The following is a 144,179-nucleotide window of genomic DNA, read 5'->3' as shown; positions in this document are numbered from 1 at the left end:
GCTGTGGCCCCCTGCCTTCTGTGCCCCAACAATTGTGTATATTTCATTTTTTCCCAAGACATTTCTTTCCCCCTAACTGAAAGATCTAGAAATATGCTTTAAAAAGAGAAATAGAGGTGTCTCCCTTCCCTGACATTCTGCTGCTGCAGGTTGGGAAATACCACCCAAAGGGAAAAAATTAATACTAAAACCATCAGCTTCGGCAACATCATTGCTGCGTATGACTGGCTGCATATGACTGGCAGATTTGTTTTTTCTTCTGAAATGCAGTGTACAGAGGTGGCAGTGCTCTCATGGCTCTTGATGTGGGGCCAGAGGGGGAGCACCAGCCCGGGGGCTTTAATGGAGATATTGCAACACTGGGAGCAGCTGTTGGACTGCACGGTGAGGAGAAACATTTCCATCGGATTTCTGCTGTGTGGGGTGAGAGTGGGAACATCTGAACCTCGTGTTGAGCTCCCAGATGCACAAACCACATGTCTGAGCTGACACACAGGAAAGCATTGTTCATCAGTTAAAAATTGGCATCTGTTACTTCCTCCCTTTGGGCCAAGCTGGGAAGCATATTGTGACTCCTTAGGTGCTCTGGCAACAAAATTACATATTGCCCCACAATGAAGAATTAGTTATTAGTACAAAGGGAAGGACTGTGAAATACAACAGAAATGTGTAGCACCAAATGCAATGGGATGGGACAGGTGACAGGAGACACACAGGAGATGGCTTTGAACTGAATTTGATTTAGAAATGGAGGTACCACTGCACATAGTGCTGCCAGACTCGTTTGTGTCTTTTAAGTTTTTTCTTTTCCCTTTTTTTCTTTTCTATTTAATAAAAATTGGAAAAAGTGCAGAACAAAATGAAAACCACAGAGATCTGTTGATGTTTACACGACCTCAGCTGGACTGTGTGGTCAGGGAGCAGTTTCTGTGCTTTGCTGGTATTATTTCCCAGGCTGATTTTCCCATGTAAACCACAGCTGTGAGCAGGTGGCAGTGCATGTTCATGTGTGCTTCATGGAGGGGAATGGCCTCTCTTTGAATCTTGTGCATTTTTTTCATGTTCAGCTGAAAACGTAATTTACAATGGCAGACAGATATAAACAAGAATTTCTCAAGATGAAAGCAAAATACAAAGTCCAAAACTCCTAGTGTTTTGGTTTCTTTTCCTAGATATACTTGATATTTAAGTGTACTTTACAATGAAATACATGTTTAGAAAAGAGGTCAGACTGGGTGAATACATAAGCTAATTTCTTTTTCTTCAGATGAAAGTGGAATTCTTTTTCTTTTTAATTTGGAAAAAGGTCAAGCCTCTCTCCCCCATTGCTACATTTTTTTTTCCATGGAGAATAGACTTGATTGTTCTCCAAACATTGTTTCCTGTTCTTCACAGAGGGGAAATGTTTATTCCTTGTTCCTAGTAATCAGACATACTGTAATGACTTGCTCACAGGGAAGAAAAAAATACAGGAAAGTTAAGACTGATGATTAATGTTTTCTTTATTTTGGAATTTTAGCAGCAGTAGAGCAGGGGCTGTTATAGTGAAATATGTGTGATACATTGGAAAGCCTGGATAAGCTGAAGGATGTATATCACAAGCAAAAGATGAGTACAAAGAGGCATTTTTTTTTGCCAGAGAAAATGGAGAGAAGCATTTTCTCTGTCACTGCTCATCCAAGCAGGCACAATCTTTTTGGTGCCTGTAAGAAGGGTAAGAATGCAAAATTGGAAGGCTGTCAGACCAATGCTATTCACTTAATTGCTTTAGTTGGGTTTGATTGGGATGATCACAGTGTATCATTCAAATGGCAGTTTAATGTGTCCCAGCAGATATTTTAAACTGCTGCTCAGGCAAGATCTGTTGGGGTGAATGTTTCAGGATGTTCCTGAAGCCATGGCTGTTCCCCATGCACCAGACCTTGGAAAACCAGGGGCTTGCCTGCAAGAGAGGCTCTGTCAGTTATACCAGCATAACTACCCCTGGAGCCAAGGTGCACAGCTGTGCATACTAAAACTCCTCTTGGACTGACATAGGGTAAGCCAAAGCAAAATACAGCAGTTAAAGCCACAAGCCACATGGTTTTCCTGCCTTTATTTTTTAACATAAAGTCGTGTACTGAAAAGACTTTCCCACATAGTTCAAGACTAAAACTTTTATTGTAACTTTTCCACATCTATAGATTCTGCTTGAATAAGAAGCCTATTAGTTGTTCTCTAAATAAAATAAGTGTGTTAGCAGTTATAAATGCTAACAGTGACCTTTAGTGACCTACAGTTGTTCACAATGTGTTCCGCTTCAACAGAAAAATTAATTTTTCTTATGCAAATGATGGGGTTCTGATATCCCAGAATCAGTTCCCAATCTCTGAATGTGAGATTTTTAAGTCAGGGAATATATATATATATCTATATTTTCACACACACACACATATATATATATATATATATACATATACGAATCTCCACCATTTTCATTCTACTCAACCCCTTATTTCCTTCTGCCCATACTTATATGGAGCAGTGCTTCTCCCAAGATAAAAAAACCTCTCTTTCTGAATCTCATTCTCCTTCTAGTTGCTTATCTGGAACATTCACTTCCCTTTCTGCAAGGGTTTAGAGTAAGTGTTGTTTCTATCCTAAAATACAGCTCATCGGTTGCTACTGAGGGCATAGGAAAAGAGTGATAATTCTGTTGTTTGAACTTTAGGATTTTTTTTTCACAGATCCTAAATATCTCAAGAAAAAAATCAGAGATAATACATTTAGAGTGAAGGGTAATCCTGTTCTTCAAAGTCCTTGTTCTGAGAATTTCTCCATCAGTTTTTCCTTTTTGAAAACTGTCAGGCAAATTAGAAGATAATTTATATGTGCTTTATATTCTTCCCAGATGTTCCTATTCCATTCTATTAATTTAATGTTACTTCTCAAATGTAATGGATTTTTAATGAGGGATCTAAATTAAGATATAAAATAAAACTAATTAATTAAAATGTAAATGAGTATTGGAAGCAACGAAAACAGCAATGAAGATGCATAGAGAATCTAAGACTAAAAAGCATCAACAGAAAACAATGATACCATGTGGCAAAGAATTAGGCTGATGTATTTCTAAAAGTGATGAATTTTAAAAATCAAATCTCTGGAGGAAAAGGGAGTTCTGTAAGGATTTTGTCTGTACAAATAGGAAGGAAAAAATTAGGTTAATGATAAGTGGCAGAAAAAACCCTAAATCTGAGGGAGAACACTAAAACTCAGCTGAATTTGAAGAACACTCTGGCTGCTACAAACTAAAGTTGCGAATCTTTTCTGAGGTGTTTATATCAGAATTACAGCTGATAAAACAAGATAGGGCCTGTGTTTCTTCATGTTGATTTAATTCCACCCAACTTAAAGAATCACACTGAGTTCAGTGCACTACGTTATAGGAAAGGCATTGATAAGCTGGAAAGGCTTCAGAAAAAAAGCAGAGAAACTGAGTGGAGAGCAAGGGTGTGGAGTAAGAGAAAGAAAAGATAAGTAAAACAAGCCCAGAGCAGCATTCCTTAGTTATAATGAGAACAAAATAAGTGGTGTCAGCCTGTGATGTCTGGGAGGTACTGAACCTATATGCACCTAAGAATGTAACTGGGACGAACAGGATGGCACCAATGGTGGCCGTGGAGAAAATAATAAAAAACCCTGACACTGAAAGTCAGAGCTTCTTGGGTCATGGCACACTTACCACATTAGCTTGGTATGTGACAGAAACTCGTCCCTGGTCCCACTTTCTGTCACCACCTAACCCAAGCTGAGGCAGGAGCCAGCACTGGCCTCTTCCAAGTACCAAAGCTATGGCTGGCAGCTAATTCACATTATTTCCAGGCTCCATCAGACATGGCTTTTGGTGCATGTCTAGCTGGAGGCAGGCAGCTCCCATGGCACACATGCCCAATGCCAACCCCCTGCCTTCTTCTAGCACAGGGTCCTCCAGCAGGAAACTTGTGTTTACAGCAAGAATTTTGGTAGAGAAGGACATGGAGCTGTGACAGCAATGAGTGAATGTTTATTACGAATTTCAGTATTGGATCCTATCTCTAGATTGCACAGCAGAGGAGGGGAAAATAGACACCATTTTCCTTCCTGCACAATGGCACGGTTAGGCACAGAGTCAGAAGGGGCTTAAATGCTCCTGCAGCTGTGGACACTGTTTCTGTCAATGGCTGTAGATCATGTAAGCAAAAGGTAAACCCTAAATTTTCATAAAACAGATCTAAATCCGTTACAGAGATGATAGATGAACTATGTATACATTTACCTCTAACTACTGTGCTTGTATAATATCAACATTCTGGATTTTACACATCAATATTTGTCATTATTTAATGTTAAAAGGTTACCTCAAGTTTGGTAGTAAAAGAAAAGCTGGTTGTTATCAGAGACATGCAAGAGATGTACTGAGCATGGAGCTGGATGTGTTTTGAGCTTTAGGGAGAGCACCAGCATAAATTACACAAGCAGTGGTTAGGATGAGGAGGGCAGGAGCACACAAGTTAAGTGAATTGCAAATATGTGACCCATCTTAAACCAGCAACATTTCAGCCTGAGCTGAAATAATCATGTGAAATTTTAGTACCATGTTTTCTCATACTAAAAAGGTGATGCTTTGTGTAAGCAGCTGTGAATGTCTGAAATCCCTTCTAAGCCATGAGAAATAATTAGATCAGTTGACTCAGATACAACAGTGCTATTATTCACTGACTGGGCTTACTTGTGACACTGGAAAGGTCTGAATTTTTATAGGTTTATGAGGCTGAAAATGAGACTGTCTTAGAAGATGCCACAGCCCTGAAAATGACAAGTAATGGGTCAGAATCTGCTGATAAAATGTAATCTGAGGATTTGATGATCAACTAGAGCCCGCATCCTATTCCTTTACGATTTTTTTCCTGCCTGCTTCCATCTGGCCTGAATGCAGCTCAGCAGGGAGCCCTAAATCCTGCTGGTTTTGTGTTTATAGCAGCATAACCCTTGATTCAGAGCCTTTGATAGCTCCCCTCTGGCTGCCACACACCACACATGTGCAGGAGATACACACCAGCTGTGAAGTCAAGCTGGCAAGGACTAAAGGCTAATGAGACTTTGTGTAGCTCCCAATCCTCTCATCAGAGAAGTGCTCCAGCAGCTCCTGCCAGGTTCAGCTGTGTCTTGCTGTGAAACAACCCTTTTATGCACTACCCTTCCCCTCCAGTGTCCTCTGCCTCCTTTTCTGTGCCCAGCTAGTCCAGACAAGTGGCTGAAGGCTTTGGTGCACTTGAATAGGGTGGGCTTTTTGAGAAAACCTGTGGTGTGGATGTGGCCTCTGCTTCAAGAAGCCTGTAAATCACTGGTGTTGGGAAAACAGAAGGGCATACAAGATCATTTTAGATACAACTGGTTTCTATCTTTTCCCCTAAGTATAAAGTACAGGCAAGTAAACTTACAGGATTGCATTAGGTGGATATATTTTAAGGAAGTTTTAAAGGGAACATATTTAAAATAATTTAAATTTAATTAAAATTTAATAAAAATTTTTTTACCATTCTGAAAATGGTAGCAACTACCTCTAATTGCTTAGGATGCTTGGTTGAAAAACATAACTATCTTCTAAAGAAGTTTGTAAAGAATTATTATGATAGAACTGAGTTTGGCAGACATATACTATATTTTTATATAATCTCAGCTCAGAAATCTATTTCACATTTTGCATGTGTTGTTTATGGCTGATAGATATTTTTTCACTTTCTCTGATATGAATTATCTCCCTTATATTGAATAAATGGGCTTTGTGGTAAATGTGATATGTAGCATTGTAGCAACTTCACATTTATCTAATGAAAGCATTTTTTTGTGATTCATTGCAAGGTGCTCTGAGAAACTGGAATAAAAAGCTTTTCTTGTCTGTAAGGACAATTGTATAATTATAGATGTATAAATTTCAACCCATAGATGTAGGTGGTTGCTGGTGATACCTGCCTGTTCATCATGTATTTTGTACCCATGCAATGCAAATGAGAGCTGAGGACTAAAGAACAGAAAATAATGAAGTGTCTGTTGCACATGCCAAAGAAAACTACAGGAACACCAGTAACAGCAGGATGAGGTGGAAGAGGCAGAAGTGACATACAAGAGCCAAGTGTTGTCACTGTTATCAGTTGCTTTGATTAAAGACCTCTTTGTCAAGACCAATCATTTACTGGATGTTCAAACAAGTGGCTGGCAGAGAATGCTTCAGGAGAACAGCAGCAATGAGGTTTTGAAGATAAATGTCCATTTTACCTATCCTTCCACAGCTGCTGGAAAATGAATGTCAGTGCTAATGAAGAAAAGGTCTCTTGGGATAACAGGAAGCTGCAGAGTTAGAAATGTGGGGTTTGTTTACTCTCTGTAGAGAAAAGATCTCAATGCTTTTTCTGTCACTGCAGTTTTTAAGATACTTGGATTTATAAGTCCCTAAGTTCTGAATACCACATACCTCAAATAACTCCCAATCATTATGAGAAAAATTGTCACAAAGAAAAGAGCTGGAATGTATTTGCTCATGATTTATTTTACTACATGCTCAAGACCTCAGTCTAATTCAATTTTTTTACTAGGTAGGTTTTCATAACCTCCTGCAATGGTTCTTACAGAGTTTAGTCCATTGTCTTAGAAGTGAAATGACTGATGGAAATGTATAATAAAAAAGTCACTTAAAGCAACAATGACAAGCTCAAGAAAGCAATAATTATCACGTATCAACATTGAATGAAGATTAAAAAGATAACTTCAAAATAGAAATTACTTAATGAATTATATTCTTGGTGTAAGACTGGATGTTTGGGAAATATTTTGCATGTTTGTTGGTTTTTTTTTTTTTGTTTTTGATAGCTGTGGATACAAACTTTTTTTAAAAAAGGAGGAGCCTAAAATAAACTTCAAAAAATAGAGGGGCCTAAATTGGCATCCTAAATGGTTTTCAGACACCTAGCTCCATGGCTTCTGTCTCCTTTTACCAAAGGACTCTACAGCTCCCACTGACCCTCTTTTATTTGTTCCCTGGAATTTAAAAGTTTCTCTATTTTTCAATGCTTCAAAAATATGACTTCTTAAATTAGAATACTAAATATAGAGTTATGAGTTCAGTCATAATTGCACATTAAATGCTAACAAAAGAGGAAGGCTGGCTCAACTTCATATCCACACCCAGAAGAAAACATTATAAACTAATTATTACAGAGCATTTGAAACTATATTGAGAGGAATTTATAATTTTTTTATATCAAGTGTTCATATGCTCTTAATCCTTTACAACTATGAAGACACAGGTTTTCCTAGTAAATGTTGGAAATGTGCAGAAGTCATAAGGAATCTTCATAACTTTAGAACTTTTTCAAAAGTCATGGTATCAAGTGAACTTTTCCAGAATTGAAATGTCTTCTGCTCAAACTATGAACTGGGTGGCTGCACAGAAAACATAAAACCTTTGTTAGTTGCTGTAATTAAAATAGCTGGAGTATTACAATTGAAGCATTTGTGTTTAGCAGTCTTTTTCAAAGCTGTTAACTAAAAGCTCGCTACAGTCTTCTGGCATACACAGAAATGAGACTATTATGTCAGTATGTCAACTTCCCTTTCAATTCTAGATCCTTCCATGGAAAATGCTAGTACTTGCTGAATTCCTCAGCTAACTACAAATAAGAATTCCACTTTCTAAATACTTACTTTTAATTTTGCTGCTGTAAACAAAGGTAGTCTTTTCAAGTGTTACGCGCTACAGAAGACGTTTTGAAATTTAACTCTATTGAACTGCATTAAAAACTTGCATTTGATTAAGAAAATTTATAAAGTGAGATCAATTGAAGGATCTGCTGTGGGACTGGGAGGTAGATGCTGGAGATGGGGTTCTGTCTGCCAGACTGCTCTGGGTACAGTGGGAACAGCCCTAGGCAGAGAAGTACTAGGACAAAGTGAGAACCACCTATAACCTTAAAATCTATAACCACCTGCGGAGAAAGCTCTGTTTCCCCCCATTTCCTCAGTTTAACTGGGTTTTCCAAAACATTGGGGCATTTAGTACCCCTTGCCTTTGTTATGAGATGACATTTCTCCCCCATCCAGTTCTTCTTATAACTGAACAAAGTAGCTACTTCCCCTGCTCTGCTCCTATGAATAGCAAGTTATTTTTGTTAGCCTGAGCTAACAAAAGTGGAAATAGCATATAATGTTAGTAAATATTTTTAGAGCAGGTCAAGTGAGGATTCGGTGACTTTATAAACATTTTTTAGTGGTTTCTTATCTAGATCCACTTCTTGCAGTATGTTTCCTATTTTTCTTACTTTCTAAAACCTACTTAGACTTTCTGTTATCTTCCTGATTTAACCTCCAGGTAATCTGCAGGAGGAACAGCAAAATAATGGCATTTTTGAGGAATGACTTAAGAGTACCAATTTCAAATTGAAAAAAAAAAATCTTTTGTTTCCTAGGTTTTGACCATAACAAAGAGTTCAGTGTGTGAGATAAAAATGTATAATAATGCTCTCAGAGGGCAACTGAATGTCATCCTTCATTGGCCTTTATCAGGCTTTATCATTGCACTGGTTGCAGCATGTGAAAGGAATGATCAGTTCACGAAGCACACTTATAGTATCAATTTTATCTATGAGAAAGTGAAGATTGAGAGAGGAGTAGCGATTTGCCTAGTAAGTTAAATCTAAATTGAATTGGGTAAGGCAATTTGACATCTGTTCAAGTGAGCCTGGAAGTGAACAAGCCGACCATTTCTCATCCTTCTCTCTCCCCATCATGCAAGTACAGTACTCAGCTGCAGATAACTGGCTAAATAAAGCACTTTGTTTTTTGTTTTTATTCCCTTGTTTGTGCATTTCGTTTGCTACATGTGCAACATTGCTAAATTTACCATAATGATTTTGAAGATCACTTCCACCTAACCAAGGAGTATTTAGACTTCCCTAACAACGAGAACACATACTAAGGTTGGATTACTTTCTTTTTTTTTCTTTTTTTATTTTTTTTCTTTTTTTTTTTTTTTTGCCTAAATCTTGCTTAAATTTCTATAATTAAAGATAGACCAAGTCAGGAAAAACCCAGAAAATTCAAGGCATTGAATTATTATCTCTGACATAAAAATTAGAAATAATTTTGTTGAATTAGTTGTAGTTATGTCATTTACATAATGTCTCAGATTCTGTAGAAGTGGAAAATTTAGAATAGGATTTGTCAGCATATATGTCTTCTCATGAAGGTTTAAAACTCACCTCTTTGACAGGGATAAATATAAGGAGTGGGTCTTTTTCCCTGATAGTCACATAAGAATGTGCCAAAATAGAAGGATAGAAAAGACAATTCCTGTGTAGGGAAAAATAAACACCAGAAAAATAATTTGAGCAAATTAATATTAATGTCATTTTCAGATCTGTGTTGCATGAAAATGAAATTTTTAAAACATCTATCAAAGGTTCACCTTGAAAATACAGATCAGAGACAAATATTATTACTCTGCTCTGTTCTCCTTTCATTGCCACTTTTCTTGTGAATGAGCCCATCAGATTGTCTCCTTGGTTTTGATTTTTTTATTAGTTTAATATTTGCTTGAATAGGTGCTCAGTTCTCTGATCTGTTTTTATTGGACTCACAAGAAAGCTTCAGAACTCCTGCCAGAAGATGATTACATGGAGAAATGGAAACGTGTTTCTGCTTTACTTGTGCTCCCTCCATTTGATTATCTGGGACCCTGTATCTAAAGAATAAGTGATATAGAGTGGTATAATGCCATTTAAAATAAAAAATGGTGGCCAATATTCATATTCACTATTGGAAGTATGAAACTGTTTCATTGTGGGCTGAAAAAAATCCCTTATCTACTACCTTAACTGTACCATTATGGGCCACAGTGCATCTTGCTATTAAAACTGCGTAGTTCAGTCACAGCCATGAAAAGTTTGTAGTAGAATCCCTTTTGCTCTTGTTGCCTCTGTCATTTCTTAGCTATTCACCTTCCACACCAGTGACTTGTCCCTGCTCCATAATGCTCCTGTTCTTCTCATCCAGGAAAGCTGCTGAGCATGGGAGATACTTTTGAGATGGTCTCTGTACAGCTGCAGACACCCTATGAGAGCTGGAAGGATTCCTCCTGTATTAAACTCCCTGGAGTTCAGGTCTCATGCAGCATAGGACTCTGGTCTAGTCACTGCTGTGTGTCACCATCCTCACCACAAGATTAAGGCTTTTGTGACTTCAGCTTTCAGCTTATTTTTCAACTTTTATTAAGGTTTGGTAGCCATTTCTTGCCCTCTATATTTCTACCTTCAAATTGCTGATTTAAGGAAAAACATAGAAATCTACAGTATTTGAAAATAGCTGCTATGTGTGCTGCTAATCATACCAGGGTCAGACTGGGGTAAGTACTCAGTATATTGAATAATTCTGGAAAGGTGTCAAAAATATCATAAAATATCTGCACATCTCTGACCCTGACACTGTTATTGCAGATACAGTTTTGGGACTGAAAATTCATTACAGCCATGCTGAATAATCTTGCCAGAGGGCTGCCTTAGGCCAGTTCCTTCTTGATCTTTTCTGATGTGTATATTAACAGAACTTTCTATTTTCTACACTGTCAGGGATTATTTGTAAGACTTTTGCAGGTTCAAACCTACAGGTACAAACTTAATTCCTCCACTCAGGGTTGAGTCAATCATACAAATGCAAGGCTTGTCATCAGAGCAAACATAAGACAGAAAAGTTTTATTAGTTTCCTGATCTAACACATTTAAGTTCCAGTTGGTGAATAAGTTCAGCTTTGAGTGATGTTCCTGAAGTGTATCTCTATATGAAGATGCCAAATTGGGAGCCTCTGAGATATTTAGCTAGTTTAGCAACCATTTCATAAATGTCAAAGGGGGAAGGCAGCAACCCAGTCAGCAGGGCAGAGAGCCAAGAAGTCAGAACAGAAAACAATGCAAAACTTGTGACTTGTAACTTGTAACCCCTGAGTACCCTCTCCAGATAGACATTTTCCCCTTTCAAATGTCTGCATCAAATCTAGGAATTCTTTTGGTGTTTTGTGTTCTACTAAAATGTATAATGGCTTGTGGTGTTGACAACTCCAGTCAAAGCTGCATTTAAAATAAAAATATGAACAATTCTTCATGCACAGGTCACATTCTGTGTGTAAAGTATGGAGTATTAAGTAAAGTTCAAAATACAAATGTGTTTCACAAGTTAAACTTCTCCTCTGTGTGGCTGGACACATCTGTTATGAATAAGAGGCTTCATAAATTATTGAAGATGGGAGAAAACCCCTGAGCATTCTCAGTTCTCTCAGAAAATACATTTAGTCTCTTTGCATTCAGTTAATGATATAAATTTTCAAAATTCTATGTCTTTATTGCTTCACTGATACATACAAACAGGTACAGTGTTATGTGGTGTTTATGGCTGTCAAATCTCTGTGTAACTCTTGACATTTGAAATTGATAGAAAAATTTGAACAAGAGGGAGCGATAATAATGAGACAAAATACTACAGAATTGACATAGGGGACTGTTTCTGGCCGTCACTTTCTCATGCCTTTTATTTTTAAGAAGTGGAAAAAAAATTTGCCAACAAAAAGCCTGTCAACAGAAGGAGTTGGATAAGTCAGACAAATGGTGAGGGCCACAGAGGATACACAAAATTTCCTCTTCTTGCTTTTGCTTTGAGCTATTCTGCAGAAGGTGGCCTGGCCTGTGAAAAAGCTCTGGACTTTCTGCAGGGCATTGGGCAGTATATCCATTCAGACTGCTGACAGCACTTCTGGGGCTTCACAAGTCATGCGTCCATTTAGTGAAAACAAGCTTATCTAAAAATGGGAATTTTGTCTTCCTGCTTTTTCATTAATTCATTCAATAAGTGTTAGAGAAATCATCCATCTCTTTCTAAAAGAAATGCATTTCATTCACTCGTCCCATAATTGGGCAGAAATATAAAGCCATGACATTTTTCGTTAAATTATGACATGCTGTAGAATTAAAAAACAATAGCTCTACCTTGTAAGAGTCTGTTTATCCTGAGATATTATGGATGTTCTAAAATATTACTGAAATAAAAATCCTGGATGGGATTCCTTGCTGAAACTGTTCTCTAAACATGAATTGATACTTTCTTTTTGTATGTAGCTCGTTTAAAGAAACAGCGGACAAAGAGGGAAACATTTGGAAATGTTCATTACACCAAATACTGGCCTAAGAGATACTGGTACATTTTATTATAACAATTCTGTGCATACATCCCACAGATTAGGCTTCAGAAGTTGCTAGCAATCATGTTTTTTTAGGCATTGAAACATCAAGGTAGAGATATTACCTGGATGCATTTCTCCAGGCTCAACTGTTCATATGCTGTGCAGGACTCCAGTCTCATAAGACCTAAAAGTCTTATTGGTCCCATCAGTGCTGTCAATAGATTTGGAAAAACAAAGTCTCAGAGCTTGGTGACAGTGGAAGTTCTCTAGCTGCTCACAGTAAACTGTCAACACTGAACACCATTCAAAAGATGTAAAGATTGGAAAATACTTTACAACAGCTTCAAAAGAAAACTTTTTTGGGCACTCTTTTTACAGAAACGCGAAAATACAGAAAATTGCAAGGTGGCCTCTAAAGAAATAATCAAAGCATACAAGTGTTGTCTACAGGTAATATAAAGGAAATTTTGAAGTACATGTTTTTGTTTCCCAAAATTCCTTAAATGACTTGATACATCTTGTTTCAGACTGAGATTTATGTAATGCCAATAATGTGCAAGTTTACCTCAGTTGAAGAAACAAAAATTGGCAGCTAAAGGTGTTTTGCTCTGTAGCCACAGGTGCCTCTAATCAAAGATGTATCAAAATGTTTTTCAGCTTCCTGAGTGCACAAAAGAGAATGGAAACATCTATTATTCTGAAGACAGCAGTGAAGGTACGGTAGCAGCATTTGAAAAATTTAGGAAGAGAACTACAACTCATTGTTTGAATTTTCAAGTGGATTGACACAAATTATTTTACAAATGAATGGAAAATTAAAATGACTGCCTGTCCCTAATAATGAGCTGAATTTTGAATTTCCCATGTTGAGTAATACAACAATAAGATATTAAGGATTATGAACCAAATTTTCCACCTCAAAGAGACACAGAATGCTTGCACTGTGATTGTATTAAATTTGAACTCAGATACTGAGTATTTGTAGATTTCTTTCCATTACAGATTTTTACATCAAAAATCATTCTTGTGAAAACTGTACTTAGAAAGAGCCAACTGATTTTTGACATTTTGATCATGATAGAAAAAAGAGTTTCTAGATCTTGAACATAAGAATACAGAGATTACTATTAACTTTAATAAAATACAAGCCATGTGGTTTCCATTATTAGAGTGAAAGAGCCATTAATCTTAAATTTATGTTCTGCAGTGTTTGCAAAATAGATAAGAAGGGAACTTTATCATATCTCTTCATAGGAATTTGGTGAGGTTACATTCCTCAGCAGTGTCTGGGAACTGGCAGAAATCAGGCACGTGGTCAGTGTCAGGTCTGATGTTAATCAGGACTTTGATCAAAGTGCTGTTACTGCAGAGCAGAACTCTGTCAGTTCTAGACCAGTTGGTCTGCTTGGAAAGTGAGCAGGAAGCTAATGTTACAAAACCAATCATTAATCACAACCTGCAAGGATTTTTTTTTTTTTTTGAGGCATATCCAAACAGTTAGTAAATTAATTTGGACCACTTATGGTTGGTAACTACTGCCCTAATTATGAGCACCACTGCAGCATTTCCTAGCTGTGTGTGGCTGGCATGGTGAGGAAGAGGAAGGAGGCATGGTTCAGTACAAACATCCGTACAAAAATCAGAGCCACACATGCACACACATTTGGCTTTTCCATTTCATTACTACTGTTCCATGATCACTGGTCGTTTAAGAGACACTGGGAAAACACTATGAAAGCAGTTCAGTCTATAGAAATAGATACCTGTGAAAGACAATATAGAAATTTAATATGAAATTGAACATCCACATAACAGAACTGCTTAAGATTTTACCTGTTTTGGGAAGAAGAATTTTTAAAAAGGTGAGTTTTCTTTAGGAAAAGTACACAGACAAACAAAAGGTGTATTTTTATCTCATTGTTATTTATAGCCACTCATGACAGGAGTATTCAAAATAATATAAATGTTCTTTTCCCTTCAACTAGCACATAAGAGCTTCAAGAAATTTCCTCCATTTACCATTGTCAGGCTCAGTGGGAGTCTGAGTTGCTGAGCAACCATTTTTCTCATTTGATGTAATTTATCTTTTGACTAATAGAAAGCACTACTGATGGATTGACCAGAGAAGAAAAAGCAAAAGAACAGAAACTACTAGATACTGAATTGAGCATCTATAACATGAACCAATTTTGACATAAAAGTAATGAAATTAATAAGTGAAAATAACGCCATCTTATGAATTTTCTATTTAAAGCTTACCTGCATTTGAAAACAGTGCCTTGTTCCATCAGTGTGCTTAGGAAGTTTTCATAATAGTGCCTTGTCAGGTCATAACACTGCCTGACAAACAAACAATAATGAGGAAAATCGTATAGGCATTTACATAAGTTAAACCTGCATACAAGTTGTTAGTAAATGTTGAATAGTATTGATATTTACAAATTATATTACAAATGCCTTTAGAGGCTTCTTCAATGCCTGTGAATGCACCCTTGAGGAGAGGAATGGGGAAACTGTAATGCTGTGTGATCACTGCTATGGATCAATTCCAGGTATTTACAGGGGCCAAGTGAGCATTTGGCCAGAGAAATTAGCTGTTGTGGTCCTCCTGACTGCTCTGCTTTCTTGAAGTGATGGGAAATCATGAGGCTGGAGGATCCTGGATTTTGCAGTGTTTGCATTTTGATGGATAACCAAGGAATTCACAAAAGCAATGACTTCGCAAAAAGGGAAAAAACTATTTTGATAGAGTGCTGCTCTGGGAAAAACTATACCAAGAATAGTTTTTTACTAAAAATGAATGGATTAAGATTGCTTTATTTTTTTTTTTTTAATCCAGCATATGTGCCCTGTTGAGCTGTATCCATGACCCTGCCTCCCAGAGACACATACATTTATACAGCTGCCAACAGTTTGCTATATTTCTGTCAGCCAGTTCCCAGGGTGTGGCACAGCCTCAGTACAGAGCACAGAGTTCGTATCTGAGCTCTGTGGGCTGATGTAACCCCTTTGGGCATGCAAAAGGGAGAGAAGATTTAGTTTTGCAAGATCCCAAGACTATCTATGTTTAGTTGCTGATTCATGGTTGTTGTCACACAATCATTGACTGTGAGTGATGACTGGGAAGGCAAATTTGGAAATAAAAATTTACTTGTGGAAACACAGAATCAGCTTCTAAAGAGGGTGTTCTGGTGTGGTGGTGGCAATTTAGTCTTTCATTGTACTCAGTGGTGGCCAGAATGGCAAGACACAAACTGTCACATATGGAAGGCAATTTACAAACAAATTGTGGTAATTCCTAGATTGGTGTAGTGGCTTGATAAATGCTTCTGTCCTTTACTGTTCATACTGTGTGTGTATGTACAGAAATTGTTAATAGTCGCTGATCAGCCACCTGAAATGTTCTGGATTTGTAATAGGGTTGTCATTCAATGTAAATTAGCTTAATTTGTATTTCTGGGGGCAATCCATCAATTTCCATTAATTTCCTCTGAGGGCAAGGGAATTTTCAATCAGTTTCAGTTTTTAAAAATTTTCTTCTTGCTAGCACATACAAGAACTTCAGGTGGTTTGGTTTTGTTTCTTTTTTAAAACACAAACCATTTTGGATAAAAATTTTGCATGTAGAGAATTTTGGTTTCTGGTGAGTGTAAATTACCAGAAAAAGAGACCCATCTCTTAGTAAGCAGGACTGTTCTATGAACTCTATTATCTAGATTTTTTACTGTGAACAGAGACTGAGACTAAGAAATCATCAAATATTTTTTTCTCTGAAAAATGGATTAAGATATTTGATTATTTTGTTATCCATATTTATCAGATGAATTTGGCTATTAAAAGCCAGGCTTCAGGACAGACATGAATGTTGCTGAAAAAGATGAAAAATATTTTTTCATATGTGTGTTGCAGGATATCTTTAGCAGTTGTTACTTGGATAACTTGTGCTAAGTCACTTGGATAACTTGTGCTTTATTTATCATCACCGAGGATTTAATTTTGAAACTGTTGTAGGGAATTTGAGCAGCATGGATTCAATTTTAATTTTTACTTGCCAAGGTAGTAAGCAGGAATAGAAATCAGCTTGTCATATAAAACCAGAAACTGTGGGCAAATCCACTTAGTCAAGAAATAGTAATTATTAAGAAAGCAAAGACTTTACTCCTGTCACCTGTGGTGACACTTAGAGAGCCATTTTTTTTCGTGGAGTTCAGTCTGTGGGCTAAAGCGGAAAAATGCTGAACTTCTCTAATAACTAAAAATATCATGTGCTTAACATATACAAAAATACCATGACACTGAAGAGAATGCTCAGCTTAAGGATAAGGAAACCATATTCATCATCCATATCCCTCCTAAGGAAGCTCTGCTATAGTTGCAGTTCACAGTAGAGTCAAGCCCAAAATAGTACCAACAATGGAAGTGGACGCCAGTGTCACTTTTTCCCTTGAGCACACAAAGGATCTGAATGCCACATAAAGCAGGGCACTGAAAATGTAAACTACAACCATGGGATTTTGTGAGCTTTCATCTATTCTTGTTCTGCTCTTGGCAAAGCTTTAAAGAAAGGTTAACTTATATCTGCATTTATCTGTGGGTAAATAGGAAAAATGTGCAGTGATGTTGATAGCATAATTTGGAATTAATTAAAGTGCATCTAATCAGTAAAATACCCTTGTTTTTTGCTGTTTTGAGTGGCAAAGGTACAGGGACTTCCTGCTGGTGCTTTAATATTTTCCAATAGCCAGTATGAAGTCCTGTTTGAAAAGGGTTAAACACTGCTAAAGGGTTGTACGTGCACATTTCTATCATCATGCATTGCAGTATCTATTCCCTGTACAGAATCCAGAGATAAGGAAGCTTTAAAGGAATATGTGATGTGATCCACAGGAATTTAATGGTCAAAAGAACTTCTCAGATCATCCTTTCTTGGGGCAGCAAAATTGCAAACAGCCCCAGAGAGTTCTCAAACATATTGTTGGGAGCTCCTTCACTGGGTGTGTTCTTACAGCTGCCCTGGGAGCAAATTGTAGCCTACAATTCACCAAACTATTCTCTTTATTCTCCAAATATTACTGTGCTAAAAATTATTGGTACCCCATTGATGCCAGTGAATGAACCTGAAATTTAAAGGGCACTTGAAAGAGTATTTTCTTTCTGATGTAGGCTCTCAGGTCTTGGAAAAAAGGGATAATACTGAAGAGACATGAGGAATTGAGCGTTGTGGAAGTAATCTGTGAGCCAGTTCAGGTCTTCATTCATCCTTTGGCCTTATCTCAAATATACTTTGTTGTCAGCAAGAGAGCAGAAGGATACTGAGAATAGGAATATCCCACTTAGATGGAAATTTGTTCTGTGTGTGGTTCCCACTAAGCCAACACCAATAGGCTGGAGAAAGCACAAGTGCATTGCTGAGAATTAATCTGAATTAGGTCACAAAAAAGAATTTTTAACATCTAAAGCTGAACTGATATTTTATGCTGAATGATGAAAGTTGGAGAACTATAAAGGAACTTGTGTTTTACTAAAAACTGTGCTGCCCAAGAAAACAATAGATTGTCAAAATGCTCATGTAGATTTAAACCGTGCTTTTACTGGATAGTATCAAACAATAAAAAGGTCTCCAAGCAGAAATCACACTTTTGATAATAAATGTAACTTCCCAAGAAAGATTCATTTAAGACTATTAATAACTGAAACCCCCTTCTAATTATAAAATACCCCTCTAATAAGACAATTACTTTGAAAATCAGAAAGATGGCCATCTGATATAAATTTTCTCATATATATTTTAAAAGCTGTTGTGAAAGCAGACAGTGCTAAAGGAGAAATCTCTTTAAAATTCTTTCTAAAGAATAATATTTCCATTTAAATAAAAAGGAAAAAGGCTTTGTTTTGAATTTTGAATATGTTCCTTGTTCACACTGAAAAGTTTGGCTCTGGCCAGCATGGGAATCACCTACAGAAATGCTTGCTTAAAAATGCTGCTACCAATATCAAAATATTTCAAAAGGAATACATTTTATTAACTATATCAAATTCATGTAAAGTTTGGCTTTTCATTAATCTGTAGAGCAGAAAACATTGTAGTCAATAAGCCTCAGCTCGTGTCATTCTCTATTATCCAACAAGAGTAGACAGTAGCTTTAAAAGAGTAGAAAATAAATATATAACTAGGCAATGCATTTCTTAGCTGTTTGAGGCCTTCTTGCACATTTCCATGACACAATGTCTGCAAGTACAATGGCATAATGCCCACTGGGGAAAAGACTGGAATGCTATTTGTTCCCAAAACTGCATTTCCTTGTAAGGGAAAAAGCTCTAGCTTGGCAAACAGTTTCCAACCTTTCACTGCATTTTCAGATAAAATCAGGGTTGTCTTAATTTTTTTTTTTTTTTTTTTTTTTTTTTTTTTGATGTCAGAGGATTAGGGAAGGAGAAGTAAATATCATTCTGTGTCTGGTAATACTGAACACCAAGGAGATTCTTCCTTTCACAAATCTGAAAAAGTTCATGCCTAATGGTTAATAAACAAGCCATGTCAAGAGTTATTTCTTAATTTATATAAATAGTTACATATTTAAAGCTAACAATTACTTCAAGGCCTCCTAATAAAATGCTTCCTGAAGCTGCATGAGTACGGTGTAAGGCAGAGTTTCAATGATAAGAGAAAGCATAGAGTCTGCTGCTGGGTGCTGCTCTATAAATGTTTACAGGATAATAAACACCAGGCTTAATTGCATCGTCTGACAAAATATTTATTAAATTCACTGCAGCTGACTGGTATTGCTTCCAGCAATTCCAGAAATGGCCTTGTAGGAAAGAGCTGAAAAATTTTATACTACGTTGATTGATACTGCCTCTGAATTTAGATCCCAAGTAACTGTTGAAGCATTTGTTAAATGCATGACATTATACTCCTTGCAGGAGCTATGCCCAAGGCCTAGGAGAAAGCCAGAACATAACTTGAAGCATCATCTAGTTTGTTGGTAGGTTAGGATTTTCAGTAATGTTACTTGAGCAAAAAAGAATTTAGCTAGACTTCTTTTAAAACAGCCTTCCCCTTTCCATAACTCCTCTTTTTATGGCAAAGAGAAGATTTTAGAGATGGATAAAATTCCAGTGAAGAGGAAAGAAAAATGATGGAAAATGGTTCATGTTTTAAGAGAAGCAGCAGATCAAACAAACAGAGGCAGAGGGAGATTAACCCAAGGTAGCAGTGCTAAGAAGCAAACTGAAAACAAATTAAAAAAATGTGATTGGAAGGCTGGAAAATAAATTTAGGAGAAAGGGTTCTGACCTTTGATTAAAGGTAAAGTCTCAGTCCATGTCAGAGACATGGACTGTGATATTCCTGTGAGGCAAGAAAATAAACCATTGGGCTCACACCTCACCTCCTGCCTCAAGTGTTACTCTTGCTGTACACTCTTTCCTCCTGTGCAGGCATGCAATATCGTCACACTTTGTAAGTCAGCTAAATTGTGTCCATTTTTGCATGAAGAGAAGACATGAGAGAAATGACTGAGATGAAATAAGAATCAGCCAGACACAGAAGCCCGTAAAAAGCTGGTACTTCCTTAGATTTACATGTCATCATTGTCAAATCTGGCCTGAGTCCTCTCCTGGGTACATCTTGGGCAGTGTAGTGCTGCTGTAGGCTGCAGAGGGTGTGTGTTCTACATCTAAAGTCACTCTGTATAGATTTGAAAGATTTCTGTGGAAATCAGTTTGCATGATCTGCAGTGTTGCTTCAACATCTGCTAGTACGCTACCACACAGAATGCATCCTTGTGAAGCAAATAGAAAGGTCTCAAATTCACAGAATTCACAGAATTCTCAAACATCTCAAGGTCTTCAAATGCTCAGTCCTATCTATACCTTACATGTTCTTAGTAAGGTTTACAGCCACATGATGTAAAAATAGCCCTTGAAAAGTTTGCCTAATGAATCGGTTCAGTGAACGAACACCTTACAAAGGGGCATACAAAACTTTTATTATCCATTTTTTCATAATAAAGGAAAAACAAATCTTTAGGAAACATCTGGCTTCCCAGAATCTGTAGGAAGTCTATGGTTAACTCCCTCTACAGCAGCATAAGAGGTATTTGTTAGCTTGAATAGCAATATTTTAATAAAGCAGTAGACATCATCCTGCTCAGGGAAATTGCATTGGCAGATAAGACATTCATGAAAAATGGACATGTTTACTCAGTGGGCCTAAAGCTGCTGCAGATGGGAAAATAGGGTGTTACAAAAGTGTGATGACACTGAGTTAAATAAGTGACCTGATACTGAGTACAGTACAGCTAAACTCCAACACAACTTATAGCCCAAGTTACCTCCTCTGTTTACAGCTAAGCCTTTGCATAGACAACGTCCAAACTCAGCCATACATAATTATATATAATTAAATCATAATTAAGTACAGGTAGCATTGGGGAGAAGGGGTGGGATGCTGAAAAAGGCCATTTTCTGATTTTCATCCAGAAAGCAAAATCCACAAAACTCTGACTTTAAATTTTATTTCAGAAGCTTGCAACAAACGCCGACTCTTTGGCAGGACAGTCTTTTTTAACAGCTGAACCAAGGAAGAAGTTCCAAAAGGCATTTCACTTCTGGAAGGCGACCTACAGCTGTTCGGTTCCAGCCAGACTTCAGAAAGAAAGTGGTTTTAAGATGTTTGCTGCCATCTAGTGCCTTTATTTCTGTTTCCAACCCCTGGAAAAATGGCTGTCATCATTTACATAAAACTTTAGAGGATAAAGTGGGTATCGATACACTATTCTTTGGCTGCCACAGCAGAGAACACAAACTAAGTGTTGATTTCCATAATTCAGGGTTTGCTTGGTGTAGAATCAGGATGGAAGGTCGTTTGAAGTGGTAACAGCAAGGCCCTGTTAATGAGTCTTGGTTTATTTCAGTACAGTAACAAGAAATATAATTTTATGTACACTGGAAAGGGATATTAGAACTTATGGTTCAATTTCAATTTTTAATATGGTTATGGGAAAAAAAACTCCTATAAACAAACACTTAAAACCACTGCCTATCAGCTGAATTGAAATGAGAGTGTCTTGCCACAAAATATTGTTTCAATGTCATTCCCTATTATTCTTATTTTGGTCATAAACAGTTTTCCCTGTGTTCCCCTGGTTCAATATTTGGCAGCTACAAAGTCTTTTCTGAACATGTGTCAAATGTAGCACATTTCTGGAGAGTGAAAACACTCAAGTGTGTGGAAGAGAACACTTTCAAACTCAGGATATATATTTGTCTTGGGTCCCTACTTCAGAGGATGCAGTTGAGACATTTAGTGAAATGACACAAACCCATTGGTTTTGTTAGGTGAAAGAAGTATATCTGGCCTTATTTTTAGGAGTATTAGGCTGTCTTTGCATATATGAGTCCAGTGAATATTATTTTACAGTTACTGCAACAGTAAAAATCCAGTAACAGCTGTCCAGTTACACCGTAAGATCAGAATCTATAATAATTTATAATTCAAATTTTTTTTAAAGGAAATTAGAATTCCTAAATACTTTCAAAGTCTTGAAGTTTTTCATTTAAAAGTCTTGCTATGGCAACTCTCAAATCTAATCTGAAAACACTTCAGACATTGTAAATTTAGCAATACATGTTATCACTATCAACAGTGCAAAGCTGTAAAATGCCTGGCATAGGAATCTTTCCGTAAGTATTTTTAGTATCTAATAGAATGATTGATAATACAAGGCAGGGAGGTTTTCTGAAGAATAGCTGAAATAATCTCTGCTTATATTGGCTGTTTATGAAGTGAGCACAAGAATCTGTGTCTAACGTGGTGTCCAAGTATGTGTGTAATTACAATAAACATAAGAAATCAAGCCTTCACAGCTCAGTCTGGGACATAAAGTACTTGAAGGGATGCTATTCAAGAAGAGTGTTTGCAAGAGGAAAATAACTATCCCCAGGTGTCTATTTGTGACACAGGAGGGTGTACATGAACCCTGGAGGGCTATGGTTAATAGGTACTACTACTTCAGCATAGTTCTTCCACTGAGACCAGTCATGAAACCACTTTTCTGTGATGGGGTCATGAAATGAGTCATGAAACAAGTTTTCTTTGATGGGGTAATAAAGTGAGCAGTCACAGTATTTTATACAGAAGAGCCATGAAAACAATTCTGTTGACCGTATTAGACTCATATTGCTGGGGTAAACTGGGTAATAAAAGCAATCTTGCTGAATAGGAGTCATTTGTCCTTACTCAGATGATCGCTGTTACATTGCATTATTAATGCAATTAGTGTCTGTTATTACTTAGTGCATGTTAATCTGGACTTACAATTAGAGATTAATTGGTCATATTATGGATTTCTATTTTTGTAAGTCAAAGCTGTTCTAGAGAAATGACACATGCAGAAATACAAATCACGTTAATTGGCATTCATTTGCCAGTGATAAGGGTTTTTTAACTGGTAGACCTGTGTACTTCCACTAATCAGCTAACTGATCAGATAATAATTTATGCACAAATTTTATGGTTTGGTTAAGGTCATTAACTATTGAGAGCAATATTCACAAATGTAGTTGTAGGCTAATTTCCCTTCAAGAAGCATTTCTGAAGCTTGCACGTGCTTCCTGTATGCTTCTGAAGCTTTATTGCCCATAGCTTTGGGAAATGTTTTTGCTTCTCAATTTAACTTCAAAATTTTGAGAGAATACCCTTGCACTGAGCCAGCCCTGGTAGCCCATGGATTTTGTCTTAACACAATGTGCCACTGACAGAATGAGTATACCCTTTATTTGTGCTCCTATTCAAGCTCATTTGAAACATTTGGAACAATATTACATTTTTGGGTCAGCCTTTCCTACTTAGATCTGTACAACTTCTATTTGTGCGTCGGCAACAGTTTTGAAGGAGGGCCTGGAGTGCTATATATGTCTAAACTTATCCTTGCAGATTTGGATTAGAGAAGGCTTTGCTTTAAGCTGGTCAGGAACCTTGCTGCTTCACAGAGTATGTGCAGATAAAGGCATATGAATGATAACAGAACTTCAAAACCGTAGCCAGAGCAGATCCTGGCAGCTTCTGTCAAGTCTGTCAAGATTAGGCATCGCTGTACACAGAGTCATCATGGTGAGGACACACCTTTAGAGAGAGGGTAATATTTTAGGGAAAGTAAGCAGATCCAGATGGTCCTGTTAGAGGTCAGATTCTACAGCTTTTCTTGATGTATAAACAAGAAAAATATGAAGAACAAGTTTTGAGAGTCTTTCTAGTGTAACTACTATCTAAATACTGTACAATCTGATTCTCAAGCATCTGCTCCCAATCAGTTATAAACACCAACAGGGCCCTTTTTGTTAGGATCTCTCTTAGTGTGTTTAGAAAATCTGGAAAAAGGCCTGTGAAAACACAAGTACTTCTTCCTAGGACAAGATTCACACTTAAAGGCTGGGAAAAAAGGTCTCCCAGTTTCAAAACCTACCACTATTTGTTAACGATACCCAACTTCGTATTTTTGCTTTCAATTTCTGTGGTAGATCATTGCAGGGAGAAAAGTAATTTTCAAATGTTTCTCTGAAATGCTATGCTCTTACATTAGTTGGTCATGATACTACAAAATTGCCAATCCAAAAGTAAAGAGAGAATGAAGATCATAATGTGCAAGTGCAAGGTCTTTGAGGGGCTCCTTTATCCTTTCTATCTTTCCCATGAGAAGAAGTTCTTATTTCCATGTCTGACCTCCTTCTTCTGTTTTTGTGTATACCTCTTGCTCTGTACACAACCCACCCCCAGCCCTTTTTCCTTATTTGATTGATCTCATTTACCAGATTGCTGCATATTGAGCCACAAGTGTTTGAATTAACCAGAGGTTTTTCAGCTTTGCAGTGGTCAGTCAGGTACTTACCATCTGGAATAGAGTGAAAAAAATGTGGGAGGGACATTTCTCTCTCTGTACTATTTATACAACTCTTAGTTCCCCTGGCAACTTCTCCAAAAAAAATGCCTTCTTGCCTGAAAAATGCATAGATGAGAGAATGCTGGTATGATTCTCCCCATTAAACACAAGTTATCAGAATATATATATATATATATATATTTTTTTTTGTTATCAGTTCTTACTGTGATTTGTTGGAAGCCTGAAACCAAATTGCTTTAGTCTGATGAAAATACCACCCTAAATTTTTTTACTCTAACCAGGTGTTTGTTTTGGGCTATTTTGGATATGCAGATTTTCTCATCTATTTTTAGGAAAGCTCTTGGTGTAGTTTCTTAAACCTCTGCACTAGAGATATACAATGGTAAAAATGTAATTCACACAGGAAAAAAAAAAACAACTTCGAGTCACTTTATGCCTTAAACCAGGTTATATCATTAAAATAACCTGCAACACTCAATGTTTGGGAAAACTTTACTGCTTCAAAAATAATTCTTAAACAACAGCCAGTAAGCACCTGCCAGTGCTTTTGTTGAGAGGAGCATTCTAATCCATTTAAGAATAGGACTCACTGAGGTGAAAATCATTCACCTCAAGCATCTTGTTTATTGTGAAAAGTGTTTCAAGCAGCAAAAGAGGTACCCTGGAGAAGAAAATCCATGACAAGCTGGGGGTCACAGCCCTGCAGCAGCCATAAGCCCAGGTTCAGAGACAGTCCCAGCTGTGGCTGGTGCAGGTGGATCCCCAGACCCATCCTCTGGTGCAGGTTTCGAGGCAGGAGGCAGCTTTCTGTCAGTAGTTCTGGCTGGATCAGGGTGACAGAGGGCACTGGCGAGAGGCAGCTAGGTGTAGCTACTGCCTTTACAATTTGGAAACCAAACCAAAGAGTCATCTGAAATACAGTGAAGCGTCCAGCCTTACAATTAGATATAAAATGGTGTCCGTATTTTGGGTTCCTGATAATGGAAGCCAAAATGTTTTCTCTGAGCACTGGAGGGCACTGCAGCACTGAGCAAGAAATGTGCTTCAAAATGACATTCCTGAAAATAATGACTGTTTGCAGAAATGAGGAGGGGCTGGGGGGATCTGAAGGCAGCACAGCACCAATCATTCATTACCAATCTGGCACGCTCAGTTTCCTTTCAGCTGAAAGTGTTACAACTTTATATAGCCCTGCAAAGGGCTGGGCAAACCTCTACAACGGCAGCCTCTGGACACTCAGCTATGTGCCCAATGTTCCCTTTTTATGTATGCCCATTTGCCCTCAGTACTTGAATTGATTTTTAAAATGTATTGCAGAACATTTGAGACGTTAGTGAACAAAATACACAGTTAACTCTGCCCACCCAAAATATAGAGCCAGGTGGACAAGAACAGGGTTCTCAGTTTTGCACTTTCCGTGTGTTAATCAATCTGTCCACAATATAAACTTCAATTAGGTCATTATTTGATTAGCTTGGAAATGTTTTCCTAAAATCCAGTATCAGGTGCCACACTACATTTTTATTACTTCTCCAGACAATCTTTTAGCTCTTTATGAGCAGCTCCACCTCTGTGCATTTAGGGGAAGGAGAGAATCTCTTTAGGAGGTGATGGTTCTTTCCTATTTAAGAAAGCCAACAAAGAAACAGAAAACAAAAAATATTCTCTGTAGTAGGAAAAGGGTTGCTTAATGGCATATGTCAGATTTTAAAGAGAAATTCTTCCCCTGAATCTCAAAAGCTCAAATTAGATGCACAGTGCACAGGTGTGATGAATTCAGTCAGAGCATGTATCAAAATGCAGTTCCTTACTCCTCCCACTCTCAGCATTACACTCCTTCTCAGCTCTAGTTGACAATTATCTTCCATTCCATCATTTTGATATATTGACATTCTGTAACTGGGTCTGTAAGTCTTGGTAGCATCTTAATTATCTCACATTACAGTTCTGTCCTTTTATCCTCCATTTTGTTGGAAGACCTCCTGATCCTTTTGCTTGCCAGTGTCTCACCTTCCTTTCCTAATCCTTCAGGGACATCTCAAGCCACTGTGTTTGGTTTAATCTTTGATCACCTCCCCTCTCCTACACATGCATTCCTCTTTGCCATAGGTTTCCTCAAGGTCAGAACCTTATTCCTGCTGGTTTGGGAGATGCCTGGCTGCAGTCCCTTCCTTAATAACTCAGCTGAGCTCTCTCATCAGTTCATAAGGAAGGGAAGGTTGGCAGCAAGAGAAGTAATCATTGTGAGGGGAGCTAGGCTGTGGTGCAAAACAGGCAGATAGATCTCCCAGGGTTTCTGTGAAATTGCTCCCAAACTCCAATTTCATCCCAAGTAGCAAGATCAGGTTTTAATTCCCAGGCTGCAACAACCTCAGGGCATGCACATCACAGATTCCTGGCTCTCTGTCTCAGGGTGGCAAGCAATGATTTTACTGAGAAGAATGTATTGCCACCTTGTGAGGATAAAAGCATGGCAAATACAATTACTCAGAGCAGACAGTGTTAGATTCCAGAGCCTGGAATTAGATACCAGGAAATGCAGTTGTCTTACAAGCCTGTGATCTTTACTCCTGTCCATGCTGGGCTATGTACCAAGTTAAGAAAGCAGAGTTAGGTGTGCTTTAAGCTGGTGACAAAGACCAAACCATGCTCTTTTTCTGGCTATAAATCCTCTTCTGTGCCAAGTTTCGGCAATATAAGCTGGTTAGGGACACATGAACATGAAAAGAAAGTGAAATGGCTATTTTGATTCAGTTATATTTATACCAATGTGAATTAAAAATTTGCATTTTAAGCTGCGTAAAGTTATTTATCAGTATAAACAAAGCTTTCAAAAATATCAGCAGGAATTCTCTCTTTGAACCTAATCCTAACAGAGTTTAGTATCTCTGTTTCTTATAGTTGCTTAATGTTATGATAGAATTAGATAATTTTGCAGCCAATAGTAATAAAAAAATGCATCCAAGCTTATAAATCAAAGTTAAAACAGATTTCTTGCTGTCTGCTAATGTCTGTGCTAATCAGGGATGAGAGAAGAGAAACAGGAGGAAAAGCCAGAGCTGTTTTTGTGCTTGGCATCACCAATTCTGCCTTGTGATAACATTATGCTGGAACCATTCATTCACTCATTGCCTAGTCAAACTTGTTCAGATTAAAAAGGTCAATTAAAAGTGCAGAATAAAGATTTCCTTATTCTGAAGTGAAGAGATGTAGCAGCTGGAAGATAGAAAGTTCTGCTCACACAAAATACAGCTTCTTAGAAGACGGCAAGTCTGTACATTGTACTACAAACTGCAGAATTTATTCTGACATACTTTTGATATAAAATTAAGCAGCTTTTCATGCTAAAACTTGTTTAACTGTTCTGTTCAAAAGGACCTATGCCACCTTCTTTGTAGTAGGGAGAATAACCTAATGCTGCAAAGGATGGAAAAAGCAGGAGATCTGTCCTTCAGGATGGCTGCTCCTCACATGCATGTAAGCATGACAGGAGAGGGAGAAGGCTGTGCTTTGCATCCACCCCTGAAATAGGCTGTGGTAAATGCAATTTGACAGTGCAAGTTTCCTCTTTAGTGCAAGATAGACCTAAGGATTATAGATGGTGCTATGGATTGCTTTTTGTAGGTAGCTGCTCAATTTTTATGACATGGGCTCATTTCCTACCTGGGAGAATGTCATGTCTGTACCACGAGGCAGCTCTCCCTCAGATACCTAAGGTAGCTCCAAATTGTCTGGTTGTCTGTGCAGGTGAGTACAAATGCTCAGACAGAGCGTTTGCCTTCTCTTTAGTCTCCTTCAGGTTGATCAATCTTTTCAGTCTGATTATTGTGCCTGTTTCTGGAGATAGTTTATTTGCTACTAAGCCAAACATTTCTTTTTCACTTTGTCAATACAGACTCCTTTTGAAGGATGTGAAAAATGTTTCCAAAATAATGTACAAATGTCCATGAAATATTTGTAATTGTTTTCAGCTCATGGTGTTAAAGCCGCAGATAGCGTAAGAAGCCGATTTGATTATGCCCAGTGTTATTCAGCAAGGGAAGTGCATTCACTCAATGTTGCTAGGCTACCAGCCTTATTTACAGATAGTCAGAACCTTCCAGGGCAGAGAGAGCTGAAAAGCTTCAAGAGCAGATGTAAGAAGAGGAAATAATAAATGGCACTGATGATGCATTAGAATTCATTTTAATGTGTGTTTTACTGTGGGGGCCCAGTGAGGGAACATGCAAGGAGCAAACACCTCAGCACTTAACTAACCCATCACACTGCAAGCAGGGAGAGCAGGAGGGAAAGAAATCACTGGCACTGCACAGTAGTTAAGTTGCTTGTCAAATTTAAGATAGGTTTTTGATTTTGGAAGCTGGCAGTTGAAAAGTAAGCCACCAAGAATGTATATAAGAACAGGAAAATGCACTTACAGAGTAGGCTATAAATTCACTGCTAATACACACCCAGTTAATCTAGCCTAATGAAATTTGGTCTTATTTGCACTTGGTTTTCACTGTTTCAGCTAGACACAGATCTGTCCTGGAGCACCCCTTGTTTAGCAATGTGGCTACCCAAAAAAAGAAGCCTTGCCTCCAACAAGCCTCACACAGCTCATTTTGGAGGCTTGACAAGTGATGGCAGTGCTACAAATACAAAGTAAACCTGCTCTATCAGCACCTTACAGCGTTTTATCTCATGTCCCCAGGGTCCTTCACCAGCTTTGCCTCTGCCTCTGTAGGAGCAGGGATCCAGTGAGCTCCCTCACCCACAGCCCTGTCCCACAGGTCTGGATATGGCAGCAGAGCCATGGCTTGCAGCACAATCCACTGACAGCCTCAGGGGAGAGGAGTGGGGTCTGCCCAGGCTCCAGCTGGGAGCTGCAGAAGATGGACCAGAGACACAAGGTCCCAGCAGCACATGCCAGCAGCCCAGACTGGAGGCAGAGCTGGAGGCAAGAACACAGGCCCCATGGTTAGGGAATAGAAAGCAGTCTCATTTATGGAATATGGCCCCATCAAATATGGGGCAGAAAATCGATTTTTCACAAAATAGGTCAAGTCCTGTCCTGTGAAAAACAAGTATCTGCATCTCCAAAAGATATTACACAAATGTGACAACTTCTCCCTCAGATCTAATGGATGTGGAAACATGATTCTCTTGAAATTGCTGCTGGGAGGTATGTAAAGGTACATATGTTTGCACATTGGCCACCTTAATGAAAAAATCCTGCAGATATACAAGAATGGCTTCTTCCAGTTGGAGGAAGAGGGAAGAAAATTTACAGTGGTGAAATGCTGCAGCTGGGGTGCTAACCATAGTGCTCCTGGAAGCCTGGTGACCAAAACTTGCTGAACACCGTGAGTCATATGAGGCTGTACCTGCCCTGCCCTGGCTGGCTGGGCTCGCCCATGTCACTGTGAATCAGTGCTGGAGAGGGAGAGCAGCACTGCTGAGAAAAGGAGCACATTAAAAAACAAAGAGAGAAACGGGTAAAATGTGTTTACAGCCTGCTCTGTTGGTTTGCAGCTGGCATGCACTAGCATCCATCACTTAAATGTTTAAGGCTCTATTACTCAAGCAGAGGAATGGCAGTAGCTGCAGGCACAGAAGCAAATTTTACTCCATTAACCCTCAAATACCACCTGGAGTAACTTCTCATCTTCTCGGGAGTTCCTTTATTTTATCCTGCTATAACAGAGGACAGAGATTTACTCATCTAATTCAGACACAGTGGGTAAGAGGAAAAGAGGCAAAATATGTAGGTAATATCTAATGCAGGGAACCTGTTAATGCCTTCCAGCTCACAAGGAAGGAGCAGTGAGGCTGTGCATCCTTGAGAGGCTCCCACAAACACCCAGCAGCCTCTGAATTGTAGCTGGCCATGGCCCATTACCCAGTTCTGAGCTCAGCAGCCTGACCCTTCTTGGCTTCTGGCTCTGGAGATATGGAGCTTCTCTCAGCCCATGGTGCTCAGGTAATCACTGGCATCCACCTTCTCTGCCAGGGGAGGGGTCCAGTAGTGTGTCTGCTGGTGTACCTCCCCATGCTGTCCTCCAGCTACAGTGGGCACAGCTGCTGTCTCAGGTCACCTTCTGCAAGGAGATGCACAGACACCATCACCTGAGCCAGCTGGGGCGGGAGTGAAGGGCTGCTCTGTGGGATTCACATTCTCTGAACCTGAGAGAAGCAGTGAGAGAAGCAGAGAAAAGAATGATCAAAACAGTTCTTATCTCATTTGCTGCTCCTGTGTTGTGCCAAAGTAGAATGCAATATGGAGATTGTTTACCCAAAGTGATGGTGTTTTGTTTCCTTGGCCCATCAGGGCCAAGTGTGTGTCCAGACTGTTGACAGTCATGAGAATTTGTTGAGTTGAGTGCTTGTGCAGTTTCAGTTTAGATGTAGTGTAATATAGTATAGAATAATATAGTCATTAATTAACCTTCTGATATCATGGAGTCAGATGCATCATTCTTCCCTTAATTTTCCAATACTGCTCCTCCACCACAGGCTCCTCACCCTGCTCTGCTTAAACCCTGTCAGTGCAGCTTAAGTGGCTCCAGAGAGGGTCAGTTTGCTCTACACTGTGAGTTATTCTATGGGGCCTCATCCCTTCTGTGCACAGCAGTGGAGCACTGGAAGGTGCTGGGACCTTCCAGACTCACCCAGATTAAAGATTCTTAAAGATTCTTTTTCCACTAATCCCTTCAAACACCTTTGGTGCTTGAAGAGGTTGGATTAGTGATTTTTGGAGATGATTTTCATCTTATCTGTCTTAACACAGGCCTTGATTCCTCTGGTTGTTTTTGCTGCAGTGACTAATAGCACCTCCTGGCAATGAACAGGGATGTTTCCATAGATACACATTCTCCTCACCCATTCCCCCTTATGTAGGCCTGATGCCTGATAGTGGGGGGAAATCCCCAGGGGGAAACCTACATGGAATCTTTGGGAACTATGTGGAATCTGCTTTTAACTTATTACTATATGTTATATATATATATATATATATATGTGTATATATATATATATATATATATATATATATATATATATATACATTGCATTTATTATGGTATTAAAATATAGTCTGTGATGAAATATTTGGGAAGGAAATTAATGTATCAGCTGTTAAGTACAGTTGAATGTCCCCAAAGAATCTCAGCTTCCAGGATGAGTGAGTCCTTGAGAATTTTTTAGTCTTTTTTTGCATGATGAATATTTAGCCATGATGGAAACGTTACAAAAGAGGAGAATTTTAAAGTTTATTTAGAAGAATTGAGTTATAAATTTTATGTTGATCTCAGCATGATTGCATGATTAGAAATTCATTACTTCCTAAGCCACTTATTACAGAAAATATAGAAATTTTTCCTCATAAATTCTTTTATTTAATTCTTTTAAAAAGTAACTTCTCACTTGCTTTAAGATGAATATCATTTTCTTAAGTTGCAAAATAGCAAAAAAACATAATCACTCCTCTCCTGCTACTGAAATTTAAGTTTCTTTTGTTTGTAGTTGAACTTTTAAGAGAGGGTCTGTTTTCTTGATTAAGAAAAGTAAAATAATCAATTTAATCAGGTTTTGATCAAACACAAAACAATTAATAGGCCTAATACACATGGAGGGAAACATTTAGCCTGGATAACGAAGGAAGATTCCTTTAGTTGTGAGTGAATGTGTGCTGGAAATTTTTTGACACCCTGAAATATTTAGTCATTATAGTCTCAGACCCTTATAGTCTCAGACCCTCTGTTCTCTACAATCCACATTCTTGTTGCATCCACTGGTCATCCTACAACACACCCTATTTTTGGACTGAAAATATCAGCAGAGCACTGTGAAAAGATAATGAGCTTTGGTGCACTAAACTCAACATGCATTTCCTAGGTGTCCCTTGCAGTAACTGAAAGTGTTGAAGACGTGGAAGAAGACAACTTTGGCTATTCCTATGGACTTCTTGAAGCAAGAGAAAACAACAAATCCTATTTGTAGCAGATGTTCAATGCAGTTTGAAATAAGTTCAGACTGTCAGCTTTTGGGTAGTTCCCATGTGAACTTACAATTTCTGATGTTTCAGTTTTTAACAAAGTTTTACCAGATTGTTTTGTTTTGTTTCCCTAGGCCTAGCACAGATAAACAGATGAATTGGACTGAGAGAAGAAATGGAAGACCTGCAGAGACCCTAGAATCCAGATACGATTCCATAGTTATTTTAGTGAAAGCTTTTATTCCTAGTTTGTGTAATTTTTTTGCTGGCTGCATCTGGAATAATTTTCTAGGAAAGAGATTCCTTTTCCCACTCAGTCCATTTTGTTTTAAGATTTTTTTTTTTTTTTTGCTTTGTGCTATTTTGGAAAAGTAATAAGATGCAAGTAGGCTACCCTTATCTGAAGTGGCTTTATAAGTAGGACAAAGTCTGAATCTCTTAGCAAAAACTTGGACAAAAGTAAAGATCCTAAATTTTTTTATTTTTATTTTTAAGTTTTACAGCTATTGGTATTATGTAACAACAAAATACATGGCTAAATTTAAACACAACTTCAAACAAAAAAGGCAACATTGATTCTTTTGTACCTCACCTGATTTTAAAATAAACAATTGTGAGGTTCAATTCTTTCTTTTCTTGGCTTTTTTTTCCCTGCTGTTTTTCTGAACTTAGCTTTGCAATGTGCTTACAAATATTGTAATAGACTTTGGCATTACAACAACAGAAATTTCCTATTAAAAGCAGACTGTTTTATGGTGTCAATTCCATTCTGCCCCTGTTTAATAAGAGCAAGTGCACAGATCAAAAGCATGGTTATATAGGTACACAAGGGTGAGGACAGCAATCAGTTAATTGAATTTTTAACTCCAGAGGATGCTTGGGCCGTAGTTTCTGGATGCAGTCAGCCTCATCAGGTTAGGTACCTTGCCTGTCCTCCCTAGACAGTTGTCCTGCTCAGTCTGATGTCTCACTAGAGATATCAACCTTTTCTGTAAGAGAGAAACCCTCCTATTTTCGGTATGCTGATGTTGTTGCTCTAGGCTACCACAGAGTAGAGCTCTGGGCTGTAGCTTGTCCCATTTTTTTCCACTGCCTTGTGCTAGTGATTCACAACATCTTTGCTGTCAAAAAGCCACAGTTTTTAGTGGGAAAGCATGAGACACAACCGGGTCGAGAGGAGGAGAGGTGATTTAAACAAAGGACTGTGACATATCTCCATCTGTGCAGTTCAGCTGTCACATGTGGCCTCCTGGATGGGAACTAAAAGTGTGCTAATAGGCTGCAACATTCCTAAAGTGTATAAACACTTTAGAAATGTGCTTCTTTTGATGTATGACTTGCAAAATATTGTAAATGCCACAATATGACAAAGAGAACTTCTACACAAAGCATTGAAGGGACATGGAGAGAAACTTAAGGGAAAAAAGGAGGAGGCAGATTTGTCAGCCATTGAAGTAGCAGATGACTGGGAAGCATAGAAAATCAAAATGGTCAATTAATTCTTGTAAGTATTGTCTAGTATTTCATTTGATTGTCTTATTTTTCTGTTTTGCAATCTTGTCCTCAGGAACCCTGTACTTTGCTGAAGGAAGGAGCATTTAAGCCTGTCAGGTTTCAGATGCAGCGAAATGAAAATGGATCTACTAGAGGTATGTACTACCTCAGGGCTTCAAAGTCAAGCAAAAGTGTTCTGTTTGGATATTTCTGGGCCCTGAGCTGTGTTTTGGGAATTTGGGAACTGCTGCACATATCCTGCCTTGCCCAAAGGACAAGTTTTGTACCATTAGATGTTATTGTAAACTTTCTCTGGTGGACATGAAACAGAACTGTTCTCTGTAGGAACGCAGCAAATGGAAATTGCTGTACAAGAAATGTTTTTCAAAACAAGTTAAACATTTCTCTGGCTAACCACAACCTGTATGGTTTGGTATGGTAAGGGGTTAAGGTAGTGCAACCTTGTGTATTTCCACAGTGTATTGTCAGCAGAGCTAAAATGAACTCTCTCATGTGCTAGGCATAAAACAGACTCCACTCTGTGAAGTGAGCTGAAACATCATATTTAACCATGCTCCTACAAGAGCTTTACATGAGGACTGCCAAAATATGTGGGGGTCCCTAGAATATGACATACTTTCTTTTGAGGCACAATGATGAATTGAACTATTTCATAGAAACGCAGAATCAGTAAGGTTGGAAAAGACCTCCAAGGTCACTAAGTCCAACTTTTGACTCAACAGCATAATTTCAGCTAAATCAGGGCATTAAGTGCCATGTCTAATTGTTTCCTGAATGCTTCCAGGGATGATGACTCCACCATATGCCTGTAGAGCCCATTCCAATACCTAACCAATCCTTTAGTGAAGAATTTATTCCTATTGCCCAATCTAAATTTCCTCTGGTGCCCAACCTAAACTTCCTGTGTTGCACCTTGAGGCTGTCCTCTCATCCTATCACTCGTTGCCTGAGAGAAGAGGCTGAGCCACACCTGGCTACGACCTCATTTCAGGCAGTTGTGGAGATTGATAAGGTCCCCCCTAAGCCTCCTTTTCTCCAGGCTTCAGCTGCTTCTCAAAAGATTTACTGTCTAGATGGTTCACCAGCCCCACTGCCTCTCTCTGGACATGCTCCAGCACCTCAATGTCCTTCCTGAAGTGGGGGGCCTAGGACTAGCCACAGTACTTGATGCATAGCAAAATATATTAAAGATTAGGACAGAAAAAATATAACTGCTTCAGAAGATATATAAACATAGCTTTATCTGTTTAATTTTTCAAGAGACATTATATTTTTTGATGTTTGCTTAGCCATGAAAACAGTACTAAGAAGTGCTTGGGATATAGCATACACTGCTCATTCTTAGGAAGAGGAAGCTGCAGCCGATTGGGCAGCTGATTGGGCAGCTGATTGGTGTCTGAATCTGAGATGTTAAGTTGCTGCTAATGTGACACACAATCTATCTTGTGCATGCACCACCAGCAGTAGAGCTGCAGGCAGGATAGGCTTCAAAAGACTATTCAAATGGCTCATGTTTTTCAAGTAGAATTTTTGACAGCTATTAAGGCAGCTAAACTGCATTTTTAGAAGAGATTACATTTCTTTTAGATTTTATTTATCTGTTTTCTTATGCAAGTAAACAAGTATTGTGTTGCCAGGATTGCTTAACCACTCCTCTGATGATAGAATGACTTACGAAAATCCATGATTCAGGCAAGATCTTGCAAAGGTTTGTGGCATCTCATGCTTACTAAAAAGGAAAGACTGATATATTTTTCAGCACCATTGACACTTGTACAAAAATAAGGTTTTGTGCCCTGCTACTGAAATGCCCTTTAATGGCCACATCAAAGTCGTTGCAATGATGACTCTGCTCTAGAACTTTGAACAGGGAAATTGCTTATCTGAGGCCATGGATTTTTGCCTCAGCCTATTCCAGGGAAAAAAATAAAATGAAAAAGTCCTTAAACTGATGAAGCACACTCTGATGTAGAAAGTGATATATGTAAGTTAACTACTAATTATTCATTCTAAAAAGGCTCTATACATGGGCATAGGGAATAATAGCAAATTATCCTAATCAGAAATTGGATAGACTGCAATTTGTACAGCATAACACAGAATGCAGACTGAAAAAATTTGGGCAGCCTGGCAACACTTCTTTGCACTCCTTATGTTTCGTAAATTATTGAATCATACAGCAGCAACTTACTGGGCTGAATTTGCCAGAATTTTATCTATTAAAATATCTTCCCCAATCTAGTTCAAGAGAATGAAGCAGTATTCTAATAATTGCATAACCTTTAAAACAGACTAGTCATTTAAAACCAATTAGTATTAGTAGCGTTCTCCTCCATATCAGGTCTTTTTATAATTTTTAAAAAATTATAAGGAAGTAAAAGTTGGTAATAAGTAAGTTTTTTTCTGACAAAAGGAAAACTTTAAGGCTGCTACTATATTTTCAACTACATTATGTATATTCAGAGAAACATAGAGAAAAAATACACTGAAAACAGACCAAAATTCTTTGTGTAACAATGAAAACAGTATAGAATAAAGTTAGAATATGCAACAAACCAGCAGGAAAATGACAATGTGGTTTATTTCTGCAGAGCAAAGTGACAGCTACAAGAAGCCCTTCTTGCTGATCCTGATCTCTGCTTCTCTCTCTACAGCTATCCTTTCACTTTGAATTCTGAAAACCAGAAACCTTCTCCCACATTATCTGTGGCATAATGGTAAGCAAGGGAGAGCTGTCCTCTTAGCTTAGAAACATCCCTGAAGGAATGCAGCTACCATCTGATGCTCAGCAACACTTAAACTTCTCCAGTCCACAGCACAGAAGGAAATTGTCAGTAGCTGCCAGAAAAAGATCAGGTTTGTTTCTCTGCAGCATGACCTGGCTGCAATTGTGAAGTTTGACCAATATGAAAAAATATGGAGTTTTTCCTGACATCAAGTCTATTTTTGCACACTTTCTCAATTGAGCAAAATGTGCAAAAATAGACTTGATGTCAGGTTATGTCCAGAGATATCTATTATTTTATTTTCTATCCTCTAATGTCATATTTTTGATCAGGAATTTACACGGCTTCTAGGATCCTTTTCCCAACTCACTTTTCTGTATTTTTGTCTTTAACTGACATTACCTCACTAAAGCTTTAGAAGCTCTGTCAAAAGACACTTGCACAAATTGCTGATGCCTGTGATGGCATGGAAGTCTTGTGCTGTAGTGGGTTGCCTGCCTGGGTCGTGCAGGATGATGTGCAATTACCTAAATGCTCTTTACCTTTCTCTCAAAAAGTAGGGCTTAATCAAAAGTAATAGTGGGCTGTCAGTGGTCAATAAGTTGTGCTTTAAGCTGGCCTGGTTTTCTTCTGAGTCAAGCTATGTTCATGAAACACTGAGTTTTGCTTCATTTCATCTGTGATTTAAAATCTTTGGAGGATTGAAAAGAGGTAGTTTAAAGAAAATTGGCAAAAATGGTTTCAATGAAATACCATGACCTATGAAGTGCATGTTGAATAAGATGAATTAATTTTTTTTCCCTGGCCTTAAATGATGTTGTGAAACTATGAGGCAAATAGCATAAGCAGTCTGACATTGCTGTGTGCATCATGATAATTGTTGGAGCTGTTTCCCCATGTGACAGCCTTTGTACTTACTAACTAAAACCAGTTAACCCAAATCTAGCTTCTATTAAAAATTCACTATACAGATCTTCTAGGCTGACACTTACTGAGAAGAGCTTTAAAATAATTTTTCTATTTAAAATTATTTGATACTTATGCCAAAATATTGACATAGTATCTAAGCTTTAGACAACTGTTTAGAAGTTACCTTATCAAAGGCTAAGCTGGCAACATGCAAAGATTTATTTTATTTTTCAATATGTTTTTATTCTTTGCATCTCACTTGATGGCTCTGCTCAGCAAGAATTGTGTTTCATGAGATGGGTGGAGATGATCGCAAGCTAACTTGGGGTTGGTTGTGAGGCCAAAATGTGCTTGTGAGCAAATACAGTGCAGTGACTCCAACGCGTGCCTCTGCCAAAGGAAGTGCACTCGAGTGACAGTGCACAGTCAGGTCAGTTTTGTAACAGCCTCTGCACCCACCTGAGCTAAAAAGCAGGGGATGTGACCCTCACGTGGGTTTTTCCACTCTCTTTGACCCTTGAATGGGGCAAATTTCCACAGCAGCTTTCAAACTAAAGAATCTTACCAGACTGTGTAAAAGGGTATTGTTTATTCTGGCTAAAAAGGAAATTTTAATGTGAGGTTCTGGAGGACTAACACAAGCTGGGCATTTTCATACAACTAGAAAATTATACAAGTGAAGTCCTCTCTTCCCTTCAGGATACCATAGATTACTACCATTTCTGTATCAGAAATGCAAGTGATAAGTCACACCTTAAATATGTTCAAGCTTTCTGCAAACTCCACTGGATGATTTTGCAGGCAACATTTTAAATAATGGAAGCTAAGGGTTTGGTTGGAAAAAGTTTCTGTTTCATATTCACTTTGTACTCAGGAGTAATGATACTTAACTGGAGTCAAGTAGGTCTTTACCTCAGCATGTGTTGCGAAATTTTGAGTTTTCTCAAAAGCCTCACCTCCTGAAACTGTAATTGCACAAGAACCTCAGTTTTCTAGGTCAGTGTTGGAAAGAGAAAAGAGAAAAAATAATGTGAACATATCCCTGGAGGCAATGTCCCATTACTTTCAAACCAGCACATTATCATTGCCTGTATAATTTTTTTTAATAATTCACTTTGTTAACTTTTAATCATTAAACTGTTTGGAAGTCCCACCAGCAGAAGAGTATTATATGTGTCATAATAAAGTGTGAATGCCTTTTAATGGTTAGATCAATTTTCCAACCTCAGTGTATTCAGCTGAAGCCAACTACAGCTGGAACAGAACATATCATCACTGAAATAACTAGCAATGAAATAATCCAAATAGTTTATGATTTCAGCCAATCTGGAACTGAAATTCAGGCAGTTGTTGAAAAATCTAGTCAACCCCTTCCAAAACTTGTTGAAAAACCTATCAGCCCCTTCCAAAAGACGATTTTTTTCTAGTTGGGAAAAAGTCTTCATAAAGGCTGATATGTCTGGGAAGAGCACACGGAACCAGTTGATGTCCCAGTCTATTTAAAGCTTTTAGCAACTGGGAACTTCTGCAAGCTTCTACTTGGGAGCAGTTGCAACTATAGTTTCCAGAACACTATTGTGTTTGAGAAGCTTGTCTCAGGGTGATCCTATTAGTTGTAGGTCTTGAAAGTTTAAAAAAGCGTTAAAGAGCTTTTAACACTTATTTCCATGACAACATGTAGCAGCTGCATTTCAAGCAGATCAATGCAATCCCTTTTGTGTTATCAGGTAGAAGTGTATAAAACATGCCTTAATTAAGCCACGTGCTAAACTAAGTTAAGCTGCCTTTAAACAAGCTCCAGCTTGCAATGCACATAGTCACCACCATAGGCCTGGTGGCTGAAGTGAGAAATGGACAGAAACATGACAATCACATGCACTTCCTGTAGCTTGGGTGTCAGAAGCCAAACATGCAAGGGAGGAGCCTCTGTCCACTCAGATCTGTACCCTAAACCCTCCCCATATTGTAGCCAAGATACAGGACACTGAAATTATGTGTTCCCATAGTGTCTGCTATGATGGGAGCAGCTTTCCTTGGGATGCAGAGAAGCTTTTGCATCCTCTTTATGCACCAGACCAAATTCCAGAGGATGAAGGTGGGCAGTGGAGTACAGATACTGTGTCATAAAATCATCTCTATTCTGCTCAGAGCACTTCTATCCTTTTGCTGATCTCTCAAGAATTAATTAATAGTACCAGCTTCTAAGCTAAATGGCTGCTTTTTCTTTATGTTTCTATCAAAAATTTTTGCTCATCTCAGCAGTTAAATATGGTACATTGTTTTGGACTACCAGTATTTATATAGACTTATATATAGAATATATAGTATATATACTATATATACTGTATTATAATATATAGTATTTTTTATATACTACCAGTAATTATATACCAGTAAATACCAGCATTGCTTTCATAATATGAAGATAATTTTACATATCTATGTGCAATAGCACCAATAAGCTCTGTATTTGTTGTTCTTTTTAAAAAACACTGTGCTGAACAGTTAAAATATGTTGTGTTTAATTTGGAATACTATTTTTCTCATAATGATGGACTGAGGTCCATCTAATCTAATTTTGCCATCATTTATAGTATATTTCAGTGGAATGAAAATGACAACCTTCACTCTCATTTTTTTTCTGAAGATCTTTCTTTCTTTGTAGTGTTTTTGTCTCCTATTTTTTTTTTTTTTTGCGTTTGATGATTTGTATTTAATAGGGCATTTTACTTTTGCATTTTCCATCCTGGTATAAATACTGTTGATTAATGCTGGAACACTGCCAGACAAGCTTGCAGGAGAAGGGCTGTGCAATTCTTAAATGTTGTACATAAATATTCCTGACATGGAGCCCACTCCTCCTCAGCACCACTTCCACTGGAGCTGCTGATCAAGAGAAGCACTGGCCATCTGTGATGAGAATGTCAGAAGTGTATGGCTATGTTTTCTAAGAAATATAATTATCCTTTAAAAAAATAAGGTCTGATACAGCTTGGGAATTTTTTAAGAAGGAACTGCACAACACAGTGTGATATTTTTGCCGTGTACAGAACTTATGGTCTTGATTCCCTGTGACTGTTAAGAGGGCGATAATTGCTGAATGCCTTCTGTTACTTCCTCTCCTCTCATTAGCTTCGTTTGACTTAAAGACAGTCCCAGTGACATCTTGGCTGAAAATCATGTAAAATATGGTAAGTGGGTGTTCTGAATTAAATGGTTTTGTTTTCCTAAAGATCATTAAAGTATCTGCTAGCACATTCTAGGCTTACCTAACCCCAGTGAAAGAACTGGCATACTTTTGTAACAATTGGTTGAAAACACATTTACTTAGGTCAAAGATCAGGTGAACACAGGAAGCTATGGAAAGTATTAAATTAATAAATCCATCTGCCTTTTAATTCTTGTGTGACAGTTATTTTATAAGCCAATCTTGGAAATGTGCTTCAATTTGAGTAAAGTCAGTCTGTATCAGGAACATAACCTGATGCATTTGTGTGAGTCCTTGTATGGACAGTGTGACTCTGAATTAAAACATTTCCATGGATTTCCCATTCTCTTCAGCTCATTTCACAAAACCATAGATGTTCCCAGAAAAAAAAAATTAACACAATCTAAGTAAGAAACTAATATGTCTGGCTAAATATTGTATATCAAACCTCCAGGTTTTTCATTCTTGCCATCAGATGCCTGCAGAGTCTTAATCAATTTTCCTGAGTGGGAAGCAAAAAAAAAACCAGTTAAAATATGAATTTCCAATAATGATTTTTAGCAATACAGCCCTAGCCTGTGGTTTCCCTTGTGAAAACAGCATAGCTGATAAAAATCATGGCAAGTTTGGTGAAAAACCAAAGGTAGACAATGTATTCTATTGCTGTTTTCTGTGAAAAACCCTTCAGCAACCTTAACCCTTCCTCAAAGTCTCTACTGCTGTTTTACTTTGCTCCACTTTTAGGGACAGGCCTAATTGACCGTGATTTTCACTCAGGCACAGTGAGGCATGAAGGAATAACCTGGCAAGAATCGCACAGGTGAGGTCTCAGGTGCCTTTGAGGTGCTTTCTGTCCTCTGCATGAACAGTAGAAACCTCTGTATCAGCAACAATAGGTCAGATGTTGAAGAGCAGCTGGCAATTGTTCAAACATAATCCATACCTAAGATAAAATAATGATAGTCCAAGATTGCAAAATTACTGAAGAAACAGCAGTGAATTAACAAAAATTGCTTTACAGCAACACATGTTTACCACCAGTTAGTCTAGCATAGGTCCAAAATCAAGAGACATTGGAACTTTGTATTTGAATCACATTTTGGGGCAGTGCCTTATGAGAGTTCCTCACTAGAATGTGTTTGCAGTTGTTTAAAGTACTATTAAATTAAAGCAACATTTACTAGACCTGAATTCTGATCATTCCAAGTTATCCTTTCTATGCCAGACATTTTGTAGGAGTAATATTCTAACACAGTTCCTACAGGATTCCTATGTGTGCAAGAAAAATTATCAAAGGAAAAAGAAATGGACTTTTAAGAGTGCAAACTGGAATGGCATGAATTATCTCTGAAATGTGCTGAGCACCCCAAAACAACCTTGAAAGAAAAAGTACTGAAGCTGAAGTGGTTTCAGGTGGTTGCAATATCAACTCTTCTCAAGCATGATTTGAATTACACTCAAGGGAAAATTTTAATTATGCTCTTCAGGCATTTTGCCCCATGACATCAATTAATATTGACAGAAGACGTGTGCATGCATGCCTATCATGGACCTCATCCTGTCACTTCATGCCACCTCTAAGAACTGGTGTCTGCTGGAAACAGAGCCTTCTGACTCATTCTGTTAGTGGAAAAGGTTTTATTGTTACTACATTGAAAGAGTCCTTGTAATGTTTTTGTCTGTAATCACAAGGCAGCAAATGCTGTTCAAATGATACAGAACAGCCAAGTGCTCAGACTTTATTTCTTTTTATATGGACAAGTGGACACAGTTTAGCTGTTAATACCAGTTAGCATAGCACAAGGAAATCCCAGTGTAAGAGATAAAAAACCCTGTGGTTTAATTGGAAATACAAAAATAATCCATAAATATGTCTAATCCTTTCTGAAAAGTATGATTGCCATGCCCCAGTAGGAATTTTCACAAGCTGCACTGGAAACAGATTTGGTTTTTGCAGCACTGAAAGTAGTTGGATGAAGTGACAGTTGCAGGACATGAAACTGAATCAACCTCATCTTTAGGTGAGGGCTGGAAACATACTTTTTTGGGGGGAAAAATTGAGGAAATTTTCAAATGAAAGTGAGTTGGGAACTCTGCCCTGTGACACTGGACAACACCTGCCTGCCTTAGGAAGGTGAGAAGACAAAGGGGAAAGAACTTGCTCTTTGACTCTTTAAAGAGGGAGGAATTATTGTCACCTAGATTTCTGTTTGGAGCCTTTAAAAATTTCTAGTAAAAATGTGTGAAAATCTGTATTAATAAAAGACATCAAATAAAACCATTACTCTGACCAGCATATAGAGAAAAGTAGTCCTTCTCATTCAGAAGCTGTATTTGCCAGACAAGTAGCTCCTTGAGCATGATACTTAAATATTCTTATAGCATGTACTCCATTCTCCTAAAATGAGTGGCTGTATTTGATTCAAGCTTTTGTATCCTTATCTTCCTAGGCTAAGTCAGATGTAACCTACTAGACTCTGTTTTTAGGTTATTTAATATAATTGAAGGTTGGGTGACTATGTGTGTGACACATAATCAGTGCCTAATAAATCGGCTGCCTGTTTTTACTGGCCAGATTCCCAGGGTGCAGATCAGTGACATGCATTTCACTGCCTTTAAAGTCTATTTAGGATCAAATAAAATTCATACTTGCATAAAGGTCCTGTGCAGATGCTTTTGTGACAGCGATGGCTCTTTAGATCCCCGAGCAGTAGCAAAAGGACAGGCAAACTAGCTCTGTGTTTAACATCCTTCACCTTCTGCTCACCTGCTGGTCCAGGCTGAGTGCTTGGCTCTAGTCAGCTGCTTGGAAAAGGAACTTCAGGGTGCTCATTCTTCTGCAAAAGAAAAAAACATCTGAAAGTATGCAGTGGATGGATCATGAGAAACAGTGATTGGGGCTTCTCATTGAGTTTTCCTCACAAATTTTCAGAATCTGTACTTTGAGGTAAATCAGCCTTGAGTCACTGTGTGTGGCTGTCAATGTAAGAGGAGAAGTACACGACAAAAAGGTACATGCATTTTAAAAGAATGCTTGAGATTTAGCTTTACTGTGCATACTGTCCAGTTATAGAAGCCTTCTCAGTTTTTATCAGCATTTATGGAATGTTCCTCTTCCAAAAACAAGGTTTTTAAAATTGATAAATAAAGGGCCTTAGCCCTCAGGATTTCAAAGCTCCACTTGCTTCCTACACTTGTGAGTAACTGTGATGTGTGAATTCCATAGTATCAAGTATCCCCGCTGTTGTAGCAATGTGTCTTACACTGCTAACAATTTACACATGAGTATCTCCTTTGCATATTTGGAAAATAACTTTGAAATGCCTCCATAAAACATTAAGAAACCCTTGCTTTCTCTTAAATAAAGCCACATGTAGTGACTTTTTTTTATTTCTCCTAGAAGTAAATTTTTTAAGCTCTTTAAAATATTTTTCTGTATAAAAATGTCACTAAAGTAGCCAAAGAGTGTATGTTAAAAGTTTAAGAAGGGAAATTTGTATTGCACATAGTCCATTAGAAAATCTTTCCTCTTAGACAGATGAAGAAGATTTAGGATTTTTCCTTCTTGTATTAATTCAGAGAGTAATAGCAGACCAGAATGGATATTTATATAATGTGCAGATAAATATTGCAGCTTTCAAAAACAGATTTGCCAAAGTATTTGTCAAAGTACTTGAAAGCCTTGTTGAGTTCAGTTTTCCAGCATGCTTAGAAAGAGAAGTGAAAATCTGTGAAAGCAGATATTATTCCCTTCTCTGCCTCAACCTAAATTTTCTGGAGACTAACCTGGTCACTTTTTCCTTTTCCACTGCATGTTCCAGACTTCATATATGTGGTTGATTCTGAATATTCGGCACTGCTTGCCTATGGGAAAGTCACTGGTGAAAAATATGACACCAGCTTGATGGTGAGCCCTCTGAACTGCTGAAGTCAGCATTTGATATCCTTTGTAATATGACAAAATTGCTATTAAGCAGAAGTTGAAAAAGCTGCAATGGTGGCTAAGAATGCAAAAGGATGACCTGAGGAGATGTAGGATGCTCAGTGTGATATCAAGGTCAAGCAAAACAATCAGAAATGCTGCTGTGGGATGGGAAGATTATTAGCTGGAGAACATAAGTGCAATTAATGTCAGTCAATGTGATTGTTTCTTTTAATTGAAAACCACTCATGTCAAATAAACCAGTCTATCAAATAATCATGATTCCACAAGGAGACAGAAAAACTGCTTTAGTCTAATAGTCTTTGTGCTGTGTGTTGTAACTGCAAGAAAGTGAATCTAGTCTGTGAGGTCATTTAAAAGTATTAACAGCTCAGCTTTACAGTGATCTATTATCCCATGTGGTGATTAGCTTGCAGGTAGCTCCTGCATTAGTGCTGCAGCCAACAAACGTCAATGTCACTTTCTGAATACTTTGTTTTTCGAATATAAAGTTCTCTCTTTGTCATCTCTTGGCAGCTAACTTGTACACAGTACAAGTACTCAGAGATCTACTGAACTCGTGTGGTCTCTTGTCTTTGCACCCTCTGCAAAATCTCTGCTTCCACTACTGATGTAATCACCCCATTATTCCATTGCTCCAGAACACCAGCAGCAATTTCCCTCCCACCTGTGAGGCCAAACAGAACTGTTGTTCTTCTGGTGACACTGAAATGGCTATTTTGTAATTTCAGGTAAACAATTGGGAGAACTCTGCAATGTTCCAGCAAGTCAGGATGCATCTACACCAGTGTACAAAAAGAGGAGAGAAGGGAATCTCCTAATCTCTCCTATTTCTTTTTTCCACTTTGTGGAATGATTTTGGAGTATATGAGAAAGATTAATTCCTGTTGAATAGAAACTGAAAGCATGTACTCTGACCACCAACATGCTTTAAGTTCAGGGTTATAGTTGCAGAGTTCATGTCAGATTGCCAGCACCAGCTACTTTGTGCTGCAGACCTACCACACTGATGCAGTCATGTCTTACAGATTTCTCAAAATCATGTGTCACATTATCAAAAATGAGTTCATACCTAAATTTTCATGGCTGCATTTTTATATCTTGTCTCACATTACAGTGTAAGATTTATGTGGTTGCTTCGATGGAGCAAAATTAATTTAGCTGATAAGGAAAATGGGTATGAAGGTATTACATTATCTGAAAAGGACAGTTAGATTAATAGATTGATTAATAAGAGACCATACTGAAGATAACAAATTAACCAGTAATAGTCAAGAAAGCTGAGTGACCTTGTTGGTAGCTAGGGGCCCATCTCAGAAAATGAGACCTATGAACAATTCATGAGTATTTATATCTGTTTGTTCAAGTAGGTGGTCTTTGAATGGACAAGAGGGAAAAAAACAGTTACATAAAATTCCTGTAATAATGGTGAGTACATATCCCTAACTATGTGTAGGTAACTCTGGATGTCAATCTGAGAGTATTTATTAGAAAGGAAACTCTGCATAACAGAATATGTCCATTCAAAAATAATTTTACAACTGGTTTAGATTTTGAGCCAGGGTCTCATCTTGAATCTCTCAGAAAGTTGAAGTCCTTTGGGGATGTCTGGAGTAACATATCTTTTTCTCAGATCAATTATGATTTTGAATTTGAGGGGTACTGGCAGATTTTTAAAAACTATTTAGCAATTTTTCTTCTTTCTCTGCCCATTTTTGTGCTTATGCCAAGAAAAATAGTGTATGAATTTAAGATTTTGAAGAATTTGGCACAGAGTCTTCAGTGGCAGAGTGTCTTAGCTCATTTTATTAAAGCAATATTTGCATCAGCTGTAGGCCTGCCCAATCATCTTAGCTATGAAATCCATAAGGATGTTCTGCCTTGTCATGATGCCAGAGATTTTCCTGACTATTGAGAGCCCACATTTTCCTGAACTTCTGACTATCAGCTCTCACATCATCTTGTGCAGTTTCAGCAGAGACTTAACTCTGTAACTCTTTGGAATCCTGTTCAAATAATATATTTTTTCAGTCTACTTCTAACATAAAAATGGCTTTGTTGAATTAGATCAGTGGCTTCAAGTCTAGAAGAATTAAATTAGATTTAAAATAAAATGGTGTTTACAATATATGTTTGCATAGTAGAATAAAAATACTGCAAGAAGTTAAAAAAAGTCAACATCATTCTTGACAGAGATTTCTTCCAGCTGCCCTAGCATCCCAGCTAGGATTTGTGAGGCTGCCTAATATTTGTTCCAAATATTGCTCCTGACCAGAGCTCTGACATATCAGGGTAGGATCAGGGAACTGTAATTGTTTGCACCTTGGTGTTGTTTTATCCCCTTTCCTCCAATGGGTAAAAACTGAATAGTTTTTCAGTTTCAGCTTTCTTTCCTTCTTACTGGCCCTGTACAGTGGATGGTGGACTAAGTTTTCAGAGGAGTGTTTCTACTGTAGAGTCCTTTTGAATATTTTATTTAAACATTCTATGATATTTGCATAAAATTTATGAGTGACAGAAAAGAACAGTTTTGGGGGTTCAAACACACTATGTTAGAAACAAGTAACTGGGTTTGCCAGATCAGTTTTTTGTTTACATGTTCTGGCTGATTGCATAAGTGCTTTTCTGTGGTAGTAGATGGGTTTCCATGGATCTTAAGTACATCTCCATTTAGATGTATTTAAGCTGCTAAATAGACAATCTTAGTCATCAACACTAAAACTGTTTCTTCACAGAAATTTTATTTCCATATATCTTTGATTTTTTTATTTTACTCAAAAAGAAAGAGTCAAAACCCACCATGTTTTAATCAAATGAAACTTGATGAGCTTTCACCCTATCTAGAAATATTTGATTTTATTTGCCTACAATAATTTTTTTGAAACATCCAATGAACACAAAAATTCTATTGCTTACATGAGTCTTGTGTACAGTATGCTAGACAGGTAAATTGACTTTATTTGAAACACTTTCATCTTGAGGATTTTCCAGGACTAGAAGCTGTGTTTTGAGTAGACATCTATTGCCTCATGGAATTTAATCTCAATGGCAATCCTGGAATCAAAATTCTGTATGTGGGTGTGTGGCTTTTGTTGATAGGTTTTTGTTTAGTTCAGATACAACACAATAAAATAACACGAAAATAATAAAAGGTTTTCTGTCAGTGCTACAAAGCATTTTATTGTTTCTAAAGATCATGCAACATTGCTATTATCAGCTTTCAAAATCTGAAGGGTATACAGGTCTTCAAAGGATTTCTGATCCACACAGTTATCTCTGTAACACACATGACTGCAGAAAGCCATGGTGGTGCTGCATCATGTGAGCATCTTCTTGCAAATTTCTGTCTTTACATTTGTACTTGTGTTTTTCATTTCTCCTGTCCTCCTTCCCCAATCAGCATATAAAAACTGAAACAATTTAGTAAAAGCTAAATGATCAGAAGAAAAGTGAGCTTAAAGCTCCATTAACCAAGGTAGTAAAAGTACAAAGGCATAATAAACAGGCTAGCTAATTAAAGGATCTTTTCAGAAAAGAACTAAAGAAAAATTTCTTGCATGAAGTCATAAATTTAATTCTCCTCTTTCCAGAAGGTTGAGTTTTGTGTTCAAGAATTTCACATTAGAAATCTGTGTGTGACTCTCAGCACATTTTCTGTTTAATTGTGTCCTATAGCATATTTTGTGTCCTTTGGGGTACAACCTCATTTTCAGTAAAGTTAAAAAAGCCCCTAAAATTTAAGCTTAGGGCCTTCTTCAGAGTTACTTCTGGTCTCCTGGTTGTTACATGTAGAGTTGGGTTAACCTTATCCCTAGCCTCTGGAGATTACATTATCAAGGGCAAAAGTGCTATTGCCTATAGGGAAAATCATTCCCTTTTAATTGTCCAGATGTCAACTGGAACAGACAGGTATTGTATAACAGTAACTATTCTTGTTTCTTTCTCTTGATGGTACTCTTTACCTGACACCATGTGTGTTGTGTAACTAGCAATACATTTACATAAAGTGATTTATACTTCATAAAAAATACCTCCCAAAGCATCAGATGCTCTAGACAAATAAAATACAAGTAACCAGAATGGGATTCTGGCATCCACCCATTAACATTACCATAGCAGCAAGGGCATACAATAAAAATGTAATAGTGACAGTTAGTAAGTAGGTATTGTAAGTGAAGGGGAACAGATGCGGTATGGAAAGGGTCTGCTAGTGGTTTATGTACAATGAGTGATCAACCCTAGAGATTTAGGTCAGCTAAAACATTTCCCTTCAGGGATCTGAATTCCATAGCTGCCTAAGACAGATATGGTAGGTACTCTGAGGAGTAGCTGATCCTTTATTTCCACCAGAAATGGAAAAGGGAAGTCACAACAGAGGCTTAAAAAATAGTTTGCATTACCAGATGTTAAAAAAATTGTTCAGTCTCTAGGAACTAACAGAGAACCTAATTTTCAATGGACCCTTGGAAAAGTTTTCCATTGCAAGTTAATAGAAGACATTAGAACACTAAAGAAACAATTTAGTAGTTGTGTATTCTAACTAACAATTTGACTACTGCTGAATGGAGTACGTAATTGTAGCAGATGTTATCTTGCATCCTGTCAAATCAAACCTTCCTGATATGTTACAAATATGAAACACTGATTCATATTACCTTAATATGGCAGTGAGAGACTTGGGATACGCTGGGGAGAGCAACCAACTTTTAATGAATTTCATTTTCCTTGTGTTGAATCTGACAATTTAAAAGGCTCTCTGGAATACAGAAATGCCTCTGCTGGACCTTGAAGTGGTCAGATCATTAATTCTGGATCTCACTTTGAGCTTTGACAGATTTCACACAACTGATAGAATGATCTATCTCACTGTATTGGCAAGTAGCTCTGGCCAGAATCAGCAAAGCTAAAACATTACTTTTTTTGCATGTGGCATAAAATTCCCTGGCAGAAACTTAAGAGACAAGTCTTGAGGGTTTTGCTCCCAATAAATAATGGTATCAGCTGCTTGGCTATTGAATTTCCATGCTAAAAGCCAATTCTATATTTATTCTTCAGTTTTGTGGAGGTAGAAGCAGAACTTGGTGCAGAGACAGCACAATTTCAGATTGGCACATTGCCTGCTTTACTGAGGGAGTCAGTGATCTGCCAATGCAGCAGATTTCTGGGGTCTACTGGGTGGTTAAGGCTTTGGGTTGCCCCTCATCCCATTTCTTAGCATGCCACCCTCAGTCAGGACCAGAGGAGGCAATGCCTTGTGTTATGTAGCAGGGTAGAGCTCTCCTCTGTCACTGATAAATCCTGGTGACCAGTACAATGGCTTGTCTTCAGGCCCTCTGAGGGGCTTGGTTCAAACCTGTTTGAGGCAAACTGAAGATTGTACTTGACTTTTAAATTGTGCTCATTGAGAGGCTCTTACACTTCTGCTAGTTTTACTTCCTACTCCTGTAGTCAACACAATGAAAACCTCAGTAAAGAAAACTACATTTAAAAGTATGCATTTCTTTTGTCACACAAGATAATAATGTTTACAACTGCAGATTCCCCCCCCAGTAAATGCAGCTCAGCAAGCTCAGTCCTGGATATTAGAACTTCTTGGCTTCTTTCCATGTTGCACATTATCACTTGTCACAAAAATGCTGCAAGTGAAATGATGCCCTTTTGTTAGGGCCACAATGCAATTACCTTAGTGTATTTGGCATTGACATGCTTAAGGAGATTAAACACCTCCACTGATATAGGATAGGGAATGGTACAGCAGCTCATTCAGGCTTAATTGTGTTGGTTTTGCCAAGGCTGTAGAGTATAAAACTTTTCACCAACATGAACTGACATAATTCACAATGCACAGCAGGACTAGTTTTAACACACTGGCAGAGATGGTTACTTTGAGAGCAGAGCTGTGTTTTAGAGTCTGCTCTTGCATCTGTTAGATCATATTTATGTGGAAATGAATTTTGAAAGCATGTACATCTCTGTCCTTATGACATCTGCTGAGCCTCTTTGCCCTTTATCTTTGCCAAATCTGTTGGTTCATGTAGCTCCCTTCAAAGGGTCAGTGGGACATCTCAGCTGCATAAAGTGTCAAGAACCCCATCACACTCTAACAAGCATTGCATGTAATTCACAGTGCAGAGCTTAGGTACAAATTAGAAAACTTCTTTTTAAAATTCAAATGCTGTTATACAAAGGAATTCATCAAAGTTAATGTCAAGAGCAAGATTTTGCTATTTCCCCCACAATGAGCTGAGCAGTTCACCTTTTCCACTCTCAGGAAGAGGACAGCTTGTTCCTGCTCCTCACAGCCCCAGGCCACAGTCTGGCTCCAGAAGGTTTGTCTGGGGATTCAGAGAGGGAGAAAAAGATGTTAGGCAGGTTTCTTCCTTCAGCTGCTGTCTGCAATCAACACCAGGCTTCTGCCAATGGTCCTGTTATCCCGTTCCCAGTGTTCCTTTTATCTCACAAGAGATGCTAGTTGGCTTAGGATGGGGAAATAGAGGTCAAGCACAGTCAGACTGATTGTGTGGGGATGTTTGGGTTTTATCTTGTTTTATCTTTAGTTTATTCAACACTATTTTTATAATAGTGCCAGCAATTATTCTGCCTTTGTGTATTTTTGACTGCTCCATCCAGTCTGAATTTGAGTGGTGGAATGGGGCTTTAACTTTGGAGGAAACTGAATTCTTTAGGAGATTACCCTCTCCACTGGGGGAAAATATTTCTTGCAAGATGGATGGAATATTAGTGTGACCATGAAAAAAAAATTGAAGGAATAGCATAGCATCTGTTTATAATTTAACATGTGTCAATGGCTGCAGGAGGCCTCCTTACCCTTATGTGATCTCTCTCTTGCTGTAATTACAGCTGTGATTGTTCTCTGCTGAGTTACCTAGAAGCTCTTTATTGTAAGACTTTCTCTAGCTTGGTTATTAAACTTCTGACAGTGCAGCTAGTGATAAGTGCCCATGATTGTAGGGGATGCAGCAAGTGATGTTAGTTGCCTGAGGTTCAAACAAGAAGAGAGGCCAAAACTACAAAAATCCAGAGGAATTAGAACCAGCAGATAAATTTTGTTGTGGAACAAAAGACTTGCTGACTGTCTGAACAAAAAAATTTCTGAATTCTTTCAAAGATCATATGTTGGCAAAGGATTCTTCAAAATAGTCTGAATATGAAAAATAAAAAAGCCAAGCACGTTTTCTGTCTGTCAGATATGACTATCATTACAAATTACTCTATTATTTTAATCCAGGGTAGGGGATATGATGTACAGTCAAGGAGGTGATAGCTATAACAAGACAATACTGCATTAATTAATAATGGGACTATGGTAGAATTTTTGAAGAAGAAACTCACTTGACTGTTCATGTTACTGTTAAGTGAATTAACTATGATTAACACTATACAGGCACTCTGAAGAAAAGGGCATGCTTATACCCTCCAGGATATTTGAAGTAGCAACCTTAGTATACACTGTACAATTTTTCTTTTCAAGGACATGAGAATGAATTAAACCTAGCTTTAAAAACAAAACATAAAAATACATGACTAATACATTGTACTCATAGAGACTAGTGAAAAGATAAAATCCAGTCCATTGGAAGTAGATTTTAAGTGAAAAAAAAAAGACTTTAAATACTATTTTCCATGGCTGGAAGAAGTCTAACCAAAACGGCAGTAGGTGAGCTACCATTTGAGACATTTGAGACTATCCCCAAAGATTTTGACAGCCATGTCTCTTTCTTATTTAACTTTATTTGAACACCTGAATTCTCCTTTGCTGGAATGCTTTGCTAGTGATGTAGAAGAAAAACCTCAGTGTTAGCTGACTTCCTGAAGAAAATTTTCAAGAAATCCAGTTTTAATGAAAGATGAACACCTTAGATTAGGATATTTACTCCTTCCATTTTTTTTACATATACAAATTTAATGAATCTATTCTCATGGTAAACAGATGTCATTAGTCTACATGTGTATTTGAAATTTGGTGGAAAAATACCCAAAAAAATATTTGAGAAAAATTCTCAAGAATGCTTGAAAAACACAGCAGAAAAAGGTCTGTCACTTTTTAGACTAATAGAAAGTAATGAATGTCTTATCTGGAGTTAAAAACAAATTTTTAGTTATTATCACTACCACTTAATTCTTTCAGAAACCCTTTACTAGTCCAAACTTATAGGCACGAAAGTGTGTGAACTAAGCATAGCACAGCAACTTCAGTTACAATATTTGTTCTAATGTGTTTCATTTATATTATGGCTAGGATAAATTACATATTTGATCCAGTGACCAGAGTTTCTGATTTTTAATGCTAATATTCTGCTTATCAGAGAACTGTTTTTTTCATTCTAACTCTGATTTTTTTTCTTCCAAAAGAAATAATCCTGTCAGGACAATTTTAGAGGGCTGATATACTTAAATTATCTCATTCAGTTAGGTAGCAGACAGACAGAAGCCTATATATGTTGTAGCTGTGCTTCCATTTTTCTGAAAGCAACATGAATCAATTTAAATTCATTTGTATTTGTACATCCTAATGCTGAAATGTGGAAGACAATGAAATGTCCATCATGCATTCTGACTTAGGGTATGTCCAAGTGAAACTCTCAAGAGCAGAGCATTTTCCTTGCTCTACTCCCATTGGAACAATTATAAATATTGCAAGAGAACACAAATCTGACAAAACTTAGAGATATCCCCTTTGTGCTCTTTTAGCCCAGGTTTTGACTAAGTCATTATGTGCAGCTTCATATTTGCTAAAAGAGATATCTACATTGCTTGGAACCACTGACCATTTAAGAACTCCCAGGTATATCCTACTTCAACTTGTATCAACTCCACTTCATTAAATTTCTTGCATTCCTTTCGAAACATGATTGAGACAGCATTGAGAAAACAAAGACTATTTGCAGTATTTTTAATCCTTTTAACAACATTTGTTTACTTCCCTGAGGCTGGAAATCTAATCTGAAGAAACTAAACAGGTATCCATATACCAGAATGCTGTGTCATGGGTAGCATCCCTGGTGGCTTAAGTATCCAAAGCATTATTGCTATGTTACCTCAAAATGAAGCCCAGTGTAATTTATCATACATTAGTTCTCATGTCTGTGCTAACTCATTTTGCATTAATTTATGTGCCTTGAGGCAGCAGCCACACTGTGTAAAGCACAGTTGTGAAGGAGACAGATCAACCTAAAAATTCCATGTTGAATTATCAAAAGTGAATATGAAAAAAAGCTTTAGCACAGTGTAATTTCTGGTACAGAATGGCTCTTTTGTTCATGTTTTGGACAAAATAGGTTCAGACACTTTGTAATGCTGGAGAAAGAAAACATGATATAAAAATAACACCTGTGAATCTCCAATTTGAATGTACTTTCTCGAAATGGTGTCATGAGAAAATTCAGCCTGCAATATATAAGAAAAAAGTCCGCACTGAAAATATATAATTACTTTTGCAAATATTAATTGAGGTGTCAAACCACAATCTGACAATACCAACATGAAAGCAGAGGTAACCAAAGCCTTCAGAGCTCAGACTGCCGTGCAATTTCCCATAATAAGAGTGGCAGAGATGGAGCAGCAGTAGAGTTACATGTCATTCAGTGTTTCCTTTGTAGTTGTGCACAAACCCTAATGTCAATAACCCTTCAAAGGAATTCTCTTACAATATACGACTAAATTGCATTGTATTCATTAAAGGATAAATTAACTAAAAGATGTAGGTGGTAAAGAGTAGCTCAAATATGAAAGGAAGTATTATTTTTATACAAACTTGTCCTTAAATGAAGTAATGGCATAATTTTTCTTCTGCTAGGTTTTGTGAAAATTTTGCTAAAGACTTGACTGGCTAAAACAAGGTCTGTTATTAGTCATGTATAGCTGGAAAATGAGAAAATAGGGCACTGGAAGACATATTCTAATGAATCTAAAACAATGTAAGTTCTCAAACACACCCACCCCATTTCTACTTTTTATTCAATGTTACTCTTTCCACAGAAGAGTTTGCAAAATTAAGTACCCAGATGTTTCCTGGCCCCTGAAGATTGAGGTCTTGCACCTCTCTTGGAGTTTGCTCTTTCTGCAATGTAAAGCGAAGCCATTGAATTTGAGAGGTGTTGGTGAGGAGGTAAAAGGTGTTCTGCATCACTCCTGGGGAGGTAAGCTCTGGCAGAGACAAGGGTAGAATAAGGATGGGAAAGGAGGGTAGTAACAGCTTTAAAAGACTGAAGATACTAAGGGAATAAATGTCAGTGACTGTAAATGTTTAATCTGGAGCTTGCACTTCAGAAACATCAAGAGATATCTCTTTCTTCCTTTCCCCATCTGATTTTATAATAAAGATTATTTCTACTTTTGTGTGCTGATAAACTTTGAAGACTGACAAATAATTAATACATGGAAAGAGAAACAGTTGGTTTTGGTTGGTTGGTTCTTTTGGTTTTGTTTTTGTTTTCATTTTTTTGTGAGCCCATGTTCCTCTCTGGCGTTTTCTCTGCAAACTGGAAAGAATTTCAGCATAGTCTATATATCTCACCCACTAATTTTTCCTTGTGCTTCAAGCTTGCTTTGTCTAGCTTTCCTTTGTATTTAATGAGTTAAATTCAGTATTCTCATAGCTATTACATGTATTAAACTCCTTGGACAGTGGTATTGCAATGGGCTGACCCTGGCTGGATACCAGACACCCACCAAAGCCACTCTATCACTCCCCTCCTCAGCTGGACAGGGGAGAGGTCACTTACCAAATACTGTCATTGACGAAAATCAAATTGCAGATATTAATTTAATTTATTACTAAAAAAATCAGAGAATGATAATGAGAGCCTTGAAAACACCTTGCCCCCACCCCTCCCTCCTTCTCAGCTCCAGAATCTGGAGCACTGCCTCTCCCTCTTTCTTCACTGACCTTGGTGTCTGCAGAGTTGCTCCTCTCCCATATTCTCACTCTTCTCTAGCTGCAGTTACATCTGGTTTTTACCTTCTTAAATATGTTATCACAGACATATAACTACCATTTCTAACTGGCCCAGCCTTGGACAGTGGCAGTACTGTCCAGGAGCCACCAGGGATTGGCTCTGTTGGACATGGGGGAAACTTCTGGGAGCTTCTTACTGAAGCCACCTCTGTGGCCCCCCTGCTACAAAAACCAGGCCATGCAAACCCAGTATTCTTTTCAGAGGTGGACAATACTGAGTTAAAATGGATTGCATTTTTGTGCATTGAAACACATGCAGATGGCAAAGGCAGAGAAACTTTAGGGCCAAAGGCTACAACTTTACATGCCAGGCACTGGTGTCTTGTCTTTGGCTTCCCAAACTCTTTTGTCCTTGAACAGAGTAAATTCTCTCCACTTGCTCATAGGATTGAGTTGAATTTTATGAGTCTCTTTCCTACCTCAAACTTTGCTGACAAAGAAAAATGTAAACCTGAGGTTATGTAAGCAAAATATTTGATGGTTATGCATTCTCATTTTCTAGCTCTGTTAAACCTTTAAATATATAAATTACATCTAACTGTACCACCTCCATGACACTTTGCAGAAGACCAGTTGCTTTCATCAGATCTCCTCCATTTTGTCTCTAATGGAGAGGAAAAAGTGTCAGGCAGCCCTCAAACTCCAGATTGGTGTTCATATTCTGATAAACAGAGGCAGAATGAAGGACATGCATAGTCACTGTCAGCCAGTAACAGGATAGAATATCTCTTTTATTCTTGAGCTTGTCCTCTTTGCTTTTCCCATGAATTTTCATTACTATCAATGCCACCAGATTCCCACTGGCAGCTGACTAGTTTTTTCAAGGAGGGCTTTCTTGCGGAGCCAGTTCCTCTAACAATGGATTTGTTAATAAACAAGTGCTTATTTTTTGATAAAACTCTGAATGCTAACATATCAAATTCAATAAAAGGAAACAGCAATTTCAAAATTATTTTCACCTTTTATTTTCTCCTTTCTGAACCACATCTAAAAACTTTACCAAGCTAGTTTTGTGTAACTCCTCCGAGGCTGCAAAATTTCCAAACCTTGATTTCTTCGGAGGAAAGAGGCCTCTTAATTTCACGGAGTTTTTTTGGTACTTTGGCATCCCTTTGAGTCTACATTCACACAGAATCCTATAGACTAGCAGCTCTGCAACCTTTCCTACCACATCCTGCAGATGATTATGAAGCATGAAGGAAACTGAGAATGCCTGATTTAAGATATTAGCATCCTTTGGAGGATATTAGGAATGCTGGGAAGGAGGGGAGTAGAAATCATTAAGAAGAAACATTATGTTAGCACCAGTGACACAGAAGTCAAGTGGCCCCAGAGAATCACACTGTTGTACAGTATAGGTACAGATGAAGCTGCAGGCACATTGCACAGTTCCAAAGATTTCTGCACTAAGTTCAGCTGATGTTGCAGGTTTCTAATGTAGTTAAAAGCTGTTCCTGCTTACTTCACTAGTTCTGGCCCACATACTGTTTGCAAGCTGAACAATCTCTAATGTCCTGCTATTTAAAAAAAAATTAGTCTGCTCAATAAACAAGTGAAACTACTATTGGAAATACTTTTCTAGATTGATCCCAAGTCTCACTGCACTTATTGCTGACTCAGAGTGAGTAACAGCAATGATGGCCTCCTGTCCTTGAAAAAGAAACTTGACAGTTCTACGATTTTGTCAAATTTACTTTTCCATGCCCACACAGTAAACTACAAAAGTGAGACTTAGGACCAAACTCCTATGGTGTCCAGCTTAAGTCTGCACAGGGTTGCTTTTTTCCCTCCTTCTGGAAATGATTCTTCATAAACCAACTGCAAACTGCTGCTAGCTTCATATGTGATAATGTGCACAGCAGAAAACCATCAAATACTTGTATCAAAGGAGGTAATAAGAACAAGCTGAGTAATTGGACTGGCCTGAGTAGAAAGGATCTAGCAAAAATTTGAAATGCCATTTCAGTTTGCTGTATCTCTCTATCATGTTCACCAGCATTCCTTCTGCAATTGGATTTTATTCAGTGAAATTGCTGGGGGCATCCAGATGTAATAGCAAGTTAAGCATTTGTGACAGTGTTAGAGGATGTGATAATGGTAACAATAATCTATAAATGGAAAGATGTAGTCAGTTGCAGCAATCTAAAGATGTGGGCATAAGAAAGATTCAGAGCTAAAGAATTGTTTTTTCTATTGGAAACCTTCTGCTGCTTTTTTTTTTTTTCTTTTTGCTTAGCTTGAGCAAATAACACAGATACTGTTTGACTGTATGTCCTTGTAAAAGATAAATGAGAAAATTTTGAAGATATAAATTAAATCTACTGATTTCATCATACAACTAATGGATTTATAGAGAAATCATATATAGGCTGGGTAGAGATTATTCTCAAATTTAGCAGAAATTGACTGTTTATTGAACCAATGAGAAAGAGTAATTTCTTCTCTGTTATCACATGTTAATCTCCTGTTACTATTTTACTAAATGGAATTTTAATAATCTTATCTGGACTATTAAATTCCCATTTTTTTTTTTTTGAGAAAAAATGAAAACTAAAGAAATACAGAAAAGACAGGGCATGAAAAGAGAAAAGAACAGTATTAAATAGCTGGGAAACAAAAGTGGAAAGGCACTGATAGCAATCAAGAAACATAAGCAATAAGCAAATCTAATTTCAGAGAGAATAATCATATTGCTGAAATCTCCCAATTAAGAATGCACGAGGCTGACATCCAAGTAGCTTAAAGAAATAATCTGAAACTGAGAAGCTGCTGTTTAATACATTTAACAGTAAGATGATTTTCTCAGATGTTCAGTATAAACTGCATTCCCATCTGCTCACATAACTATTGGAAAGTGCTGCATGTCTATAATTCAAACCAGCTTTTAAACGTAGAATTTCCACTGACAGGAAGGACAGGAAAACCACCCCTAGAAGAGTTTGTCACCTGCTGGTGGGTACAGCCCAGGCAGCTCCTGGCTGCCAGTGCCACCCTTTGCCGCTGCTCCTCTGCAGGGCCCTGGGCAATCACAGACCAGCTGCCCAAAGGAATCTCTGGAGCTGCCTCACCACCGAGTCTGGGCTTCTTCTGTCTGCCCCAACTGAGTGGCAAACAGCAACCGTCTCCTTCACAGGCCTGTAGAAGGGACTAGGAGCTAAAACTGGACATTGCTCAAAACCACCAAATTCTTAGAGCTGCTTTCTTGTATGAGCTGATCACTGTTTTATTCCTTCATGTACGAATTCACCGCCAGCTCGCAGATTTGTGTTGTGTTAGGCAAAATGGAAAACATCTGCCCCTCATGCAGTCACCCAGAAAAGAAGAGTCAAAAGACATTTATCTCTGCTACCTTTCTCATTGCCAGCCATAAGTATTTTTTTTAAGCTGCATCCAGCTTAATGTTGTGCAGCTTCAGATTGTTTTTTCCCCCATCCTTTCTAGGGATATATGAAGCACAGGAAAAGACTTTTCAAATCTGTGGTCTCCATAACAAAAGCAGCAGTAGAATTTTCTTAAAGGAAGAGAAAGGAATGTCTGAAATTACATCTGTCCTCATGTATCATGAGTAAGATTGAAAAAACTGAGAAACAGGAATAAGGAGGCAAAATGCTGGAGGGAATGAAGCTCTGAAAGATACAAGCTCTGAAAGAAATTAAATTCATAGACACCAGGAAGGAGGACAAGACTGGGACTAATAATTGTTAAAGTTGGTAATTATCAGAGTGGAAAAGAAGGCATAGAAGAAAGGAGAGAAGACAATACAGCAAGACAGTAACAATGCTTTAAAGAAACTAATTGAAAACAGAGCAACTTTGATGCCATTGCACAAAGAGAGAGACATGAAGCACAACATTCAGATTTTATCTAAAATCCCTCTTTTCACGCTTTTTTTCCAATATAGTTATTCAGGAAGTGAATTCATAATGTACATAATTTCTACTTTTTTTTGTGTAGAATATTGTTTGTAGAAATCTTTGGAGACATCACATCTATGGAAATTTGTTTGCTTATTTATGGCAAGATAGAAGAGGAAACTCAAATTAATTTGATTGATCTTACATACTAAGTCAGTTCTTTTTCATAGTAAAAAAATGAAATTGTGATAGGGATGTTGGGAACCTCCAGGAACTACCCCAGTACAAATCTTGTAAATATTGAAATATCGATATGTATTATAACTTAAAAAAAGACTAAAGAAAACTTCACTGCACTTTCAAGCTTTAAGTGCATCAGGTACATCCTAACTAAACTTGCTTAATCCAAAGACCTTTTCTGTTACCTCTTTAGAGACTGGACAACTGGATCAAAGTATCAAAGTTTCTTCCTGATTTTTTTTTCAGGTTGCTGGATGCCCCTTTAGCTCTCTCCTCTACTCATAGGACCATCCCAATTCTTGATTAAACATGAACCAAGTTTTTCTGAAGATTAAAGAGAAGGGACTCATTCAATATGCCTGTAGCAAAAGGCATATAGATTTCATTCTTATTTAAAATACGCAGGCATGTGCATGATTGCTTAGCATGAAATGTAAAGTACGTGTATCAGTGGGGAGTAGTGTGTAAATTTAGGTTCTTAAAAAAAGTTTATTTTTTTGAAAGATGTTTAGTTTAGGTCAGAACTTTGATAGTTTAGTATTACTGTTTATGAAATATCAGTTAAAAAAATATGCATTCTGCTGCAATGCTAAGAGCTTTAGGGAATAATTTGTATTGGTTCTTCTGTATCTGTTTATTTAGATTTTGCTTCTGAAGGAATCAGCAAGACAAAATAATGTGTTTCTTCATGAAAGCAGAAAACAGTGAATTTTCATCGTTAAAAATACATCTACAACCTACTTTTCCTTTTAGGGGTAAAAATTATAATCCTTTATCTTTATATCTTTATGAACTTTGCTTCTTTCTTTCTCTGTTCAGTCAAGTTCCATTTGTTAAATTTGATAAACTATAGCATTCTACAAGATACTGAATCAGGCTTAGATTTTTAATTATCGAACCCATTTTAACTACTGTTTTATTTTCTGTGGGGGGGGAAAAAATAGTGGTGCTCCAAATTGCCATAACAACAGGCTGCACTCCTTAAAACAAGATAAGCTGTGTGTCAAAGTAAAACTGTTGCCATGGTAACCAGCTGAATATTTAAAGTGCAGCATCCTGGTTTAATCAGTCAAATTGTCCCTTTTCCAGAAATCAACTACATCGACATTCTTCCAGCAGAAACAGTGAAAAAAGGAAAAAACATAGAAGTTAATAAAAAATAATTTCTGCCCTGTATGTTTCCTATCTGAGTGATTTTGTTTCAGGAGAGTCTCTTAAATTGCTTCTTTCTAACAAGATTGCAAACATTGGATCCTGTCTTTTTACCCCAGAATTCTCAGAAATTCCTCTCGTCTTTTCAAGACATGCTTTCCCTTAACAGGTTAGTAAGATATTAGCATGTAAAAATATAGTTGCACATTCATAAAACCTCCCAGTGGCAATAATACATATTTATAACCTCTCTGTTTATACAGAAGAAGATTTTAAAAATGGCAGTTGAACTTAATCCATTAAATCATTATCTGCCCTTTTTATGAACTTTATTATTAGATGTTCAAAGCTAAACGCTAGTTCATCCTTTAAAAATTACTTATTGTTCTGATTTTTTATAATCATTTTTTATGTAAAGAAAATTTTTATGCAGTGAAAGTGAGATTGTTTTCCTTTGGACCTGTTAAGAAAAATATTTCAATTATGAAACTGTTTTTAGCTCAAAAACCAGAGTTTTGCAGCATAGATATCTGCTGTACCATACTTAGTTGTGTTATGCCATCTCAGATTCCTGTATTTTTGGACTTGAAAGTCAATGAAGTGTCAAGAAAGTGATGTTTATGCCTTAGAAGAATGCAGGAAAGCAAAAAATGTAGCACTTAAAAGGCTACACATATAACCCACAATCACTATATTGCTCTTTTGAGACACTGGTTGGTATGACAGAGGCTGAATAGAGTCCATTACCAACACACAGCTGTTGTACAAACCCTAGCTCACCTCCCAGGGTCTCTAGGAAGTGCTCTTGGTCTGTGCTTCCTAATAAGGATTTTGAGGCAGAAAGCCTGACTCTGAGTCTCAGTGGTATAGTTGCTTTTCCTATTTCTTTTTTAGCCTGGAGAACACAGTGGTTGCATAGGGAAAAAGACAGATTCTGCAGATTTGGAATGGTTTCCTTCTTCTCATGAATGGTCAGTCAGTGCTGCATTAGGAATTGTAGAAAAACTCTTAGAAATAAAATGGCCTCTTAAGAAATGTATTCATACTTTTCTTAGACTATGTACAATATCACAGGTGTCCTAATGCTTTTTCATGAAGAGTTTAAAAAAAATCTATGGAATTTCAAGCATTACATTCCTTTCTGCAGGCCCCACAGAGAAAATATATACTGTTTCTATTATGTTATTTTTCTTTCTGCTATAAATATATAAATATTTATATTTAAATATATACTGTTTCTATTATGTTCTTTTTCTTTCTTTTCTTTTCTATTAAGCCTTACTGTAAAAGCAGGACTCCAGTGAGGATTTACCATTTCCTGATGCAGTATCTCTATGCAAGGTAGCATGTATCCTGGTGAGTAAAGGAGGAAACCTTCCTCAAAAAAAAGATGCTGAAAAGTTATTAATTTCTAACACAGAACAATATTTAATTCAGAAAATATTTAATATGATTATAGATAAGGTTTGATTATATTATATATGTAAGTACTTTATACTTACATATATTATTGCTACTTAGAAAAGTTTGAAGGTAATATCACAGCTGAGACTTTCAGAAATTAAATGTAAATATCTGCTCTGTTTTCTAAGTGGCTGTCAAAACATTTTTTCCTGCTTACAGTGATAAGTCTCCATTTCTTCGGGTGCTACAGAGACCTTGTTTTGTTATTGATATGTGAGGGAAACTGCCAGGTCTAGGTGGCCAGTATAAATTCATTATATCAGAGTTAATTGTCAGTTGATAAACCCTAAGATTATTCAGGCTTCAAATATCTTGAAGCGACTTGGTCTGGAATCCTTTTCCTCCTGCCACAAAGAGCATTCTTTGATTCTTTCGAGTGACCATCAGCTCTAGAGTTTGAATGATGCCACACCACACATGTCAGGGTCTGTGGGTAGGCCATAGTGAATGAGAAACTGGACAAAAAAAAGTACCATTTTTTGGATAAGGGCAAGATGGCTACAGCAGCCTGTTAACTGAAGTAGTCATCACAGAGTGAAAATAGCTGCTCTCAAGGATCCTGGTCCCAAGTACCACTTCTCCACTGCAGGAAGCAGATGGTTTCTGAAAGCAGACTTGGAGGATATTTTTGTACAGCAGTGGAGACACAAGTGCAGCTTATGGAGACAAGGAACGAATCTGCAGTACCAGGGAGCTCAGCGCAGGCTGCAGCCTGGGGGAGGGAGGGAGCTCTGCTGAAGATGCACGCAGGTATTTTATCTGCTGCTCTGACTCAGATAATTTGCCTGAAGCTGAGTGTTACCACATGCTATCCTTGTGTTACCCCTGCAGCAGAAATCTGAAACTAGTTTAGAAGAATCTGAACAGTGAACTTCCTTTAGTTGTGTAAATACAATGTCAAGATCGAAAACAAACCTACCTACAATTGTTGTAATGTGTGAGAACATAAACAGAGAGAAGGACCAAGACCAACACTGCAGCATTTCTTAAGAGTAAATGGTGCTCAGTTGCAACTATTTTTAAACTACAGATAAAAGACAAATCTATTTGTCAGGGATCCCCATAGAAATTGCACGATTTTGTTTCACTTCCCAAAGGGAAATGAAATCTTGCGAAACAGAAAGACATACAAACACTCTGGAAAGGAGATAGGATCAAATGAAATGCAATTGGAAATAACAAGAACACCCCATAAAATTGGGAAATTTAGTGACTACAAGAAAATGGTCTGAGAGGAAATGAGGTGCAGTGCAAAGGACCAAAACATGCCAAAACTAATCTCAGAGATGTTGCAAAAGCACGGGAAAAAATCAAGGAAGAAGACACAACTTTGAGAGGAAGATATGAGAGACATGGCATGGATCCTGAAAAAAAAAAATCTTCACAAAAGTGAAAGCCATCAAAAGGCATGGGATGCCATGAAGTGCTGCCTAAAAACATTGACAGGAAGGCAACCTGAAAGTAAGATCCGCCACTGCAGATGGGGAACAGCCACGTGTCTCATTCAAGGTACTGAGGCTTTCTCCATGCTGAGCTGCTAGAGCTGCCCCCAGCCTGACGGGAAGATCTAGACGTCAGAACAAAGTGTGTCCTTCAGAGGTGCCCACTGCCCTGCTGACTGCCTCAGTGGGTATTTTGCCCCAGACATCCATGTGGAGGATGTCAGCTGAGGAAGGACATCTCCTTCAAGGTGCTTGAAGGGCTTCCCACCTCACGCCTCGGTGTCCACAGTGCTGCCATTTGTATCATACCATGTGTCCCTCCTCTCCAGGCCTGGAGCACTGTGGCATCCTGCTGATGGCCATGGGATGAGGCACACTGGGGCTGTGTAGGGCTGGGGACTTGCTGTTGTCTGGGTTTGCAGACAGGAAAATTGTAGTAACAATTTAGGGGGAAAGGGCAGAGCCCTGCCCTGTGGCTGGCACCATGGCTGAGGTGCTGGGCAGAGCTCGACAAGCCTTGGCACCTTTGTGCCCTGATCCAAGTCAAATGGGATCTCCTTGGGTTGTGCTCATCCCCTTGCATAGTTTTGCCCCTGATTCTTTCCCATCTGCAGGTATTTATGTGTTTATATTGTTCACAGTTTAATGGCAAAGATTAAATAACGTAACACTTCAGTCTGACATTTAGTGTAAACTACTCTTTTTGTATGTGCAGATTGAGATAATGTCACTGTACTGACAGCATGGAAATTTTCACTGATGCAAACATAAATATATATTTTATGTCTTCCCAGATTTCTGTTTCAATGAAATAAGCTCTCACTCAGGCAAAAAGGCCTTGGTTATTCACGTTCTCTTCAAGTCTTAATTGGCAGTTCACCTTTGAAAAAGTAATAAGCAAAGAAGTCCAGCCTTCCCAGCCATTTCCTTTGTGCTAAGACAGAAACAGCTGTAAGGGACACTCTTTTCCTGATCTCTTGGGGTTTTTTTATTGACATTCATCTAGACTGTTTCTCCTAAATTGTCTACTGCTTTAGGACTGGCTTACAGCTAAGCCTGTCAATTTTAGCTGGAGCTTCTTCTCTGTTGGTTTACTGAACAGCAGCCACAGCTGGGTAGGTGGGATCTAACCCTGTTCTTGTCCTGATCTTGTGTTCCTTCAGCTACACCTTTCAGTCCAAGCAGAGCCTGACCCAGGACTGTTGCAGTGGGTAATATTCTTGTGGCATCTGTAAGAAGGTGTTTTCTGCTGTACTGATGCACAGTCTCATGGCATAGTAGTATTTTCTTTTTTTTATTATTTTTTAACTTCTGTAGTGATGTTCAGATCTCCTTCTACCATATAAGATTTTTTGTTTGGGATATTTCAATCTTTGACTTTAATTTGCTCAGGTATTTGCTCTTTCTAAATGTATCTGTTGCATGTAATGTCTTCATACCAAAAATAATTTTGTACTCTCACACATACCAGTAACAGTTAGGAATAAAAAGGGAAGTGTCAGTCTCAATATAAATAATTGGTATGGCTTGTACAGATTGCTGCTGCATGGAATCCTTCTCCTCACAAACCTAAAGACATCACTACAGATAAACAAGCATTCTGTGTATCCTGCTTGAGAAGTTGTCCTGCATACAAGGAGCAGCTTGGGTGCTTGTGCCTAGCACATATTAATAGCAAAAATAAAATAGAAATTTACTGTGCACTCCCAAATTCACTTCAAAATCCTCATCTCCTGAAGGCAGACCACACCATTTGTTCTCAGTAAGACACTGTGTTAGCTGGATGAATACATGCCATTAAACCTGGCATGCAATGTTTAACATCACTACAAATTCAGAATAAATTCAGCTACAGTACTTTTCCTCCTCGTTTTTTTCTCTTTCCCTAGGGCATTAATTAAACACAGCATTCATGAGCATGGCCCCTTTAAGAATGATTATTCTTTACATATTACAGATGTCAAGCTGTGAATACATGGGATAGATATATTAATTTCTAATCAGTTTTAACAGGCAGTGTTTGGGTTGCATGTAGCCAGCAGTAGATATCTGTAGGATTTTAAATACTTTTATTCATTGGTATGCAAACGCAGAACCAATTAGAATCTTATTGCTAGAGGTATGAATTTTATTTTTTAGAATATATATGAGTAATCATAAAGAACTCATAATTAGGCCATGCTCCTCCTGAAGAGAATTATTTATCATTTATGCTTAAAAAACTCACCTCATATTCATATAGGTGAATATGATGTGAGAAGTTAATATGGTACAAAAATATACATCCAAATGTGCCCAAAAAATACAAATGTTGGGAAATTCATCAGAAATATGCAATATCTCTGTCAGAATGTTTCTAGATTACAAACCCCAAAGAAACAAACACCTTTATTTCTGTAAAAAGAAACTATATATGCAATACAGCTTGCATTTTACAATGAAAGTTTTTATTCTCTAATTGTTTTGTGTGTGCTTGCGTCCTTATTTCGTCTTCATTTGTGCTTGAAAGTACGTTTCTTATTTAGGAAAAACATACTCCTTTATGTTAGCAGATTCTGCTACAATCAGTCCTTGACCTAGATTCTCACATTTCTCAGAAATTATGTTTCTGAAGTTGTTCAGACTACATTTCATAAGACAGTGAGTTCTTGGAATGCAGTATTTAGTCAAAGCTCAGCATGTGAATCAAAATTGGACAAAACTCACATTGTTCTACTTTCAAAAGCCATTTTTAGCATGTTCAGTAATTACTTCACAGCTGGCTTTAATAAAATGTGTCCTGGAAAGAGGCCAGGTTCATGCAATATTTAAATATATGTTTAGCTGGAAAATAAAAAGAATTTTGCAATCTAACTTTTAAACTGGTAGCCATGAGACAGGGCATGATTTTCAGCGCAGAAGAAGAAAGATGAATGTAATATACATCCCTTGTTGTAAGCATTGAAATAACATAATGCAGTCTGAGTATTAGGAAAAATAAAATAGCTAGCACTGAAATCTCTGAGCTAATTTGTAGTCATAGCTTTTTTGAGATCTTCAAAGAATAGATGATACTATTTACAGAGGAAAATGGAAACATTTAATTGTTTACCACCATAAAGTCTAAATAATTAGGGAGAAAGATTACTTAGAATAATATGCTAGTGCAAAGTAATAATTTCTGTTCTTTTGCTGGTGTTATGCCCAAATTAGGAATGAGAGAGGTGCATGATCAGGCTCAGAAATGAGGTGTGCACGAGGTTCCATATCACAACAGAAGCTGTTCTTGCAGTATAAATGAGCAAACATCAAAACCAATGGAGACCAAAGTAACCAAAGTAAATTTGAAAATCAAAAGGGAGATCAGATAGCAGCCAATAATTAGAGCAAAAGGAAGTAGTTTAGTGTTATCTGTACCTACCTTACTAGAGGTAAGATTATAGGCTAAAGAAAGAAAGATGACTGAAGAAAAAAACCATCTGGAACAGGGAATAAAGTCAGGTCTGCAAATTAAGAGTCTAAGAGTCACTTTCAAAATTAAAAGGGCAGAAGACAGAAAAGCTTAAGTCTGTTTCTCAAAATGCTGACAAGTTAACAGGAGCTGAATTAATTATTTTAGTCCAGAGATGTTTATTTTTGTTCAACATCGTGTTTAACAGAACAAGTGACAGTGTAAAACATGAAGGTATCTGTGTTGTGTGGTTCAAGAAGAAGATCTACATTGCATTATGCTGTTAGATAATGTAGCATTTTGAATATTTGGGTTCCATTTTGTGCATAATGTGCATATTAATTTCTAATAAATTTTTAACAGGCATTGTTTGGGTTGCATGAAGTGACTTGGGAAGCTGTGTTGGCTCAGAGAAAAACTATGAATATCCTTGGTTTGGAGCCGGGAATTTCATGTCTGAGAGAAGAGTTTTGTTAACATTTGCCATCTGAAGATCGTGTTGGAGAGTTAGCAGTGTTTTGAAAGTTCAGAAAGTATCTGCAGCCAAATATGACTTATTTTTATATGCACTTGTTCTGGCAGATGCAGTGCTCGCACAGAGGAGGACCCGACTGCAGAGAGATCTCTGCCACGTGCCGGATCTACAGATGCATTGGGAACGTCTGCCTGTGTAAACACAGATGCTATTTTGCAAAAGTTTCTAGATAGCAGCTGAATGATGACTCAGACGTTTTTGTCCCTGCAGAGCTGCACGTGGTGCTGTGTACAGCATCGTGAAAGGCGTTGGAGCAAACGTACCAATGGAGAGCTCTTTACTCTGGAGTTTTTGTGCACCCCACATTTTTGCCATAATGCTCTCTGCAATAAGCCATAATGCTTTTCTGTGTGATGGCATGCATAGTAATTAGAGGAGATAACTGGCATCCTTCTGTTTAAGTGAAATTGTTTTGAAAAGGGGGTTTATTGAATGTGATATTTCAGAGAAATATGACTTTGGTAAAATTTACACAAAGGAATTTTTTAAAATCCTGAACCTTCTGGTAGCTTTATGTGTTTGAAAAAAAGGAAAAAGTGGAAAGAAAAGAAAAAGGGGGAAAAATAAATGCAAATTTGATAGTTCACTTCTTCATGCACATTTGATACTGTATTAAAAGTTACTTCCTTGCATTAACGTGGATCAAAAGCAAAGGGAAAACCTCAAAACTTGCCTCAAAACTGAATATTTATCTTCCAGATAGCTTTAGTGTTAAGCGTATTTTAAACAGCTGTCTTGTTCTTCTTTCTGTGCAGAGTAAGAGGAACAGATTGCTATCAGGGAATTTAAAGGGATTATAATATTTGGGATCAAATTGCATTTAAAACTACTAAGGAAATGCAGAATATGATCTCTGAAATCAAGATCAGTTACTGAACTGGAAAAAGAGACTGAGTATGAATTTTATTGCTCACAAACATGAAATTAGGTTTTAATGATAGTAGATATTTACAATATGAGTGGTTGAATATATTAAAATGCTCAACACTGTTTATTGTAACTGTGAAATCAATGTGATGAAGAAATCTATTTTCAAAGTGAAGTCTGCTGGTGGAAACATATGGCAATTAAAAGCTTACAATAAATAATGTCTATGAACTATACTTAATTTTTAAGTCTTCAAAATCAGTAACCATTTATTGATACAATGTCTGTCAACTGCTTTATTTTATCTGGCAATTTGTTACAGCATTTAGTTTACAGCATTTTGAAATCCATTTCTGCAACCAGAAAAAGTGATCTGTGATAGGAATTGCATAATTTTGCTGGCACTATAGATATAATATTTCTGGTGTAGTGGGTAGAAACAGAATTAAAAAAAAAACTTGATTTGCAAACACAGATAAATATTACAGCAACTTGAAATTTTTGATTGTTAATACTTTGAATTTTTCAATGAAAAGTTAATTATTTTCACATGTGTTCTATTTCTAGCACAGGAAAAGTGCTTGTTAGTTTTGAGAAAATTATTATATGTCTCTAAAAGGGATGACAGGATATTTCTTTCATGTATATGAACTTTCTCATACACTGATTAAATTTAAATATATAAACACTTTTACAGTAGATAAACACGTATTTAGCTACAGGTCTCCTTAGTATTAAGTTTTAACACAATGTGGGTTAAAACAAGTGAGCTCTTGAGTAAGTTTCACTATAATTTTCTGCTTATTTCAGATCTCTGTTTTTGCCAGCACTGTTTACCTTTCAGTATTCTCTATTAATCTGTCTAAACTTCCTTATTGTGTTGAAGATGTTATATAGTATTTTGAAAGGCACTGCATGCTTTCTTGCATTTAAATTATGCAGTATCTTCCATTTTCCCGATACTTTCAATCTTTGCCCAGCTGGCTAATAATATTTTACTGACCCAGACAAGGAAAACCTAATAGAAAACTACATTTCCTGATGTGATTTTTGTGAAATCAATTGAGTCAAAGTACAGAAGAATCCATATCCATGGCTTAGTGAGTCTAACTTTTTAATGCTCTGAGTCAGGGTATGGTAAATAGCACTTAGTAATCTTCCTGGTTCAGTCAGGCTTGGTAGGACCTTTTTTCCTTTGATGCTCAGAAAAGAATATTATTCCATGTGCAATTAGATCTGTCTCACTTTGGTACACAGAACCTCTGCATTACAGAGGTGCCAGGAGCACAGCTTTAGAAGGTGTAATCAGTAACAGATTCAGGATGCAAAAAAAGCTTATTGCATTTGTTTTAGATAGCAACTCACGAGCTTAGGAATGACTAGTCTCCTTGAAAATGTCATAAATCATGGTATTGCTGCTCAGTCCTTCAAAGTAATTACTGTATTATTTCTACCAATTTGTTCAGTGTAGACTCTTGTAGATGACACTTTAAACTGTGATTGAATGAATTGAGTTCTGAAGCCAGAAGCTGACAACAAATCATTCTAATGAGGCTCCTTCTATTTGTCATATAACATGACTATAAATGAGAAATTACCTCACTTTTTTATTTTGTTAAATAGATATTGGTGTTTTAAGTGTTGATCTGACATCATGGGCATGATTTCCCTGCAGAAAGGTTAGGTGTTCAGCTTCTAGCTTTTATCTCTCTCTCTGATATTTCTTAGAATGTCACTCATATCACAGCAAGATTAAAAAGCTTTTCAGTGCATTGCTATTTTTGCAAATGTTCAGTCCAGCTGTAGCCCATGAGGTCCTTGAGTACTGATGCCAGCTATTAAAGCAATTATTAGCCAAAGAAATACAGGTCATCTGCTGCTGAATGGAGCTTCTGACTCAAAGCACAGTTCTGAGCAAGTGCTGACATTCTTTTCAAGATAGTACCAGCTATTTAAAACTTCTGTAGTCATTTTCCCTGTGTAGTTACATTCTTTAGCTACATTTTAGTAAATTATTATGGCTTTGGGTGATTAGACCACTAAACAATCTTATAATCAATATAGGGAAGCTGAAGAAGATAACAAAGGTAATCCTAATTGGAGGTATACAATAATGACTCAGTCATTTGATTTATAATAATGTAAGAATATTAACCATTTATGAAAAATGAATACTATCTGCTATGCAAAACTGTCCTGACTGACAGCAAATAATATTGTGGTCTTCAGTATTTCCAAGGGTTTTTTTTCTCTTATATATGATTAAATATTTAGCCTAAGTTGTATATGTGCAGGCTAAGTATCTTAGGTCCTGTCTTCTCCTCTATGGAACTTCTTACTCAAGTACAGACTGAATTTGACCCCCATCTTCAGATAGGTCAAAATTCCAGTCTACTTCATCCCCTTGTTAGGCTTCTAAACAAATGTGTCCTTGCCATCTTATTTCATAAGGAATTCTGCACAAAAATGCTCAGCACTATTTTAATCTCTCTGAAATCATATTTTACTAAGAAGGATTTGGTTAAAAAGTACTTCCTCCTAATGTTGTTTTGCATTTTTTAATCAACTTGGTAGAGTTACAACAATTTTTTTTTTATATTTTTCATAATTGTCTCACAAAAAACTGAAGCTGCTTCTGACATACCACACCAGGTCAGGTGTATATTACTCCCATATAATCCATGCCGTCTTCTAAGTTTTACAGGTCCTAACAAGTGTATGGAGTACCTGTGCAAAATGTAAACCTAGAAAGTAATATAACCGCTGTGATTCTGTTCAGAAATGAGAAAATTAAGGAAACATCAAAATAATCAAATTAATTGATGACCTCATAAATGACATCATAAAAGTTGTCACATGCATATTGGGACATCCAGACAAAAGCATGCTATAAAGAGCTTCTAAACATGGATGGTATTTATGTGGTAGATATAAATGACCACTTGAGAGCCATTATATTCTATTATATAAATAAGCATTTAGGGACTTTTGAAAATTTGTAATTATGATAGCACAGAAGCTCTAAATTGGTTTTCCATAAATGTTTTATGAGGCATTCGTTACTTGGACTGTTAAGGTAATGTCTTAATTAAAACGTTTTACCTTTATGTCACTAACAGATTTTAGACACACTGGAAGGATAATTTGTTACAAAGTATCCTCAATTTAGTTTTGGACTGAAATAACACATTACTTAACTGGATATTTAGTGCAAAAAAAGTATTAAAAAAAACCCTCTAGTTGAACAGATGTTACAACATGAGCATTAAATGTCTAGCAGTTTTCTCTTCTTGTTTCCCTGTTTTGCTAGTGGAATATGTAAACACCTTTTCAGGGAAAAACAGGGGAGGACAGGGATGGGTGTGGGTGAGAAAAGAGACATATTTTACATTTTCACCTATGCCACCTTTACTTCAGGAGGATTTCCTTTATGACGAGAGGTTTGAACTGTGCTGTCTCCTTTGAAAAGACATTCCTGTAATCCACAGCCTGTAATGTCTTATATAGATCACCTGTCCTGGACAGTGGCACACCATAGTTTGGTTATGTATGCAGCTATTGATGAAAAGTTAAACTGGGCTTTCTAAATTTTTAAAAACAAACAAACAAAAAAAGCAAAGGTATGTCATGTTCACATTCCAACACAGTGTAATTATCACTGAGAGGAAACTGAAATGAGGCCTGAGGGCATGAGATGTGTCATTCTGGGATAGGGTGTAAGGGAATCCTCAGCACAATTACAGAAATGCCTGTACTGTTCAAGAGCCTATTCTGATCTTTCTTAAATCATTTAGGTCTGATTCTATCAGTAAAAAGTAAAATTAAAGTATTGACCAACTGATTGAAACATATTCTCTATGTACTTCCTTCACCACTGAACTAATTTTGAGAAGAAAACTCTTTGCCTGATTTCTTAGACTTTATGCAAGAGTCAAGATACCAGTTGCAGTGCCAGCAGGAGATATTTCTATTTCTACAATGTATGCAAATATTTAAGTAGGGATGAGATCTTTTATTGAGATGAGGTATTATTTTTTATTCTAGAACTACTACATTTAGGACGGATCTGTTATGAAGCAATTATGGTACGAAAAGTTACTTGGAAAGGGTTCACTGTTTCAGCAGAGGGTCAGAGAATTCCAGCAGAAGATTTAGACTAAATGATAGACATTCCAAGAAATTACTAAATGGAACAACTTATAGAAGTTCACAGAAGTTAAATCTGATTCCATCAGAGAGCTATATAAAATTCTCTTCTGTAGTGGAAGTTTGTGTTTTATCTAAAACCAGAAGATGACCATTCATCGTGCTTTATGTGTTTTAGTCATCTGCAAGCCTGACATTTAGATTTGGGTAGTTTCTGAACAAGGTGATTCTTTTTGCCTTCCTGTCAGAATCATAGGTCTTAAAGCATTAGAAAATTATTTTCCTCTTGATCACTAAGAGTTTATTTGCAGCATAAGCAATAAGTGTCTTCTCTGTCCATCACTTCTTCATGCTCCTACGTGGAGACAGGAAGGAAGCAGGAGGTGTAAAAGAACCAGCAGCTGAAAATCAGACCAGAAATAAATGCAGCACTAGTCTCTGGATTTTATATTTAAATAACTGGGGAAAAAGAAATTAAGAGGGAGAAATAAAAGGACACACACAAAAATGTGGAAAGAAAACAGTCTATTAATGATTGCTGCAGACCAGCTCAACAAACTTTTTATCTGTGAAATTGGGGTTAACCAATATGGCTATAATTTCAATTGCATGGAGTTTGTGCAAAGGCACGTATTCACTGACATTCTTTCTGAAATAACAGATCCACAAAGTCTCACATTGATTATGTTCTTTGTAAGTAAGCTGTGATTCCACATCACTGTAATTTTTTTCCTTTTTTTAAATCTAATTGCCTGAGAAAACAAGGCTTCAGCAATGGTATCCCCCCATTAGCAAATTTTTAATTTTTATCCACTTTTTAAACTTCAAAGTTGCTTGGTACAGTTAAGGGTTTTTGTAATTCCTACAAGCTTTGAGAAAATAGACAGCAAACCTAAGAAGGTCTGTGCCACAGTAATGGGAGGCAGTAGCATGAGCTCAGGGATGGTTTTGGACAGTAGATAATCCTCTCTGGAAAGGCCCACTGTTCTATAAACCACCTTAAAGATGTTTGCATTATGCTTTTGTCATTATGTTTATGCTTTCAGAAGCTCCACCCTTCTGAATGACAAACCCTCTGATTAAGTCTTATGTCATTTTAAAAGGCAATTGATGTAGCTTTGCAAAGGAGATGGCGAAAAACAAGTGAAGTAGGGAATAATAGTACCATGTTCTCCAACAGGAATCACGTGTTTTTGGATAAGGGACATAGGCATATATTTCAGACTAAACATCTAGGACACTGTAGAGTACTTAGGAGAGGATGTTTTTAGCAAATAGCATGTCAAAATGTTAACTCTTCATGTGTTTTATCTTAAATTGCTGTAATTTAATCACACATTTCCCAAGATGCAAAGCTTATCTGTCATTTATTTTACAGCTTACATACTTCTTGAAAATAAGCAGAAAATTGCTAGAATTCTAACGAGTGCCTTGCTACTGTGCATCATGAGAATTGTAAACTGCCCTACATTTAAAATCTGTTCTTTGGCATCACTTAGCCAACACACTTGAGACCCTGTATTGTACTCACTTATCCTAATTTCCTTGAATTAATATATAAGACTGTCATTCACACCCAGGCTTCTCAGAACAAACAATTTCCAGGAAATGCAACAGAAACCAGTCAACAAAAGCAGATGGGCATCCTGGGAATCTGAAGTGATAAAAATAATAGAACAGAACGCATTAGCAGCACGTATAGCAGGTTTATGCAGCTTTGTGATCTTATTACTATTACTTTCATCTTCTCTCTTCTTTTTCCTCTTCTCTTTAAAATCATACTTGATATAGAATTGGTATATTAAACTATGCCTCCCTGCAGACCATGGAAAATAAAGGAACCTCAAGTGTGTAAAGAGCAAAGGTGGTTTAAAACACTGGAGATAAATCTAAGTAAAAAGTCAGTGGTTTCAAAACACAACAAGAACATCCCCATTAGCATCTGAAGAACAGAATTAATGACCCAGGATTTCCACATAAGGAGAAACTTAGAGAATGGAGAACAACAGCAATATGATCACATGTGTGCTTGAAGGGATGGGAACACTCAGATTGCAGGGTGCAGCAAAGAGCAAATTTCAGCCACATTTTGCACAGGGCACCCTTTGTACATCATGCTCAGCTTTGAACAGAATAATTAAATTCCTTGGGCCAGAGAGAATCCATAGTGAAGGGTTTCAGGCACTCATCTGAGATCAGACCTTGTTACCATGATATTTTCTGAAAAATCTCCTTTGCCCAGGATTTTCTCCTGGGAAGCTGAGAAGCCTCAGAGAAGAATGAAAAAAATAATTATCTGATTGCTGCTCCCATGTTTGCTGCTTTGGAATGTGGCTTGGACATTGTTTACCAACAGGTGAATATTTGATTGGTTCTATGTGAATTGTTTTTAATTAATGGTCAATCACGGCCAGCTGTGTTGGACTCTCTGAGTCAGTCACGAGTTTTTGTTAATTATTCTTGTGAAGCCTTCTGATGTATCCTTTCTCTTTCTTTTGTATAGTTTTAGAATAGCATTAATATAATACAATATAATATAATATAATATAATATAATATAATATAATATAATATAATATAATATAATATAATATAATATAATATAATATAATATAATATAATAATAAATCAGCCTTCTGAGAACTTGGAGTAAAATTCCCATCTCTCACCTCATCCTGGGGACCTCACAAACACCAAAGACCTCGTTTCCAGTAGTCACTTCAGCCAATACTGCAATAATTTGTGTTAGTTATTCCCTGTGCCAGAGGCTGGGAGGGGATCTGTGCTCCAGCATGAGCATTCTAGCCATGAGACTGTATGAGTCTGTCTTGTGGATTGGTGTCAGCCAATCCAGGACACTCCTGGCATCATCCCAAATGACTGTGCTAGCCATAAAGCAAAGGAGACTCCTCTTCACATTGTGTTATTCCATCACATTATACCTGATGGGATAGGTGTGCTGAGGACACACTTTGGTGTATCTGGTCTATAGAGGACAAAAACCAACACAGAACTGAGTTGTTGAATCCAACTAAAGGGAGGTGAAGAGCCTATCTATTTAAACTTGACCAATGCTAGGCATTCTTTGTAGCAGAATTCTAGCTACAAAAGAGGCATTTCTGCTGAAAATATATATAGCCAGAACTTTCTGCTTACAGTCCTAAAATTAAACTAAATGAAAAAAAGAGATGAGTAAATTTCTGGGTTTATGATTTCCATAGAGGTGCCTATTTTCCATTTTAAGTCCTAGAATCCGAGAAAGTAAAAAAACAAAGCAAATTAAATATTTACCACAGTTAAAAAAAAAAAATTACAGGAATTTCTGCATATTCAGCAGATTCTATCCAAAGATAATCTAATTAAATATTAAATACTAGGTCAATATTAAACATTAAATATTTATAAATATTTAGTATATGAAATATTTAGCATAAGGTATTGTAAATAGTAACATTTTAATTTAAAAATTCCTCTGAAACATATTCTATGATTTGAGAAGCAATTATTTTCTTTTAATGAAAATCGTTTTGAACGATTTGAAGTGCTGCTGCTATTATTTTTTTCCTACAATAGATTAGCACAGTATTTGAGATATATTTATAATATCTAATATCTAAGATATTAGATATAATACATGGCAATCTTGTGATGACAAAGAATACATAGTTTTACTAAAACAGACTAAGGAAGACTCAGGAAAACTTCTTTTGTATAAATTAAGGATAATTTAGAAGGATATCAAGGAAAGCGAGTCTGCTCTATGCTATAAAATTATTGCAACATGTTATATCTCATCTACTCTTTATCAAATGAGATGAGCTTTTGTTCATTTTCATAATAAAATAATCACAGAATATGCTGAATTTGAAGGGACTCATCAGGATCACCAAGTCCAAATCCATAAATATGCATCAATTAGTATTGGTACTTCTAGATTTGTTTCACACAATTATTATGGAAGTGGAGATAGAAAATGCTTAATAAGTAAAAGGCTACATAATCCTATATTTGGAAACAAATGGAAAGTGCATTCAAAAATGTTTGTTTTCCCCATTTATATTCAATTTAAAGAAAGACAGAATTTGAAGTACTTATGTCTCCAATATTTCTTCCCTGATCTGTTTGTATATGAATTTTTATATTTTGAAAAATTGATAAAGACAATTAGGATATTAAATTTTCTTAGGAAACTGTATTAAGATTAGTATTCAAGGCAAATTTTGACTTAGATAATTACCCATCTGATTTTCATGTTGACTCTCCTGCAGTGCTGGTGTGGTTAAAATCCCGTTAGGAAGGCTATGAAGTCTAAGTGCACAACAATAGCAAGCACACTGACTAAAATCAGATACTAATGTTAGTTGTTATTTGATTGACTAAAATAGTTTGGTGTATTTCTATTTTTAGTTTGTTAAACATGGTTGTCAGAAGCATTAAAAAAACAGGGATGAGAAATAAATTGGCATGCTCAAAAGAGCATATATGAATTGATGTTTATCTTTCTGTTATTGGGGAGCTTCCTTTCTGTCTAAGATTGAAATAAAAATGAAACAAAAGGAGGAGTATTGCACTTTTTCATCATAATCAGTCATTAATTTTCTCCTGTTATCTACTATTTATCCTACTGTTGGATCCCTGCCAGAGAAGTGCTGATAAAAATTCCATTATCTTTTAATTTTGAAGTGATGATACTAATCCATTAATTATCTGCATGTTTAACCAAATGACAACAGTTGCCCTTTACCCTTTTAAATCCTTTATCCCCAGTACAATTTCTGAGGGATGTTTGTACTACCACGAATTTAGTATTGAACAGTCTTCACTGTTAAAAACCAGAGTAGTTTCACTATATCAGATCTAGTGTTTACTCAGATATTCAGATCTAGATTAGTTTAAGCAAGCAGGAGATAAATTATCAGAAATTTCTACTCTTGTGTCAGTCATATTTGTTGAGCCCAGAGCCACTGAGTAGGGTGGAATTCAAGATATACAGCACCAGTGAGCTGAATCAAAAGTAGCCTCCATGGCCTGAAAGTTTAAATCCATCAGACTGGTAATGAAATCCTACTTCTCAGACCTGTGCTGCAATTTTTTTTTCTATGTATGATTCTGTATTTTACTAGCAAAGTATAACAAATGCCCTCACAATAGAACCAATGAAGACAGCAGAGAAACCTAATTTCAGGATTCAGATTAAATTTAGACATCAGGCTGATGTTGACCTAGTCAACATAGTCAGTACAATGATTCTATAGCATATACCGAAAAGCAAAACCTAAAAAAAGATAGATTTGATGTGCTTTAATTAAAAAATATAGAATGTAGGGATTTCCAGAATTAGGTGACAGCTTGCATAGATATTTTTATCGTGCAGACTTTTCTGCTGTTGCACCTAGGTTTTGCTTACATTTCTGCTTTAGACTCTTAAATTATTCTGGGCATGACCATTAAAATTATAGTTTCTTTTTAAATGGTGGTGAATAATATGATTTTTCTTATTGAGGGTCAAATAAGAGTAGGGTTTCCTCTTAGTTTGTTGTCTGCTAATTCTCTATTCTCTATGCCTTTTTTCTCTCCATGTTCAATATAGTGTAAATAAAAAATATATGGATTTAATGCTAGGATCACTGAAATCAATGATACAGTTCTTTGATATGAAGGGTTCAAGAAAATCCTGTAAGTCTCTGGGATATCATCAATAAATGTATAAATTCTCATCGATTTGTGAGGATCAGGATATCTGATGAAAACCTGGTATGACAACACACAAGTTCTTGCCGGGGTCAGAAGCTCTTTGGAGAGAATTAAATTTTCAAAAACGTGAAAAGGAGAAAAGATGGTTGCTTAATGAAACATGAATAGATATACTGTGTTCTTCAAGAATGTGTTGATATATGAGCAGACTCCTGGAAAGTTTGCTTTAGGAACTGTTACACATACTCAATATTACCCAGAAGGTGTGAAGTGGGATTGTGAATTTGCAGAGGAATATATTACAAAAGAAGTACCTGTCAAATTAAAAACTATATAAGTGAAATGTAAATACCCAACATCAGAAACTTGCTTTTTATTAGAAATATCTTTATCTGAGAGTTGAGAAATACTGATATTACTAATTTGGTCATAACGTAAAAAGTGGAGTTTTAATGGACACAAGTCTGTGCATGAACTTTGCTTTTGCAAGAAGAGTGCACAATATTCACTAAACATTTTTTTTAAATTCTAGTTAAGATATGATATAGAAAAGGATGCTAGAAATGAAATGCATGTTCTGGACTAGTACTTCCCAATTCTTTCTTTAGCTTTCTTAATCTTTCTTTTTTCCCTGCCTGCTACTCGCTGCTAAACCCATTTCTCGCAGCTCGTTCCTCAGTTTAAATCTATTTTTATCTTATTGATGAGTCACCCGTCAGTCTGTAGTTTAACACATCCTGTGTTTCTCCGGATGGTCTCACATGCTTTTTATATAAAGGGAGAGGAGGATTCTGTAATTGCATCGTGACTCTATTCTTTTTCACTCTAAAGGAAGTTAAGGTGGTGTTTATTTATAGCCTGGAATATTCTGATTTTTCTTCCCATGAAAATTTCCATCAGGTTCCTATGAGTGTTTACCCAGGTCTGCTACTATGTTTTTTCTCACTCATGGCCTGTATAAATGCTGGTGTTTATTTGGTTATGCTGCTTGTCAGTTCAGCTGCAGCTGAAATCATTAAATTCTCATATAATTATAGTGATGCCATTCAAACAGCTAGAGTTTAGTCTGTGTCAGCATTTCCATTATAAATCCTTAATTTAAATGGTTTGCAATAACTCAACCATAAAATATGTTTTGAGCTGAACCTTGGCTTGTAATGTTTTGGGCCAGGAACAACTTCCTTTTCAAACCAGAAAAAAAAGGAAAAAAGGAGCAAATAGCTCTCTCTCATCATTTCAAGAGTGGACTGAGTGCTTGTGAAAAAGCTAAGTTTGCTGCTGTAGGAACCAAGCTATGGTAAAGTGACACAAAAGATGTGTTACAGGTTTTCTTTGTTTTGCCTCGTCTCAACTTACAGATTCTGATTCTGTACAGGAATTGTTTGGGTCTCATGTCTGCTTTAAGGCTGATAACAAGAAAGTAATTTGATGACAATTTTGATAGTATATAAAGGGATCAATTAAAGGCATCCATGACAGCCAGCATGGTGGGACTGGTACCACCACACTGCACTTCACACAGCTTCAGTCACCAAAGAACCATTCAGGATACTGTGGCCTGAATCTGAGCCATGAGAGGTTCATAAAGGCCCTCATTATTCACTCAAAAATAACCTGGCTCCCCAGTTGCTTAAAGCCTAACAGGAAGGCAATAAAAAAAGACATGGACTGAGCACTGGCAACACAACCATACAAATGTGTTTGGATGCCTTTCATGTTATTGTTCCTGTTGTTTTTAAATGGAATATCTTTTTCTGGATTGCTCAACTGCATCAAAACACACAACCAAAGTAGAGCCTCTGCCTCTACTTTGAGATATTTTGAGATACTCAGCTGAAAACATCTTCCTAGAAATGCAGCCAGTGTTCTTGATCACAGGGCAGTCTCACTCATGAAAAGAATGAAAATAGCTCCCACCTGTAAAAACTCACAGCATACTCTTTGGCTGGAGATATCTCATAAAAAACCACTTAATATAAGGAAAAAAAAACTCTTAAAGCTTTATTGATATTTCGATAGAAAAATCCAAATTTAGTTTGGCATGAACTGTAGCTACCACAATTCAAAATCCATCCAGAAAATTAATGACAAAGCTAAAAAACTGCATTGAGGATTTTCCTGGTGAAGTGCTTTAATCTATGCATTTTGTCAAATGTCAGTTTATTGTTTGAGAACTTGAAACAGAAGCTTTTGACCTTAAACTACTGTTTCTATTAAAGCCTCTACCAAACCTTGTGTTTTCAGTCAGTCAGGAAAAAAACATTTTTTGTCATAAATATTTAATATTTGTGGTAACATGTCCTAGAGAGGCAGTATAAAGCTAAAATGTCCTATACTTAGCCCTTAATTATCAGATTATAGTTCTTTCATACAAATCTGTTCTCACATAAAATTTCATGAAGATGTGATTTTCTCCCTTCTGCCCCAATTTAATTAAGTCAAAATTAGCCTTATTCCATATAAGTTTGTATTTTGCTTCTCTTCATCTTAGTTTTACATAGTACATTTAGAAATTAATATAGGAAGAGTCCGTAGGGGAAAAAAAAGCATCAGGTCTTACAGCTATTAGCATCAATTAAAATTATTTTTAAAATCTGTTAAAGAAGAGATTCCATAAAATGCCTATCTTCTGCAACATGACTGATTAAGCTATAATTTTCCAGGAAAAATGTGCCATAAGGAATCCTTGCAACAGTAATGGTACTATAATATTGAACCCATTAATTTAGATCTCATTAAAATCTAAGCCTAAAACTCATGATTTTCCCTTATTGTGTATGTGCTACCTGAAGAGACATTCAAAGCTGTTATATTTCATGAAGGGCTTCTGATCAGCAATTTTCTACCCATTTTTGTATTGGTTGTCGTGACTGTGTGTGTTTTATCTCCATCTATATTATCTAGAAAGTAATACAACCGTATTTAGGGTGCCATAGAAAATGAGGAATGTTACAGTGATGCTATCTACTAAATTTACAGGAAGCAGATAAACTGGAAGTTCAGTGGTTATCGATTTCTTCCCTACAGTGCACTGGTAGTATAACACCAAGCACTTTTCACATCCCTACCCAGGCTAGACCACCACAGAGCCACCACAGGTGCACAGGTGACAAGCACAGTGTCACTCTGGGACCAAAGACAGCTCAGTGATGCCTGTGGAGATCACTGCTGGTGCACAGCACTGCTGTAGCCAGGCTTTTATTTTAGGGCTAAGACACAGCTTCATCTCAGCACCAAGCTGTGCCATGCTGAGACCTCTGAAAGGCTTGCAAGACTCTGAAACTTGAATGCCTCACACACAGACACACTGAAAGGAAGCCTTGGGTGGCTACAATCTAGGAAAAGCAGTCAAGCCTTCTGGCTTTAAAACTCCACGACCATTTTACAGTCAGTTGGGCAGTAAATTATAAGGTCTGTGTAGAAAACTCTGCTGAAGTTCTGATTCATATTTTCCCAGTTTCAGAATTTGGCCTTTGAATACTTTTCTATGTCAGCAGTTATGATAGAAAAGGATGGCCAATACTAAAATAACTCACAGGGCTCTTCCATTTTGCAACAGCTCTTCCATTCTTAAAAATTTACAGCGAGGTAATTCCTCATTTGGGAAAGGCAATTGAGTGATTGCACTGATTGGGTAGTTCTGGTGCTCATCCTAATTATGAAGAGAGATGTAATGAGTGGCAACTTATTGACAAGGATAGTGCCAGTTATGTGTGTTCTGGGGGTCCAGGTATCATTGATTTTGATAATGGATTATATAACTGTAAGAGAGTCCCTCCTTCCTTTTCTAAGGGGTGAAGAGCATCACAATGTCATGACAGATTCCACAAAGAAGAAACATCTTGTGCTTTAGCACAATAACTTTTACAGTAACTATTGTGGCTCACTGCTTCAGGAAGCAGCAGTCTTTAAAATCACAATGAAAAACCCAAGTATAACCAAGTTTCTATCCTTCCCTGAGGGCAAGAAAAAATGAGGGAAAAGGAACAGTACTTGAAAATAAACCAAATAAAATATATAGCTCAAATTATCTTTATACTTTACAGTGAATCAGGTGTTTATCATGGACTGTCTAAAAGCACTTGCAGGGTTTCTCACTAGACATTGTTCTCAAACACAATCATATGTGTTTGAATACTTTTGCCATGCCTCATGGGCAGAGATGCTTTTAAGCTTCTGTCACACAGAATGTTAGTTATTTTTATTGACTCACAGTCTTGGTCATTGTATAAATAAGGCCAAAAAAAATCTAGCTCTGTTTATAATCACAAGTATCTGCCCACTTGTATAATTTCTTCAGTTCATTTTTAATTCTTGTTTAGTACTCAATCAGGCTTTAAGATGTTGGCCTATATAACATGATCTTAGTTTTTTGGATTTCTTTCCTACCCATATGTAAAACATAAAATTATCCTGGCCAAATAATATGAATTTATTTGTGCAATATTCAGAACGTTCTTTAACAACAAAAGAAAATTTTACAGTCTGATCCAATCCACATATTCTTCAGAACAATTTCTGTAGTCCTTGTGAAACATTTTATTTCCATCCAAAATTGCTCTTCTCCCTCAGATCATTATTTTCTACTTTCTGCTGAAGATCACTAAGGAATGTCTCTTACTGCTAGTCTGGTGTGATAAGAGGAAGCAGAAAGTTATTTTGGCCAAGATGTGTTCCTGTGCCTTAGAGACAGTCTCTATCATTAGCATCTGAGTCATTGTCAGTAATTACTCATTTCATCAACACAGGTCTGTTTTGTTACCTTTATTTTTTTAACCCTGTTTATATCTAGAGCTCTATTTGTTTCTTTTTGTGTGTCCTTTTGTTATTGACAGATGTTACTTAAAACTTCTTTTCTGTCAGTTGTTCGCCTTTCACAGGAACATTTATTTCTTGCATGTTTGGCTTTTGTTCAGCAGGGAAGTTTAGTATAAACAGTTTCAAGTTCAGGCTTTTCCACTACAGTCAGTGGAAGCAGGCTTGACAATATTTGCATAGCATGTCATGACTGTTTATTGTCAAATCTGTCTTCAAAACCATTATACATTCTTATAGGCAAAAATACTTGAATATCAATAAAGATAACCTGCATTAATTTTAACATGCCATTGGGAACTTAGCTAGGGAAACTGTGTGTGCAGACAAACTTAGCCATGGCAGCTGCTACTTTTCTAGGGTTTTTTTTCCCAATCTGGGGAAGTGCAGAATCAATAATACAACTTGAGATGTTACTATTCAGGTCCTCAGTGATACTTTGCTACATAATTTATGAGCCTCTGACAGTTTTAAAACAGTTCATTTGACACCTCTCTCCATATTTGCCCTAGCACTTTCAATTGGTTCTTGTAAAAAAAAAAATCAAATTCTTGTGTCAGACTGCAAGTAATAAGCCAGTCTGCCAAAAACTTTGTAGTCAAAATAGGTATTCCCTGATTCCCTGCCCAAACTAAAATAACTCTGCAGCTAAAACACTCACCTCAGTACTGAAGCAGCTTCAATGACAGAAGATGTTCCTCTTACCCAACCTGCTCCTTCTGTCTGGTGGCAGAGCCTAAACTCACATCTCCTAACTCTATCCACCTCCATTCTGATTGTTTCTCTGTCTGTTAGCTATGCTCTGAGAAATGCCTTCAAAAATTGAGGGAAAGAAAAAGTTTTGTTTGTTGACTCCAAAAGGACTTAAGTTTCACAAGTGAGGGGAGTTGCCAGGTCCAGGACAGAGGAAAACCTGAAGCCCCTCAGCTGGGGAAACCTCTGTGCTGGGGAAAGCATCCAGTAAGATCTTGTGGAAGGAATAATGAATTTTTTCATAACGCACTTCAGAATTTTCCTTTAAAGAACAATGTGAGGGATCTGAAATAATATGTGGTTGGAGATAAAATAGTAATCACTGTTTTCAAGAAGTTTGGATTACTACTCAAGGAGCAAATTTCTTTGAAAGATGCTGCTGCTGGGAGTTAGAGCAGATTGTACACTGAAGAGCAGATGAACAATAATAACATGGCCAACCCTCTAGGCAATTAAAAAAAATTCTATTTATACTGTTTAATTAATATTTTTTTATATAGTTTACGTCTTCTGTCTAAGTAGTGAAAGTATACTGCACTGCTTAGGGTTCTTATTTATCAGAAATTTTAAGAAGAAACCTCAAAAGGAGGAAAAATCAATGTTAGACAAATGATGTTCATACTTTTATAGATCCTTATTACTTAAAGGAATTGAAAAATTGAAAGTCTGTAAAAAATAAAAATTCTTTAAATGGTAAGGTTACAGATCCTCATGTAGTAAACTATTTCAGATTTGGAGAGCACTGTGAAAGCTTACTGAGCACATCCTTTAGTAAGAGACAAAATCTTGTCAGAGAGGAGTCATACAACTGAGTTGAACACCCTTTGCAATAGTTTGTTTTAAAATTCGCTTATATACACACTTCAGCTTTATTTCCAGGCTGGATTTCTCTGGTTTTTTCTGTAGCCATTGAGTCTTGGTAAGTCTTTCCTTTAATGGCTTTTTTATGTGCAAATAACTATGTACTGTTTTTGAGCCACGTTTTGGCTTATTAAATAAACAAAATAGTTAAGCCTGATCAGTCTGATATAATAGTTTTGGTTTATAATCTCTTAATAATTACAGACTTATATTCTGTTTCTTCTCAATGTTTTCTCACCAAATTTTCCTGGGGCCATTCCAAAAATGCATTCTAGCACTGATCTTTGCTAGTGGTGTGTACAGAGATACAAATGCTTTCCTGCTTTTATTTGTCATCTCTTCTTTTCATAACACTGTAAAGAATTTACTCTCTTAGCTAGAAAGACACTGTAGGAAGAGTTGACACTGAGGCATATAACTTTACAATGACCTGCAAGTCATTTGTGAGGGACTGTTTTTTGAGGCATTCATTCTATAAAAATAGTTGAATTGTTAATTTCTCACATATATTTTCACATATTTAATTGTAATGTGATATATCTATTTGGATCATGGCATTCAAACAACACCAGTTTCTTATTTTCCGGAGTCATCTACAAAATTAAACAGAAATTATTGATATAATTTTCTAATCACTGTAAAACAAGGAGCACTTACAAAAGAAGTAGCAGCCAATGGCCCCTCTAGTAATTTAGTGACACCTTTCTATTAGGAAGCATTTATTTTGCAGCAGTTTGAAATCCAAACACTTACTGAAGAAATCTGCAAAATTAGGAAGTTTTACTTCATAATAGATCCTGGAGGTGAATTTTTTGTGAAGTTGAAACTATTCAAGGACATAACTTTAGCTTTACATCTTTTGAAATTTGCTAAAAATGCTCATTTTATTTGTATGACTCTTCACAATAAAGAATGTTGCAAATAACCTTATTTCAGAAAGTGCCTTTCAGTGTCTGAATAGCCTTAATTCTTGCTGAAAGCCAGCTCTCCAGTGTTTTATACATGCACAATAAGGAAAAAGAAATACTGCTGCACTTTGTAGGATCGAAGCCGTACCAAGAGGCCATGGTACACATTATACTGGAAATAGCATCAAAGTCATAAATGCTGATTCAGTTATCAGAGCTGTGGGTTTGCTCGTATTTATAAAGTGACAGAAGAAATCACAAAGGCCCACAGCAATTATTAACAATGATGTGGTGAATTTATATGGCCTGAAAGTGGGTTATGCACTGCTCTAATACCCAGGGAGTAGGTCAGGAAGGGAATTATGACTGAGTTACAACTCTTTGCCTGGCTCCACACACTTCAAGCAGGGAGCAATCTGTTTTGATCTCTATCTATAGAAGAGTATCTTTATCTCTATGGGGACTTGAGTATGCAGGCTTGTTTTTTAGTTGATAGTAGTAATGAAAAAGGACCAGGAACAAAATGAAGCTTTTTCTTGGGTTTAATTTTGCTTCAATTTAACCTAAACCAGTGATAAAATCATTAACTGAAAATCTTCCCCTTAGGACCATGTCCCAGATAAAGGAAGGCACTTCTGTAAATTGAGGTAAGAACAGATGGAGGAGGAGACTTGACAGAGAAGTAAATAGCTCTTAATGGTTTCTATCATACTGAGGCCTGAGGCTTAGGTCTGGGGCCTTGCTTCATTCAGAGCAATAGACTGAAACACACTCTTTTTCCTTTTGGGTTAATGCTCAGAGTCCAGGATCTGTCCTACTCTGGTTAACGTAATTATTTTTGTCTATATGGGTGTTTTTCATTCTGTTTTTCGTGTTTTCATTTGTAGGAAATGACAGATGAGAATCAAAGTCACATGAAAGTACAACCTTTTATTGAAACAGAGAGAAAACATTCAGCATTAAAATGATCCAGAACAAGAAAATCTTTTATTCTGTCCAGGACTAGCAGTGATATATGAGCTAAGGAAATGTGTTTTTCTACTTTATTTAAGATCAGTAGTAAAATAGGCTTAATTCATAGTTAGGTTACTGTTAATACATAGCAGTGTAAGTAATCTAATTCACTCTGTACAATGTAACTGATTAATTTAATGATTTACTGAATCCTGGAGCATTCATTTCCTTGTATTAACTATTTTCCATTATCTTTGGCTACGCCTTCTGCATATCTGAGAGGATTTTTTCAGCCTAGATGGAGAGTAAGTAATGTAGGGAATAAGGGGCCTTGTCCAAGTTATCTGATACTCTCGGATGATAGCAATGTTGCACAATGTAAACACAGAACTGGAGAAGAAACTGACTCTTCAGAGTCCTACCAAAGAGATTCCTATGGAAGAGGATTTGAATACAGTCTGAAAAAGTCTGAGCATGATTGTGCATGTCAAGGGATAAAAGAAACTCCAGAGAAGGAGAGCAATCTATGCAATAACCTTCCAGCTTGCAGAATGGAGAAATTAGTTCCTCTCTAAAGACATCTCCCTAAGTCCTACACTCTGTTTACATGATTATATATGTGTGTGTCTAATTTTTTATGAAGTAAACAAACAAAACTTTTGAATATCATGTCCTTGGTTAGCATTTCATCTTTTTTGCTGCCGTTTGATTATTTAATGAAGTTGTATTGCATTGCTGTGAGCCACGGAGAGTTTAAGGGTTTAGATATTTCCTTTACCTGAGATACCTGCTTGCTGATCTGAAGAAAGATGCTGTCAACTTATATGGCCCCCAATTTCACTGTCTTCACCCCAAGCAAATTTAACAATTTCTGTCCTCTGTATCCTACTCCTGCCAGCATCAGTGCCTTTCTCTTTGTCCTAGCAAGGGCCATTCACTCTGTCCCTCTCCACCTGCATTTCATCCTTCAAAGAAATCCAACAAACTAACACAAACCACATTCTGTTTCGTACACCTTTGTGAGGAGTTTACTCTAGAAGGGTTTAAAAAACCTAAGGAGTCTGTGAAAACAAATTAAACATCCTAAATCTTGTCTCTCCCATGCTTTGACTCAGACATTTGCATTCATGTCAGATCACTCCATGTGCTTTCATAATTCCACTTAGCCATGTCCAGTAACTCTTGCTATGAAGAATTGGATTTCTGAGGCATTGTCAAAGGTCAAGAGACCTTGAGGGACATTCTGCTTTGCAGTTATAATAAAATTATTGTGAGTTTCAGTTAAAAAAAAGTTTGTTTTTGTTTGTTTGAGTATTTGGCAACAGACCTGGTATCTATGGGCACAGTCTGAAAAAGAAAATCAAGGTTTTTTTTGTTCCTGTTCCCATTTCTCTTTCCCATCTATCTGATTATTCTTCCCATTCAGCCTTGGGTGCTGGTTTTTCCTGTGTTGTGTTATTAGAAGGCAGTCACCCTATTTGCCCCAGCCCCATACAGACTCCAAACAATGCTGTTTTCAGGAAAGGGTATTTCTAAAGGGTCACTTCCACTGGAATGTAAATAAATAAATAAATTGATCCTAAACTTTTTAATTAAAATTTTAACTAGCTGAAGTCTTGGCAAACAGTCAGAGTGTAGTTAACATTCTCCATTAAATTTGAAGTACTTGACATAATGTGGAGTGCTTGAGAACTACAGGATAGGTACATGTTTTATTCAGAAACCAATGAGAGTCTACTGCTGTGCCAAGTGACTGTCAGAAAGCTGGCATAAGATAAAGAGTGTCATAAAGCTGGGATATCCAAAAGAATTAAAACATGAGAACAGAAATTCTGGATTTTTTAATATTGCTTCAGGTACTAGAGAATCCTGAAAAATTGAGGTTTTATAAGAGATATTGTAAGTGTAAAGATATGTTAAACGGAAGAAGCATTTCTACTGATAACTTAAGAAAAGCAATATTTCCACAAGAACTGTAATAATCTGTACAGTCTTATTGTGTGATTTTGGGCTGGATTTCTGCAAAAACAGCCCTTAAAAGACAGTTTTAACTAGGGAGAAAAACTTCAAACTCATAAGTATTAACACTGAAAGCGAAATATTTCTTTCTATAACTGCAGAACAGACTTATGGTGGAGGGCAGAGGGAATGAATATTTGTATGCCCTGTGAATAACCAAATAAATAGCACACAGTAATCAGTCATCTCAGTCCAGATGGACCCCTGAGGGAGTGAAAGAGGAAGGCAGAGGTGTAGGGCTGGGATATAGAAAGTCTTGTTCCAGTTTTTCTGTATTTTGTCAGTCTCAAAATGTTTCCAGTTTCAATGCCACTTCTTAAAATGCTTTATGATGCAAATATATGTGACCTCCATGTTGATAGCAGTTGTGTAGAAAGGAAGGGTACACACAAATCCAAGATTAAGTAAGAGATATTGTGAGATAAGTAAGAGTAAGAGTAATAAGTAAAATTAAGATATATTGTCTGTGTATTCTATCTTTCCTTCTGCAGTAGTTTTTGCAGTACAGATTACAGTTTCTTAGCATTTTACAGTAGTTATAAAGAATTTTACTCATGTAGTACCTGAAAGTTCACTACAACTTTAGTGATTTGAAATGTTTTCCAAGCTGACATTAGTTTTGAGTAAACAAGTACTGTTTATGTTTCCTTGTTGGATTATGTTATTTAAACAGGAATACCTTTCATATTGTGGGAAAGCACAAATGGATAAGGAAAAGTAATTGCAGAAACAGAGGCACAGCAGCAAAAGAAAAACCCCAAAACATCTATTTTCAAAATTATTTTTACAAAGTGATTTTTTTGATGCATATTATGAAATGAAAGAAAAATTTTATATAATATGGCCAATAGGGGATTTTAAAGTTAAATCAGAAATTAGCATCCTTTTCTTCAAATTAATATTCTTTATGATTTATTTATAGTGACCATAATTACATTCAGAACCTGACCTTCAATCTGCTCATTCTCATATTTGCATTACAAAAGTGATATTCCAAAAACTGTGTTCAGAAATGAGCATTTCTTCTTGAATAAATCTTGATTTGAATGCCTGAATCCCATTAATTAGGGTGATGGGTACCTATATAATCCAGCTACATACTAAATCAGCCTGCAACAAATGAACATGAATGTGAAAGTTACATTGCACACCATAGAGGCAGATGGTTCTGTTTTAAAAGTTGGTAGAAGATGGATTCCTTTCAATATGCTATATAACTAAAAATGGGGATAAGCATCTATTGAGATTTTTGAGAAGCCCACCTTCTGCTAAATTTCCATTAATAAAAACCCTAATATGTTTAAAGCAAAGGATGTAGCTACATGCTTTCCTGAGCCTAAGCAACAGACAAGTGGCCTGAGGCATTTTTTGTTCTCAAAAGTATTAAGACCCATTACACTCCATTGAGATCCATTTGAAATTCCACTTAAACGTAAGTAAAGCTTTTTTACTGTGAGCACTGGCACAAGGAGTCTCCCTCCTTGGAGACATTAAAAGTCTGAGTGGACTCCAGCCAACCCCAATCTGAGCAGGGGTTGAACTCGATGGTCTCCAGAGGTCTCTTCCAAACTCAACAATTCCTATACTTGTTGGCAAAGGTCACCAAGGGGCCAGAGTTAATCACCTCTGGATAAAGCACAGGTTATCCAGATGAGTCTGGCATTCTAATGACTGTCTGAAAACACTCTGTTCCAACAGGGCTTAAGAGAAATGTTTGCAGATGCTTTCACTTGTGATAGCTTCCCTCAGGTTCAGAGAACAGTCAACTGGAAGCCTAGAGTACTATTACACTGGTTCAGAACTTCAAGAAGCATTTGTTAACAAAATAGGCATCTCTAGTTGCTCTTCTTAGGCCAGCCTCACTCGTACTATCTGCTTCAATAAGTATAGAAACATTAACAAAAATAACTCCTGCACTGCCTAGATGACAATAAAGTGACAGTTACAGCTGACTTTAGGAGTTGAAACTTATGTCAAGAAAACAACACAGTGCACATGCATAGGAAATAATTCTGACTAATTTCTGTTGGAAAAGGTGACAGAAGTATTTACAAGGCAGTGAGAGATCATAGAGTTTAATCAGTTTATAATCACAGAGTACGCTGTGAATTAGAAGTGTCATTTGATAGGTTTTTAAGCACTGCAAATTAGCAGAATGGCAAATTAAGTGCAGCTGTTGATGAGCCAGCCAGAGTCCTTGAAAGTTATTACTTTTCCGGTATCTTAATGGTACTGCAAGAAATGTAAAAGCTGTGTCATCCCTTCATTTTTAAACTATCATCACTGGCATAGCTGTCTTGAGACAAGACTACAAGTAAAATTTTCTACTGGAGATGTATGTAAATATTTTAAACTTTGTTTAAATGCATTATGAGAGTAACAGAAAATATATGCATTCATATTTGAGCCTAATGCAGATAAAGAGAACATCATAGGATGAATGATTAAGTTATAACACCTTTGTATAATAGAATAAATAATCATATTTCTAAAATCTGAGGGTGATATAAGTGATAGTCTTCTTTTTTAATTCCAATCTCTAATCATAGATGTTTCCATGTTAATGAAATTTTATATGAGCATGGTGTTTCTTCCTTATTTTAAGATACTCAAGAGAGCTATGTATATTTCACTTTAAAAACTACTAGCTAGCTGCTTCAGAAATCCCAGTATTTCTTTTCACTTTGACATTGACAAAGTAATAAAATGTTATTATATGGATGGGTTCTTAGGTTGCATTTTTATAAAAGCATTATCCTGAGAAACAATATTAAAAGAACATTTAGATTACAGAGAGCAGAACTCACAATGTAGGAGATGTCAGAATAAACGTTGCCCTTACAACCTTAATTCAATATTTTGTGCATGTTGTACAATGTGTTGTGCCATTCCTTGTTGACTACATGTTGTTCAAACACTCTCTGAAGGGAGAATTGGAAATTTATTCAGATGTTCTCCTGTATTACCATAGTGGTGCAGCTAATTCACTGTGGAACGTTGTGTATGGAGACAGGGATTATATTAATTCTGTGATACAGATGCAAGTCCTGAGACATCCAGACTGGATCTATCTGCAAGTGCAGTGCAAAAGCTGACTGAAGATTGTCTTGAAGACAAATCTGCTAACTTCAGATCCACTAACCTGCTGGAAACTTCTGGGGACTGACCTGTGTGGGTGACTGGGAAGATTCAGAGAAAACAAAAGTAGGATCCAGTTCCTCAGAGAAGTTTGCTGTCTAAAGTATGAGACCATCTTTGTATTCCTGTGTAATTCTTTCTTTCCAAACTCTGCAACAAGTAAAAGTCCTGCAAGCAGGCTCCTTCAGCACGCATCTTTGATTCATCCTTAGAGCAGGTCTACTTTCTGCCCTAATTAAGATGTCTTATGGATAAAAATAGTGTGTGATCTTGCTGTTAATGACTTTTGCATGGCTAAATTAGGGCTGCACGAACCACCCTACTTCTGAGACCTTGACTTTTAAAATTTAAGAATAATCTTCTGGGACAGAACATGTTATTTTCTAGGAACTGGGGGTGGGGCTGGGGTGTCCTTCTTCCCAACCTTGCTTGTCTGCAATGCTGAATGTCCCTGGTGATACTTGATCCATGAAGAGAAGGCAAGAGGCACAGTGCTTGAGCTGAGATCATTGTTGGTGAACAAATGTTTTGCCTGTGGATTTGACAAAGTGTTTAGCAATGCCAAAAGAATGGTAAGGCTGAGGAGTCTTGGATCTACTTCTAAATTCTGGAGGCAAACGTGGAGTAATAGCTGCCAACTCTTTTGTCACTTCTCCTTCTAAGCTGGTTTCTTGGCTCAGACTCTTACATCAGCCCACGATTCCATCAAGGACCTTTTTCTCTGGCCCAGTATCATGGCCAACCTCCTAACTCTAAACATTTGCAACCTTTTTTCTTTGCAGATCAGGTTTAGGCTGTTCTCTGATGGTTCACATCTCTTTGGTCCAGTCTTCTTATGCTTTCCCCACACATACTACACTGCACATGCTGTCCTTTAGAAGCCTAGTCTAGTGCTCTCAAGGCAAAGTTAGCTTCTTACACCCCACTCAGGGAGAAATTTTCTTAAATGAAACAATTCCAGATTATTAAAGGATGCAAATGCTCTTTCAGCCTGCTCCTTTGGGTGGTTGCCTGAGTTCTTAGCACTTAGTAATGCCAAAATGTTTCCAACAGTAGTGCATACTTCCTGCAGTTTGCCCTTTTAAGAAAATGAGTTAATGTATTTGATTTTAAAAGTCTATTTTACCATAATTAAAATAGCAAAATATTTCTTAACCATAATTAAAAATCATCATATGTTTTAGTATTCTTACATTTTGAACTATGCAGATTGTGTTTCAATTGAAATCGATTGAAATTCTTGATATTAAATGATCGCTTTAAGTCCTTGTGTACAGCAGAACACATTATAGAGTGAATTCTCCTGCACAACAGGACATGCAAGAGTTTTTTTACTGGAGAAGTGGTAGCATGACAGGTAAGTGTAAATTAATTTTACTCACAAATTTCACTCACAAAATTTACCTTGAAATCTGATACATTTTACCATTTGACAAAAGGTGTAAACTAGAACTGAAACCAAGCCAGAAAGAATATTCATCACTGTACGGATCCTGAATTGGGTTAAGCAAGCCAATCAATTTTATTGTTACTGCTGATTCATATCATTGTGCATTTAAAAGAAATCAGGTGAATGGCAAATTTTTGCTGAGATATTGTCTCTATTAAGAAGATAAAATTCAAAGTAGTATATATCACCATGGAAATGCATTTTAAAGAGATACTTTTATATGTTCTATGCTATTCTTCTTTGGGTCCTCTAAGCATCACCTAGTTCTGCTTTTAAGCAATGAAATCAAAGGAAGTGATCAAATCAAAGTGAATCAAATTCACAGTCTTTGTTGCTTTCAAGTTCACCTCATAATAGGTGAATGACTTTAATGTGCATGATATCGTTTCCCATCTTGATTCATATCTAGCAGCATCTCAGCAGATGCTTTGGATTTCTCTGGAAACCAAAGAACTAGGAGAACTATCTGTATGAAAAGAAAACGATTTCATAAAGTGGTGCAGTTGCTATCCACCCAAACACATACTGTCACTGTCAGAAGTGGTTTTCCCCACAACAGACATTAGCATAATGTTTATGGCCAGTGAGATTGTTTAAGAGCACTAAAATCACAAAGTACTGTATGTGCTCTTTAATTAGGAATGTAATATACTCCATCTGGAGTGACTCATTTTTGCAGTCTTCTGTGGAGCTTGAATTTCCCACTTCCCCCTACAATAAAAGGAACTGAAGCTCTTTTACTGACTTCATTTTCAGTTAAAGAATTGAAGCTCTTTTACTGACTTCATTTTCAGTTTGATCCCAGTTATCTGAGTAGTTTGTAGCATTTGTTCATGGACTGAAATGTAAGTTTCCTGAACAACAACCCATGGTTGTCATTTTCAATGTCATAGTGAATGACAATGTCAGTATTTCGGTGCTAGTGGAAGTGTGCAGATTCAATTCTCTCTGTATTGACATGGGAGCATTTGAACACTTACAATGTAAATAACCTCATCTCACAAACCATATATTCATCCCAGTTTTAAGAAGATAAACAGGGTTGTCTAAGACTTTAGTTCTGAATATAAAATGTCTTCATTTAAATTTTTAGAAAAAAAGTCGTTTATACTGATACTATATAAGACTCATATCACTGTTTTCTTTTGTTAGTATGTTTGATAAATTAATCCATTTCTCTTTTACTGGATTCCATCTACCCAATTTTAATAAGCAAATGTTCTCAATTTAATAGGTATTCTGTTATGGTTTTGTAACAGAAACATAACCATGTTTTCTCATGTCAATTTTTTCCCCCAAGTCATGCCTATCTAGAGCCTAATCTCATCTCACTGAAATCAATGTGACTCTTAGATATCGAATGAATAGTTCATTTAAAGTCCAGTCTTATTTTCACTTATGCATGCAGAGGAATGTATATTGCTTTGCTTAACCTAAAGTCCTTCAGTGAGGAACAGACTGGGGACCCTGACCTCCAGGTGTCACACAAAGAAAAAGAGGTGCCTCTCCAAAGACAGACTCAGAGACAGATATATTCCACAGTTGTCACTGGTGACTAGGGAGAACTTCCTGGTTACAATACCACAAACTGGAAAACTGAAGAGAAACCTGTTTCATCCTAACTCTGACGCGTCTGGGAAGTTTTGTTCACTGAGTAGCACCCTTGTTTTATGTCTCCCTATCCTAGACTGCATGTACTCAGAATGGCACACAGAAATTTCATCATTCTAGGTGTTCAGCTGGACAACAATGATCAATTCACACAGATCTGCCCCTTTTCTTGAATTTGCTCCAAATGGAAATGGAGTACAGAGGGAAAGTTCTTGGTCACACTGCCTTACTTCTTTAGTAATACTCCCTTCTCCAAAACTGACTGACTACATCTGTCTGTATGGTCAGAAGGATTGTACTTTTTTGTACCATCTGATGACTTTAACTGCTGATTTAAAATTCTAAAATTCTTCACTTCATGAAAATTTTTAATATACCTGTAATAACAGAGATTATAGATGGAGAGAGTGGTCCATTGCCTTGTATAACCTACCTCTATGTCTTAGTATTAATTTATGGAACTAAGCTGACTTTCATCCAAACTGAGAACTTGTCTAAAATGTGCACACATACAGATATTTCTTTTTGATTTGTCTGCTTTGAACCCAATATGACTCTTCCTTTTAGTATCAGCTCTCTCTTCACATTTTAATATTTCAAGCAGAAGAAAATAGTGAGAGGAGGGAAGTAGAATTTCTGAAAGTATTTAAAACCTCTAGCTCTGCCAGAACTGAATTACAGTTTAGAAATCAGAGAATCTGGAAGTTCATTGCCATGAATTATGCATTACGTTGGCATTTTCAGTTCAGAAGATTTTGAAAGTGATTAAGTAATTATAAAGTTTTCTATTAGCTTCAGCTAACAGTCAAAATCAGTTGCTCATTGCTCAGGTAGGGATGAAGTGAGGTGTCAGAGGTTGGTGATGATCCTCCCAGTTTTTTAGTAAGAGATCACAAGCAGACACAATCTTGTCCTCATATTTTAAGGGAGGAATGAAAGGAAATAGTTCACTAGAGAAGAAGGCAGAGCAAAAGAGAAAAGATGAGGAGCAAAATGAAAAGGTCAGCTATTCTTCCACAATCCAAACAAACAATTCAGATAGAAAAAACCTTTCAGAACTCTGAGAGAAATAACAAGACATGTAGGTTAGCAATACCAGCATAAAGCCAGATCTGGTGATAATTTTTAAGTCTTGTTGTCGAAGTGCTCTTCCACAGGTGTACGGAATGTCACTGCACTGGCCCTGAAGTGAAACTCACCCCTATAGAAAAGGTCAGGAAGGAAGTTTCACCATCATTTACATCCTTTTGATGATTCTTTGTACAGCAGGGATTTCATACTTAAAGCATGTGTTTCTAGGTCAGTTTATGTAATATATAAAGCTTCTGTTGAAGAGTATTCATTCATTTCTACTTTGTTTTTGGGTTTTTTTGGGTTTTTTTGGTGGGATTCTTGTTTTCTTTGCAGATTCTGAGAGCTTCAAAACAGGATTGGGGTCACAGAGTAACAGTGGCTCTATCAGGACACATGTGATAAAGATGGGGCAATAATTGTTCAATTTACAGATCAATAAGTTGCCTCTCACACAAGCTGTTATCAATGATAAATGCCCAAAGGCTGGTTAAACTGCATTTCTGAATGCCTCAATGTAAAAATCAATGTCCAGGGCACACAGTACTAAGCAGATAAAACAGCCTCTCAAATCTGCACCATGAAAATGATATGAGCCCAGCAATCATAAAAATATGTCTTGATCCTATTTGTAGCTCTCGTATGTTGCCATGGGCCATTCCTGTTTATCCATCCGCAAGAACTGCAGAACATTGACTATGCTGAGTAAACAGCAATGATCTGGATGAAGAAACAAAATAGTCTTTCAAATTTCTGATTTTCTTTCATGCTGCCAGTGCAGTGACTGCTGAAAAGGCAAAGGAAATTATGTTGAGTGTTCAGTCAGGAGTGAGTGAGACCTGCAGTTGTGTTATTTAAATGCAAAGGATGTTGGTGGGCGCCTAGCATGAATTCAGAGAAAAAGGAGAAGGATGCTGAGCACCTCCTATCACTGCAGTCTGTTCAAAAATGTGCTCACAAAAGGAATGAGAAAGCTTTGCACAGTGAAGAGACCATGGGTGATCATTGTTTCTGGAATTTGCTATACATGTAATAAGTGTGCTGACAAGTACACTGTGGAAGATTTGCCTCCATATTGTGTTGTTGTCTGAATGTAACCATGACAATAATCTTTTCAATTTTAAACTGCAATACAAAAAGACACCGTCTCCCTATACCCCCATAAATTTAAGGATAGGTGAGCTTATTTTAATTAGTTTTACATTTACCTGTTTCTGCCCTTTTATTCCTTTGGAATAACATTTTGCAACCTACGACTTACTGAAAGAGTTTGGGGGATGTTTCACAGTCCTAAGGAAATATTGAGTATACTTAAAAGCTATATTAATACATATAATTTCCAAAAACTACTTTCAGTAGCAAAAACATTCTCTGGCATCTTAGTGCCAGCACAAATGCATCACATGGGCATCTTTCTAATAAAATCTCCTACACACAATTTTTTTCTCCATTCAACAAAACTTTTGAATGGATGAGAAAATTCCTGCATTTGAAGAAGCCTTATTTTCTTCAGCTAATTCCTTCAAAACAAGACTTTCATGGATTTTAAGGTCTTTGTCAAGGGTAGCGGCTATCTTGTCTTCAAGAACACACAGAATTGGTCTGCCCTACAACTCTTCTCTCCAAACACTACAATGAAGGCATACCAATGGAAGGACAGAAGGCATCCAGTCCTGTCTGTCTTTCCCAAAAATTCAGTTTTTACTGTAATTTCTATTGTTGGGTTTGTTGGGGCTTTTTTGGATAAAATTAGGCTTGACTTGCTGCTCCAGCATTGAAATATTCCATAATGGTCTGGGGCACTTACAATACTATTTCCTGTATGGGGATAATGAATGTGCATATGATTCAAAAGTACATGGACTCAGGTCTAGAAAGTCTCTGGGAGCTGACACAGATAGATAGGAAAAATACATTTTTACTGAAAAAAAACCCTGCCCAAAGATTGCATTCAAGATTTTCTTCAATAAATAAATAAGCAAGTTTTCAGTAAGCAAACAATGCTTACAAAGAAAAACCAGAATTGTGAATAATAGATATTAGGTCATTTCACGTTGTGATTATCACTCTTAGACATGAATTATTTATTAAAATTACAGCTTGTATACTCTGTAATTAGAGGAAAACTCCAAGTTCACTTCGTTTCTTCATCAGTCCCTTTTGATGTGATACAACATGAATTTCTTTTTGATCTTCAGAAAAGGTGGGGGAAGTGGCTTTACGTAACAAACTTGAGAAACAGGGCATTTAAATCAGCATACTGAGGCCACTTACCTTTCTGATATATGCAGCAGCCTCTTGCTGCTATTATACAGTAACTAGAGAAAGATGATGACAAACATGAAAACCAAAGCTCTTAAGAAAGATGCATGCATTGATTTATTTAGTTTGATGCTGTGAAAGATATTAGCCTACATGTCCCATTGCATCCCAGCACATTGATATAGATTTACATTTCACTTTTCATTTAATTCAAAATTTTATTTATACCTAGCAAAAATGCACCTCTCCTTGCAGTGACGGTACTCCAAATGGCTCTATAAAAATGTTCCTACCAGATATTTCTTACTCCAAAAGCTGACTTAGTGTGTAGTTAGTTCAGTGGAAGGGACTTATCACACACTGTCAGTATTTACTTCTATGGGAAGGAAACTTGCACTGTTTTGGTCTAAATTAATTATAAAATTCAAATCAAAGCTAAGAGGTGAACTTTAGATTCCATTTTATGAGCATACCCTACATTTAATTAAGCTGCAAAAATACAGAGATTGGCTTATACATTCAAAGGTTACTGTAGTAAAAATAAGCAGAAATCAGAGAAATTTTACTGTTATAACAAACAATGGCTATAGATGTTAATCTTCTTACATACACAAACTAAATTTGCATTAAAGTATACTCATTTACATATGATGTCATTTATGCTTAAGGAATTTTGTTAAGTGTTCCTAGCAAAACATTAAGCACGTAGAATAATTAACTGAACTAGAGCAAAAATTCCTTTTAAAACCAGGGTACCCATTTAAAACTGATTCTTTATGAAATATTCTGTTCTTGAACCACATGTGGTACTGGAAACAAAGTAGAAGATGGAGAAAACCTTAAAGAATCAAAGAAACTGATTCTGAATATGTGCTCCTAAATCCTCTTGATTGAGAACAATAAGACACTTAGGGGTTTGCTAAAAATTAAGCAATTTCTTGTAAATTTCTAGTATTAGTAATAACCCCTTGATTCAAGTAATAACCTTAGTACTACATTGTTTACAAAAGGAGTTGGGACTGTAGTAGAAATATATTATTGAATTTGCTTCAAGGAGAAACATGAAAATTTTTAAAAGTGTTTCTTTTAATGCAGTTTTCCAAATCTGCCCTAATAAATGTACATACCTTCTGACCAGCTCCTACCGATCCTCAGTTATTTAGGATCTGGATGTAGGCAGAAGACTGAACTGAAGGTAAGAGAGTGAGTGGAGCTGTTAAAAATCTTAAGGCTTTTTTTATATAGGTTTTTAGTCCTATCAAAGTAATGATTCTTTTAACATCTGTGTAGTAAGTTTTTTATTCTGGCTGTTGGAAATGCATTTCTAAAGACTATATATGTCACTTGGACATGAAAGAAACCTTGCAATGGGAGAGTAACACTTTTGCTTAAATTAACTGATGTTCCTTGTCATAAGAGATTTTTTTCCTGACCTGTGTTGGTTGGAAAATGATGATTTATAACTACATGATTGCTTCCAAATATAATGCTCTAGTAAAATAAATTTCCTCAGCTTCTTTTCTTATTGTAGTCCATAGAAAAAATTAAGAATTAGTATTGTCTTTTGTTTAGTTTAGCTTGACAACTAAAATGATTTAAACTGTCATTTCAGCTGGGGTTTAAAAGAATTAATCAGCATTCCTCATACAGTTTCTCTGTGACACTTTTATTTGACAAAAATATAAGTATGTCCAAAGAATTTCTTTTTACTCTCCTCTCTATCAGAAAAGTTTTATCTCAGTACATTTATCATGGCATTTCTGCTAAGATGAAACAACGTGCCCACACTAGGAGCAGAGTTGGGATTTGTAGATGGGGAAGTTACATCTTGAAACACATTGAATCTTTTTAAAATTTGGGTATTTTGCAAACGTCCTTAGTATTAGAGTAAATTGCTCAGAAACTTTGGGAATAATCAGCTTTTGATTTGAATGACTGAAAAACCCAGCACTCATGCTCTTCTCCTAATGATGAGGTTCCTAATGGTTAGTGTTCCTTACAACTACTGATAATATCCCACTATAATTCATAAAGCAAGACTTTAGGAAGGTCTCCCAATAGGAATTTTACTCTTATGTTAATTTTTCCATTTAAAACATTTGTTGAATCACTTAGATTTCCTTGCAGTGGCTTCTTAGGTACTTTCTAGTTACAGTGGAGATTTTGCTGATTTTTTTTCTCATTACCTAAATATTTCTACTTTTCTAAACAATAGTTAAACAGCATATTAAAGATATTGTATTTTTATTGAAAGAAGGTGCTACAAAGAGCAGCTGGGTCATGCTATGAAGCAGAAGGGATTGTCTAAAGGGTGTGAAAAGTGACATCCTAGATTTCAGACTGTTGAAGAGAATGCTCATGAGAATGTTCTTAAATTACTGCAGATTTTTCCCAGCTACTGTAAAGCTCCTTTGAAATGAGGGCAGGCAAATTTAAGTGAGATTTTATCAGCCTATACCTCCAAGATAAAGCTCTCAGCCCTTCTGCAGTACTGTGGAGCTCCAGACTCAGGCAGTGGAATTGCTAGACATAGCACAGGAAGTAGATTTCTGTGATTAACACAGAATTACTGCGTAGAACTAGGACATAACATAGTCTATTAACTAACAATGCTTCTGATAATGTGATGCTGGACCATCTCCCTGAATCCTATGTTTCCATCCCACTCATTTTTCCCATTCCATGTCAAGAATTTTGAGAAGGAAAATATTCAACTAGATGCTTAGTCTAATCTGTACTCTTAGCTGTAATCTTAGCTAATTAGCTGTAATCTTAGCTAATTACAGAAGAAATAAAAAATTACCTACAGAAATGGGTTTTCTTTGCAGCTGCAAGTACTGATTTATTTCTACTACATTCTAAGAGTATCCACATTATCTCTTAAAGCCTGGGATATGTCTCAATTATTTCATTCAATATAAAATATTATTGCTGATGTCACCTGGTTTTTTGGTATATCCAGGTGAAGCTGTATGGGAGATGGTTGTCAGAAAGGTGCTATAACCATAGTCAGCATCTTGGCTATTGTCCCCATTTTCTCTCCTGGTTGGTCCTGAGGAGGACATTTCTTATGTAATGGCTTTGAAAAAATCCCAGCTGTGTAAGGAAAAGGTGTTTTAAATTCCAACCAGTATTTGGTTGATAGTAAATTAGCATCACTGGCAGGGAGCAGTTTATACAATAATTGAGAAGATGCCATTTTACCTGGCCTTATAATTTTTAGACTCTCAAAATAAGATCAATGGTTTGAAAACAAAAAATACAATCTAGTGTTTGAGGTAACCTTTGAGGAACCATATACTGGTTTCTGAGCTGAATTCAAAACATTAAACCCAGAGTAGACCTATCTGGAGGGTTGAACTTCTTTGATGTCCCTTCTATATAGAAAAAATGGAAAATTTTCAGAGCTGATCTGTAGTCAATAAGATAATTCCAAACAAACAAGAAACTGCATTTCTGTGCAGTTTAACTTCTTTGCATTTCCTAAGAGTACATTTATTTTTAAATGCTTTTATATATAGAAAATAGATACCCACTGTATATTTTTCTTCCTTCTCAATTTGATGTATAAAACATGCAAAGTTACAAGGCAGAGAAGTTCTACCTGTGTTTAATGTTGACCATGAAGCTAAGCTCTTTGTTGGATCAAAGGTAGTTTACATAATTTTCTTCCTCCAATTTTTTCTTAGTGACCCAGTGTGAGCTCTAGGAACTAAGCTGACTCCTTTCCATCTTGTTCATCCTCACCATTACCAGAAGCCAAATTAGAGCATCAGTGACAGCTGTGCAACAAACTCTCTGTTATTCATCCATTCCCTGATAGCAGATGTAAGTGATTAGGTGTAGAAAAAAAATCCTCTTGAAGATGCACAAAAATTTAGTTCAGTCTTCTAGCTGTGATGCTGTTGCAGGGCAAATGAGATCACAAAACATCAAACAGCTATTTTTATTTCCAGACTCAGCATATTCAGAATATGCATAGAGACAGGTTTGTTTGTTTTTCTTTTTTTTTTTTTAAGGAGATGCAATTTTTACCAAAGCATCTTGCAGAACAGGACGTTTCTTTAAAATTTCTTCAAATATTGCTTTGAGGAATTTTTGCCCTTTCTGCTTGCATTCAGAGTTACTGACAAACATGTCCAAGTTGTTGCATCGTCAAATGGAGCCATTTCAGAGCTGTCAGCCCTAGACTCTATCTTTGGCTACATGGCCCATCCGATCTCCCTGGCTGTCAATCAGGCTGGCAGGAAAGCAACCCTACTGGGATGGAGGCTGGGAACATGCACTTTGTAGTGGCTACCAGGCCAGTGCACGATTATCATGGCTGTCAGTCAAGTTGGGCAGCCTGAGCCTCTTTATCTGGGCTTGAGGAGGTGTCTGAGGGCCCTGGAAGAGTCCTGCTGCAGCAGGGTGCAGTGGGGGCTGCCCATGAAGGGCAGCAGCACAGGGGGCACCAGCCCCAGCCCAGGGCATCCGGCCAGTCTGTGCTGAAGAGGGTCCCAGGTCTAGGAGATCAATCCACTGGTCAGGATCATACCCAGTGAGGAAGCCCAGAGCCAGATGGAACCTGCTGATCAACAGAAGGGTTCACAGGGATAAGGTCAAGCTAGGATACCAGCTGTCAGAGCTGCAGACTCTCATTCTGGGCTATCATTGGAGCTAATGTATTAAGTAGACTGGGCATGTATAATTGGGTATCATTTATGCCACTGAAATGATTCCTGAGAGAAGGTGTTAGTAACTGCAATATAGTTTTTGTTTACTGGATCTGCGAGAAGTTTTTTTGAATACTAACTAAAATCTTTATTGATCTGGATGTTTACTTTTCTGCCTTCTTATGTGCTCAGTTGCCTAAAATATCTATTAATGCAGTCACGTGAGACACAAAGCCCTCTTTCTTTTAGATCATATTTATTAAGTAAAAGTGCTCAGAACTCAATAGTAATAACAATAGTACCAACAACATTTTTATGTGTTTAGTTAATGGAATGATTTTACTGGATTCATAGGGAGAGCAAGTTAAAGGACATTTTAAAAAAGCAGCCAGCTATAAAATGAATACTTGTCATGCATAATCTTGTATTTAGTTAAAACATTTTCATGTACCGAAATATCCTTATTCTGCAATTTTTTAAATGTGTTTGCTTTTGCCTTCCTATTTACATCTGAAGTACTGTTTATATCCATATACTTCCTAAATGTATATGAATGCACTTTAATGGAGATGAAATCATGCAGAGTTTTATCTTCATGTGTTCTGGACACTTAGTCTCAGCAGATGGAGGTCAGGTTTTGCTAGACACTTAAAATTCATGGTGGAGCCACATGAATTTTTTTTTTAGAGGCAATAATATGGCTACACTCATCAGAAATTATGTTATAGGACTTGTAAGTTTTTAGCTTTCTAATTTCTGAATTTCACACCATTTTTAGTTTTGGAACTTTAAATACACTTGAAAATTTCTCTAGTTTCTTTTGCTCCTTACTTTGCAGGTTTTTTTCACAATTTTTCAACAAATTCTTTTCAAGATTCTTTTCATCATGATTTAATATGCAACCAAGTAGCCATGATAGCATTGAATATTGAATATGTTACATATTTATTGAATATGAATATGTACATTGAATATGTTAAGAGGTTTCACCTATATTCTGAGTAAATCTATTTTTTTAAAGCATTTGGTGATGGTAGACCTCTGCCACACCACAACTCTACCTGAGAGGGAGAAGGGTGAGATGCCCATGTGCTACACCATGAGGAATGGAGGCACTGAGTGTAAGAGCACTGTCAGGTGGAATACAATGAGCCCCTTAGCATTTTCTGCAGTCTCTGCAGTGGTCTCACTGAGCTGTTCCTACATCCAAGGGGTCAGAAATAGTCATGCTTCTTAAGTTAACAAGCAAAAGCAGTTCAAAGTTTTCATGTGCTTAGAAACTTTGCCCTTCTCACATATAAAAACTGAAAAAATAATTACATGAATGAGTCTTAAAAGTACAAAATTGATATTGAAAGCACTAATTTGATAAACTAACACTTTGACAACATTTAAGATGTTGGGGTTTTTTTCAAAAAATTAATGCATGTTCAGCAGTCACCATGATAGTTTGTCACGGACCCTTCTTTGCAAAGGTGGCAGAGAGAAATCTTTCAACAGAAGTCTAGACACAAAATGTGCTTTACAGGACTCTTCATCCATTCATTAATTGAATAAAAGAAGAAGTAAGAAATGGGTGGGAAACAGTAATACTAAGGACATATGACAGGCACTTTTGATGCATAATTGCTGGAGAGCTATTTTTTCTGAAAGTAAAATATTTTTCACCTAGACAGGCAGACTGCTTTTTTCCAATCCATGTTGCAGCAGATCTGCTCTGAATCATCAATCTTATGCTGGGAAAAGAAAGAGACAAATAAATTAGAGATTAAAGGTATTTTATTAATGGTACCTGAATTTGTTGTTATTCCTGAAGCTGTAGTTTATTCACCCTAGAGTGTTTTCTGAGGAAGGACAACCAGGTATCCAGTAATCAGAGTTTCTGACAGATCAAGGAAAGAGGCTGATGTAAATTCTGAAATGGTGCCTTCAAACTTGAAATTAGTAATATATAACCAATGCATTTTGAAGTTGTTTACAAGCTGTTTTTAGCAGTGAGCATGATTAATTCCTAGTAAGCACTGAAGTGCATCCTCTATAGCTGGTAACTATCAAGAATATAATGTGTTGAACAGGACAGGGACATTAATTCTTTTTTCTTTTTCTATTCAGTTGAATACTGAAAGAGAATATTTTTATATTGAAAGCTGAGAAAAATGAAGAGGGTTAGGTGCACTTTGTGGGTCTATGTTACTCTGATATCAGTACTGCCTTCAAGAATGAAAGAATTCTGTATGCCATTATTTTTGTTTTTATAGTCTAAGTTGCAGATTGTGTTCACCCTTAATCTCCATGTGTTTGGAATGGTAAGACTCTAGTGGGAAATTCTGTGAGGCTGAAAAGGTATTTCCATGATACATATTTCTTTTCAAACACTCATAACTTTGTATAGGATACTTTGTGATGAAACTTTGAATTAAGTCCCAAGGCAGGTCATGAAGGTTAATAGCAAGACTGATGCACACCAGCATATTTTCAAAGAGACAACAAAAGGTGTTTACAGTCCCTGTTTGGTATTTGGAACACTGAAGAACACTGTTAAACAATTCTGTTGTACCTAGTCATTTTTAGTATACTCTGAAATTTGTCCTTTCATGTGGCTGTTCATACTTGTTTTGTAACATTTGCAGTGTTCTATTTCTTTGCAAAGGCACAAAGAGTGTATTTAAAGATGTCTCCTCTTAAAGCATAAATGTAAATATCATTTAGAAATGCCAATTTGTTTCATTAGTAAAACCTTTGGTGAGGCACGATGATAAGTGCATTCTTGTACAAATAACTTAAAATTTGATTAAGAGCTTGAATTCCTCCTTTTTCCAGTGGGCCATGGGGTACCTGCATGCTCAACAAATTTCTCCTGAGTTTAGTGTTTTGCCTATGATCTGTGCACTGGCTGCATGTGTTAGTTATGTACTGTACTTGATGCAGAACTATCAGGCACTCAGGTTGTCTTCCAGTCAGGCTTCATGGTTGATTTATGAAACTGAGCTTGTTTAAAAGGGTGCCATTAGAAGAGACCAACAGAAAGATCAACCTGCTCTTCTGGGAGTCTACAACATGCTATTTTTGGCCTAGGAATGTGCTGGAGGCTGAAAAATAAGAGATTCTGAGATCTCCCCTGTCACAGATAATTTATTACTTACTGGAGGCGGTGGCTAAAGCAGTACCAGATCACTTGTAAGGCCTCAGATGCTGTCAGGGAAATGGGATTAGTGGTCTTAGCAATTAAGGCATCAGATTCACAGAAAAGAGATGTGATTTATACTGGAAATTTGTAGCCAAAAGTTACATCTCCAACAAAAACTCCAAATCCAGGGCTACTTTCTCTTAATGTGTTTCCTCTTATAAGAGTTTGTCAAATTTTGAAGTAAGTTTTCGAGGAAAGAACGAGTGCAATGTAACTCATTCTGTGGGGCTGTGCAGTCTGATGGATGCCCCAGGAACTCAGATTTTTAGACAAGTGGGCTTGGGTCTTCCCTCTGAAACCTGTTTGTTGTGAAGCTTTGGTCTTGCTATGTCTTGCCCTTTGCAGCAGTATGTCCAGGAGGCACTCTGATAATACCTGCATTATAAAGAATGCTGACCTGAGAACAGAGCTTTCAGTCTATCTTTGTCCATTTTCAAATGGTTCCTTAGGTTAGTTTGTCTCATCATATTATATTTTAATTTAAAATAGATTTTAGCTCTCGTTCTATATGATGAGGAAGTCATTGCTTCCATTTGATACAGTACTTTACTTTTCAAGTGAAGTCAAAACAGTCACATATGGAGTCCTTCAAGTTGTAGGAATAATTAATGGTGCACATCAATCAGGTATTTGTGCCACCCAACCAAGCATGAATGAGCAAATAGATGAGAGCAGACACATTAATTTCTTCATAAATTGATAATTTCTTGTGAAATTTAAAAATCAAATTGAGATGCTGTGAGAAAAATGGGATCCATTTGGTATATCCATCCATCTTTTCTGTAGTCTCTCTAGAAGACCGCAGGACTGTGGAGTCAGTCAGAGAGAAACAAATAAATTATTTATGTAGACTTTGGGAAACTTACCCTTGAATATATTGCTTTTGCCTATGGTGATGTCCTTTTAGTAACAACATAGTTCTTCACTGTGGTTTCTCCTGACTTCATGTTTATTTTATGCTGGTCCTTCTGATATTTGCTCCTTTTCAGTGTCTTTACTCCTCGATCTGCCTTTCCTTCCTTTTAGTTCATTTCCCCCAAGAATCTCCTACTTTAAGAGTGCAACTGCCATTATTCATCAGGCTTGGATATTCTTTCACTCCTCCTTTTCAAGAGAAAATCAGTTTGAGAATAAATTGCCTGCCTTTCAGCATCTGTGGATGAAGTAGGTGGTTGAGTTCTTAATTGCAATGTCATGCTTGTTCTGTACTTTGTGCAGGATCACAAAGGTAACACTTGCATATTTGTATAAATGAGTAGTAGGATTTAATAAACTCTGAAGAATTTGATACTGTTGCCTTCTGAAACATTAGAATATTTGTGCTGGAATTTCAGTCACATTGTCATATAGCAGAAGTAGCAGAAACATACTGAATTGGGCAAAAATTAAGGAGGCCAGGCACCTAATAGTAGGGTTTTTTTGGTCTCATAGTCATGTCTTTTCCAAACAACTTTAATTTCAACTGCTCTGTTAAATATTCACCATTTTCTCCTGTTAATTTATGTGAACAGTTATCTAGGCTGTACCATTTTTTATTCAGCACCCAAAAGTGTCTACTACTGAGCTCTTATTAACTCTCTAGCTATAAAGCTAACAAGCAATTAAAACTAATATGTTGTCATATATATATTTTAGGAGTACATTTCTACCATTAGTTTGATCATGATTCTAATACGTTTTCACTCAGATGTAGTTAATGATTTTTAGAGATACCCTATTATTATGAATAACTAAAACTGCATATAAAATAGTAGGAGAAGAAACCCCCATTAATTTAGAGCCATATTTATCTGTTAAAAACCCTACCATCACATCACATTAATTGAGAAGTAATTAATAAAAACCTAAAATTTTTAATATCACATCTTAGCACAATATTCATATTTCTCATTCCATTAGGTACATTAGTAACATAATCTACATCAGCCTGGTATAAACCTGAGACAGTAGGTTTTACAGAGCTCCTGAGAAATTGTAGGTATATTTAAGTCTCTTTCAAGTAGAGATCTTTTCCAATTCTGTTTTAGTACAGTAGTTTTATTTTTTAAAAATGTACTTTTGGAACATCCATATGCAATTTCCTTTTTTTTTAATTTTATTTTTCTCTCCTTGATCTCTTTAAATAAAGATTTTTAAATTAAATGGATAGATAGGTTTTAGGGCATAAAATACTGAAATGTCTCTAAGCAGAAATTAGGCAGGTATTCATTCAGCTGGAAAGAGCACAGGTACAAGAGTTTCTGTTGATATGCATTTACCATTAAATAATAATTACTGATGGGTAAGTAGATTAAATACTACTCTTATGAGTTGCTACAAGTGTTAGAAATATGCCCAGATGTTATTGCATAACTTCATCTTTAAGGTCCCAGTTAAATGGTAAAAGAGAGAATCACTGGAGCATTGGAATATTCTTTTTTAGTCTAACAATGAAAGACAAAATGCAAATGGAGAGCTACTATTTACTTGTGAACTTTCTTACCCTAAATTAAGCAATGATTTCTGAACATCAACCAGAGCTGGATGAATGCAAGGGGAATAATTTTGGTGGCAGAAAGCTAAGAAGCAATCTCCTCTACCATACGTCTATTTACTATTACCCTTATCCTTCTACCACTGAAATATACAACTAAAATGAAAAAAAAAAATTATGAAGCTACAGGGATTTCTATTGATGGGTTTTGTTTCTCAATGTGGCTAACAGCCAACACATATGGCTGCTATAGTAACTAGATTTACCGGACATTTAGGGTTGACCAATACATTCTTTAGATCTGTATGCAGTAAAGTTGAACAAATAGTTTCTTTCTTTGCCTCTAAATTCTGTAAAGATAATTTTCTTTCTTTGGAATTGTGCAGTGGCCCCTAAATGTTTTCACAGAAAATAAAATAACTCCCTAGTGCAAATTTATTTTCCTCACAATACATTACAAGATGGTTTTTTGTAAGTATTGCCTTATTTTGTAGTCTCTGTAGTAGGTTCAGGTATGTGTTCAAGTGAAGAGCTTTTAGTTTATTCAGTTTAATATGATTAATACTTAGCTTTTTCATTCTGTCACTGTAATTGATTCTGAACTTTGCAAATAGATTTCAAGGCATGTTTTCTGATGATGTGTCTGCAGCCTTATCATTACCTCTTTTATTCACTTTATAGGTTTTTCTAGAGGAGGAAGGTCATGACCATAGGATAATTTGATTTATATTAGTTTGGATGTATTTTTGAGTGGTTAATTCATCTGAATGTTGGTATCAATTCTGGCAGCCCCATTTTCCTCCAAGGAACTGGAGACAACTCATGCTTTTGAAACTTTTAACTTTATCACCAGTTATGTTATTAATTTAATATTTTTTTTGTTTTCTTCTGTCTCTGCATAGATTTCAAAATGAAATTATTTTCATGTTAAAATATAGTGACCCTATACCTTCTGGGAATTTCCATTTGTAGTTTGCTGTTGCAATGATAAAACCTCTGTAGAACCTGGGTAGAAGAGGATGTGTAGGCATAGGGTAGAATGCTCTCTGTAAATAGTTTTGTCAATCAAAGGCCTCTTTAATGTTTAGAGATCTGGGATCTCAGACAAAGGCAGGTGTGGGAGAACTGACAAGCAGGTGTATATTGCCAGAAGCTGTTGTACATAAAAATGTTCACATTCAGCTTTTGGGCAATAAGTCTCTCTCTCTTGACTTTTTTCCTCCTTTTCTCTAGATTAGTCTAGAGAGAACAGTCTCACAATACAAAGAACAGACATTAAATACTGAAAGGGGAAGAAGAAAATGATAACTGTCAAATGCAGATGTAAATTTGGTGAATGTTCTTTTCAGAAAGGATATGAAATTGCAGCATTCCTTCACAGATATGTAACTTTCTTTTCAAGGCTCTACTGATGTGTGAATTTAATTCTTCCTCCTTTATGTAACACTTGGAAAATGCCCTCTGAGTACTTCTCAGAGCAGTGAATAAAGTTAGATCTCCCTATCATGTTCCATCTTCCTTCTTTGGGACTGATTTTATTTTGGTGCGCTACAATGGAGTGATAAATTATCTTCACCTACAGCTAGCTGGGTGTTTCAGATTTTACAGTTCACAGATTCTATGGATATGAAGCCAGATAAAGAACTGGCTAAGACACATGCCAATGCATGTTTTCTAATCAGTAACTCTTCTGGACAGGGGCATGCTGATTCAGGGAGATACTGATGTGCAAGCAACCATATGTTGCCGTATTTTCTTGTGCTATTTCTTAAAAGTGAAGAGGTGGGCTTCCAAAGACTTCAGAAATACACTACTCAGTTGCAGTCCTTAATACTAATTCAAAGTAACAAATGCTAATTAAGCATTAAGGTATTGTTTCCTGAAAAGATAAAATCAGTTTGGAGAATGCACAGAGGAAAATTATCTGGTGGAAATACAACATTTCTTCTCAAATTCAAGCTAACTCCTTTGCTGCATGCCTAATTTCTTATGCTGAAAGCTTGAAAATCCAATGATTGCTGTGGCAGTAAAGGACATACTTCAAATACACGTGTGATTTATTTCAATCAAAACCTTAGGAGTTTGAAACAATCTGAGCAGTGTTAGAAACAGAATGGTTTCAGAAAAAAACACCATTTCCATTCCCAGCTATTCATCAAGCTGCATTTGTATCACCTTTCAAACTGATTACCTGGTCCCATCCAGGTAAATTACTTCTGTGGAAAAAGGAAAAGGTATTGCAATCTAAATTGTTTCACTTTATCTGTTGAATGTTATGTACAGCGTTATATGATACTTGCCTCGGTGTGTAGGTGGCCCACAGGATTGAATAATGAGATGTTCACTTTTTCACTATTCACTGTCATGCCAATCCAAGAGGGAAATGGCCTTGCAGAAGAAAATCTGACCATAGCTGTGCCAGAAGAAATAACCTGTTTCCTCTGTAACTACTTAGGTGTGGACTGATTGTGATTTTAAATCCAGGTAAATATTCCCTCAGGACACATGTGGGGCCAGAATGGCTGCATGAGAAGGTGACCAGCTTCACGGCACAGAAACAGCTCAAGCTTTGACAGGTGCTGCCACAATGCTGGGTGACACTCCAAGGACACTTGAAGGACTCACAGACCTGTAGCTGTGGAACAAGACAAGGCAGCAGGGCCACTGGGAAAAATGCAATATTACAAAGTGGATGGGTTCTTCCAGTTGAAGCCCCTCCCTTTCCTCAGTTGTCCAGCATGTGCTGACATTCTCAGCCACCGGTTTTGGTGGGTGCTGAAAGGATGGATGATTCTGGAATGGCCAATAATACAGAATAATTCTGTTCCAATTCTGAACAGAACAATTCTGTTCCAATACAGAATAGATAGACATAATGGCATTTGCAGTCTAACAGCTTTGTCAAATCCTAAACTAATTTAATTTGCTCATTGTATTGGCTCTTTCTGTCCTCCACAGCAGACTGCAGTGTTGACAAATTCATGGTAGCTGTGGTCCATGCAGCAGGCAAAATAAAGGCAATCAAAATGTGGCTCAAAGTTCTCATTCTTGAAAGTTTACTTGAGTAACTCTGTGCTACATTTACAGCTATACTGTGGATCAACCCTAAAAGAAAGTTAAGAAAAAGTATTCTTTGAATATGGTCTGCAGTGGAGAGAAAATTTCTATTCCACAGAAACACATAGAGAACAAAGGGTGTCAAAAGGGTTGAGAATTTCTGTTGCAAATATAGGGAGAATATAGGACCTACAGCACTTTAATTGAAGGCCTCCTAAAGGAACAAGCAGCCAATCAAAACTGCAGAATAACAGACACATATTCTGACTGAGATATGAAGTCTTGTTTGCTCTGATTTTACTTTAAAAAAGAGGTTGCAGGAGCTCAGTGTACTTGACAGATAATCAATTTTTTTCATGTTTGTAGACAATAAGTACAACACGATCCTTGTTGAAGATAATGTTCTTTGTTTTGCGTGCTTAACCAAGAATGATTTGATGATGATGCAGGAAAACGTCAGCATGTGTGGTTCCATCTGGATATTTCACTCTGATTCTCATATGTGGGTCTGTGGCAACTATATTTATTTTTTAAATGATGTAAGTGGTGAATTGTACTGTTGAAAAGATTGCATTCATGAACTGAATGTTTATTGACTCCAATGATCTTTCTAGGTCAGAAAAAATTATTCTGTTCCCATCTTTCTTTAAAAAGTATGCCACAGATAACTGTTAAAAACTAAGTAAAAACAGTTCATGGTTCACGGTATGGTTTAGAAGTGGCAGAGAGATAAGAAAACAATGAAAAGTAGACCTCAGTCACTGGTTGATGCCCTGGTCAGGAAAGTAGGATACCTTTCTGTGGGAGCAGCTCTCTGGCCACAGAGAGAAACACAACTTTCCCAGGCATCCTTCTGGATAAACTCTCTGAGAAGATCAGAGAAAAGAATGAGAAACAATTCTTATCTTAACTTACTACACTTAATATTGTGAACATGTAAAATGTGTTACGGAGATTTGTTTACCAAAGAGTAGTTTCTTACTTAGCCAATGGTGATGGTGTTTTGATTAGAGGACCAGTTAGTTCCACCTGTATTGTAACTGTCTATAAAAGCAATGGGTTTCTTAATAACAAAATTCATCAATCTTCTATAAATACATAGAGTCTATGTAAGATATTACCAGGCTGGGGGTCCTGGTAATAACAGGGTCAACGACACCTTTCAGCCGTATGTTTACTTAACTGCTGAATAAATTATTTTGCTGGGCATAGAAGTTACAGAAGAGCTAGCCAGTTCTCCTGAGCTCTTCATTTGAAAGCAAAATATGAGTAGCTAGGTCTGCAAGTATCTGTGTCCTGTAGTGACAGAGGCTTTTCTGACTGCATAAAACTCTGATAAAGGGCTTGTTTTTATTTTTTTTTCTCACTTACCTAACTGCTTGAGAAGACTTTTGAGATTCTTTTCAGTACTTATAATTACAAACTGATTATGTTAGTAGTGGCAGCAGAGAGGTCATTACTGGTCAATGTTGTATCCTTGCCATAACACTGAATGGATGTGCCCAAGAGCCCTTTCACTACCTTTAGATTCACTTTTATTTTGTTTAAGAGATGCCTTCATTCATTCTGTTAATTCTTTCCTCTTCTGATTTTACATAGCCGGGAAGAGATGAGGCAAATTACACAAATTGTTGCAACACTTACAGGAATCTAGACCTGTTCAGAGTAAAAACCAGAATCGAGTCCTGCATATGTTGACTGAGAAAACAACACTGCATGAGAAGAATTAGGTATACTGATAATGTTTTCAGCTCTAAGACACTAGGGCCTGTGCTCAAGCAGTGGCATAGCTGCATCATGACTGGGAAGGATGTTGTCAATAGGACATCTCCACCTGACATTTAAGCAGTTTCTAGCAGTTTCTGTTAGGTGACTAGATTTATGAAATTTGCATGTTATCCTTATGGTACAGACCTCTGATCACAGGAGAAAACCAGAAGATTATGCTGCTTGTTTTCAGAAGTGCTTCTTTCTGATTCATGCTGAAAGGTGACTATCTTGACATTTCTGAGTGGTAGCATAAGGAGCACAGGCATATTTTACTGTGCTTTGGCAGTAGACAGATGGAGGCAGGATTTTGAGCCTTAAGTTGCTAGACATATCCTCCAGGCAACTTCCATTCAGCCAACTGAATGTTCTTGAATGCTAATACTTGCCTTCTGACCTTTGCTGGCAAACACAAACAGCATATATGTCCATTCTGTGAATCTACACTCAAAGGGGCTGATATACCCTTCACAAAAAAAGGAACAGTCTTTAGCTTGAACCAGTACCTGAATTTGTGTTAGAAACCCAGAATCTGAAATAAGGCATGGTAGATCTAAAAGCAGTATCATTTATCACTTGTTACAATGAAATAAGTAGGTTAGTAATTCAGCTATTGAACTGCAACTCAGAGCAGAAGGGAGATCAATAAAAACCATAAAAATTTCCAAGCCTTGCCAGAAAAGTAATAACTGAGGCAGCTGACCTGAACAATGCAGAATGTTGCCCTCTTTTTAAGATTGATACTTGTGTTATCTTCTAAACGTGATTTAACCGTATGAAAACCCAGAACACCCTTTCAGCATGAACCTCTGTGGAGCTTAGGAAAAAACCCTGCATAACATCTATCTGAAATAACAGCTAAGGAACAAAGTCTTAGTGAACATTTTAAGAGCAAGATAACACATTAATATAAAACTGACCTGCATGTATTAAATTTTTGTACACTAAGCACCTGGGAACCTAAGATGAAGATAAAGCAAAAAAATAAAAACCCAAACCAGACCCCAACAGGACAAATACAGATTAAATTTTCAAGTATTGTTTCAGTTTTTTGACAATAACTATAATTTCCCAGTTTAGTCTGCTATATTAGGAGGGTAGCCCTGTGTAAATCTTAAAGGTGAGAGAACTTATTCAATTGAAGACATTTCTTTTTGCCATCTACAGTTGTACAATTGATAGTGCCTGTGCAGTGGAGGTGGCAAGGAGTTACCTTTCATCTCTTAATTAGTTCAAGCTGTTTTATGAAGCCAAACCCATATTCAGACTGTAAAAAAAACATTTTGGTTGTCCATATAACATGACTTCTTGATTTAAAAAGAAACAAGACAAGAAAAACCCCAAACCCCAGACACTGCTAAAGATGTCTTCTTTTATTGACAGTATTAACTGAACAAGTTTTAGAGCTAATTTACATCCTAGTTAAAATATTTTGATCAATAATGTGATTTTTATTGATAGAATTTGATACTAGCTATTAACAGTTGCTGAATTTTACTAAAAACAGAATTAGGTATTAATATTGCTTATTCCTCCTGGATTAATTGAAGGTTTAGGGACTATTTCTGTATTATGTTAGGGAGGACTTGTGGAATATGCATATTTGTTAACATTATTCAACTGAAGTGTATTAGCACACCTGAACATTCTTCTTTCTTTCCTTACCAAGCAATATTTAAAGCAATGGTTTTCTCTCTGAGCTTGGTAGTGCAGTATTTTGCCTTTGAGTGAATAACCTCCCTTTCTTAGACTGGAGTCACAAGTGGTTTTGACCACTCAAGTTGGCAAGTTCATTACTTTACTTTCTTTAATAATTCTTTAAGCACTAAATGCATATGGAAAAGTACAGGAAAAACACAATTACATACAGCATTCCCACTGCCAAAGTAGCACCACATGGAGAAAATCACAAGTGTCAGTCTTGGGAAATCAAACGAATATTTAGAACCTTAAAAATTCTACCCATCAGAAATGTATCTCTAAAGTTTAAGAACTAATTTATCTGACTTGCATTGGGAAAGTGAGGCAGAAAAAAAGCAGGGGATGGAAATGGGCTCAGTAGTGTAGGAGGGTTTGGAGAATTCTGAAGTTATTTTGATCAGGAAAGCTAAAATAGGAAGTGCAATATACATCAATGATCTAGGCAGGAGAAGGACTGGAAACTCAAGAATAGTCAAATGGCAAAGTATGATGAAGAAGCAAAAGCATTAAGTGGTGATGATGTTTTGGCAGCTCAGCTCATGATCAAATTTCTTGATGTATTGTTAAGGATTGCCAGTGTCTGAGCATTTTTTTCCAGTCCAAAATCCACTTATGGCCCTTCCAATTGATAATTTCAGCCCCTTCCTTTTCTTGCTTTAATTTGCTTTCAGAGAATGAGGAAAGAAGCATGAACCTGAATAACACAGGGCTTCAGCTCTGAATTCAATTTTCAAGGAATTATGTTTTTTTCTATTTTTTGAGGAAATTCCCATGAAAGGAACTGACAGGAGAAAGTAAAGGTCCTTATATAATTTTCTTCTCACATATTATTGACAACAGCAACATCCTTAGGGGAGGCAGGGGTAGGACACTGACATTCTTCCAGAAGACCTTTAGCCCTGACTTCTCATAAGAAGAGCTCAGGCAATTGTAGAAAGACCCTAGACCTTTCTTCTCTTTGCTCTGTGATTCAAAGTTTCAAAGATTCCCTTTCCTTGTAACTGCTTCCTCAAAGTTTTTTTCAGAGATAAGATACATGGAACTTAGGAAGTGAGGGAAAAACTTTCTACCTTGCTCAACCTCCTTCTTTCCATGAGAAACAGAAATCTGACATAGGACCTGGAATAGCCTTGGGAATTGATTTATTTATTAAAAGTAAACTCAATTAAGTCACAAGTTAGAAAAATGCTTGTTATATGCAGTTTTTCACTATGCATAATTAGACAATGTTAGGTAAAACAGAAAGGTTTACCTATATTTAGGAAACAATTACAAATCCTTTTCAGTAATGAAAAATATAGATTAAATGAGAGGTGGAGGTATTCTGTATGTGAAATATATATGTATATTGGCTTATTGATGGCAATTCCATAACTTTAATAGACAATATGATGTGTGGAAATGTAATATCAGAATTGTTGACTTGTAAACAGAAGAAATTACTTTTGTAGGTCTCAGAATTAAAATGTAAACTTGCACCTAAAAATGCAATTTTGGATTTTAAAATATTAGAAAGCTGCAAAATGAATATGTGTTGGCATAGTGAATTCAAAATTAAATTTAAACTAACTTTAATTTGGCAAGAAACCACAGAGACTGTAACTTCTTGCAAGTACGGTTTTATGAAATTAAGCAAATTTATTTCCTGTCCTCATTATTTGCAGGAAAGATGTTGAAGGACAGAACAACAACACTTATAATGGTTTTATTCATATACTCTATGTTTTTAGTTTTCAATTTTAAAGAATACCTATGAATTAAAGCAGAAATCATTTAAAATAATAATTTTTTACCTTTCTTAATGATCATAAGAGATAGCAGAACCCCCGCGGTAAAGTAGGAGGTATTTTAGACAGTCTGTTGAAGAATCCACAGACTGATCAAGGAAGCCTTAAAAGAGATTTGGCAGTGAGGGTGTGCATGCAGAATTTATGGGATCCCTTCTGTTCCCCTCGCCAGTGGGAAGGAGGTGTCTACAGCAATTCATCTTGGGAATCGTGAGTGGAGCTGCAGAGCCTTGCTCAGAGTCAGAAGGATCACAAGGCAGTTCATTTCTCAGTCAAATGGGACAGCAACCTTTTGGTTTCACAGAACTGCCTGATTCCCAGATGTTTATTAGCATGGCTGGTATTTAATGCATTAATCCAATATCTGTGAAAGGCAAAGCCAAGAGGCTCAATCCAAATGGGCAGAGCACCAAATGGGCAGAGTAAATGGAGGGTTTGCCCTGGCACTGGGCTGTGCCCAGGCAGAGCAGCCCTGCATGCGTGGGAGTACAGAACCATGGGGCTAGAGCTTCTGCAGGAAAAACTGTGCTGGATGCTGCTTCCACACATGCCCTCTGGGGCATGGCTGGAGCTTGGGTTTGGCTGGGTACACGAATCCATCAGTCTGAAACAGAAGGAACATGCTCAAGTGTTTAGTGAAGGAGTCAAAGATGGGATTTGAGGGGAAAGTGGTGTTTTCTCCCCATTTTCTGCATTTGGTTTGCTGTCTTTCTCTCAGACCATACTTACTGAGGGTTTAGTAATGTTACAGCCATAGCTGGTATCACAGTCTCGAGACCTGTGGAGAAGGAGAGCCAGGCATCTAACATCTTTTTGCTTTGTAAAAGTTGCCAAGATATTGCTGCTTTTCACCTGGGAAAGTAATTTCTATTCTTTCTCTGCTCTCCCTGCCTATATTTTAAGATCTCACTACTTATAGATTTGATTTTTAACCCAAGTCTTATCATAAGGTAGCTCATGACTGTCTATACCTTCTGCCTGTTATCTATTAAAAATATTTTAAATTTTGGGATGTGACTTTTTAAATTTATAGAAATTGTATATATATGTGCATCTGTGCATTCTTGTTTGTTAAAAGAAATGTGAAAAATTTATTCACATGTAAAGGTCTCTCGTGTTCAGAGAACACAAATTCAGCAATGTCAGGAAAATGCTGAGAGAAAATGCAGTTTTTAATAGCTCTGTCAGTGATTGCATTGTAATAAAATTCACTTTCATCCTTATAAATAAACATTAAATATATGCTTACAACAGAAGGAAATGACAGAATAAAGTCAACTTCTATAATTGAGAAATGTGTTTCAGCTACAGAAAAACTGAAAGAAAACTTTAATCAATATAATCACAAGGAATTTGAAAGAGGATAATTATGAAGAAGCAGAAAATGTCAGAGCTCATCCTTATATTTTTCTTGCTTCAGATTAGGTATGAATCAGATGAGTGCACAATAAAACTGTAACTTAGGGGCTGTTCCAAATGCATTTATAGTGTGGCATTAGATAGCATTTAGTTTCTCATGCTAATGAACTCCAGTGAGCCCCCTGCTTCTCTAACAGGATTAGATGTATTAGCCATATCACTGCAAACTAAAGCCATTTCTGGGCATCTCAGTAAAGAACAACCTTCTTTTGAAGTGTACTAAATACCACTAATTTTTTTTATTTTAAAAAAGGAGTCAAGGTTGCTTAACCAACATGAAATTGGCTATTTATACTTAGCGTTTAAGAGTGGATTATACACTACCAAGACACCTACAGCTAATTTCCTGACCCTTTTCTGCCCCCATTGATGCAAAACTGTGTTAAATCAATGGAGTCACACTAGGGTAAATGATGTCCATATTAAGATTGATTCAGACTTCAGTGCTATAGGGAAAATTACTGTGGTGTTTAATAATCTATTTGGAACAGGGTCAAAGTTATGCTTTGCTTGGTGTCAAGTTTTACTGCATCTGATTTACATAACCTACGGCTCTGCATTGCATAACGGGACCTTCTGCATTGCTTCCCTCCAGCAGCAGCAAAACCAGACACAGAGAGAAGGTCTGGCAACAGCTGCTGTTCCACTCACACACACATTTTTTTTTCCATAGTGAATTTCCTTGGTGTTCATCACTGCAGTGTCTGAACATGGTAAATCACAGGAAAAAACTAATTTTTACATGCAAGATAAGGAAACAGTAACTCAACCTGAGGTAGCGAGGTGCTGGAGGGCTGCCAGACAGGCTGTCTCCTGCTCTGGGCTGTGCACAGCCTGACAGTACATCCCACCTCACAGTGAAGTCAGCACACTTGGAGGAATGAAGGATTATTGGCAGAACTTCCAGATTTAATTGCTGTCAGCGTCAAGTATGTTGCTGGAAGACTCTGTGATTTTGTAGCTCAGGAGAGGCGTGAGAAGAGGAAGCTCTCAAAATTAATGTGGCTTTTGCAAAGTGAGGCATCACGAACCTGAGCAAAAGTGACAGGATTTGGTCCTTGAAGTTAGCCCAAGAGTGATGCAAACCAATTTTATGAAAATGTGTGTAGGAGTTGTGTGGGAGAACATAAAACATTTCAGTGAAGTGTGGTCATTTGCATCTTGGGATCTAGCTAATCTTGGAATAAGGATGTTTAAGGGTAAATGAATATTAATAGTTTTGGGCAAGGGCTTCAATACTTAACTAGGGAGCTCCAGGTAAGATATTATTCAATAGGGTTTAAAAAAAATTATTAAAAATACTTTCTGAATTATGTCACATCTATTTGCAAGGTCTCTTACTTTGTCTAAAAAGCATTTTAAAATCATGACCAGGTTAAAATTAAATCATATGTAACTCATACAGATCCAAGATAAGGCTTATGAACCTTATACAAGATTTGGTCACACATTCAAAATCTTCCCAGTCAACTACAAACTATCCCTGCAACACACAGCCTCCAGAGATACCTCTTGTTCCCAATGCGCACTTTCAGCCCCCTTCCCGGACACCCAAAGGCATTTCAGTTTTGACACAGTTGTGAAACTTTTTCTCTTTCCCACAGTACAGGACAGAAGCCAGAGTTCACAGAGAAAGAGGGACACAGCAGAACAGCAGCCTGCAGCTTTTTCTATATAGACACTTTGTTCTGAAGCACCACTTCAGCATTTAATATTGAAGGGTAAGTTGCATGAAATGAATGATAGAGCCCAACTCTCCTATTCTTTTAAATGGGAGAGCTCCTGAAGCCCAACTCTCCTATTCTTTTAAATAAACATCAAGTCAACAGTCTGATGCATTTTTTTTCAGCCCAGAATGACCAGAGGTTTTTGCAGTGTTAGATTTTCAGCAGGTGAGGAAAGCAGTACACCTCAAATCTCAGAACAGCCTTTTGCCAAGGGGTAAGACAGCTTTCCAAGAAGGCAGATATGCACATGAACTCTCTTAAGGAAAGTGAATCTGAATGTCCTGGTTCTGGGTTGAAAGCTGTGGCCTGGCTAATGAATCCTTTTATAAAATTTTTGCTTACTTCTTCATTGTGCATTAGAAGGACAGAATTACTTTTTGGGTTTTATTAAATGAAAGGTGTGCTGCTATATTCATAACACTGAGCTGTTACTTTCTTGCTTTGGGAGTAATATGGAACAGGTCAAATGCTAAAGCTCAGAAATGGGCTTGGATTTATTAAACACATGTTTCATTGTTTCCCTTAGTAGTGGAACACTGGCATGGGTAGATTTTTTCCTAACTTACACAATATATCATGTATCCAGAATTAATATTTTTTTATTTCACAGCTCATATCTGGAGAAAAATTAATATGAATTGGAGTCAGCCTTGGTGCATTTCCACAGATAAAAATATCATAGTCCATATGTAAATCAGACATCTATGAACCAAATAATTCAAGAATTCATTATGCAAAAAAAAAAAAAAATCAGAAAAAGGAGTAAAATTAAGACTTTCAGAATGAAGGCATTTTCTTTTTCAAGTACTAAAAAAGTTAAGTGATGTCACAGATAATTCTGATGAATCCTTTCATGTCTCCATCTGTCAGTGCTGAACATTTTCCTACTGCACTACTAAAAAAAAAAAAATTAAAGAGATCTAGGAAAAAACTTGGGTCACTATTTTTACAACTCTTTGTCCTAAATTTTCTCTTTGCTGCTTGGTGCTTTTTGCCCTCCATTAATAAGCTAAATAATGCATTTCCTTCCAGAAGCAGAGCTTCAGTGTTTCTTCTGAAAACCCATCTCTTTCATCTCAGATAAACTTCTGAGCTGCAATAATTATTCTAAACCTCATAGATTTTTCTTTTAATATTTGAGCAGAAAAACATAGTCATTAATATCATTTTTACTGGCAGAAGAATTACAAGTTGAATATCTTTTAGATAGACCATGGTGTCCTTGGTCCATGTAAGCCAGTCCTAGTTTGCTAGACTATACAACTCTGCAAACGACTTTGCCCTGGTTTTTCACAGTTTACTCATTGAGAACACCATATTCTTCTGCTGAGTAGACCATTAAAAGCCTTGCCCTCCTAGGTCTGCAGACACAGCTGGGTAAAAGCAGATGGTGTGACTTTCAGCATAGCTGCACAGTGCCTACAGCACTGAGACAGAACCAATCACTGTTACTGAGCTGCTCTTCCAGGGAGTGGAAAAAGTGTTCAGTGGTTGTGTAGTTAGGTAGGAGCAAAAGTACTTCTGTCTACTCCAGAACCTGAGGTTATAGCCTCCCTTAATATTAGAAAGAGAATATTTCAAAAGCACAGTTTGTATGGATTGTCCTTTCTGTGGTAGGACCCTAGGGAGATCAAAGCTCAGTAAATATCAAAGCCCAAATCTTCAAAGGCTATCTGGATTCCTAATAACATTCCAGAAACATAACTTGCCATCATGGACCTAATTTTTAGATTTACCTCTGAAAAAAAATCTGAAAAATTTGAGAAATTTCCCTTGAAAAATAATGTAAAGCAACATAATCGAAGACAGCAGGTGACGAGCTATTTATAGGCAGCATGATGTGGTAGTTTAGAAGTTTTTTGTTCAGACTATATGCTTTTCTTAATGTATGTCTCAAGAGCTTATTACCTGATGCAGTGATCATGCTGTCAGTCCAAGAAGCAGGGTACCTGGGGCTGATCTGCAATCTTCACACATAACCAATACTTTGATTTCAACAAAGAATTTGGGCTATTTGGACTGGGATTTCTGTGGTGCTACTGTGACTCAGTTTTAATAGCACCATATTAGTAATCTGGAAACAGGTGCAAAATATAAGCACTGTGTACAAAAAAAGAAAAATATGTCTCAATTGCAAGGAAATGTATGCAAAGAATAAAAGAAGATGACGCACATGGAAAAGCATGGTGACAGAATATCTTAAAAAGGGGCAGAGTGGAACACAATAATATCACAAATAGCTCAAGAGAGATTGGCAAAAATTCATTTTAATTTGTAGCACCTTCTGGCTCATCAGCTTGCATAGGTTCATTGGCCCTGCACTGAACCAGTACTTTTTATGATCCATTTTAATTCAGGACACCACAGGCAAGATCACATATATGTCAAAGGATTGTCACATCTGGCAGACAGTGATAAATATAAAGTTTAAAAAGCCTACTAATTTTGCAGACAGACTTGCATTGTGCCTATTTGGCTTGCATTACTGTGCTGCCATACAACAAGTGGCAGCACAATTAATCATGAGCATCACAGGGTAATTTGTTATGACAGAGAGCCATGTGCTCGGTAAAGACAGCTTCTCTTTTATCCCTTTATATTATATTCCTCCCTTTGTGATTCGTGTCCAGAAACTGGATTATAGAACACTCTGAAGTATTTCCAGGATACTGAAGATGATGGCTCATGGGTGGCTCAAGGGGTTTAGACCATCTATCCTGCTTAGTTTGCAGGTGATGGAGGAGCCAGAGAAGTTGTACACTAGCATGCAAAATGAGGATTAAAACCTCAAGCAGTGGTGGGGATCAAGTCTGTTCTGTTTGCTTGCACAAGATCTGCTGGCACCAAGGAGGAGCCTGTGGTGACTCCCCCAAGAGAGCAGAGCACCCCCACTTCTCTGCCAACCCCACCTGCCAGATGGAGGCCAGTTTAGCAGATGATGTGTGGGATGTGTTCAATGAATATGCAATTTCCCATGTCATTACCCTGCTGAGCAGCCACTGCAATGATCAAAGCCATTGATCAAATGGCTTTTCTGTCCTCTCTGAGGAAATTTTGTAGCAGCTATTTTTTTTTTCCTGGCAATTTATCACTGCAATTCAAGGCTAATGCAAAGATTTTAGCTTGTGCTTTTTTTCCTTATAACCTTTACAACATAGCTAGGATCATGCACTGATTCCCTTCAGCTCTCTAATTGCTGACCTCATTTACTAATTAGGCTAAATATATGCTAAGGCATAAACCTTAGCAACCTAACCACTCACCTCATGCATCATAGTACTAACAGACAAAGGAAAGCACTTATGCCCCTTCACCCTTCTACAGAAATGGAATTTTTTGCAAGCTTTTTCAACATTAAATTTTGAATGCTGAAGAGTTAAATGCTTTTGTCAATAACAAAGATGAGATCTGTGATGCAGTTGCATTACGTAGGTAGGAAATAGCATAGAGTATTTCTATAAACTTATTTTCTGGGTTCGAAAAAAATTAAGATCTCTAAAAGAATGCACAGTAATTTGATTTAAGAGTACTCAGTAGCATCTTTTCTCTATAGAACACAAAAGAACAGCCTAAAAGCTTGAGTGAGTCAGTAATAAATTAAATTTCTTCTAGTATTGTGAGGGACTAAACTATGATAGAGACAATAAATAATGCTGTCCAATGTCCAATTTATATCAAGAAACTCACAGACATCATAGTTTTCTACTTCTGATTCCCTACTTGTGATTTCTGGAAAGTACTAAAATATTGTTAAAAATGTCTCATCGTTTTTGTTCAGTTTCTAAAGAATTCTTATATTTATTACATATGAATAAATATTTTTAGGGGAAAGCTTGAAGAAATATACTGGATCCACTTAAAATATGTACAATTATGTAAGAAAGAATTAATTTTTAAAACATATTTTTGTTATTGGAAATTCCACCAAAAGTAGGAGAACATTTAAAATTAGCAGACTTTTTTAAACCCATTTTTACATCTTTTTTTTATTCCACTTTTTTTGATACGTGACAAAGATCTCCATTTGTCTTTCTCATGCACATCTTTTTACTATTTGTTCTTTCACCACTAGCCCACCTCCTCACACCTTATTTTAACATCCAAAATGCCTGACAGAGGAGTTTCAAACAGACATGATAAACATAAAAAAACCGCTTTCATCAACCTGACAGAGAAAAAGAAAAGTCCTCTGATTGTTAATCTGCCCTACCAAAAAAATATAGCTTCCACTAGTCTGAGACCTCCGGTGAGTAATACCCAACCCTCTGCTCAGAGCAGGATCAGCAGAGTGCAGTGTAGTACACCATGCTCTGCTGGGCTACCCGTGCAGCCTCCTCCTACCACACCATCCTCCTCTTGCCTGCCCAGCCTCTGGCTATTGAAATTCTCAAGTTTTTTGACAAGCTCTGCTACAAAATGCACTTGCAGGTAATTTGGAAAGTGCAAAGCATTATTAGTTGTCGTTTTCTTTAGCTAAATTGTTTCTCTGTTGCACAAAGGGAATGCGATGTTAGTTTTAACCCTTTTATCTGCTTCTGCAGGGCTACTGGAGATGAGGAGGAAAACAAAAACTAGCACATGTTTCAACACTGATGAGAGTAATTTCACTATTTTGCTGTAAATGCTTGGTGCTGGTAATTATCAGAATAGTAAGTATTCAATTGACATTACATGGCCATTTTTTTTCATAGTGAGAACACATCCACCTCACGGAAGTGTGGCTAGCCTCTGACATGAATGCTGCTTATATTGTAGGAAAACACCAGAGAAACAGGAGGGTGGTGTCAAAATTCTCCGTGTGGATTTATCAATGCTGATTTTGAGGTGAGCAGGTAAGATCCCTGAAGTCAGAGGCAGCTGGCCCAAAAAACAGTGAGCTCCATCCTCTCTGAGACATCATGAGCATCAGGACTCCACACGCTCTTCCCCTGCTCCTGCCTAAGGTCCCTCCCTCAGGAGGCAGCCCTCCAGGAGCATCTCCAATGTGAGATGCAGCTCTTCAAGAACTGCTCCAGCAAAAGTCCCTTTCACATGGTCACAAGTCCTACCAGCAAACCTGCTTCAGCATAGGCCTCCTCTCTCCATGGGTCCTTGAGTGCCAAGAGCCTGTTCCAGCAAGGGCTTCCCATGGCATCACAGCCTCCTTTGGGCACCCACCTGCTGCAAGGGCTGCAGGTGGATCTCTGCACACCTGTGGACCCTCACAGGCTGCAGGGGCACAGCTGCCTCACTGTGATCTACATCACGGGCTGCAGGGAGTCTCTGCTGGGGCACCTGGAGCCACCTCCTGCCCATCCTTCTGCACCGACCTTGGTGTCTGCAGGGCTGCTCCTGTCATGTGTTCTTACTCTTTTTAGCTACAGCCACTTTTTAAAAATTTCTTTTTCTCCTTAACCCTGTTATCCCTGAAGTGCTACCTCTGTCACTGCTGAGTTCAGCCTTGGCCAGTGGCAGGTCAGTCTTGGCACCAGCTGGATTTGGCTCCATCTCCATCAGCCATGGGGGCAGCTTCTGGCAGCTTCTCACAAGAGGCAACCCTGTAGCTCCCTGCTACCAATAGGTAAATCACCCTATAGAAGGGTGTCACCCTTGTCACTCAATACAAGGTTCTGCATGTTAAAGTATCAGAAGATCTATAATTTAAAAAAAGAAATATGAGTATTTATATTTTTAGCATTTTCATATCAGCATGCAGTATTTTCAGTTTCTTCTTCTGTTAATCTTATATGAAATGGGTTAGCTCACCTGACCCATCAGAATAACCCTCTAATCTCCATATTCTAGCCGTTAATTACATCTGCTTTAAGACAGCATCATATTTTAGTGAGATAACCTCATGTTTCAAAGCATGAATCATCTGATAATTTTGACTATATACAGTAGCGTAATAATGTATTGTAGCATACAAATGCCAGAAACACACAAATGTACAAGACATATGGAAATTACTTTACTTGTCTTTTCTCATACCAAATTGTAATGAAACACTGTCACAAGAGTAATGAGAAGTGATCCACTCAGACAGGAAAAATTACTGCTGGAAAATAAGTATCTAGGTCTCAAATACTTCGTGTGTTTTTGTACTGCATGAGACATGGGTATATTTGCCGATTCAAGATCAAAGAACAAAAGTGTTCATTTACACTTATTCAGCAGCCAAAAAATGGATTAAAATCTGATTATCTAAAAATAAAAATTAAGCAAAGTGTGCTTTGCAATTAAGTAAAGTGTGCAGATGTGTGAAGGAAAAGAGAGATATTCTCACTCAACATCTCTCCCCTTGCTGTGGTGAAGCTCCACAGCACGCCATTGACTAATGACAGAAGAGATTAGTAATGGGATAGGAGGGAGGCATTTACTATGGTAATGATAAAAAAAATCAAAGCACCAGTGAATGAAGAGAGAAAGCAATGGACTTTGATCTGTGCTGGATGGAAAATAAAGTAACTTTTTCCCTTTTTTTTTTTACTTATTAGTGGGGGATCCAGGGCAGAATCTTTGCAGGTGTGTTCTATGCTCCATATTTTTATTTTTATTTTCTAATTTATTTGTAACAGCTAACCTCACTGCACTTGAAAATCTTCTCTTTTAAAACTATGCATTGTTAAAAAATAGCCGGTTTATGCAGTAGGACTAGGTGAAGGAATATTTCAAGCTTTTAGACAATGTTTTTGTAAAATTCAGTGTCAAGCAGCCATTTTGGCTGGAAAGTAAGGAAAAAAAAGCACTAACAGGGGAATTAGCAACATATACATAGTGCCTGGTACATATGGCCCAAGATATATCACTAATGGTTTTAGATTAACATCTACATTTTACTTTCTAAAGACATAGAAGTGAAGAGATATAAATAGATCTTGCCAGCACTCACCTGAGATTCTGAAGAATGTCTTTGTTAGCAGGGAATTACTGGAAAACCAGAAGTTTTCATTCACTCCTTTTCTTCCTGTGTTTTCAACACCTTTTGGAAGCTTTTCTGCCAAATGACATCTCTAAACTAACTAATATACTACAGCTTTTGTCTGTGGTAACTAGGAGAAAAACCCCATTACCATGCTAGCTGCAACATCAGAACCTTTTTTTTTCCTGGGAATATAAACCTGGCAAAACTAGGAAAAGAAAAACTTTTTTTTTAGCTCATGAAAATCCTTTTAGTCCTTTATGATGACTTAAGCATGGTTCAGAAAACGTACTCAGAGCATCCAAATATGACTTAGAATTCTTGATGTTTTTTAATGCATGGCTTTGAATTTAATGATGAAGGCCCCACAAGATAGTCTGGGAAACCTGTGCTGATAATTAGCAACATGAGGAGAAACAAGCTTCACCTCACAGAGAAGGAGAGGTTCCTTATTCTTGATAATAACGTTCAAGCTTTAACGGGGTAATGAATGGCATGGACTGAAAAAGCAATTTCAGCTGAAATGCTGAGAAAATGTCAGCAAAATCAGAATGCCTGATAGTTTCACCAGCAGCACCTGAGAAGGATTATTGCTGTGGCATGAGCTTGGCTCCTTTCTTCAGCCTGATAGGTTGTGTTTGTTAAACTGCTCTTTCTGGGATCAATACAGATTGGGCTTTTTGGCTTCAACAGAGACCAAGGGCTATTTAGTGCCAAAAATATGTCCACTCTTTGGTGGTCTCTGCTACCTGATGATGTGACTGACTAATCTGAACTCAGCCATGTAAAGGAGGCACGTTTTGCAGGAATGGAGCAAAGGAAGCCCTGTTCTCTTGGAAACACTGATCTTTGGCATACAATTTAGTTTTTTCCATATGAAGGTATAAAGAGAAAAATCAGGTCTAAAGGTCAAGCTGCCAAGTACTCAGCCCCATCCTCTGCCCCACCTGTGGGGCTACCAGTGGCTGCAGGGTACACAGCCATTGTTACAGCTGGCCTCTGAGATAAGGGACTGGCTGTAAAATGCTTTCTGGCCCATATACCAAAGATTTTTGTGGCTTTTTTTGTTTGTTTGTTTGTTCGTTCATTTATTTGTTGATTTTTTTTTTTGTAGAATCATAGCCTTTTAGTATAGTATATCATTTCTGCAGCAAGTGGAACCAATCTCCCCCTCAGACTCAAGAAATATTTTTTAAAAAAATCTTTCCCAAGGTGTAATGCATTTGAATACAAAATTATTCCCAGTGAATTTTGATATTGAGGATTTTGTTTTGGAACAAAACTCTAGAAGTTCCTGGTTCTTTGTTTGCTGTTGAGCTGCAAACTTACTCCATCTCAGCCTCTAACTTCCAGTCACTGAATTACCATATATTGGAGGGAAACTCTCTCTCTAAAGATATGGTTACTAACGTTCATAGTTCTTCAGGATGGATGCTCCTATTCAGATATAAAATATTATGTCCCTTATTGCTCACCAGGCATTCTTTGATAGCAATAGCTATAGGTAACAACACATTACAGAGGAAATTGATATTCATTTGTTTTTTATAACTACTCAGTACACAGGGGTTTTCTGCATGAATGTGTTCTTAGTTCAATCTCTATTTAAATGAAAGCTTTAATGGCAATCTTACATGAGTTGCAAACATAAATCATCATAGCAGTTTCAGCTATACCTTGGTGGGATGTTTCAAAAACTCTTAATTTGATTGAAATGCCTATGTAGAAGTTTAGATTTCCTAATAGCTTCTTTTAAACACATAACCTGTCTCAATTGTTTTAGCCATTAAAGAATACCTTTCTATGAGGTAAGATTAAAGATTACTTATGAGAAGGAAATAGACTTTAAAAAATCCCATTTTTTCATACTGGCTTTACTACTAATCAGTATGCTTGAATGTTTCACCCCTTTTTTATGCATTTCATAGGAAACTTATTTATATTATAGCATAATATAAATTCTTTTTATATATTTTTATCTTTCACAAGATGATTTTTTACAATGAAAAAAACCTTGCAGGTATGTAACTTGAAAACTATCAGAAATTCCTTAGAGAAAATGGAAAGATCTACTTCCTTTTTTCTAATGGCAAAATATGCAGATATAAACTAATTAACTTTTCTGTAAACTAGAGATTTTTGGGAAAAAGAAAAAAAGAGAGCTCATGTAAGACAAGGCTAAGAGGAGCTGTTGAATTCTTATGAGATTTTTTAGGTCTATGTTATATCTGAGCACTTCCAAATCCAAACAAGTGTAGATAACTGTATTTTTAAATTCATTATTTGTGATTTAATCCTTTGAATACTTGAATTTCTTTTCTTATATACACAGACAGAAGCTTCATTGAAGCAGTCATTGATTTCCAATTGTGCATCAAGACCTGCAAAGTGACTTACATTGAAATGAATTTTGTAATAGTTTGGGAGACACTGACAAATTTGATGTAAGGTTTATTATTGACATGAATAGATTAGGAATTTTTCTTAATAGTTCCCTAAGATTAATCATTTTTCCAGATACAATTCATATGTTCAGCAGGCTATTTATTATACAAGTCAACCAAGCATCTGACTAGTGAATGCTCCATTTCCCTGGTATCCATATGTCCTACTACTTGCTGTCATTGAATCTTCCAGAGGAGCAGTATTTCACTTTTGCATCAGCCAAATATAATGCAAATTCACTTGAGAACACTCAAAGTTTATACTTAAACATAGGGATGCCTTGAAGTTACATATGCATCTGATAATTCTCTATAGTAGATATCAGCATCTCCAGCCAGCATATACCTAATTTTGAATGATGGTTCATCCTCAAAAGTGACTCTCTCATTTATATGAATAAGACTTACACAGTGGACAGTTCAGAGCTTAACTGTTAATGGAACATGGAAAAGTTGTGGAAAATGGTCATAACAGTTTTTTACCCGAGCAACAGAGGAAATGGGTTTGGATCTTGACTCCAAGACTATTCACTATGACTTCCAATTACAACACAACTTCATCCTCCTTTACTTTTTCTATACCTGTCCCTAGCCAGATTAATGAAACAAACTCCTGAGATCACTTTGCTAAAACTGCCTATAAAACCAAAATGCTGAACGAGATGCACTATCATTAGAATCAGCCTATTAAACTAACTTCACTGTTAATTGTTGACTATGACATGAACTAGTTAAAAGAACAGTTGGAAGCAATCACATGCAGAGAACAACATTTACAGTTCATATTTCTAAGCTCTGGATCAGCTCACATTTAAGCTAGAGGAACAATTTGGTTTTAGTGGAACTAGAGCTGAGTCTTAATTGGTCCAAGTTCTATGTAATTCAATGGAATTGTCTCTCCATGATGGAGCTGTGAACTTCTTTGTAGGGAACACTGCAGTCAATCATTTACTGCCTTCAAGGTGAGTTACACCCTAGTGTCCTCTTTTGTCAATGCCAGACTGGGATGCAGAGGAAAGGAATGGAGCTCAGTCATCCTAGGAAGGTAGTTAGTTTCCAAAATTGGGTAAACACATCTCGTTCATTGCTAAGGTTGATATAAAACTCAATTCCAATGGATGTTGGACCAGGTGTTGTCATTGTCTTTTTTATGTAGCTTTTGTTAGGCCTATCACTGGATCTTAAAACAATGAATACTACTGTATGTTTTTTTACTGGGGATTGTATACTAAGTCACCTTATGTTGCCCTGCATAGTCATCCAGGTACTTTACTATGAATATTACAAATTGAGGTAATTTCCATTTGCATGGTACCCTTCTAATCACTAAAGCAAGATAAAAACTTTGATTACAAAGAAGAAAAAAGAGAAAAATATTTTAAGCACACTGATAGATAATTAAATTTTAATGCCTGTTATATGAAAAATGAAATAAAAAGTATCTGCTAAGATATTGGGGATTGCAGTAAGCTTTTTCTTTTAGTATTCCTCAAGGACAAGATTAAGTATTTAGGTAGAATTACATTGTTACAGTTATCTTGGAGTATGTATATGTTAAATCTGTCTATAGTGCTCAAATGTACAGTTTTCATAAGTTGGACAGAACAAGAGCTTGTTCATTTTAGAATGAGGTGAGAAAGAAGGTTTAAGATAAATCAACTGTCTAGGTGGGGAAAAGAACATTTTTCAAATTCTAATCTGAATATTTCAAATTCTAATTTGAATTAGTAATTCAAACCCTTCCAGAAAGTTTTTGTGTCAGTAGATTATTTTACAGGCATGATCAATGCAATCAAATGTTTATTTAACAGTACAGTGAAACCAAATGCAAGCAATCATCCTGGTCTCTATGCTGCAGCTATCAGAAGAATTAGCATTAGCAATTCACATCAAGAGCCAGAACTACCTGTAGATTGAGCCATGGAGATGTTTACTGCCCTCTCCCATCAAAGGTGTACTACTGCACTGGAAGAATGAATACATTTCACCAGGCAGATGAAAGGCAAGCAGAGAGCAGCACTGGAACAATTGCTACTGGCTGGCATGTTCTCCTGAAAGAGAGGCAGAGAGAAAGCCAATAAAGTTTGGTGAAAAGGGTAGGTAACAGAGGTTAAAAAAGTCATCCACATAAAATTAAACATAGCATTCCAGGTGTAAACAATTTTGTTTTGAATTTGCATCATAAACACAGAAGTAAGGGCTGTCATTTCTAACATGGAAGACAACATCCTCTCATTGGAGTGGCTGTGGAGCCAGGAATACCCCTGTGCCCTGAATCCTGAACATACTGACTGCAGCATCTCAGCACCAACACACCCCTATTCCCTGCATTTCCCACGGATAAAAATCACAGTTTATTTTTTTCCTTGTGGGGAACCTACATTCCTAGCTCTGGGTTCCTGCTCTATATCCAGCATCCTGAGTAGTTTTTGTCTAGATGTTCATTACAGGATGAAATTATTTTTTTTTCAGCTGTACACTTTATAGCTTCCTTTCTACTAAAAAATGATAGTAAGCTTTCTTTCTTTTATTCAAAATTCGGTCCTGCTCTTTCCAGTGTCAAGTGTCAGTAACATCAAAGTGACTACTAATTGTGTTTAAAATCGGGCAGAGAAATTAATGTTCAGAGTATGTCTACAAGGAATGCTGGCTGACCTGAACCCTCATTATGATGATCCCCTGTTTTTTAAGTATCAGATAATGAATATTGCCAAATGGGCTTCACATCTTCCATTGAAGGGACCAGTAACTCACAGTCTGATGCTGATTCACTCTAAAATTTTTGACAAGAATTCTGTGATGTTCAATAATGAATGCACTTCTTTGACTTGGACCACAGTATACACATTCATACACATTTAGGAATTCATCAGTAACTACAGAACTACTCTTCGAAAACTAACACACTGTAAAGCCTCATCAGAGGTGTTATGATATTTTTAACAAAAATATAAAATGCCAAACAACTGGTCAATGCCCAAAATTTTGTCAGAAGTGAGGAATAGATCTCCTGCAAGGACAGTCTTGACTTTCTTCATCTCCCAGGTTATATTCTGGGGACCACTTTGGTGTTTTGATTTAGGCAGAGCATGTCTAGTTCTCATAGAGTAGGGAGATACACTATGTGTATATGAGGAAATTATACTGGAAAGTATTTTTTTCTTGAATTTACTATGCAAAAATTAATTTATAGGACAGTGATAAAATGGATGAAGTCTCACCTTTGTTTTCGAAGATAAAGTTCATTACATCAGGAATTTAACTGTAGCACTTCGAAAAAAATAAGGAAGATTAAAAATGAGAGATTAAGCTGTAAAAATAGGACTCACTAGTTGGAAAACATACGTGTTATATGTGTATATATATATATACATATATATATATATGTATGTTACTATACAGAGCTTGAGTAGGCACTTGGGATTTCACGTGAAGTGTTACTTGGGTCTCTCTCATATCTCTCCTTCAACATGTATGAGAGAGAGTTAAGGTTCTTCAGCCTCAAAATCTCTTAAGTTATTCAGCCACACCTAATGTTTTAATTAAAATGTGCATGTCATCTTTTCCAGCCCTGCAATTTATTTTTTATTAGCAGAAATTAATTTAAAATAATCTCTACAAAGAAAGATAGCATGATTTGCTAAACAACATATTAAGTAAATCTCACACATTCTGAGTAAACTCCTGTTCTTTTGAAGTTGCAGAGTTATTTTTCACTTCTTTTCTTTTCAAGAAAGCCTAAAACTGACTGTCTCTTGTAATTGAATGGAAATCATGAATTCATCAAACCATCACCTAAACACAAAATGCACAGGTCTGGGAAACGTAGCGACAGAACAATAGAAGTACAAAATTAGATAAAAATTTTAGAGAAACAAAAAGAAAGCCAACAATGGCACTGCAGCATAAACAAATATTTTCTCCAACAAGTGCTTCCATGAAAATGTTTTTGGTTTTGTAGCAGGAAGAGAGGAATAGAATTTACCCTGAAAAACCTGCCTGTTCAGCTCAAAAGCTCTTGGAAGGTGAGGAAGTAGAGAATGGCATAGAAATGAAACTACCAATTAAAATCAAATTGTGTTCAGCCAGTGTGCCAAATAAGAAGCCATTGAATCAAAGTGGGATGGCAGAGAATATAGAGAAATATGTATTTCATAAACAACTGTTTGAATTATTTAAAATAATTTATATGCACTAAAGATAAATTATTGCAAATTAATCTATGAACAAAAAAACAGACTAAATATGTCAGTAAAAATATTTATCAGAAATAATTTAAGAAGGAAAGATTCCTTTGATCTACACAGCAAAAATCTTGTTTAAATGAATTAGTGAATGGAAGGAGACTTTCTTCAATAATGTAATCAGTGGCTGCAGCTGGAGCTTTGTGTTGTTCACAGAGATGCACATTCAATGCACTTCAGCAGTAAATGTCCACCCCACCCTACATTTGCTATGATACCAATTCAATGTAAGCTTTACTTATTGCTTCAAATGCATCAGGGTCACGTGCTGTGTTCATTATGTATGGAAAATAAGCCATATATTCTTCAGCTGAAGCAGATACAAATGTGCAGTAATTCTACAGAAGCACTTAAAAATAATATGGACTTGAGACTGTTAAGGACACAAAAATTAGGCCTGCATCTATAAAAACTGGTGATGATTTCACTGAAGATTTTTTTTTTACTTGTTTTAAGGTAAGGTTTGACTTGCTGTCTTCTTCCTAAAGCAAGCACGTAAATCTGTTCAGTCAAATATGACTTTGCCTACACTCCTGAAACATGTTCAGTTGTAATCAAGAGATGTTACACTGAATTTTGATTTAAAAAACAATTTAATTTAGCATACATATCTTGGACTGTTCTAAAGGTAACCTGACTAGTTATCTTCAATAAAGCAATAAGCACTACTATGTCAAATATTACATAGTTCAAAAGAAATTTTGTGAAACTTTTAGGAGATCTCAGTGCAAGTTTGAGGGAAATTTGTAGTCAATCACAGAAATTTCGGACCTATATCTGATTTTATATTTTTGCAAGAGCACTCTTTATTGCCTTCTTTTATGTAACAGGCTAAAGCCAGTTCAGAACTTTAGTGTTTGGGCTTCCCTAAACACTAATTTATTGTGTACTGGTTATGTTTTAATATCTTAATATTAAGAAAGTAAAAGCCCAGAATTTTTATTTGCTTGATTACTGAGAGTTTTTTTCTTCCCTTCACTAATTAAATTATTAGCATGTATTTTGCAATCTAGAGAGTTTAAATATATACAAAATAATATAACAAATAAAAATCATGTTCCTTTGCTAGAACATACTTTGACTTACATTTAACTGTCATTTCAAAAGACCTGAACAAATACATTATTTCATATGAGGTGTTCTGCAGGGTTCACACCAACTGAGCAAACTTGCACACTTAACTGGCTACAAAAAATGGCTACTCTGGGTTCACCTACTTTTATTTTTTTTTTTCCATCTCTAATCTGGGAAGGTAGGCACACCTTTTCTATGAGTGATGATATCTGAAACCTCTCTGGGTGTTGACAAAGATTAATACACTGTTGTCCCTCATGGGTGGTTCATTTTGAGATTGTTTTCCATATGCTACCAGCCACATTATTTTTTTTGATGTATTTCTCCTGCATTAAAGCAAAAGGAGAGAAAAGCCCTTTGATCTCTCACCACAGCACCCCCTAATCTGTCCAATTTCAGAAAAAAACCCTTTATCACACATCTTTTCAAATGTGGCTTCTTTACCTGGCTATGACAGATTAAAAGTTGAGTCTTTTGACTGCTAATAGCACCATAACTTCCCACCACATCCTGAGCCACACATACACCCACCATTTTTTTGTTCTTATTCATGTATTTGAACTGCAGTGCTTACAAGGTTAAACAACTGTTTTGCTAAAAATGACAGGCAGCAGTGGTTTGAAATGGTCCATGGCAAAACCAAGCTGCCATCACCACTGTGATTGCCTGCTTTTAGTCACACCCCTCAGAAATGTCCTCCTGAGGATGGCTTAGCCATGCCTCAACTTAAACTGCTGGTTGCTTTCTTCTGGTAACTTTTCTTACATGCAAGTTCATGTCAAAACACAGATGCTTTGGTATATTTGATGGGCCACCCCATCCTTCTGTTAACGCCTCAAACTGGGCTGGATGGTGTTTAAAGAGCAGATTCCTGAGCCTTTATTTTCTTCTTACTCATAGCTCTCCTCAAGGCTCCACTTGCTTTCCTATAAAAAACAAAAAACAAAACAAAACAAAACAAACAAACAAAAAAAAACCCCAAAAAAACCCCCACAAAACAAAATAAGAAGAACAACAACAAAAACCCAAACAAAACCCCACAAAACCAACCAACCGAAGAAAACAACATGAAAAGTATTTTCAGAGAAAAGTCGTTGTTAAGAAAGACAGGATTGGCAGCTGTGAAGAGATCTCCACAGAATCCAGCTGTGCAAGTAGCTACCTTGCAGATATCACCTTTCTCATCTCTACTGTATCAAACTGGAAGATCTGTGTCTAAGAGGGAAGAAATAGAAAAAGGTGGTTCCTTTTTCATGCACATTTACTCCTTTAGCTTTGAAGGTTGTCAAATATGAATGCTTAATGCTCCACACATCTGTTCTCTAAAATCTGGGAAAACACAACACTTTGCAAGCCAATCCTGTCAAATTCATGCCTGTGATCTGAAGTAGAAAAATTGAGCATAGTCAATGCCCTCTTAGTCCTTGCTATTATTTCTTGCATTTACTGTATATAACAGTTCAATGTGATCTATGCTGACTTTTCCCTAGCTATTGGAAGAATATTTACCAAAAACTGTTGGCTTAAACCAAAAAGAACCCCTGAAGCCAAAGCTACTCTGCAACACTACCTCCTTTTTCCTTTTTCAGTCAATACTAAAGCAATAATTAATATTGTCCAGCATTTTAGACAAATTAGTTTGTTTGCTTCTGAAGAATAGGACTATGTCTTCAAAGAAATAAGAAATTAATTGACTTTTTTACAACTTCCACAAGACCAGAAAGGTTTTTTTTTAATATGCTTTTTAAGTGTTGAACTTTGGGGAGTCTACTCTTCGATAGGGGGAAGCCTAGCAGCAAAGTGAAACAAAATATGAAATGCCTCATCTAGTAGTGTTAGACAAGGAAAGTGCAGTCCAAATCCCAGTTCCCACATTGGTAACTGTATCATAGCTGAAGGAAGGTACTTTTACAAAGTTTGTAGTGCAGATTTGCTGGCACAGTAATGAAGAATGATTAGCCACACCTCTCATTAGGGTTCTTCCTACATTGGAAGCAACAGATTCTTATTTTGTTTTTTTTTTTTTCAGGTAACCCCTGAATGATGTTTATTAATTTCATTACTTAAAACATTTTTGGTTTAGCTTATATTTATAAGAATTATTTTAAATTCAGAAAAAGGAAGAAGAAAGAATGAAAGCATGATTTGTTCAAAGACACTATGAAACAAAAGTGATATTTTGCTCATAAAAAGCCATAGACAGAAGTGACTTCTCTATTTATGCTTTTGCTCCACAATCATCTTAAGTATGCCTATTCAGCTCATATTTCCCTCTTTTTGTAATTGCTTGAATAAATAGATTCTGGGAATGAATTGCATAAATATAACTAACACAAATACCAAGCCACAACTTGCCTTAGTTTCTTCATGAAATCTATTTTATTATCCCAAGTTTAAATAACTACATCAATATTTTCCTGTTGGTAATGAAATGTGTGCACATCAATTGATTTTTTATGATGGTAATATTTCTCATATCAATATATACTCACCAAGAAAAATGCTAATCCAACATGATCAGGTTTCATTAAAATGTTTGGAGCTTCCTAGCTTCCTGAAATCTACTTTTTAAATGAACATTGAATTGAGCTAAAACATTAAAATCTTCCTGGTCTACCATTTTACATCTATTAAAGGTAATGTATACTCAAATCACAATATGCTTTCTTAAAAACACCCACAAAATGGTGAATGAAATGAGAAAGAAGCATTATATTAAACGATGTGTTGAGCCTAAAGTAGTTAAGACTAAAATTATAAAATACTTTTAGCAATGCTTAAAAAGAAAAAGACATAACCTAAAAATTATAGAAATTATTATTAACAATTAAAGGAATCCTGCATCTCTTTAAAATGGCAAAATTATGTCTGTTGGCTTCTACATGTTTACCTTACAAGAGAGCTGACAATTACTAAAATATCTGAAGAAAGTTTCTGTTTTCTTTGACTTAAAACAAACCTTACCCGGTACACAAGCTAGAAGCTTTGCCATTAGCTTCAGAGAATACAAGATGAAGCTGTTAAATGTTGTTGTAGTTTATTACCAGCCTCACCTCCCTTTCCCCTTTCAATCATAGGATACTCTAGCTATTTCTAGATACTGGATAGTTAATTAAATGTCCAGAAGATGTTTCAACACATTTATTGCAGTGTCTATTCTAAGAACATAACTTTCCTTATCTATCAATACCTAAATATTCTGGCCTTTATTCATGTGGAAATTGTAGGGCTAGCAGGGCTTCACTGAGACTTGTCTAAACCCAGATGGCATAGAAGGTTTGCACCTAGATAAAGCTTGCATTTCATGCTCCCACCCAGCACAGAGGAGCATCAGCCATTGAAGCCCCCCAAAATACCAGTGATGCCCTGCCAAGCTCCCACCAACCAGCTCACAGCTTCCCATGCTCCCAGGGCAAGTGCATTCTCCTGGCACAGTTTCATCCCCCATCACCCCAGCTCACTGCTCTCAAGGCTTCTGACAAACGTGCACCTCCCCAGGCCAGGAGGTACTTACTGACTTGCATTTAGCTGCAAAGTCCGTGGCTACAGAAGGAGAGTTTGTCTGATAAAAATATGCTACATATTAGAATAATATGAAGGTGCGCATAAATCATCTATACAGCTCTAAGTGATTTTGTTCAGAGCAGATTAGGCAAGAGCAGAGGTTAAAAGTTACGGGAGCAATGTTCAGACTGACCTGATTTAGCAAAGACACTCAGGTAAAAGCCACTGCAGAGGAGACATTTTCTTGATGTAAATACGAAGATTACTTATACCTTGATATAAATGTGTAGTAAACAAGAATATCATATCTACTAAAATACCCAAATTGCATTGTAGAAAACTCCTTCCAATCATCTGTGTCTATCCACATTTCTGTTGTCAGTCAGGACTAATCTCTGGGGCAGATATTTTCAATTTTTATTTGCTATATGTTTGTCTCACTACCTACATAAAACAGCTAATAGTAATGATTGACAAACTATTTTCATCTGAAACATAACTCTATTCCTAGTAAGAATTTATAAAATATCTGAGTCAAAAATTTCTGAGTCAAAATTGCCAGGACTCCTCCTACATAAAATAGTTTCATTTGCTGAGATATATGATTTTTTAAAAATTATTTTTAACTGGAGGTATCAGCTGTCTGTAACACTTTTGTTAGTGCTCAACCAGAGAAATATGGTGTTGTGCTCCTCCATGATTCAGTTATTTTGTAGCCTTTACCCAGAGATTAGCTTTTTTTAACTTCAAAAGCCTTGATATTTGGTAGATATTAAGTGCTTTCGCTTCAGTAGCTTTGAGCCTTTAAGATACTTTTGGCTCTGCAGATTATGATCTAAAATATGTAGGGAATAGGGAAGACTGTGGTGACAGCTATAATTATGAGACAGACCTCTTGTGGGCTTCATTATTAGACACTTCCCAGAACCAAGAGGAAAAGTAATGTGTAGGCTGTTCACACAAAATACTGCAACAGCACCCACCAGTGAAAATGCAGAGATAAAGGTCTTCATTTGTAGATTGGCCACCTTCCAGGCAAATGCCTCCACCTCCAGTATGCTGCTGCCCAAAACATGTATTTCATTGATCCAAGCTAATCCAAAATTTAGCAAAGATCTACTACATGGAAAAAATATGCCAACCTATTCTGAAAGTTAAACTTGATCCTAAGCCAAAATCTATGAGAATTTTTTACAGATACACTGGAGAGACATTTCTAGTAGATGTGCCTGAAATCTAAATAATTCTTGCTGTGGTTTTGGGCTGAATTCTTCAGAGAATATATGGAGTAAATTTCATAGGGCATAGTAGAGGTTAAGTCTTATCTTGACAGAGTCCTCAAGAGAGTGCACCATTAAAAAGAGTAGCCTAAAGCATTCACTTTGCATTTAGGCACTATTGCCCTCTGGAATTCAAAGCCTCCTGGTAAACACCCAGGCTTCATTTATAATGTATGGACCAACTAAGAACGAGATACACAAGGCTAGCAGAAAGCTATGACAAAAGCAAATGCTAAAAGGAAAATAAGGAAGTGTTTTAAACTATTTTTTTTTCCCTTGGAACTTGAAACATGACTCTGCACTTCATCTGCACCCAGCTGGAACATGATTACCACTTCAGCAGACAAGAGTGCACAATTTACATATCCTCTTTGCTACACATCCTAATTGCTGCTTGGTTGAGTCAGAGCTGGGGAGGTTTAACCAGTTCTCTAACAGGATTTGCATTATCTCCTATATTTTCTGCTACACCCACAGTAGCAAATTTGTCTAGTTTTGGTTAATATGGTGTTTGGTACCCCTTAAACAAGCAGGACTTTTTCCTGAATTTCAGACTAATTTGAAGTCATGATCTAGGTACCTATCTTAATATTTTTTAAGAATTAATACCTGCATGGTAGTCTGATGAACTAATTTGGATAGCTCTGTCCCTTGGACACATACACCTGACTATATCAAACATTTCTTTAGAAAATTTTCTTCAATAATTTTCAGTGCAAAGCAGTGCACAATATAAAAATCTTGTTACTATTTTCATGATTTATTTGAAGCAGAATGTCTCTTGTGTCATGTAGGTAGTTAAATTGTGCCTATCCATCCTTTTAAATATCAAAAACTCTGCACACACAATTACTCTCCCAATTCTACTACAATTGCTAATATGGATTCACCAGTGAATAGCTACGGATGGCTATTTTGGCATAAAATTGGAATTTTTAAATTTACCTCACCCTGCTATGCATGGGTATATCTAGAGAATAAAATACATAAGGAAAATATGCTGAAAATGTGATTTATGGCCTTTGTGAAATGTTCCTCTCCATTTGCACCTCCCAAGTGTCTCAAACACTGACACTTTATACATCAGTGTCTCCAACAGCACAGCATCATGTAACAAAATGTGCTAAATAAAATAATTTCTCAGTATAACCTGTGGTTTCAGTTTGTCCTTTGCTGTCTCCAAAGTTATTCTCAGCTTGATCTCAACTCAAAGATGATTTTCTCACAGGCAAGTTGGAAGAGTTCTGCCTCTTATTATTTGCACTGTAATTGCCTGGGGAGAAAAATCCATCCATCCCCATCTAAAGCTCTATGGTTTTGTTCAAATTAATCTTTTTAAAGGATTAAATTTCAAGATTTTGTAATTTGAAGCCCCAGAGGGGAAAAACAAATCAAGTCAATTCTGGAGAACAGTTTCAAGGCCTCATTTGTGAGGATGTGGGTAAAGCATTGCATCAACTTAGCCAGGGACACAAGGATCTTCTAACTACTGGGGATGACATGAGCCAGCGTGGAACCTGCCTTTCTGTCTTCCTGGGCTTCCTCCTGTTCCATACTTCAGGAAATGTCTGAACATTCCCAAGCTCCCTCATCTCCTTCTCATAAGATTTGTGCTCCCGACCCTTCCCCAGCTCTGTTGCCCTTCTCTGGGCACACTCCAGCTCCTCAATGTCTTCCTTTTATTGAGGGGCCCAAAAACTGAACACAGGATTTGAGGTTCAGCCTCACCAGTGCTGAGCACAGGGGGACAATCACTGCCCTGGTCCTGCTGGCCACACCATTGCTGATCCAGGCCAGGATCCATTTGCCTTCTTGGCCACCTGGGCACACACTGGCTCATGTTCAGCTGCTGTTGACCAGCACCCACAGGTCCTTTTCTGCTCTGCATCTTTCCAGCCACTCTGCCCAAGCCTGGATTGGTTGCTGTGACCCAAGTGCAGGACCTGGAATTTCACTTGATAGAAGCTCATAAAATTGGCCTGGCCCCTCAATCCAGCCTGTCCAAATCCTTCTGTGGAACCTTCCTGCCCTCCAGCAGATCAACATTCCTACTCAACTTGTCACTTGCAAACTGACTGAGGGGGCACTCAGTCCCCTCATTCCAATTGTCAGTAAAGATATTAAACAGGACTGGCCCCAATACCATGCCTTGGGGAACACCATCTGTTTGACTGAGTCAAACCGAGGTCTGTGAAGTTGCTGCCTGCTCTGCAGTTGTATCCTTTAATGCTTTTACAGGCCATGAGACAGAAAAACTTGTTGATTTGTAGACAGGTCAATAAATTAGTTCTATAGAAGACTTGACTGCTGAAAGAGAGTACAATGTAACTTCTCAATATAAAGATGCATGAAAATATTTCTCAAATTTTAGATTGTATTATTCTTTCTAGAACAGCGAGGAAGTTTCTTAAATCTGAGAGACATAAAGAAAGGAAATGTTTATTTGGTTTACTCTACAAGTCATTCCCTGAAAACTTTGATTTGATACGTTACTGATGAAAATGCAACTGACACAAGTTAGTGACAGCTGTAAAATAGGCATTAAAAAGCCTAGGTGCCACTGGAAAAGTTGCCATTACACTTATTTTAAGCAGTTATTTTGGAGGACTACCCTATCAGTTTGAAAGTGGTAGGAGAGTCATTCGCATAAAATTATAATTCTCAGGGCTTGCAAAGTTTTTTAACGTATTTGGAAGTGAAGAGTTCCACACATACTTTTATGGTTGCTACCTTAGCGTTGTATACAGTCATCATTTAAGCTTTCTGAAAGAAAAATACACAAAACAAAACAACAACAAAAATCACAAAAACCCACCAAAATAACCTACCTTGAAATTAGAGCCTTGAAATTAAAGAATTTGATTCTTACAGAAAAAGTCAAAGAAGATTTTCTGCAAGGACTCCTAAAGAGCAGTGATGGTAAAATCTTCCTTAATGAAGCTCATACTCTCTACATCCTGTAAAACACCTGTTCAGCATGCAGAGGAGTGTTCCAGGGACCAGGACTTCTGTTCCAGGGGCCAGGGCTGGTCCATGGGGCTGGGAGCAGAAGACCTGGGCACTGAGGTCAACCTTGGCACAGGCTGGACTTCCACTTGCCAGGGCATGCGGCATCCAAGCCGGGTGCCAAAAGACAGGTCCATGGACAGCCTCAGGCCAGAAGCAGCACAGAGGACAAAGGTACATGGCAGGCCCAAAGGAAAAATAGGGCAGGCCCAAAGTACATCCAGGAAAGAGGCAGAGATAAAGCCAAGCACACCTTCACCATGTCTCAAGAAGGGAAGGTGTTGCAGTCCTGAGCTTAAATGATTCCCAGGGCCCATGGCAGTGGGCAGGGGTTCCAGGTGAGACTGCTCAGTGCAAATATGGAATCTTGGTGCTTGCCAGCAGTAGTGGGAAGATTGGTCCTTTTCTCTGCTCGTTTGTCCTGAGCTTTCCTCCCACCTTCAGTAAAAAAAGGAAATAATTACCAAAATTATTTTTAGAATCTGCAGTAACACATATTAGGCCAGATGCTTTTACCTCTCAGGTAGATTACCTTTTCTAGCTGCCTACCTGAATATGTCACCTTGTTCACCTGTCAGTACACTTCCATCAAAACTGATGGCATCCAAGGGGCAGTCACCATTGACAGGTAAGACTCAAGAGAGGTAAAAAGTTCATATCTTTTTGATTAGTCTGTCTCAGCACAGGGCTACACCTGCTTCTTGCTCCTGGTCTATAGGCACACCAGTCATTTTTGATAGACTTACACTTGCAGCATTCATTTAAAACTAAGAAATACTAAAGATACGTTCAGACTGGTTTATTATCCATATAAGGTCCTACCAAACGTCTGTGACAGGGAGGGGACATGAATGTGGCAGGGAAGGAACATGACCATCTCACTTCCCAAGCAGTAGATCAAGATCCTCAAAAATGGATCTTTTGACTTTTACATTGGGATTTTTTTATTATTTATTGCTGTGAGAAAACCAGTCTGAGTCTTAATGCTTTACTTGCTGTTTGACTGGGGCTACAGCTCTTTAGGTTTGACTTAAAATTATCTGTGGTATTTATGATGGGCTTCTTAATTTTCTGTCTTGGGAGACTCATAGGTGAGCTTCAAAACTGTAAAGCAATGGATTTATGTGTCTGAAGTTCAGATGCTAATGCTTTCCATACCCTTTACCAAAAGGTCATCTTGATTACTGCCCTAAATTCAAGACTAGCCTATTAAAGAAAGAGGATTGCCAAAATATAGGAATATATACTAAGAGAAACCAAAATTATCCCTTTCTAAACATTTTTGAGAAGATGGTTAACATTTAATTGCCTGAACGTTCAATCTATACTGCACAAAAAAATGCAGCTTGCCTGTAGCAGCATGTGTGCCTTTCCCATGACCACCAAAGCACAGTGAACAGAAAAGGAGGAGACTGATAGTTTTGGTATTTCCTTTATTAAAGAAAAGAAGAGGAAATGGGAACTTTCTAGGATTTTCTTTGTACTAGCAAACTCTTGGTAAGAGACCCATACAGTAAACTGTGAGGAAGACCCTGCTGGAGGGGAATCAGCCCTCGCTCAGTTGCTTGGTTGGTAGGTGGAGTCCTGTATTTGATAGCAACGCTGGTGGTGCTGTGCACCATAATAACTCTACACTGTCCTTTATAGAGTCCAGCTTCAAAGAAAAAGTACTCCCCATGCTCCAGGCCAAATAAAATTTCCCAAGCTTAGCTTTGGAGATACAGCAGTGTGTATGCAACTGTCATACATGTCAGCTAAAATATTGCTGTGCTGAAGGGCATTAACTCTGCAGCAGCTCTGCAGCCTGTTTGACTAGCACAGTGTTTGTCCCACTGTCCCTCAGTCACAGTGTTTGTCCCTCAGTTACTGTGAGCCAGTACAGAGGAGTTT

General features: G+C 37.0%; 2 long non-coding RNA genes across 3 annotated transcripts; one reads left to right on the top strand and one right to left on the bottom strand.

The window, feature by feature from the left end:
* Positions 1-29,605: 29,605 nt before the first annotated feature.
* Positions 29,606-116,765, bottom strand: LOC118686551 (uncharacterized). Its single transcript, XR_004980181.1, has 4 exons — positions 116,697-116,765; positions 50,677-50,755; positions 43,245-43,314; positions 29,606-30,309 (listed from the first exon to the last, which is right to left on the bottom strand). It is a non-coding gene; the product is annotated as an uncharacterized LOC118686551 (long non-coding RNA).
* On the top strand, positions 60,146-64,791 carry LOC118686552 (uncharacterized). 2 transcript variants are annotated; one of them, XR_008508365.1, is made up of 4 exons: positions 60,146-60,247; positions 60,764-60,813; positions 61,921-62,000; positions 64,714-64,791. It is a non-coding gene; the product is annotated as an uncharacterized LOC118686552 (long non-coding RNA). The 2 variants fall into 2 exon arrangements; XR_004980182.1 differs by lacking the exon at positions 60,146-60,247 and having other exon boundaries at positions 60,691-60,813.
* Positions 116,766-144,179: the final 27,414 nt, after the last annotated feature.

Source organism: Molothrus ater, chromosome 4 (genome assembly GCF_012460135.2).
Source record: "Molothrus ater isolate BHLD 08-10-18 breed brown headed cowbird chromosome 4, BPBGC_Mater_1.1, whole genome shotgun sequence".
Lineage (NCBI taxonomy): Eukaryota > Metazoa > Chordata > Aves > Passeriformes > Icteridae > Molothrus > Molothrus ater.
The sequence above is the reverse complement of the archived record's forward strand: the minus strand, read 5'-3'. Positions and strand labels throughout refer to the sequence as shown.